This window comes from Amblyomma maculatum, chromosome 3 (genome assembly GCF_055883805.1).
Source record: "Amblyomma maculatum isolate TAMU_Amacu chromosome 3, ASM5588380v1, whole genome shotgun sequence".
NCBI lineage: Eukaryota > Metazoa > Arthropoda > Arachnida > Ixodida > Ixodidae > Amblyomma > Amblyomma maculatum.
This window is the reverse complement of record NC_139346.1, coordinates 156,764,710-156,889,766: the sequence shown is the minus strand read 5'-3', so window position 1 is coordinate 156,889,766 and position 125,057 is coordinate 156,764,710. Positions and strand designations below refer to the sequence as shown.

Genomic DNA, 125,057 nt, shown 5'->3' with positions numbered 1-125,057 from the left:
GGTTTAACGTCCCAAAGCGACTAAGGCTATGAGAAACGCCGTAGTGGAGGTCTACCGAAATTTCGACCACCTGGGGTTCTTTAACGTGCACTGACATCGCACAGCACACGGGCGTCTAGCTTTTCGCCTCCATCGAAAAGCGGCCGCCGAGGCCAGGATTCGAGCCTGCGTCCTTGGGCACAGTAGTCAAGCGCCCTAACCACTGCGCCACCCCGGCGGGGTATATATATATATTCCCGTTCTCTAGTCCCTCGCCGACGTCGTCAGTCTTAGGAGGGGGAAGATAGAGGGAGGGGGGTCCAAAACACACGACGACGTCATACGCACACATGCTACAAGAACGACCTTCAAATACAATCATCCACATAACAGTGGGAGGATGGCTGGTCCTGGCCCTGAAGGGGCAGGGATAGGTAGGTCACCGCCGCTTGCGGCGGGGGCTAGCCTGCCACCGAATTTTTATCTGTTGTTGGCCGTCATTGTACCCGCCACCGCTTCGGTGGTGGACGACATCTGTTGTTGCGGAGCGCCTCTTTCTCTCCCTCTTCTTTATCTTCTCTATTTTCTCTTCTGTCTGCACGAGGCAGCGGAGGTGGCTCAGCTACAGAGCCAGTAGCAGGCCCGCACATTTTCTTCTTCCTACAGCCACAACATAAGTGTACGAGTTGAGTGCTTCAGTGGCGTTTCTGATGCAACAAATCGCCATTGGCAATGGCGTCAGGCTTCCGCCGTTCCACACTTTAGCCTTGAGATAGTGCCTTTCATAATTTTTTTCATCTGCATGGTGTGTGCTCATGGGATGTGTGTGTGTGTGCTCGGTGAAGTAAATGACGAGTATTTACTAATGCGATACTATGTGGGATGCCGTCGCCCAAAGAATTTCCAGCGTCTCCGTAACAAAATTCCTTGAACGGTCCATTCATAGAAGGCGTCATCCAAGTCAGGCGGTTACTAAAGGAGCGCCGCCATATTTGAAATTGCCAAGAACCCTCGATATACGGGCCTCTATACGTGGCCGGAACAGCGGGAACTGGGTGTGCGATCCCTGATAATAGTATATAGCTGGCAAAGCATAGAGGGATTCTACATCAGTTATGAGTGTTGAGTGTATGGCAGTTACCATAACAAAGCTTGATAAAAGTGCAAATAGAAGACACGGAATCGGCAACTATTCGCGTAAAAATTCAGTACACCGTCTACCTCAATGCTAGCAGGCAACGGTGGGAGGCTGTGGCATAAGTGCTAGGATTTCAGGGGGATTTCCAACTTGCAGAAGGAAACAGTTTATGGATCGTAAATACTTTCTTCCGAAAACGAAATAATCGGAAGTGGAATCAAGAGCCTGAATCGCGGGACAAAACGAAATAGACACCATATTGTGCGCGCATCTTGGCACAGTGCAGGATCTGGAGCGGCTTGGCAAGGCAAGATGCAGTGACACAATGGTGTGGTCTTGAATTAACCTAGGTTAGATTGTAGTGTCAAGGGACGGTTTATTCGCACGCACACCCCGCGCCAAGGTCCCCACTTAGTCCTCCGCAGTTGTTGTGGCTGTAGGAAGAAGGAAAAGAAAATGCACGGGCTTGATGCTGGCTCTGTAGCTGAGCCACCTCCGCTGCCTCGTGCGCACAGAAGAGAAAACTGATTGATTTATAGGAAGGGAAGGGCGCGGACTGTCTCACTTGTTTTCTGTGGAGACCTAAACTGCGCCGTACGGGAAGGGAGGAAGGTGGGAGTGAAAGTGGAGAGAAATGGGAGCCTTAGTGGAGTGCTACGGAGTAATTTCGACCACCTGGGGATCTTTAACGTGCGCTGACATCGCACAGCACACGGACGCTTCTTCGTTTCGCCTCCATCGAAACGCAGCCGCCGAGGTAGGGTTCGAGCCCGGGTACACCGGCACAGTAGTCGGGCGTCTTACCACTGCACCATCCCGGCGAGGCGGACAGAAGAGAAGAGGGAGAGAAAGACGCGCGCCGCAACAGCCGTCGTCCACCACCGAAACCGGTGGCGGGTGCAATGACGACCTACAACAGATAAAAATTCGGTGGCAGGCTAGCCCCCGCCGCAAGCGGCGCTAACCTACCTGTCCCAGACCCATCAGGGCCAGGTGCAGCCGTCCTCTACAGTGCGAGCACCGAGCCCGCCCAATACCACCTAGTTGGCCAACCACGGCCATGCCAACGCGGATCACACTCGCGAACCGCACGCGCACATGCCGGATATGCCATAGTATGTGTTGCCAGCCTTCCTCTCCCTCCAGCGGCCCCCTGTATAAACGTGGCACTGGCCTTTACAGCATTATGGAGGAAACTAATCATAATCCTACTGAGCTAGAGGTAAGAAGGGAAGTAGAAGGATCAGAAATCTCTTTGGACCATGACCATAGTTTTAAGATTGCCGATAAGCTCATAAACACCATTATGGAGCGCACAATGTACGTAGAACTGGACAGTATATTGGAGAGCTTTCTCAGGAGACAAACCTTGTAGCATCTAGAAACCCCCCTTTTGACCATGTGCTTGATAGCATTCTAAATTATTATTTTTTTTTGTTCTCTTTTTCAGATCGAGATTACTGAACTGCTAAGCAAGAATGAATAAATCCTTTTCCTTGCCTGCGTGCCACCCACCGTGTCATGATTCGTGCTTCAACCTGGCCAACATTCTTTAACTTTGGACAGTGCAGCAACTGTGTTCCTGTGCGACAAAAAAGGGCAACTTGGCATCCGTGTGCTGTGCGATGTCAGCGCACGTTAAAAGATCCCCATGTAGTCGAAATTACTCCGTAGCCCTCCACTACACCTTCATCCCTTGTCCACTAAGCAAATGTGACAGATATTACACCTTTCCCTTCATGTGAACCAATTATTTATTATTATTCTCCATTGCACAATGTAAACATAAGCAGTGCTGCGGTGCAGCTGAGTCAATTTAGTCGTCGTCGGCGCGTTCCTGGGAATTACACTTTGTCGTGGCAAATGCTGAATCCTGAGGTAATGCCTTGAAGCATCAGCGAATACATAAACGGTTTGCTAAACAAGCAGCAAAAGAAAGCGAAAAGCAGATACATATTAAAATCCCAGAGCAGTCTCTGGGAACGGAGTGAAGAGGGTGACGGGCTTAGGTCAGTATGTGTAGTGCAGCATCATGCTGTTAAACTGCGACAAGCTGGGGGATTGGAGAACAGTCAAACCCGGATATACCGAACTCCAGGGGATCGCAAAATAGTTCGATATACCGATAATTCCATGTACAGAAATCGGCTTGGCACCTAATGTGATCACGACAAATCATAGCGTATTTACTCGCGTAATGTATCCACTTGTATAGTAGACCCACCTCGCATTTTTGCCGTAGAGATTATGAAAGTCAGTGCACCCCTCAATTTCATGCACTCGTAGCAGAGCATCCCTTGGCAGGGCACCAGGCACTAACATGGCCTGCTTTAAGCTCATGTGCTGGGGGTGTATGTGTGTCATGATTCGTGCTTCAACATTCTTCAACATTCTTAAACATTCTTAGCGCCTCTAAGTGCCCGTAATGGCTTCCTAGGCTTGTCCAGTAAAAATTGGTCGTAGTTTAGCTCTGTTTAAACCAAGAGGATTGTGAAAACAACATCTACATGGCTACACTTGCTGCTTTGCTATGGCTAGGCCTAATTGTTTCGCTATGGTTGAAGCTTGTGATTACATTGAAGAGGCTAGGCATAGTGATTATAGAATCGTTTTATTGATCTTGATCCACCGGGAATCGAACCTCCATCCCTTGGATCCCCCCCAGCGCTTTACCAACTTACCAACTGCGCCACGCCCCAGATCGTAAAATGCTCTTCACAATTCCCCTTGTCTACTGTGATGATAGCAGGATTCCGCGAGTGGCAGATACTGCGCCTTTCCTTTTCTGTAAATATTGTAGAACGCCGGTGTACTTTGATGCCTTCAATGAAATGCTGGTTGCGTTCGACAAGGGACACGCAATGTACGGTCACGACAGGTCATGACCTCACCAGGCTATTCATACATATACGAAGCTGACCCCACTGGGCTTCCGATCCAGGCATCCGATCCAGGCGTCCGTGCGACGCCTTTCATTTGCAGCTTCCTCGAACGCCGCACCACACAGCAAACAAAAGCAGACCCAGATGTCTAGGAGGCGTTAGCACAGCAGGCATCAGCAGCGTTTGAAATTGATTTACAGGATAGAAAAGGCGCAGTATCTGTTACAATTTACCGCGGACACATGTATCACGCCATAAAGGAAGGGAGGAAGATGGGAGTGAAAGAAGAGGGAGATAGAGGCGCCTTCTGCCAAGCAACTGAAGAGTTAAGCTTTTCGGCTCTCCTAGGCCGTTCAGCAGCCGCATTACTATTCTCCATGGCTTATTGCTTACTGGCTGCTGTGCGCCGCTAGCCATATACATACACCACAAACCACGCAGATGGCGATGTGCAATCGCTACTGCCCATCAGCATTGCATGCACATGCGCAGCTTTGCCTTTTCAGAGCTCCGCGAAATGGCTCAGCGACTAGCGTAGAGTTGCTTTCGCAACAAAATTGTAATTTTATTTTACTATAAGCCGTGCAAGACCACGGGCACTCCTGCGAAGGGCACTGGCACTGTGCCTTTAGTCCCCCTCCCCACAGCCACACACCACAGGGGCCAAGTCGAGCAAGCTCGGTTTTTCATTATTTTACTTTCTCACGCCACAATAGGGGCGGGCACAACACACACTGGAGAAAAGGTCCGATGTTCTCTGCCACAAACTGACTTTGCTTTCATCACGAGTGTTATAAGCCGCGCACAGTGCAGTCAGAACAAACACTGAAGAAAGCGTCCAACTCCAACGTTCTGTCTGCCATGGCTTTTCAGTGCATGCGCAGTGCATGCGCAGTGCGTGCTGCTGCGATTGAAGACAGGAGAAGAGGAAGGGGAGAAGGCTCGGCAGAATTTTTAAGGAAAGAATGTGCGCACCTTTGCTTCTGGTTGTTTACCCTCAACCCAACATCATGGATGCATTGGCTGCGTCTGCTCTGTACGGGACTTTGCCAAACTGGTTCCCTCTCATTCTTCCACGCACGTGGTGCTGCGTGCCAAAAGATCACAGCAAATGCACACTTCTTTTGGGGAAAACATGCTTTCCAGGGCACGGCGCGGCTCTAGACCAGCCGTCGCTAAACCAGGCTCTCGTTCCATCCCCACATGGCCTACAAACTTCAAGCAGCTTCATGCAGCAAATGACCGAGGGTGCAATTGTTTGTGGGTAAGGCGCACCTCCCCATGTGCGGTGCGGAGTTCAATATATCAAAAAAACGATGAAACTGGAATTCGACATGCGACGCAACTTTCCCATACTTTACCACAGATATTTAGGGGATAATTTGAGTTTGATATAATCGAAATTTGAAATACCCAGTTTCGACTGTACAGGCCAATTTCAATTTGCCTTGTGTCCCCTGTGCCACTATTACACTACAATGCCCATGAGATGCAGCTGCTGATAAACAACTCTGCTGATAGAGCACCATACAGGCAAACACCTTTCAGCGATTTGCTAGACATGCCCTGTAAGCCACCCTACCTAACAACCAGGAAGTCAAGCAAAGCTTCTAGATATGGTGTAATCAATCAATGGTCTGCTGGAAAACTGTTGTGCTCTCCCATTCCAAATGGTGCCACAAAATTATCAATGCAGGGATAGGAAAAACCTCTGTGTGTGTTCAGAGGATAGATTTAGCTATGAGACAAATTTAAAAGAACACAACTATAATTGGGCCGTACCTCCTATTTTTATATTTATCAAAAAACAATTATCCACATGAACCGATTCATCAATAGTTCCTCTGATTTTGTCTCCGGCCTGAAAAAGAAAGAAAAAGTGCTATTTAACATACAAGCAAGTTCTGCAGGTTTCACAGCAATTAATGCACAGTAAAGTGAAGCACAAGCAGTAAGTAAAAAAAAAATGCAATTTAAATGCCATGCTCTGTAATATACGACAGCAGGAACAAATGAACAAATAAGTTTCAGATTATTAAAATAAGGAAAGCCTTATCACATCTATGACACTGTGTGTCACAAAACCCGGCATCAAATATATGAAATCAGCAGGAAGGCAGCGAAACAGTTTAAGAATTTCAAGAAAGGAGCACAGTAGAAAAAATGCTCATGCTATTTTCTATTAGTAGCCACCACATGTCATAAACATATTGTGGCGTCAGTGCTCTGCGGGTTCACAGCTCCAGGAAGAACTTTGTGTGGGCCTGCTCAAGGTTTAGGCCTTAGCTAGAGCAGTTTTCCCCAGAATACTTGCCTAAGCTTCAGAAAAATTTGGCAGGCCAAAACCTGCTGTTCAGTACTAAAGCCAAACGCATCCCATTGTTTCCTAGTGAAAGAAACGGGCTTTACCGCAAAGAATATACCATTTATGACCAAAACTCTGCTAGGTTGAAAGCAGTGTGCACACATCACATAAAGGCATAAGCTGTAGATCAGCCCTAAAGGCATGCATGACATGCTCAGTGCACAATGAAAGTTCAGTAGTTCGAACTGCGTAGATTCAAACTTGAGTTATCGAACTATTGTAGCAAGCTCTTGCTCCACAGAAGTCTATAATAGAAAAGCCCGCCCAACAGTTCGAACACAAGGCATGCTGCAGTGGATAATCAAGCCATAGTTAAACCTGGTTAATAAAGAAATTGAAAAAAAAAAAGTCCCCCATTTTTCGTTACATCCAGGTTTTCGTTATGTGCCCTGTCCAAGTCTCTGAAGGCCAATGCAGAACAGAAACCGAAATAGCAAATAAATGTAGAGGAAACCACCTTGAAAATGTTTCCAGTAAACACACTAGTCGAAGTTACAAAAGTGAGAAAAAGTTTCGTAATCAATCACGCTGAGAGCGTGCATGTGAGCCGCCACTGCCACAGCTCGTATCGCACAGATGCAATGGTAGTGAAGAAGTCAGGGTCAGAAGCACCAGGACTAGGCTTGACAAGAGCGCGAGCAGTAACGCCACTGCCAGCCGCAGAAAATGCATCTACTTCTCCATGCATGCGTGCATTCTCGGTTTGCCCCTCACCACTGTCCCCGCTGCCGTTGCGCGAGAGCTAGCAGTGCTGAAATCTCACAAGAAACTGTGTGGCAACGATGATCGTGCAGATCGCACTGCATCTTTTTTTTTTTTTTTTTCTAGGAATCTAGGGGAATCTAGGGAATCCTTCATTCCTAGGATTCCTTTCCTAGGGGAATCTAGGAGCTTCTTAATATGAGGAATTCGCTATACAGGGGTTCAACTATGTATGCCATGGCTGGGCAGTCTGGAGCCCATCATGTGGCCTAAGAAACACCCCCGGAATATAGCAGCCTAGTCACGAGAATAAATCGCCTCCAAAATAGGGAGAAGAATGGTAAAACTGGGTATAACTAAACTAGCGCTGGTTCAGCCAAGACATCGATTTGGTCAAAATTCAAATTAGCAAGCTTTTACTGTATTTACTATAAACATAGACGCAAAAAAAAAGACCAATAACTGAATTCGATAGAGGTGATCTTGACAATGCTAAAGAATACTGTGAAACCTTTTCTGCGAGGGAGGGCTCTAAAAATTGATCCTAGCATAAGAAACAAAATTAGGCACTCACCCCAGTTGCGCTCACGCTGGCCATAGCCATCCTTCTGATATCCTGAATCCCGGAATCCTTGAGGGCCTGAAACAACAGCAAAGCAAGCGCCTTGACTACAACATAGAGACATCTTACACTTATGCCAAGCACACCAAGTTAAGCACTCTTACGCAGTGCGCCCAATCACCTCCAATGACACTTGTACTGCTAAACGGGCAAGCAGAGTGTCACTAGAAGAAGTAATGAAAATTGAGACTGGTAACGAGCTGCATTTTTGAAAAGGTAGACTGAAATGCATAAACTTTTCAAAACTGACTGACTGATGCAGCAGAATAAATAAAACGAATAAACATATATTTTTAACAAACATAAACACAAGCCTAGCCAAGACGAGCCCCTAACTTATCTAGAATTTCGACAACAAACAAGATTGTGATGTCAGCATCTGATCTCATCCCTTTGTTCTGGTGTTGCTTCTTGGAGTAATGAAGAGATATTTATTTAGGGTTCCACCAAACAAAAGTAAGTTGTGGGCGCTGTTATGAAGTATAACATTCGGTGCTTTTGTAGTCGCTGCTGGCGAGGCTACACACTCGGCCAGCAATGTGTTCGGTAAACGCACTCCAACTGGAGTGCACTCTCCAAGTGGAGTGCAACTAAAATGATTGATAGGGATATCAAACTAGAATCACTGAATTCTTAATACATCTAGGCAATTCTGATGGCAGATATGATCAATGTGGAGGAGGATGGCAGAACAGCTTCTGATGATCAAAAATAAAGCAAAATCTCTAGGATTAGCCCAGGCCTTTTAGCCATGCTTCAGCCATTACAATCCAACCACCACTACCAGTCCATAAAAGTTGACTTCTGTCCCACCTATCAATGAATCGCATGGTACTAGTAACATGGCATTAGACATCCAAATATGTCTAATGGGTTTGTATAGAACCAAGCATGTGATAGCCTTTTTAGCCTAAACCTGCCCCTGGGCTGTCACCCAAAAAGTCGTGGGTCCTTGCCACTGGAACAACACATCAAAGCTCACATGGCATTCAACACGTAAGATTGCATGCTTTGAAAGAAATGCCATAGAAACTTGCTTTTAGCTGAACTAAAATTGCATGCACAGAACCCAGGAACACAACACTACCTATTCAAAAAGTACACTTGTATATCTTTCAAACCTCCTGTTTCACACGGCCAACAGTACCAGCTAGCACACTGCCTCTGTGAATCAACATGAATAAACCGAGACAGCCCAAAGTATATGTTGCCAGCCAAAATGCTAAACTTTTTTTATGATAAACACCACCCACGCTGCTACATTTAGTTCCTGTGACCCTAAACCAATCTTATGCCATACAATCCGCTCATACTCAGTGCGACAAATGCTCAAAGTTGAGCCCCAAAGAGAACAGAGGTATGATAGAAAGCTGTAGCAGCAAAAGTTACAACCAGAGGGCCACTTGTTTACCACAGCCACATCTCAAGCACTAGCTGAGGTAAAATAAAGTACCCCATACCTGCTCCACGACCAAAGAAGGAGCCCAGCTTGATCTCAAGCAGGCGGTCGTTGTAGTCGACCAGGTTGGTCACCTTGTCGCACAGCTGCAGGGCCAGAGCCTGAATGCGTGACGGCTCAGTCTTATGCAGCACCACCATCAGATTGGGCTCGTCCAGGGAAGCCTGAAAGTTTACAGGGACAACACACACCAATCAGTGGGAGCTTAAGTGCAGTCTTCGGGTATAAGACTTCACCGGGCATCCACCTAAGTGCCTCTGCAACACCGCACCGAGGAACTTTCGTACAATTCGGAGAGTGTCTCGCGAAGTAGATGAAGCAAGAGCAGACAATGCGTAGTGACAGACTGCAAGAAGTCGGGTGGGAAGATAATATCGGAAGATTTGCAGAGACTAATTGATAGTCGTTGGGAGATGCTTTCATCCTGTAGAGGATGTAACCAGGTGGTATGATGATGCGGTAAGCTATCACGGTTCCATTTACTGCTTAACCTGGTTAGTGCACCCGTAGAGAGGAAAGAGACTTTACGATTCCTGTTACAAGCATCTATCCAAGCATGAGAAAATCACTGGAATTTTTTTTGACAAATGCACTGGCCATACCATGTACGTACAGAAAGGCCAAGACCTTTTGAACAAAAATGCAAACAAAAGATGCTATCAATTATGGGTGATAAAAACATCTTGAAACTAGGCAGAAGGTTCATTTATCATTAAGATTAATCATTACTGGCCGCAAAATGTGATCACCAGCTAGGAAGTGCATCACAAACGCTGAACCCAACATAGATTTCAAGCCACAAGGCTCAACCCTTTCAGACGTGCCATAACATATCATCCAAACCAGTTTACATGTCTCGGCTATTGCATGGCGCTACATCATACGTGTCCATATTACAGCTGAGACACACCCACCATGAGCTCTTCGCCAATGATCATCTTGCTGATGATGGAGTGGACAACAGACTTGTTGAGCTCGAACATGTCCGCCAAGGTCTCGATAGAGAGCGAGTCATAGACACTGCTGTAGGTGAACAAGTAGGTGCGCAGGGACTCCTCCTTGATCTTCTGGGCGATCATGGCACGCACCGTGTCCGCCTGGTGGAAGAGGTCCCACACTTTGGCATTCATTTTGGTGTTGATGATGAAGTTGAAGCAGGCACGCCAGTTGCCGACCCGCATCGCCTTGGAAGCTGCCACAACGTGTTCTCGCATGCTCTCGGGGGGACCTGGGAAATAAACGGTCAGCTTACTGTAGACGCCAGCATCCTCTAAGCGCTTCATTGGCTTGTTCTCTTTCACCAGCTCAGTCCTTTTTGCTAGAGGCCCAACTTAATACAATGTGCGCACAATCGGTGACAGCCCTATTTTTTGTTGTTGGCATAACAACAAATTATGCTTAGTTCACACACAAACATACTCTTTGCTTCAGCAGAAAAACTACTAAACCTTTTTATCACTATCCCTGTCCCCACCTTAGGCACAGCAGGATCAGACAAAAAGATGTCATTCCTGCTATCATCTACAAGAAAGCAATGAAGGATGTATGTACTTGAGTTAGTTTCATTACCCCTGCATGCACAAAAAATACTAAACCTACAAAAATAATACAGTGAAAGCTCGTTAATTCACAACTCGTTAATTCGAAATTTTGGATAATTCGAAATAGTCATCGTGGCCCGGTCCGCAGTGCATAGAAGTCTATGCGCGTAACAGCTCGTTAATTCACTCAAAAATTGGCGCCGCCACCCATAATTCGAACTGCGCGCCGCCAAGCGGCGCTGTTAAAAACCATCGTTGGAAGCTTTCACGGCAGAACGATAGATGGCACAACCATCGGGGCGCCGCTAGGGTGCTGGAACAAGTACTAAACAGTCTTTCCTGCCGCGACTCTTTCGAGGAACGACGTTTTAGTGTTATCGACCACGGTTTCGTGTTGCATTTCGTGAGCCCTCGTTTTGCACGCCGCTTGTTGTGAGCTTGTGTCCGCGAGATGTGTTCGCGTGGGAAATACTGTGCCAAGACGGTGAAGGAGAAAGTGGCTATTTTACGCGAGGTGGATGAACGGAAGGCCAGCAAAGTGGAAATCGCGAAAAAGCACGGGATTCCACCAAGCACATTGTCGACGTACGTCCGAAATAGGAAGGCCATCGAGGATGCCTATGAAGCCGAAGATTTCGCCAGCAACAGAAAAAGGCTTCGGTTAGCCAAGTATCCGGAAATTGAGACCGCTGTGATCACGTGGGTGAAAGAAATGAGAAGCGCTGACATTCCACTGAGCGGCCCAATTATCATGGCGAAGGCGGCCGATTTCGCCCTGCGCTTGAATGTGGAAGATTTTGTCGCCTCCGAAGGATGGTTTCACCGCTTTAGAGACAGACATAATCTTGTCTTCCGGGTGTTGTCTGGAGAAGCCAAAGAAGTGGATGCAGAAACTTGTGCCACGTGGCGAAGCGGTGCTCTGCAGCAGTACTTAGAAAGCTACTCGGCACATGATATATTCAATGCTGATGAGACGGCTTTGTTTTATAAGCTCCAGCCCGACAGAACAGTAACATTTAAAGGCGACAGCTGCGCTGGCGGCAAGCGAAGCAAAGAGCGGATTACTGTTCTGGTCGCCGCTAATATGACCGGGACGGAGAAGGTCCCTCTTTTTGTTGTCGGCAAGGCACATAAGCCTAGATGTTTCAAGAACATTAGGACGCTGCCGACGGAATACTCCGCCAACAGCAAGGCGTGGACGACGGGCGAATTGTTTAAAAAATGGCTCTTGAAATTCGATCGGAGGATGGAGCTAGGGAAGCGTCAAGTTCTCCTCATTGTGGATAACTGCTCGGCACACAAAGTCGACGCCGAGCTGAAAGCCACAAGGCTCGTCTTTTTGCCCGCCAACACGACTGCGGCCTTGCAGCCGATGGATCAGGGGGTGATCAGAAACATCAAATGTTTCTATAGGCGCCACATGATCGAGCGCATGACTTTGTGCACTGGAAACCAGAAGACCAGCACCATCACATTGCTCACAGCAATGCACATGTTGGTGCGTGCATGGGAGCAGGTCACGCCGTTCACAATTGCAAACTGCTTCCACCACTGTGGCTTTGCTGCCGGAAGTATGAAAGAAAGTGGCGACGATGGGAGTCCGGAGCCTCTGCCTGCGGCTGTGCGTGCTGTGCTGCAGGACGTCAGTTTTGATGATTACGTTGGAGTAGACAGCGATGCAGCAGTGTGCGGTGCCCTAAGTGATGAGGACATTGTCGCTGAAATTGTTGGGGAGCAGTCTGTCCCAGAAGAGGCAGAAGACGAGGACGACGACGAGGAGCAAGAGCCCGTGCGTCCATCCGCGGCAGAAGTTATGGGAGCGCTGAATGTCGCGCGCCTTTTCTTCAGCTTTGAAGAGGGGGAAGAAGACTCCCTGCGTCGCATTCGCATGCTAGAAGACCGAGTGAGTACGGTAGCCCTCAGAGAGAAGAAGCAGAAGATGATAACAGACTTTTTTGCTAAATAAATGTTTTTCGTGCCCTCCGGGCATCAAACGCCTTCATTTTTGCTCACTTTCATTAGTTCGAATTTTGGTTAATTCGAACTGGCCTGGCGGCCCCGTGGAATTTGAATTAACGAGCTTTTACTGTACTAGCACTCTCAAAAGCAACAAGATTAGGACAGCCTCTGTGGTTTCTTTCTTTATGCCCCTTCCAACCACATCCCCCCCCTCTACTGCAGCCCTCACTGTCCAACATTTTTGCACCATCACTGCACCTAACTGTAAAAGTGTTGCTCTGATGATCAGAGCAAAACCAGCAAAAAAAGCTTCATCACCACCATGCAAGCTACTGAGCAAGGCATGCGCAGTGCATATTCCACAGGTCCGACTCACCAACAAGAGGCTGACGCTCAGTGTTGCGGAGTTGGTAGTGGAAGGACTTGCTGATCATTCTTTTCCGGCCATCCAGCTCATGTGCTGCCAAGAAAAGGAAACAATGCAGTCAGTGCGCTTCAAGAAGCAAAAGCAGAGAACACCAAATAATCTCGTAACAACGACTTCTTCCTTTCTTGAAAATTCTGCTGGCAAATGTCTACAGACCAAATGCAGTAACCAATTCCCAAGTCAACAGTACATATCTACAAATAAGGCAGCTTTGACAATCGCCTCAAAAAAAAGAAAAATGACATAAGTATCTGCCACAGCAATCACAAGAAGCGGGCACAACACAGGCCACAAACAACTTATTGCAAGTTATTAGTCAGTGGCCAGCAATGTGTAGCATGCTAACATCTAACCAACTCGCTGAACATCATGCCTTATCCTCACCATGACGCAGCGAACAAATACAGGTGCACAGCGCTCCAGGGCACTGCAACCAGACATGCGAGGTCAGACTCACCTGCCATCTGGGGGATCTCGAGCAGCATGGCCGACACCAGGTAGACGCACTCCAGCAGCTCCAGGTTGATGTGCTTGTGGAAGGGCATCTGGCGCCGCTTCTCTATCTTCTCCTGCTCGTTGGTGCGCTCCTCCTTGCGCTGCGGCAAAAGACCCTGCAACACGCACAAAACCAGTGAGCGGACAAGAGGAGAAAGACAGATTATCGCAGTGTCCACACAAGACGAGCCTCACCGGGCCAATGCCCACAGCACTAACGTATATTTCAACAATAATGTTCACCTGCAGATGACATTTTCCAGGCAGTAAAAAATATTGAGTACCCTGTTACCTGTACCGTAAATTAAATGTTTACATCAATTCTAGAAATTAGACCTAATTATTAACAAACCAATAATAAGTTATCAAAATAAGGGCTTGAGGGGCTAGTTGGTGCTGCACAGTGCTCTTCTCTTGTGTTTGTGTTTGTTGCGCCACATTTCTGAATACAATAATAAGTTATCAACACTCTGCTACAGCTAGCAGAACCAAATTATTAGGGGCACGGAATGGTGTATTTCGTGCCTCAAGAGAACATGACAGCATTGCCAACAGATCAGTGATGTTGTCAAAGAAACTATGCAAAAAATAAATAAATAAATAATTCTATGTGGCCATCAACAGGTTAAAAGCACCTAACTTCAGATCATCTCAAGCAAGCGTTGGTGGAAGCATGCCAACATGACTAACAATACAAGCTGCGCTGGATCTCGTAATTCTCTGTCAAGATGGCGGCAAACGCTTTTCATCCTCAACATTTTCATTCAGTTTTCCTTTCAGTCGTTTAAACCACCTTCCCAACCACGTGCTGAATGCAACATCTACTTCTGCGATAAAACATACTCAGGGCTATCTTTTCTGTGGCCTAGAGTAGTTAGGCAAAGGCCTGGTTATTACAATAAAATCTTGTTAATCTGGCCCTCATTAATCCGGTAATTTGAATAAGTCAAATCAGAAGCACGATCTTGGCCGAAGCATATGTAAATCTTTGGCGACAGACGCTCATCAATTCAGACATGGCGGGCTCACGTCAGTTAATTCAGATTTCCGTCAAGGTATGCCGGAAAGACGGTGATCGTCCAAAAAGACTGCCAGAGACCAAAATTGTGTCGAACAATGGCGATCACATATCTTTGGCGTGCGCGCTATGGCACTCAGGAGTCGCACACTGAAGAAATATACAGCCCAGTAGCAGAGTTTCAGTTTCGTCTCTCAAATTCACGCCATCCCATTGCTATCAGTTGTGCACATCGGATAGCCACAACATTTCAGGCACTGCTGTGAGCGTCATTCTAATGCTTACACATAATCCTATATCTTGCATCAACATGCTTCCTCACCTTGAACTGTTGTGGTTTGAAAATGCTCCACCTAAAAGCAATTCTCAGACTCCCGATTCCCTTTTGCCTCTTAGCTTTCATCTCAAATGTATAGGCAAAAAAAAATTGGGGAGATGCTCAAGCTTCGCTTTAAGAGATGTGACAGTGCCTTCAACACTGCCTGTTCATTCCACGAATTTCCTTTCTAATGACACAACTGTTCATTAGCATACAATCACACATGAAAGCATACCCTACGAACACCATTTATACTGCTTGCGCGCCACTTGCGACAGTGCAATATGATGGTGGGTTTTCCTGTGAGCGCCGCATGTAAGCAAAGCGCAAAATTAGTGAAAATGTGCTTTTTTCCTCGCCTTTTTTTATTTGTTCCTTTCTAACGGCACAGCTGTTCATTAGCATAGTCATATGGCACAGCATAAAATAGGCAAACCTTAACCAAGTTCAGTGGTGTAACACTTGTATGTTTGCCCCGCACTCTGAAGAAACAGCATTCGATTTCCTGTACGCTTGGAAACATCTTTTTCCTTTGCATCCTTGCACTTTTTCACATTACAACAGAGAATGAAGATGCTGACACCAGCTTTTCTGTCACATGGGGCCCTTAATGCTGTCCCTTTAATGTTCCAGATGTTCGTTAAATAAAATCACCAGATGCAAAGGCTCTTCAGCAGTTTTGGGGGTCAACTGATAATTTGAACATTTTTCCTGGTCCCTTGAAGCTAACAGTTTCACGTATTATAGATATGTAACCGGTGCACAACAAAACCTAACATACAATTGCCTAGCTAGAGAACCAAAAACAGCACCTTACCAATCTTTTTAAACAAGATACTTTCCACAAAGACAAGTATGACTGGCCCCTGAGTTTTCATACTATTGCACCCACTTTCAACACTAGATAGCCAATCACTTCCACTCTGACAAACTACAGTACCACTACATTAGCTTTGTAAAACCACAATAGAAGAGAGGAAGAAATCCAAGTGCAATACTTGCCTGGGCAAGCATCTCCTTGGCACGTCCGCCACTTTGGATGTCCAGCAGGGCATTGTGAGCGTCGCGGATGTTGCCATGGCGGAAGGCGCACAGGCCAAGCTGAACCAGTGCTCGGTTGTACATAATCTGGGACACAGAACACAAGGTGCTTGAAAGTCCTACTCAACAGGTTCAGCACAGGCACTAAACCACTAAACGGGCCTTTATACGGCTGATAAAAAGAAGCCTCCACATACAAGATTCATGAGCACCCACTGAACGTGAAGTTAGGAACACTTCAGCAGTTTAGACTTTTCACTGTGAGCACAGACAAAACAAAAAGCTAAAAAACCCTGATTGCATATTTTCATTCTGGAACACTTAAAAATCTACAACAAGGAAATGGGCGAACGCATCTGCTGAACACAGAGCCATTTTTATTCAAGGTGAAAAATAACCATGCTTTTACAAGCACACTGGCACATGCATGCTTTTACAAGCACACTGGATAGCTTCAGTTTCAAAAACTTCACAAAATTTATGAAATTATGTCCAGCGTGCCTATGCACAACATAATTGTTTTTTGCTGGTACTGAGACAGCGAGAGAGCGAGACGGTGAGCTCTGCCTTACTAGATACACCTGCATGGCCTTGCAATCAGGGCTTTCTTTAAGACTTCCGCTTTGTTTTTTGTTTTCTTTTTTTTTTAGCCCATATAGCCAAAATACCATTCGAATGACCTGAAATTGTGCTGGGCGAAAGTGGCTGCTACAATATGCCAATGAGGCCCATGGGCCACAGCTGCATCTGCCTAGCTACAAAATATTTTTCTACATACTGTGAATCGCAGAGATTCACAATCTTTAATAGCTTTATCGCTGCATTCACGTGCCAACTGTCAGCACCATCACAGCATGACACAAATGTGCTGTGTGGTGCAGCACTTCTCTTGTAATGCTTGAGAGCCAAGCAGCTTTGGCGGCTGTTAATCAAGCTGTCAACAAATTTCATGCAAGGCCCAGCACTACTGCGCGTCCGCTTTTGTACAGCCACTTGAAGAATGTGTCGGCTGAGTTTATACGACAATCGAGACAATGCACACCTCAAGTGAGCGAGCACAGTTTAGAAACGTGGCCACTATTTTTGACCTCGAGTTATGGGGAGCAGGAACGTATTGATTAGGCCTCACTTCGAACAGGAATGCATGGTATAACTGAAACCAAAGAGCAGATTCAATGCACAAACTGTCCAAAATTTTGTTTCCACCCTCTCTACTTAACGAGACAGTCGTGGAAAAAACATGCGGCACGCAAGTACTGGCTTCAGTTCTCGTTTTGCTCTTGGAAAAATTTTTCAATAGTTCATCAGCGCAGGAGTGGCCCAAAATTGAGCAAAAACTAGATTCTATAGCAGCATGTAGCAAGATTTGCCTTATGGCACAGTTCGGCACAATTGGCGCAGCAATTAAACAACAGCAAAGTGCTACTGGCTACAATTCCCGCTTTTTTGCATAAAAATGTGTGCCTGACAAGAGTGCTCGAGCAAGCAGGCAAGCATATCGTGGAGGGTACCCTATACCGATCTTGGGAATTACCGCTGCACCATCAGAAAACGCTGGCATGCAGTTCTGTCCATTCGTGTGGTCTCTCCGCTCTTGCAGAGCATTATACACCCCAAGCATTGCAGTGCACAATGTCCCCCTGTCGCCACAACGTTCCCCGAGCACAGGGCATGCACATACCTGTGTGGGCACGTCTGCATGCTGGATGCTCTCCTGGAGGTGTGACATGAGCATCAGGTCACGCGCCTGGTACCAGTTGTCGTGCAGAGCATGGTGGTAGATGTGACACAGGATGGCCTGCGTCCGAATGCGATCTGTGCTGTCCTTGGCATAGATGTACTTGCACAGTAGCTCCATCTGCTCGAGGCTGTTCATAGGCTTCTGGGCGGGCGGCGGTGGTGCCTTTTGCTCACCCTCGCCATCTGGCACAGTGGCCGGCTGATCGCCCGCAGCCTCAGTGGAGGCCTCATCACCAGCTGGTGTGGCGGCAGGCTTGTCAGCCTCGAGTACTGCTTTCTCACTCCCCGTGTCCTCCTTTTCGTCACATGTGTCATCACCTTTGGCCTTGTTGCGCTGAGCCAGAACTGTTGGATCAAACTGCAAGTGAGGAGATGAGAAAAGGATACTGCCTCGCTGTACTCACACGCGTAATTTACATGTGTACAAGCGCATTTGCGAGCGCATACATGCCATACTCAAAAGCCAGTCCATCAGTGATGCCCTAAGCAGCAACGACAAGACAATGGTGCGGCATGTTACAGTATGGTACGGTATAAAGGGTTTAATGTCCCAAGGCAACATGGGCTAAGAGGAGCACAGTAGTGGAGGGCTCCAGGTTTATTTCAGTCACACAGGATTGTCTAACGCGAGCTGTCATCCCTAAGCACGCAGGCACCTTGCATTTCACCTGCACTGAAACACAGCTCACGGACAGCATCGAACACATATCCTTGGGTTCAGCAATCAAACCTTAAGCACTACTCAGTATGATGCTGAAAAATTCTCTGTAAGACAATGTGCATCTTATGGAGCATATCTGCCCGTGGTTTTTGAGTCGCAGCCTTAAAACTGACATCATTGTACTATTCGTACTAAAGAAATATAACTGATGGTGCCATTGCTCTTACATCACCAGCTAAATTTGAATTGAAGTTTTTAATAAAAAAACATTCCGTAAATATTTTGCAAGCAAGACCGCGTCAGTTTCTTTTGCATACCAAACACACTGCGTACAATAAGAAATATCACCACAGGCTAGAACAACTTTCAAGCGCTGCAGCCAAGTACTTCGCACTTGCTTTTGACAGAGTGAAGCTACCGAAATGCCTCGTAAGAAATAGGCTAAATATATATTTTCAAAATTGCATACCTCTTGATCTCATCTAGATATGAAAAAATCTAAATACATATTAAGAGCCCACAGAAAAATCTGAAAAAAATTGTGGTTTCATTCATCATCATCATCATTATCAGCCTGACTATACCCACTGCAGGGCGAAGGCCTCTCCCATATTTCTCCAATTAACCCGGTTCTGTGCTAGCTGCATCCACTCGACCCCTGCGAACTTCTTAACCTCATCCACCCACCTAACTTTCTGCCGCCCCCTGCTACGCTTTCCTTCCCTTAGAATTCAGTTTGTTACCCTAAACGATTCTCTCTTCGTACTACATGTCCTGCCCATGCCCATTTCTTCTTCTTAATTTCCACTGGAATGTCAGTAACTTAAGTTATTTTTCTGACCCACTCTGCATGCTTCCTATCTCTTAATGTTACCCCTACCATTTTTAGTTCCATAACCCTCTGGGTTGCCCTCAACTTAAGTAGAACCCCCTTGGTTAGCCTCCACGTTTCAGCCCCATAGGTGAGTACAGGCATTTTCATTGTTCGTAAAAAAAAAAAAAAAGGTGTTTTAAGACCCATATCTTCCCTTAACAAAAACAAAAAATAACAATATGGACCATGACTGTGCATAGCTCTACTATGATCCAAGATACAGGCTGCAGCGCATGTATACAAGAACCAATAAATATGTCCTCCATATGTAGCACTACCTCTACTACACACTTACGATCAGATGTCCTCCATATGTAGCACTACCTCTCCTACACACTTACGATCAGACAAAACTAAGGAGCCTTCTAGACCCAGCACAAAACACTCTTCCCACCTTGTAATAGAGGTGTTCAATGCGGCGAAGGTAGACGTGACAGATTTCCGAAGTGGAACCACGGGCCTCCAGGTAACCTTGAAGCCGCTCTATGATGTTGCATACATTCTTCTCATCCTTGAGACGCTCCACATACTCTGGTGAATGAGCATCACAACCCTGGCAGGCAAAAACACAACACAAAAAAAAAATATATATATATATATAAATGAAGCACCAGTGAGAAAACTGAGAAAAGCAAACTGAACACCAAGCCATTTTTCTATCCTTACCACTGCCCAAGCAGTCGCCATCAAAACGCAATAGAATAGGTTAGACAGACACCAAGACAGCCATAGCATGGCTTAAACACGGTGCAAAAGCTAACATGTCATTATCGGACAGCAAGGAAGTGATTGTTGGCTTTTAATGGTGCTACAGCAGCTCGGCCAAAGAGCTTCAAGGCTAAAGTGTTTTCGGTATACTCAACGTGGGAGTCCATGACTCATTTTTAACAAGAATTTGACCTCAAAGAATCCGAGCATCAGGTCAGGGGACAAGCCTGTGCTCACTGGTGAACCAACGAATACTAGGTGGCAACAGGAATCAAACACAGCATCTGCCCCACAGAAGGACTACAAGGAAGTGGCAGAAACATACCACATTGCCAGGGACCCAGACATGCGTCAGCCAACCCATGTTGGTGCTTGCTTAGTGGAACATGAGCTGGATGACCTACTTTATACGTACAATTTATATTGGCATCATAAAAACTGCAATAAATTATTTTCCTGAGAGAGTGCTCATCCTGCATTCCTTTGTCCTCATCTTTTCACTGTCCACAGTCACTAAAAATAATTCACCCAACTTATCTTCACAGCAAACCCCATCATATGTATGCTTAGAATGGGAAGCCTACCACCAAGCTGAGCTATCGCAGATATAAGTGCATTTTAGGCACACACAAAAAGAGACTGCAGAGATTTAGCGTGGCTAGATCTAGTACGTGCAAAAGCACTAGTTTGGAGTAGTTTATCCTGCTAGACGGTATGTGTAAACGACATTGTTGCTGTCTTCTCGCCATCACCTGCCAGATACGTGATCACGAGGAGGACCATGATGTATGTTGCCCAAGTCACCAGGAGTAGTATAATATAAAGCCCCCCTTTAACCACACCATACAAATGTGCCGGACCATCTAGAGGCAGCATGTCTACCTTGGGATCCAAGTGTCCTGTGTGACTGAATTTTGATCTCACCTCACCTTCCCATCTTAAAGGAATCCTGAAACATTACTTCTGGTCATATTCCAAGGCAACATATTTGTAGAGCCGGTTTTTGTGAGTATTCGAGTCAAATCGAAAAGTTCTGCTCCTGGCAACCGCTAACAACTGATCAGGACGACACCTCTCAATGTGTGTGTAGTCACCCTTCCCCGTTCACGTCAACTGGGCTTGCTGGGTGCACCCTCTCAGTGGGCGCTCCCAAGTGGCACGAGTGAAATATGGTGCATGGGCGCCACTGCGCCGTTTTCTTTATTTTCTGCTTTCACGCAGGCATGCGACGAGTTGAAAAAGAAAAGAAACTCCCCCCCCAATCGGCAATATCTTTGGTGTTAGTGAAGCTAGCTGAAATTTTGTTTTACATAGTGGAGACGGCTGATGGAGTACTGATTGACTAAAAACATCACTGCCGGCACGGTTTGTTGTAATCGAAAATGTCCATATTCTCTTGCTAACCTGAGACTATGTTTACTCCCGTGCACCTATGCCTTAAATGCACTTCCTACTTTTCATAAATAGGTTTTCATGGTCCCTTTCATAGTGAACCCTGAAACGGCAGCCCTTGCCAGTTCGATAACGCAAGGAATGGTGAGCCAGTCAGACCTCGTGAAGTCGTGCTTTCACACAGAAAAGGCACCCAATAATGGAATGCACGCAACTGCCAAAAACTGGAATCCAGACCAAGAGCACAGCAAGCAATGAGAGAAACATGTTATGACCATCGTGGCTGGAGTAATAATAACACCTTCAATTTTAAGGGCAAAGTGCTTCAACCTCTATCCTTGCCACTGACACATACTGCAAAATGCAGCGCACAACACCGGCTATGGCTCACCTGGAGGATCTTGGTGAATTCCTCGTCCATGCGTTCAATCACGGTGAGGATGCAACCTTTGACCCGGTACGGAGGCGTCACTAGCGATTCCGACTCCTCGGCAACATGCTCCCCCACCGATACGTTGGTGTTGTCAATCAGGATGTCTAGACACTTGTTGATGAACTCCAAGCACCTGGCAAGAACCAATGTGCCTGACATTAGCGAGCTGGCATTCGTCCCCATGTTTTTCTCGTTTGTTTCAAATTATGCGCCATCACTCCGCTCATCTAAAAAGTAGTCATTCCGTGTGATCACTGAGAACAATGGAAAGCAGGCGATCCTTCATATCTGCTGCAGAAAAAAATATCAAGTTGCTTTCATTTTTCACTTTGCATCAACCTTTTTGTGCATTTGCAGCCAAAGTTTGTATAGAAGGCAGAGTCAGGTGCCATTCCGCATGACAGCCTTAAGCTCATGATAACCAATAAAGGTATTGGTATGGAATTAATGCCCACGCCAGACAAGAGAGCAATGCACACACTGAGCAAGTAATTGTAAACAGTTTCCCAGAAAATCACTTACAGTGGCAGTAGAATGCACTCTGCTCAAAGCTTCACCATATCTTCTCAATAGGCACACGTCAACCTCAAGTTAAGATTAGTAAGGCCACTTCAGTTTGCCCCTACATGCCTCGCTAGCTCCTCATGGTCAATATCAGGCCTCCACGAGTTGAAATAAGCACGCTTTAAAACGAGAATGCACACTTCAAGCTACGGTGCGTTGTCAGACTATGTATCTAAAATAACCAATAAGGTCTCTGACTACTGCATTCTGCCATTGTTCCTGTCTTGGTGCTAAATGTATTTGATGTCTGTCCAAAGCTAGGCTTTACTTCATTAACAAAATTGCAATAAACAACTAGAACAAAACAAATATATATATATGCTACAAATAAGCGCCCCAATCACATGGAAAATTTAAAAAAAGTAATTCCCAATCTTTTCAGCAATGTTAAAGGTTTCAAGCACCTCCGGTCAACAGCCAATTTTTCAGATTTCAAAGAAATAAAAAAATAACCTCCAATAGTCAAGGAGCCCTTAAATAAAGAAAGCACCAAGCAAGAAGTTAATTTTGTCTGCCGCAACAAAGGCCGAGCGACTGTTCAAATGTTCAATGTAATGCTAATTCTTCCTGCCCATTTACACCATCTACCAATAACCTAACATCACAGACACTTTCACACAACTGTCTAAATAACCAAGGTATCTAAATTTCAGGCATCCAAACATTTGGCCAGTGACTACTTCCTTGCCATCGCTTTCGAGCAAGACTTCAATCGTGTGGCAATGTCCTGCATCTCACAAGGTGAAATGCATTTGCCAAAATGACGCTGAGCTACTAGCCCGTCTGTGACTGAGGCACGACAGAGCATGGACTATGCACTTGCAACCCCACGAAAAGTTGCCATACTCACTTGTGCCACATGTCGAGCTTCATGCATGTTGCAATGTTTGGGTTATAGTCAAAGATGGCTGACACGACAGCGAACGCAATCTTCAGCTCGAAGCCCGGCCCCAGGTTGTGGCTTTGCGAGATGGTCAGCAACTCACAGAGCAGTTCTATCTGCTCCGACCTGTCGGTGCCCTTCTTGCCACGGGCGGCCATGATTTCATTGAGCTTCTTCAACACAAGCTGGTGGTTGATCTCGGCATCCTTGGCAAACATCTTGGGCTTCTCCTGCACGCGTAGATCGGAAAGTGGTCAGATCTTTCTCCCCCTCTTTTTTTCTTTTTGCAGACACACAGAGTTCATTGTATATGAACACATTTCCATGAAACTGACAAATTCCATAAAAGAGGAAAGTACTTAAAACCAAAGAAAAAAGGCTACAATTGTGAGAGTTACTGCAAAGTTAAAAAATCCCGAGACACTGCCACAGCTCGTAAGTGAGGTAAGTCGTCGCAGTTTAATCTGCCTAGCTCCACACCCTTGACAAAGCTGCAAAGAGTGTCGAAAACTCCTGCCATCTTCAACAGCGTCCCCCTACAGAAGAGCCCATCAAAGGTGATCAGCGTACAGCATCTTAATTGGCATACTGCCAAGGCCAGCATTGGAATTGTGACAACAACGGCCCGAAATAGAGGGGCATGATATGAAAATAAAATGCATAAGCTCTCTCATGTGTGTACGTGTGGGGAGATCATTAGCAAGAATATGCTGTATCTATCGAAGATTGCCTCAAACATCAGCCACGAGCATTACCTTTACTGCAGCTACTATCCCCTCCTGCTAGCATTTTTTTCTCCCTCATACAGTGAAGCTCGAAACCAAAGTTTTTCATGTTTTCATGATCACATTATCTAAGTCATTGCGGAAATATGATCGCATTATCCATACAAAAATGCATTACCGCTAGAAGATGTCAGCCAAGAACAAAAATACAGCTGTGGGGGTTTAAGCATGGCTTGAACCTAGTGATAGAGCAAAAGCTGTGTGTGTTGCAGTGAATTTTTCTGCGGACATCTGGATTTAATGCGTCCCTGTCACAACTTTCGAACAAACTTCCTGTCCTAGCAACTCTCTGTTATCGTTTGCCTCTACCAACTACCGTGTTATCTGTCTACTTCTTCTTTCTTTTTTCTTCTTAGTCCTCCCCGGTGCCCCGCCAACGACTTGAAAACCTACTGTACTGTAGCTTTCGCTACAAAAAGTATGCCAAAAAACATACGAAGCAAGATCGTATCAACAAGACTCCACTACAGTTCCTTCTATGAAGAATGTGCACAGCAATGCCACTCAACTATAGACGGGAAATGTTACCAGTTACTCAGTCCAGCTGCAAAGCCCGGCACACACCACACTGTCCCCGAGGTACAACCCAAACCTCTCCCAAAAGATTCAACAATCATTCATCGTGTCATGTGATGCCAAAAGGGGAGCAAAGGTGACCAACACTGACCATGATGAGGGGTACGCCACCCTTGACTTCCTCCCAGCCTTCTTCATCATCCTCCCGCCGCTTGTCCTTCTGCTCACGCTTCTTTTCACGGCGCCGCTGCTCCTTCTGCTCATCCTTCTCACCACCAGCCCTGCTGCAACACACGAGTCAAAAGATAACTGTCACAAACCAAGTTCCTTTGCCCTGTCAAGTAAAAAGATAAGTCTTAGCAAAAGCCTACTCCCAGCTTCACAAAACATTCCAAGACCCTCGAACCAATGGAATAGCAAAGGCGAATGTACCGTTCATAGCAAAACTGTCCCAAAGGACAAACTGCGAATAAACCTGCAGCCTTCACTTTTACATTTTGTTACATCTTTACACCACCCGCATATACACACTAAAGCTGAAAGGGCACCAGAATTCCTTTGTTACAGCCACTGGCAACGTAGCTCCCGCCGAAGGAGCTACAAACTCAATTAGAGTTAAGAAGTGCTAGTGATCGCAGTAAAGAAAAAACCTAAAATTTCAGAGTTCCAATCACTCCACAACAACAGCGTTATGCCAGACACCTTGCAACACACTGGAGTCTAAGTATTACTGAATTCACATGATTTAAACCTCCCCCCTTTAAGGGCCAAGCAATGGACAGAGCGCTACAGCTTCATGCTCGGCCTCCATGTTTTTTCTGTGACCAGTAAAAGAATGTCTGGCCCACAAAAAATATATATAAATATATATATATATATATATATATATATATATATATATATAGTCTTTCAAAAGCGAGAAGATGGCACAAGCCCTGCCCATGTTTGTTTTTCTCCCAGCCTACGTGGCACTTAGCAGATCATGCAAGGTAGTAAGGAAACACATTCTTATGTGCACTTACTTCTTCAAGAACTTGTTGGCTAGATTCCCACCATACTTCTCATCGTCACTCGATGACGAGCTTTCACTTTCATCAGATGATCCCCAGTCCATTGAATCGTCATCAGACTAATAAAGAAGGAAATAAAAGGTTTAACACAGTAATGAGATCACAAGTTCTCCAAACTGTCAATCAACTCTCACGTACGAGCTATTGAAAAACTAACTCCTTTGCACACAGCATGATGACCTGACACGCATTTAAATTCGTTTAAATGCCCTCACCTTGCAAAGCATATTTTCAAGCAACTCACAGAAAAAACCCAGCTAATAAAAATTTTTGCCATAAAACCAAGTTTCGATTATTGGGTTTATTGGGTCTATCCTGTATGACTGCAATAAACCCAGGAAAATTTTTCTTTCCAATTTTCAAAGCCAGAAAAGCACATGAAAGCAATATTAAATGAACACAGTCGTGACACTGAAGGCCTCATAAAAACAACCCCACTCAAAACGTGGCGACCAGTCAAGCAAGCACCCATTCAAGATTCTAAAGGCATATTTGATAAACAAACAATAAAAGCATGCCCCTAAGGCAGCCAGAAATGCGCAAGCTCCTCCGCAGCAATCTGATTGGCCTCAACCACTATGCAGATTAAGGTGTACTGCCTCACCTCGTCGTCAGAGCCACCCTTGATGAACTTAGACTTGGCATCCTCCTTCTCGACTTTTGAGCTAGGCTTCTTCTTGAAGGCCATGTCATCATCAACATCAGAATCTGAACAGGAAAAGCAGCCCGTTTTCAAGACAACCAAGACACTTCGCTTTTCACCCTTAAACAGTCGCTGCTTACATACTCATGAGAAAAAAATTGTGAACTCAATCCTATTATTACTGCGTTGCTCAAAACTTAAAATGCATAGCACATCATCATAATAATTCTACACTCACCATAGCATAACAACTAGCAAAGAACAATTATAAGACTATTAAAATTTTTCAACACAAGTCAGATTTGCAGACTGGTCTAACAGTTTTTTTTTTTTTCCTTTTAATGGATTAGTAGGGGTGCGCGAATATTCGAAATTCCGAATACAAATTGAATATGTTTGTTATTCGATTCATATCTGAAAAAGTGATATCCGAAATTTTTCGAGGGGAAGGCTTCTCCTTCGCAAAACAGCCCTGAATACACCGAAAATGTTTGAATTCACCGCAGTTTCACCATACTGCAGGCTTCACCACAATGATTGAAAGCATGGACTGTTCGAAAATTACTGAATACACTGAAAATTTTCGAATTCACCGCAGTTTCACCTTACTGCAGACTTCATCACAATGATTGAAAGCATGGACTGTTCGAAAACTACTGAATACACCGAAAATTTTCTAATTCACCGGTTTCACCATACGGCAGGCTTCACCACAATGATTGAAAGCATGGACTGTTCGAAATTACTGAATACACCGAAAATGTTCGAATTCACCGCAGTTTCACCATACTGCAGGCTTCACCACAATGATTGAAAGCATGGACTGTTCAAAAATTACTGAATACACTGAAAATTTTCTAATTCACCGCAGTTTCACCATGCTGCAAGCTTCACCACAATAATTGAAAGCATTGATTATGCAGTGAAGCATACTAGAAAAAGCGACAGGGCTGTTTTGTGAAGGAGAAGCCTTCCCGGCAGTGTGCACAAAGTAAAACATTTGACAAAACAGGGTAGGTTTCATTTCAAATGCAGACAACCAGCATGCAGTTGTTCATCAGATAAAATTATACTGTGGCTTTAAGCAGCTTTTTCAGAACCATTCGATTATTCGAACTTTCAGTTATTCGAACCGGTCCCTTGAAGGCCTTATTAACGAGAGTTAACTGTACTCAGGAGCAATATGAGAGCTCCACTCGGTTTCATGTAGGTCCTTTCTGTACAAAAAAACTGGTGCACGAATTCCTATATAAAATTTATACTGGATTTTTCAGTAGGGTATACACTTCTGTGCAATTTTAGCTTAATTTTATTTGCAAATATCATGTGAATTCTTAACTAAATAAGACAAACAATGTTTGCAATCTTTAAATTTTTTTTTTCTCTGCTCGGATACTCAATATTTTAGGCATTTGAAGGCAGTTTTTTTTTTTTTCCGTATCTGAATTTCAATTTGTATTCGAAAATTTCCATACTTGCACACCCCTATGCATTAGCATTATAACTCCCAGTATTGAAGCCTTGCCCATCTGTCCATCTGAAGCCTCAGTTGGCCAATGTCAAAGTGGAGAAGGGCACTTTTAAAGGAGAGAAAACGGGAAACGGGAGAGAAAATACAGAGAGGGGGAAGAAGGCGGCAGACAGTGGGTGGGAGAGAGAGTGATGAAGAGGTACAGTTTGTCACACAGTGATTGGCAGACGGGATCACACCACCCCGTTGCGTACACTGAACCTGTCAGCAACAGCTGCTGCTCCGTTCAAAGTGAACGTACCCTGCCATGTCAACCCCGTTGGTCATCTATTTTCTTTATCGAAATGTTCGAAGAGTTAACCACTACAAACATTCAAAGAGTTAACCAATACAAAGAGTCCTGCCATGGTGGCACAGTCGCAATGGGCGCGCAGCTGTTGTGCCCAAGGATGCAGGATCAAATCCCATGCGCGGCGGTCGCTTTTTGATGGAGGCGAAAAGAAAAGCGTCCATGCACTGTGCGATTTCAGTGCATGTTACAGAACCTCAGGTGGTCAAAATTTCCTAAGCCCTCTATTATGGCATTTCACATAGCCTAAATCGGTTTGAGACATAAAAACCTCATATGCAAAAATAAACCAAACAACTATAGAGTCACATTTATGTAAACGAAATTGTTAACAAGTCTTTAAATGATTTCAGGATGACTTCCTAGTTTGCAATGTATAAAAACAACTAAAATTATTACCCACACAGAAACTGAGCTGTGCATAGGTCCCCGCTTTCTGCAACGGTTCTTAACCTTTTCACAGTTTTTGCCGTAAATGTACGGCAGAAGTTTTCTGTCCCGCAAGGTCTTTGCCGTGCCGGTACAATTTCAATTGTCCGTTTGAAATTTCGCACCCTATAATGACGATAAATGCTCACTGGGAGGTGCTGCCACCTCCTAGGACTTACAAGAAGTGCTTGAAAATTATTGCGCTGCCTTGTTGTGAAAATAAACAGAACTGATTCCTAGCTCCAGCATGTCGCCTGGTCTGCGGCAACGCCACCCTTTCACCTACACCTATTCTTCACCGATAACCTGTTGTAAGCATTGTTTACATAATGGCATCTGCATCACATGCTGCTACATTTTTGCTGCATCTATGGACAAGTTTTTAGGTGCTGACAGCAGCAGGGATGAAAAAGACAACTTCAGTTTATCAGGCTTTAGCACAGACAGTAAAACTGTATCAAACCACTCCAGATCACCAGCAGGCATTCGCCAATAATCTTCACTTTTTTCCCTAGTCATCTCTGTGGCTACCACACGCTGACCTAAAGATATCCTGTGCATCCTAAAGGTCACAGTTCTTATCCACAGAGTGCTGTCTTTCAGGAGGAACCACTAGCTGGCGGCCGCGAGTCATGTTTCCAGCTATCTATTTGTCAACATCAGTATTGCTTGCCCGCTGGGTACAATATTCACTACACTAAAAGCTTAATTCTAACTCCACAGGACCAAGAAAAAAGTCCAAGTTATCTAAAGTTCGAATTACTGAATGACTTCAAAAAAACTGACGATAACAACTAGCATAACGGCAAATATGTGGTGTTAGTGGTTTATTAAAGGTAAACAAATAAAGGAAAAGAATGTTGCCAGCCACAACTTATTGCCATCTAATATTTTAATGGCAAAAAACTGGGAAATGGTCACAGCTTTTCAGACAAGAACAGCACAACAATGACTATTTTTTAGGGTGTGCAAATATTAAATTTTTTGAATGAGAGCCAAATATGAATATGAAAAAAAAAAAAGTCAAATATCCGATAAGTGAAAAAAAAAAAAGAAGACACTAGAACTTAAAATTAGCCAACATTGCTCGTCTTGTGCATTTCAGAATTCACATGATATTTCCAAATAAAATTATAGCACAGCAAAGAAGTTTATACCCTACTAAAAAAATCCAGTATGAATTTTATACAAGATTCCTTATGCCATTTTTTTTTTACGGAAGGGACCTGCATGAAACTGGGTTGCGCTGTCATAATGCTGCTGAATTCCCTTATCACAAAATAGCCTTGTCACTATTTGAGGATGTTTCACAGCACAGTCCACACGGTCCAGCACTGCAGTGAAGCACTAATCCCAGTGAAACTGCGGAGAAGTCGAGAAGTTTTGGTGTATTCTGTAATTTTTTTAATGTTCGGAAAATTACAAATATCAGTTTTTCAAATATGAATCTTTACAATTCGTATTCAATTATACGAATACTCGAAACCTTGAATATTTGCACATCCCTAATTACAACATCATGAAAGCCAGCTATAACATTAAAAAGGAATTATGCAGAAAATTTACATAAAAGAAAGACCACAAAGGATTGCAGCAGTCCTTTTAGGAGAAGAAAGACCGGTCGAACTGCCCACCTTTCTCTTCATCCTCCTCCCGTTCCTCGTCCTCTTCTTCAGGATTCTCCCGGTACTTGGCGATGTCAGCATCATGTTCCTTGTTGTACTTGCGCAGCTTCTGACGTAGCGTGGCCAGCGACTTGGAGTTGTTCTTGGACATGTTCTTGCGTCCCTCGCGATCCTCCCAGCACTGGAATGCGCACAGAGCCAGGAATCAACAATACAGTCAGAGTGCTGCACCTCCTTTCCTTTTGTTTTGTTTTTGGTACCAATATACTACAGTTCAATCTGAACTTGCTCGCTTGACTCAAACATTTAACTTGGAAAACAGGCTTATTCGTATCGACATTTCGGTCCCAAGAACATAAAGTGCGCATACAAAAAAAAAAAGAAAGACTCCCGCCATTCCCTTTAATTCAGAGCCTCCATATTACAAACAATATTTTGGTTTCAAGCTGAAATAAATGAGGGAAACTGTATGGACATAAGCATCAGCTGGAGACCAATCCAGTCAAAACTCAGAAACCTACTTTTAAAAACAGCACACAGTCCAATACCAATAAATAAGTCACAAGGTGCACAACGAAACCAATAGCCTGAAACTTCGAACAACAGACACCCACAGAACACATGCAACAAAAGAACTTTAGAAAAATGAATTCCAAGTCCTTGATTCTAGAGCAATGAGGACCCCAGCCACTTAACACTTTTAATGGCAGGATATTTTTCACACCACTGCACATTCCCTGCCAGATCATTTTGTATGTTAATTTTGTGGAAAATTTATGCTAAGAAGGCACTTTAAAGCTCTGCAGGAAATGTATACATCTTTATTCGGGATTATACTATATAAATAACTTGTGCCTAATATAAAGAAATTGACAAGAACTAATTACAAAGTAATTATCTGCTAATTAGGATGCCCAAGTGATAGAAAACTTTCTTAGTGTGGTATTCTTCAAAGCAGGGCACCACACACTGCAGCACCTGGCAGCTAGAACACAGATAGCGAGATTCCCTTCACAGCTTTGGTCTATGCTGGGTGTTAGCACACAATTGGCAGACTCGGGATGGGTTCTTGTAGATAAATGTGCCACATCTATTTGCTTAAAATTTACCCTAATATTTCTATCAACTTAAGTGGCCTCTCTAAATATAGCACCACATGCTTGCATTTCATTTTGTTTTTTTACAAGAGTAGTTTTTGGAGCAACAGGGAGTGGGTTACAAAGCCACGAGTATACTCAGGATTGGCGACGGATGTGTGTATGTGGCAGCTAAGTTATCTTGGGCGTGGCAGTGAGAGGGTTAGAGATTTTAAACAACGGCACTTCCAGCCAAACGTGGAAGCTAAATACATTTCTAAAAAGAGACTGCGCTAATTTCAGAACACAAGCAAAGCGCCATGTTTTACAGCAGATTCTGTTGTGACCTAAAAAAAAGCCAAAAAAAAAAAAAAAAAGACTCAACGAAGCATGCCTAACACAGAATCTAATGCTATTTATAATGCATGCCATGCACGCATATACATTTCGGTTTCAAAAACCTAGGTCTACTAGTCAGTACCATGGCAAACATGACAAATGTACAGTTGCACCTCACTTTTTCTTTTTAACCAATGGCAGGTGTAGGTTTTCAGTTATGCTGTATTTTATTCAAAGCAACATTAACAGACCATACTTATTTTTTATGAGCTCTAGAGAGTATACTGCACCCCCTGGAGCTGAAGGTAATAAGATTCTGCGATAAAGAAGCCTTCAAGCCAAGCTCTCTACACAGCAACCCTGCCCACTGGGCTCAGCACAACACAATAAAAAGACAACAAATAACAGGGCCATACCTCAGTCACAAAGTCCTCCAGTTCAACAAGACTGCGGATGAAAAACTTCGGAATGTTGCCACCCTCTTCCTTATCGATAACTGGCTTGGCTTTCTGAAAGGCCTTTGTCAAGTTCTCAAAGCCTGCAAAACAATAAAATAGAAAATGAACAATCCTTTCATGAAACAATCCGCTCTATTATTTGTACCTTTTACAAAAATTACATATTGATATCAAGTGCTATGAACCGCAAATGCTAAGTGAGGCATTACTCATGACGTTTCTGATCCATGCAACCTGAAGCTTCACAAAAAACATAGGAGCTGCCTACATGGAATAAAACCTTCAGAAATCAATTTCAGCAGGGCAAAGCTCATGATCGGACAACTGTTGCAACATTCAGACAGGAATATCAGTATTTTAACTATTTGTAGCTTGTAATAGTCAATGTGTTTGCCAGACTGCAAGTGTGTACCAGCAGCCAAAGTTTATAGAACATACTAGTATCAGCAAAAAAAATATACTTGTTTCATCCTCATATTTGCATGCAGCATAGAGCTATCATGTACAGTCTTAATAAATGAGCGCCATGAATTACAAGCTTTAGGTTGGGCAACCTAAAAACTAAAAACAAACAAACAAATTTAATCTTTTTCACAAAAGCCATTCTATCACTTTTCATAACAGTATGCACTTTCTTACAGCACACGCACAAGAGCATACAATACACCCAGATAGACTGCGAAAATACATTTGAGTATTGATGTGTATGCATGAATCGAAGCAAAAACGCTGCAAGTGCCTTATATCAATTAAAAGCAATGGTGGGAAAAATGTGAAGAAAAAAAACTCACCTGTTAGAAGTTTGCTCATATCCTTAATCTTTTTGTGATTCTTGATCTGTTTGATGATGTCCGTAAGCTCTTCAAACCTAAAAAGTAATATCATTTAATGGCTGCTGCTAATGAGACAAATGTGAAAATGAAATGGGGGTACATGCTCATCCACAGGTACTGCTTTTACTACGGGCCTCAGCTATGTTACTACTAAAGCATAATGTTGCTCACCTCTTCTCTCGCGTGCTGCGGACAACACGCTTGGCTTCTTCTTCGTCATCGCTGAAGGCGTATGCCCTGCATGGGAGGACAAGCACACAAGAGACGCTTTAGCTTACAGATAACCATACATAACAAGAAGCACGGCATACTCCTCATAATATGACACATTGCAAAATCGAAAAGTGGACTCCTTTCTTCAAGAATGCCTTTGCTTCAATGCAAGAACACTTCTCATAACCTTGGCTGGATACAGTCGTGGAAGATGGCTGGTTTGTGCATGCTGCCCATTACATCATCCCATTAATAAATAATGCATCAACTTATACCAAAGTCCATTAGGCCATATTAAGACATAACTGCCTATTCTCCTCGGCTTGTCAGGTTATAAACACGACAGCACTTAATATCCACTGTAACTTTCGAAATTCAGAATTAAGAAAATTTTTGCCAACTCCCACCGATTTAACAGTAGCCTGAAAGCGAAAGTTAGATGAACGTGAAGGTGCCATTGATCATCCGTGACAAAGACAACTGAAACAAGTTATACACACAACATGCAACACCAACTTACGATTGGATGGCCGCTGCCTTCTGCGGGATCTGCTCCTCCTCAGATGACTCGGACTCGGACTCGGAGTCCGAACCGGTGGCGAAAAATCTGCTCATGTCAGGCGCTTACCTGGGGTTTGATAAACAACACAAATGTCAGCCCCCTCGGGTAAGAGACCAGGGTGGCTGCAAAACAAAACTAAAAAAAAAAAAAGCAAAACACACTTTTTCGCTAGCAATGGCGGCGTGAAAATTAGCTGGTTTGTTCAAATTAACAATCAATCATCTTCATCTACATCACGAAGCAGCAGCCGATATTTACAGATATCTGTGGCATATTGCGTCACCAGCCGGCGTTTGATCATATGGTGTTCGGCGTGCGTAGAAGACCGCAACGCTCAATGACGCTAAAATTAAACCTGCTTATGAACAGGTTAATAGTATGTACAGCAATACACATCTTGACGGCTGCTGACATACGGCTAGCAACGTGAGATGCCGCAACAATCGGTGGAAACCTGCGGCGGACAGCTGACAATCGCCCGAAGGCTCTATCGCCGGCGCTAAATAAGTCTCAAAACGTTGAAAAATAATTAGGATAACGTGTATAGGTTCTCTGCAGCGACCAGATTTCACATGTAACCATTTCATGAATGGGAGCAAATCCCAAATTGATCACGCCGGCTCCATGCCGCCGCTTCGTCGTGTGCGAGCCAGTGGTGTGGTAGTTTTCAAACCTAAGGCGCTAATTGCGCCGCGAAAAGAAAACTGACTGAGGTGCTAGTATCCGTAAACTGTACTTACTTTCGGTCTCGCAGGAAAACCCAAAAACTTCGAAGCAGGCTTAGCAAAACTGAAGCACGTCTCCAAGCGGCACTGCCACTAGTCAGGAAAAGAAAACGACAAGCCAATAAAAAAGCAAAAAAAAGTTGCTCTCCCAATGTTGTTAGTACAAAAACAGATATGCTGACAACAGCGACCACAGCGCCTCGCTAGCGATGATCACCAAGAAACCAAGGCACCAAGGCATGACCAAGGGCGATGGTGCTACTGGTGCTACCACTACAGTTACTGTAATAATTATTCTAAGGAATGTAGCCCTACGGATATCCTCTCTTCTCTATGACATGAAAGCCCTCAGAGTAACACGAGAACAGCGATGCATACGAAGAAAAGATGCAGTGTTCACTTCTCTAGATATGCTCTATGAATGCTAGGGAGCATTCTCTGGGGTTTGCCATTCCTGGCTGGCGGTGACTGCGTTTCGATGGGGGCGAAATGAAGAGGCGTCCGTGTGCTGTGCGATGTCGGTGCACGTAAAGATCCCCAAGTGATCAAAATTACTCTTAACTTTACACTACCACGGATCCTCTTTCTTTCTTTCCACTTTATATCCCACCTTCCTCCCTTCCCTTAGGGAGCGGTTGAGGTGCCCACAGAAACAAGTGTTATACAGATACGGCGCTTTTCCCTTCCTCTGAACAAATTATTGTTATTATTATTATTACTATCATCATTATTATTTTGTACCAAGCGTTTCCCACAAACGCGCGTGATTGTTCGGCGCTCAGAGCCCACCGAAAAAAAAAATGCTGTCTTGTTAATAATAATTGGTTCGAAGAAAAGAAAAGGAGCAATATCTGCCACACTTATTTCTGTGGACACCTGACCCGCTCCGTAAGCGAAGGGGGGATTAAAAGTGAAAAGAGAGGAAGAGGAGCCGTAGTTGAACCGTTTGTCGGCATTCGTTGCAGTGCTACATATAAATATAATTGGTTTACAGGAAAGGAAAGGCGCAGTATATATCACTTTCTCCGGCAAGTGTGTTTGGACAGTACACCATCGCTCCTGTCGGGTAGTGTTCCTTGGCACGCGTTCAAGTGTGGCATTGCAGATGGCAGGGACGCATCCCGCCTCGGCCATTCAGAACGCCGCAAAAGCAGGACACGCTTTGTCCACGACAGCTTTCGCCTTAATAATTGATTCAATGAAAGGAGAGGCGTCGTATGTCTGTCACACTTGTTTTATGGACTGAACCGCGCCGCATATAATAGCGCTCTCTTATGTGACATTATTACAAATCATTACCACCATCCGGAGGTGGTGAAGGGTGGCTGTTCCTGGCCCTACGGGGCTGGGACGATAGGTCAACGCCGCTTGCGGCAGAGGCTAGCCAGCCACCGAATTTTTATCTGTTGTAGGCCGTCATTGCAATCGCCACCACTTAGGAGGTGGACGACGGCTGTTGCTGCGCGCGTCTTTCTCTCCCTCTTTTTCTTTCTTCTCTACTTTCTCTCTTCTATGCTGTGGACGAAGAGGCGTCCGTGTGCTGTGCGATGTCAGCGCACGTTAAAGATCCCCAGGTGGTCGAAATTACTCCGTAGCCCTCCACTACGGCTCCTCTTTCTCGCTTTCCACTTTCACTCCCACCTTCCTCCCTTCCCTAACGGTGCGGTTGCGGTGTCCACAGAAAACAAGTGAGACAGTTACCGCGCCTTTCCCTTCTTATGAGTAAATCAGTAAAATGGGAGTACCCGGGTTCGAACCCGACCTCGGCGGCTGCGTTTCGATGGAGGCGAAACAAAGAGGCGTCCGTGTGCTGTGCGATGTCCTCCGAATTCCTGGAAACAACTCGCTGGCACGGCTGGGGGTGGTTGAGGGAGGACCGGGTGACTATATACACCATTGCAGCACAACTTCACTTCAGTCAGGGTGCGGCCTCTCGTCATGGCACCCGAAACAAGTCTCTCCCGTTCGCCGCGTGGCTCGGATTCCTTCTCCCCCTCTTCGGGTTCTGCACTTCCCCCGTCGTCCGGCGTCAGCGTAGCAGCCGTTGCAAGCTCTCCTCCGAATTCCTGGAAACAACTCGCTGGCACGGCTGGGGGTGGTTGAGGGAGGACCGGGTGTCCTCTCGGGAGCGGCGCTTTTCTTCGGCCGACATCGCCGGCCGGCCGTGCGGCGCCAGCCCGCAGACTCCCTCCCAAGTTCGGGTCTTTCACAGGGAGGCGTCATCCACGGCCGCTTCGCTTGCAAACACGCACGCACATACACACAAACGCCAACACCCATACGTCGCAGTCTTTTTATTCTTTCGTTCTTTCTGCCCACGATCAGGGCGCGCGCACTTAACAGCATGGGAAGGGAGTGAAAGGGGAAAGAGAGAGGACTGTAGTGGAGGGCTACGGCGTAATTTTGACCACCTGGGGATCTTTAACGTACGTTGACGTGGGCTCCTGGAGGTGGCTGCTCCAGGTCCTACGGTGCTGGGAATGGTAGGACCCGCCGTGTGCGGCGGGAGCTCTACTGCCACCGGCGGTTGTACCTGTTGTAGGTAAATCTGCCGGGTATTGTAATAGAATGTGGGCGAGGGTGTCAGTGGGGTGATTGCTCTGAATGCAGAAGGTGGTGGTGGCGCAAACTTTTACTGCCAAAAAATGTGGAGGTGGGCAAACCCCACTCCTTTACATGGCACGAAGTAGCCCTTAGGGAGCAAAAGACAGCCCTTGGAGGGCTATTCAATTCAGGGCGTTGGTGATGACCCAGTGCTGCTCTGTAGCAGTGGAGCTGGCCAGGAGAGTCTCCCAGTATGACTCCGCTGTGGTTGGGGAGGGAGGATGTGAGATGGTAGGGCATGTGAGGGGGACGTGAAGAAAGTCTCCCGGTATTCCCGCAGAGCTTACAGGACATGAACTGATCAGGGTATGAGAATAGGGTAGGGAGCGGATGCAGAAGGGATCGGTGAGAGTGTGGTGGTAACGAGACGTACTATAAGGGGACAGGAGGGTGCGCGTCTGGAGTCGTCACCAGAAAGCCTGGTGATAACCATCTAGATATGGATGAGGTGGGGGTTAGAGAAGTCGCTCGGACCGATAGGCCTGCGCTAGCTCACTGAAGGAGTGCATGCGATCATGCGTGAATCTCGGATTGGAGGCCGCCGGCGCCCGGTTTAAAGAACCTCGGGCTAACGCATTGGAGGCCTCGTTACCGGGATTCCCGGAGTGCGTAGGCAGCCATATCAGCTCCATGTGGCGAGGTGGGTTGGTGGCGGGTAAGCTCAGTATGCTGAATGCAGAAATGTGAGGTCTACCACGCGCAAAATTTAGTATCGCAGTTTCAGAATCAGAAATTATGTAGCGTGCTTCTTGTGTGCAAGCGCGTAGGCGATGGCTGCTTCCTCGGCTGCCTCCTAGGTGACCGAGGGGAGGAGGACAGTAGCAAGATGTTGCAGGGAGGAATTGGTGATGGCCGCTACCGCTCCCTCATTCCTGCATGCGGCGTCCACCCATACGGCGGCCGTTTCAGTCTTAGTTTGTGGAGCGCCTCTGCTCGGGCTCGGCAGCGTTGCTCGTAATGGTGGGGGTGCATGTTGCGAGATAGAGGCTTGATGAGAAGTTCTCGATGGAGGGAGCGAGGTATGGAAAGGAGGGTAGGGTCATTCGCTGGGACGCGAATATCTAAAGTCTCCAGGATATGGCGACCGGTGGAGTTCTCGGTGAGACGCAAGTATTGGGCTTGGCGATGGGCCTCCACAGACTCCGCAACTGCTGTGGAGGCCCAGCTGTAGAAGACCTGTGGAAGCGTTGAGTGGGAGGTGTAAGGCAGTCTTGAACGCTGTGCACAGCATGACGTCCAAGGCGTCCGTTTCCTGTCTGTTGTGTCGGAGATAGGGGACTGTGTATAAGAAATGGCTGAGGACGAAGGCGTGAATGAGACATTGGCTGTTCTCCTTCATGCCTTTGTGATGGCCCGAAACTCGACGATTGAGGTGATATATCGCGCCTGTCACCGGCTTTAGTTTCTTGAGAGTTAAGGTGTTCTTGCTATTGCTATGGATATCAAGTCCCAAACCCGGAGCGTATTCACCGTCGGGACGGGACGGCCATTGAGTTCAGTGACAATGGTTGTAGTGTGGCATCTGCGCGTCGTGGGGCGAAGTATAAGGAGCTCAGACTTCTTGTACCTCATAACGTGGGAATGCAGTGCACATATCAAATACAAAAAATTCCAAATCCAAATGAAAGGCAGTGGGGGCTTTACTGGCCAGTATCTGTCTCGGAGGCTCAGCTCTACCTGATCGCAAAGTTCGCAAGCTGACGAAAGCCAGTGGTGCCCTGGACTGGGGCCGCCAACCGCTAGTCAGCCTCGGCTGAAAAAGCGAAAATAAAAGATCCCCATGTATTTAATTTTACTCACTCACTCAATCTTGGGAGCATGAGAGTCCGATGCTCTGAGCGTGTTCTTGTATGAGTGATGTGGCGTTAAGATACCCTTTGTGTCGCCATCACCACCGTGGGTGGTCCATAGTGTCATGTCCGCATAAAGGGTGTGTATGAGGTATCGTGGACAGTTTCCGGGCGAGGGGAATGAGAGTGGCGTTGAATAGGAAAGGAGAGGACGGACCCATGTGGAGTACCCAAGGATGAGGAGGTAAGGATGCCAAAATGAACCTCAGCCGTGCGGTCTTTAAAAAAAATCCTGAGCGTAAATGTACATCCATACGCCTATGTTCAGAGGAGAGAGGGCAGTCATGATCACCTGATGTTCGACGCGATCAAAAGTTTTGGATAGAATCCAGGACTGCGCCTTTGATGGCCCGGAATAGCCGAGGTCGAAGATGTCGTGAGCTGCAGCATGGCGTCCTGGGCGGAGAGATGGGAGATGGGATGGAAGACCACCATGCTGTGCGGGTAAAGGTCGTTGTCCGCCATGTGAAATGTCAATCTCGCGAGCGCCACGTGCTCGAAAAGTTTCTCGAGACACGAGGTGAGCGAGATTGAGCGCAGGTTTTTAGTTTAAGAGACTTGTTCAGTTTTAGTATAAACATTACCTTGGCGTGTCGCCAGGGGGGAGTGTGCCCTCCGCCCGGCATTTGTTGAAGTAGTCTGTGATCTGCGCGATTGATTTATCATCCAGGTTGCGGAGTATAGAATTGAAATTTTGTCAAGTCCCGGTGCTGAATTTTATTTGTCCAACAGAGTGACTATCCCATTCTTCGGCGGTTAGATCCGGAAGGTGGGCAGTCGCCAATTAGTTGGAGGCCAGTAGTTCTTGAACCCCGGAGGCATCTCCGGCCAGTCAAGCAATTTCTTTTTGGGCTCTTCTGTCCGAGCTTCGCAGAAGGGTCTCTGTCACAAACCCCCCCCCCCCGCTTTTACAGCCAACAGAGGCGCGGAATCCCCTTTACGGTTACCCGTCGTCCTATGAGGTTTGAGAACACAGTTAAAAGTTTGGCCGGTCAACCCGTGAAGTACGTGTGTCGGTGTGTGATTGAGAAATAAGTTTAAGAAAGTCACTTTCTTGATAGTAGTCCAAATTACACTTCATTAAAAAAAAAACGCCGCGACACGATATTGATAAAAGACGACTCAGTAAATGACAAGAGGAAAACCCGACAATGCACAAAACACTGCGATAAGATAAGACTAAGGATAACAAAGCAAGTATACTAGATATAATAAATAAGGGCAAGAGTTACACAGAAAACACAGCGTAAAAATATAAAGTCGGATCAAGGTTTAAACAAAGGCGAAAACAATATTCAGTTAACCGACTGTCTGTGGCAAAAAGAATTCTCACGACTTTTTTGTTAGATTAGGCGTCGAATTGGCAGAGTTGATAGGTAGCGGCGGCCGTACAAGAGGAAAAACGATGATTTGATCACCGGCTCGGTGAAAAACAAGACACTTACCCAGAGCGGCCGCGAGAGAGGCCCGGAACACTGAATCTTCCCAGAGCGCACAGCCGCGGGCATGCTGTGGTCTGCCTTTTTATGCTCTCGGCTGTTTGCGCTGCAGCCGCGTCAAGGACGCGCGCTAGCGGTCGCTTCCCCGAAGCGCCATGTCGAAGCATGCTCGGAGGAGCGGGGAGATCCCGTAAGTTCCGCTCTATATGTGAGGCAGCTTGTGACAGTCTCCCAGGTGCCCTTTGTTATGTATTTAGCCCTCCTGGTGACTTCGCACATTCCGATATTATGTGGTCTAGTGATGTCCTTTAATTATATGATGAACATTGGTCTCATCGTATTTCAACAACAGCGCTAACATCGCACAGCACTCGGACGCCTCTCCGTGTTTGGGTGGGTTTGTTGCCTGATTCGGTTTTTTTTTTTTATCCTCGTCGCCTGCGGAGACAGGATACTGAATTCGAAACAGCAGAGAGAAAGCGCTATCGGCACAGCTGCTGCCAAAGTTGGTTTTGGTCCTCGTGTTCGAACCCGACCACCGGCGGCTACGTTTCGATGAAAAGCGAAACCAGGCGAAACGAAGAGGCGTCCGTGTGCTGTGCACTGTCATGCAGTGCACGTTAGATCCCCAGGTGGTCGAAATTACTCCGTAGCCCTCAACTACGGCTCTTCTCTCTCTTTTCCTGCTTTTCCCCACCTTCCTTCCCTAACGGCGCGGCTCAGGCGTCTGCAGATCAATTGTTACAAATGCTGCACTTTTCCTTTCCCCAAACCAATTATTATTATTATTATTATTGATTTAAAGAACCACGCTGGGCAATTAACAATTAAGTACCCACCAAGACTCCTCCTGGGAGGCTGCTCTTCTAGCCACGCAACCTGCCGATTAGTTGCGGCTGGTCGAGCGGGCTAAGCTAGAAGGAACAGCCAGAGGGCTCCTGGACTAAGATGTCCTCCTGGGAGTGTTTAATTTTTTTTATTTAAATGAAGTTTTTTCCTCCTCCTCCTCCTACCCACCAAACATAGCATAAAACCAAAATTACTACAACATTGTGCAAAATCTGAACCTGAACAAGCGGGCGAGATATATTTTTCGAAGAGCGCTGATCGAGAAGAAGAGCTTAGCAAGTATAGCCAGTAAATTTTTCTTTCACAGTTGTCATTTGTCCAGATACCACAAAGCATATTTTTTTTTTCTTTTTTTGCCTTTCTGAGCGAACTCCAAGTTGACTGTTGAGACCTATACACGCGGCCGATTGTACGGCTCCGAAGGTCAGAACAATGAACATCATATATGCAATCAAGCACAATCACATGATAGCATCAGTAAGCAGTACTGTGAAGGAATCAACCGCACCGGCGTCCTCAACCATTCTTGACAGATATAACGTGATTGCCCTTGGGCTGCAGGCTAGCGTTGTAGATCCCCTTGGCACCTTTGATGGTACGCTCGACGTTTTGGCCGAAGTAAACGCCTATGACTACCAGCACGACGGACACGAGCAGAACCATCACCACGGTGAAAATGTTGACAATGTAGTCGGGGATGACTGGCGGCGGTCGCCTGTCCTGAATGGTCATCACGTCCGGTATGCTGTCACCCAAGGAAGCGTCCAGTTCGTGCATGACGGCGCCGTCCGTTGATTGCGCTGAAAATGCGCTTCGAGGGTCGGCTATAGGGCGATCTCAGCAGGGATGCCACGCGCGAATTAAGGACCGCAGGGTAAGCTTTAGCAAGATGCAAGAGCTGCAGTCCTCGGTCACGTGACGAAGCCGCCACGTGCTCACATTCGCGGCTCCGCTCTAAGAACATGCTCATGTATATTTGCACTGCTAAATTTCTATGAGAATACCTCGTTCTGACAAATTATGAATGCTGCAAAGAAAATACGAGTTTTAATGTGAGACTCGTTATACGGCACCGTGAGTTAGAAGCGCGCGCTCATGCAGTGTGGTTATAGCCCTTCCAAAGACATTTCAAACACAACGTTACCAGAATAGCCGGCCGACAACATTACATGACAACAATACATAAGACAGAACATCTTATGAGAGTGTAATGTGAAGTCTACATATATAATGGTTCGGCGAGGTAGTGAACACGGCCGAAAGAGAAAGATCGCGACAGCCGGCACGTTCGGTGCGTGCACGTTCTAGCATGAGCGCGCAGGCCCGGCTGAGACGAAGCTGCTGGCTGGGTTGCGCTCCATTCACCGAGCCCTCGGCGCTCTACACGGTCCCGACCTCAGGAGGGAAGCACGCCTTCTGGCAAGTAATCAAAACCTACGCACGCGGCTCACCTTGTCTTTTTCGTGTGCCGAAAATTGGTACAGCTACTTTTTTCAAAGGTTTAGAACCCAGAGGGTTTATAAGCCGTGTAGTGGAGATTCTATAGCACCCGTAGATGGATCCTCGTAGGGAGAAGACAGGTACTCGGGATTAACACTGGGGATGCATAACGAGCCTAGATTTCTAACAAGGGCGCACAAATGTATATGCGCTACCTCGTTCGTACTTTTTACTGCTATGGCATCAAATATTCCAAATAATCCACTGGCGACGACTGGATACCAGAGGTAGACGAGATGCTGCTCGCTATTGCGAAAATTTGCTATATCGAACAAAGGCAGAAAGTTATTGCAACTTCGTAGTCTATGTTAGTCTGAGCCCCTTTCAGTTCAAGCTTCTTGCATCAGTATATACCTTGTCCTGAAGCAGCCAGATTTAAGTAGTCCTCTGGATTATTGTGTTTCCTCAACACAAACATTTGTAAAATGATCAAAACTGCTGCCTATGAGCTGCTTGTGAACAAACACAAACAGCTGTAGGTAAGGGCCTCAGATTAGTCTTCGCCACAGAGTGAAGCCCAGGCAATAAAGGGGCCATGCCCTTGAACTGGCAAGCCTTGTAGTACGTGGGGAATGCAGGCTGGACAACGATACACTGCAATAACTGGGGAAACTATCAAACTACAGAATGAGCAATGACTGGACTTGAGCATTTGCATTTCCCATGTCCAGCACTATCCTAAACTGACATATATGAAAAGCAGTGGCTTATTTGTTTGTAACTGCACTGCGGAATCAACACCTGCAAAGCTGCTGAAATTTTTTATCTGTTGCCTTGCACACAGGAAACTCATGATCAAGGGAAAATTGAAAATGTTGGCTTGCTATATTACAAGCATTACAAGCAACAGACAGTACTAGTCAGCACACGTGTCCAGTATGCCCAAATAAAGAGAAAATGTCTAAGTGGTGTAATACGTGAAAAATGACTGCTATTAGGTTTTAAATTTTGTGCTAGTGGAAGATGCTGGTACCAGCATTGATGGCAGCTGCTTTATTTTACTGCATGACAGCCAAACCTAGATTAATTCATTTTCTATGTTGACACTATTAAATAGATCAACCGAATTAGCTAGCCTGAATGTAAGCAAAGTAAAGTATAAAAGGTAAAACAGTGCAAATGAAACAAGACAAGTGAGGAAGGAACAAAAAACATGGGCACAGAGGAAGTCTGCACCTGCTTCCTCTCTTGTCCTGTTTCATTTGAGCAGTTTTACCTTTTATGCAATGAACCAACTAGCCCGCAAAAATGTTCCAATAAAGGAGAGCAGTTTGAACATGTATACTGATTGCACAACACTTGGCTTGATATATAATGTGCAGGTTGCATAAAATAAAATTTAAAAAGCATGATTATTCCTCAACTTCAAAAAAGCCAGTTATGCGAGCAAAGTAGTTGGAATACAGGTGGTATGCTTGCATCTTTGCAACCATGAAACACACTTAACCAAAATGGTTCTTTTTCCTCCTGTGCCACAACCGCATTCTTTTTTTTTAGAGGCAAACAGCTACAGCAACTTCATCGAATACTAATATGCACACCTGTTCTTTAGAAAACTACACGCACTGCACCAAATTTGAAAGGCCGTCGTGGGGCTAAATGACAATGTGAACACACCGAAGGACCGCTACTGAAGCTGTCCAAATCATTCCTTCTGAACATCCCATTTCTAGTAGCAAACAAAGCTTGAGAGCCCTCTTTCTGCCACCTCCGTTGCTTTTACCGTCAAGCTTGCTCAGCACTGCTCGGGCGAGTGCAGGCACATCTCAGTTGTGTAGCTAATAAACCAGCATTTGTTTTATTCAGAGAAATTTTTGGTGTACACATGTAACTAAGTCATGGCGATTGTACAGAAAATATGGGCAAGAAATTGAGAACCACACACAATATACACACACAAACGTGACAAAGCTCAAAATTCACAATGGCAGCCTCTTGTGGCAACTTATATTCACCTTACAGGATAAACCTTAATTCCAGCATTTTCCCAAGCACAACAATGCATACCCACAAATATGTGGCATAACATAGTGCTTTAATGCGAAAACTATTATGAAACTTAAAGCGCCAACTGTCCGGCCGAGCATTCAAATACTATGCTGCCATCACTAATTCTGGCCACAGCTTTGCTAGTTCAGAACCAGCAAGAAACCGGGCGGCCCGATGCTTCAAAAGCGCTGTTTCGCGGTCACCCAATAAGCACGCACACGCGCACTCATTTCCCGTTTCGCGATTTGGTATACATAGTGACGCTATGGGGAACAACATGAACGAGCCCGTTCCACAAACAAGCCCCTCTGGTCCATAGGAATGTCGAACGTAACAGCGCGACGTTCAATCGGCGAGCGACAGACGCGAGTGGTCCTTATGACTTCTTGTACTCAATCCGCTCCACTTTGACTTCGTCGCCGATCAGCTGGTAGACGTAAGTGACCACCGTGGATGACTGGATGTCCATGAGAACGAACGAGGGAATCACGTTGCTCTCGAGCGCGTTGTAAGCGCCCGTAGCTGATCCGGGGTTGATGTAGAACTTGTTCTCGTGCTCGTACGCCTCGAAGCGGTGCGTGTGGCCCGAGATGAGCACGTCCACGTCCAGCTGTCGCTGAAGCAACGCCAGACTGTCTGGGTTGCCCCACGGCACCACTTGGTGGCCGTGGCACAGGCCAATGCGGAACTGGCCCACCGTGACTACCTTTTGCTCCGGGTAGTTGAGGTTCTCGTCGAAGTCTCCGCGCACGACATGCACGTCGCTCGCCAGCGTCTTGAGGTAGTCGTACGACTCCTTGGTGCACAGGTTTCCCGTGCATAGAATGTGTTGGATGCGACCGGGCACTAGCAACTTTTTGAACTTGCCCGGCAAGCTGTGGCAGCGATGCGGGACGTGCAAATCGCCCAGCACGAGGACTAGCATGATTTTCGAGTCCGTGGGGACAAGGGGACGATCGACGCGCTCACGTTCAGGGCGCTTTTTTCTCCCTCGAAGAAATCCCCGGTGGCCAGCGAACGGCGAACACCGCCTCCCTTTTGGTTACACGCTTGCGATGACGGCGACAGCAGAAGAGCGCTTATAATCTTTGGTGCGGCGATAGCCTTACAAAAGTGAACGCAGGTTAGCTGCACTTCACATGCGGCATTAAAAGAAAATAAGGGCGCTTCGGTCACGAAAGGCACCACCAGCATCGAGAGCTGCACTACGTGCGTCACATGTACAGCAAATAGCACACGTAGCGTTTGCGGCGCCATCGTGTGTTCTGTGCTTGAGTGATAGCTAAAGTTTAGCACGAATGGCTGTTCTTTTTCTAAGGTGTCATTAGTAATTAGTGCATTGCCATGCAGTAAAAAACGAGCTTTAACGATAAAGAAAGTATGTGTTAAAAATTCACAAATAAACTGCAAATTGTCGGCCCATTCGCTTCTCCAGAATCGCTACTAGTATATGCTTCCGAGACTAAGCGGTCGCATTCCTCTAGCACAAAATCGATCTCGTGACCAACGTGACGTCATCAACGTCATGATTTCGTTTGTTTTGATTTTGCTTTCGCTATCGGACCGTCGGACGATTGGATGCAGCAAATGCAGGAAAAGTAACGAGTAGTCGCGGTTGTCAAGGGCTGCCGCTTCTTGCACAGCTGCCGCCATACCGCTCAACTTATTGCACGTGTCATGCTGGACAACTGCATTGTGCGCGGTCGCAAGAGTCTCCTCCACCTTCGGTCAGGCTGCACAGTGCGCGCCGTGTTGGCTGGCAGACAGCAGGTTTCGGACGGGATGGAGAATATGAGGGACTTTCCCGGACGTGACGGAGGAACCGTTCTGGTGACCGTCCCGGAGCCCGCACCAATCGAAACTCTATAATCTCCTTGCGGGCCGCTAATCAGCTCTGTTGGCCCGACCAGTCCGACGAAGATTTCAGCATTGGGTGAGCGACGGTCGTATGCTGCGGTGCCGTCTTCAGTGCGGTGTGGGAAGGAGACGCGGCGCTTGGCCGATAGGACGAGGAAAAATTGAATTGGACGTGATGCGAATAATGGATGCGATATTCATTGCTCCGCTGTATGGTTGAAAGGTCCATATTAGGCCCATATTACTAGCTTTGGGCGAAGGAACGAGGGGGTACACGCTTAAACACTGGCCAAAGCTGTAATTTTAAGCAACGTGCAAAGTAGAACATTCTACTAACAAACAGTTAAGACAACAAATCTGCCACCGTTTCTTGTTGCTGCTGCAGTGCACTTTATGTTGCTCGTGTGGTGCAGTTAGCGCTCGCATATGTATTTGACTAAACTTGTGGTTTCTGATCTGTAACTTACTTAGCTCTCAGACCATATGACAGTATGCAGTGTCCTGCATGGTGTGGAATGAATATGTCAACAGAAACGTATGCTCATGTGTGTGTTTCTTTTTCCTTTAGTGGATCACGCATATCAAGACCAATTAATACTCGGATTCAACGCCAGCCATGCCTCCAGAAAACGCCCCAGCCAACAAAATGCTCAGAGATTTTCAGTGAGTGAACTTGCATTATTTATGTTGCCCTGCAATGCCTAACAAGTATGCTGCCGACTGGAGTGACCACACTCATTGTGATATATTCACATCATAAATCCTTTGAAAACAAGGAAAGGAGCTCGTCATCTGAGAAAGTCTTCATAATGTATTTTTGACAGTTTTTCCCCGTACTAAAGCTATTGAAGAAATTTTCTGTAATAGCTGAATGAAGGAAAATGGGAAAAGTAAATTTCAATGGCTCTGACATATCCACTAGCTTGATTGAAGTAAACAGTCACAACACCGAGTCTGTGTTGGAAGTTTTCTGCTCTGCGTACAAGTAAGGCAGGTGTGAGGGATGTTATCTTTCAAGCTTTGCTCTCATTAAGGACCAAATGGTTTATTGCGAATAGCTGAGGAGAATACTTAAAACTGTGAGGCAAGAGGTATGCACAGCATAGATAGGTTCAGAAACTTGACATTTGAAACTGGGAATGCGCAAACACCTAGTAAGTAAGTAAGTAGTTCTGTGTAAGTCTTTACGTCGAAGAGGTGTGCCCGCTGCAATAGCACGAGGTTCTCTGCTGCCCGCAGGGTATACATCCTGACGTGGAATGTGGTGTGCCGAGCACCGATCGAAGACCTCCGCTGTGCCTTGGGCCTAGAGCCTCCCATCATACCAGAGGCGCTGCCAGACATGTATGCCATTGGGTAAGTGTATGGGAGACGTTACTTTAGTTCTCTTTTTGTTTCAATCATGTAAGCAGCACAGAACTTGTTAGGAATTAGAACAGTATCCCTTAATTTATTATAACCCCTTAATTAGAACCAGGCAATGTGTCTTAATTGATCAAAGAACATTCTGGACAGTAGCAGTGATGAGGCTATATTTGAAACGTGCTAATAACTACACATATGTCTGGATGAAATAAAAGCAGTAGAGACAACTTACAGAGTGACTGCATGGTACAAGAAAAATGCAAATCAGCACAATAGGAAAATGCTTGTAAAAATTAGTCGTTCGGACTGTACAATTCCAATGGTTTAGAACATTTTAAATATAAAATGCTGTAAGGCTCAAATGATGTAAAAAAAAAAAAATTCAAAGGGCGAAAAGAAGTCATTTCTGTCACGCCAGAAAAGGAAAAAAGTTTCTCTGACAGCTCTATTTTCTCCCCATCATATAGAGTATCAGAGCTGGAATGCAAGCTTTCTAGACATGCCTTTTCTCTTTCTCTCTCTCTGCCTGTGTGTGTGCGTGTATGCATGCATGTGCATGACAGCACTGGACTGAGATTTTACCTTTGTTATGTTGTCCACATTAATTTATAAAAATGTTGCTTCTGCACGTACAACTTACAGATTGTTTTGAAAAAGAAAGGAATGCAATTGGAACTATTTCCAGGTTCCAGGAGGTGAGTGCAAGACCTCAGCACCTCCTGTCCCAAGCCTTTTTTGAAGAGCCCTGGATTCAAGCCGTCAGGAATGCCCTACACAAGTACAGTTATGTCAAGGTACGTCCTTGCAGTGCTTTACTTTTGTTTTTTGCCTTTAACAAACAGCCTCTGAAAGACTTTGCCTTTGGCGACCTTAAAGCTGTGGTCATTTCTGCAGGTAACCTTGCATGTGTAACATCACTGATGCAAAGTTGCCTCTAGAAATGACCACAGTTAAGGTAAGGTCACAAACCAGGAAATTTTAAAACCCATTTGCACTGAAATGAAACACCATTTGGCATGAATGACCACGAGACTGAGTAAACTGTATGATGTAACTGTAAAGAAAAATTCTATATATATAAAAAACTCTGGAATTCAATTCAACTTTCTAATTCATTTGCAAGACCTCTTGCATTAAAAACATGTTGTAGAGAAAGTTTCAGATGGTTGGATCTTGATCATGCGTGCCAAAATAGCAACTAAAATATTTTTCTTAGCTAGAAATACAGCACCACTAGTTTGGGACAAACAAGTTGACATTAGTTCGTTCAAGCCCCCCCCCCCCCCCCTTTTGCTCCTATTACAAACTTGTGTACGCCACGTAGGGAAAGCAGCCTTCTGTCATGCTCTAGTGTGCACTAATAATACTGGGTAGCAATAGAAATGCCAGCAATGGGATATGCTACCTATTCCATACTACTGTTCTACTTTCTTTTGGTCTGCATGGAGGGGGGGGGGGGTGTATAATCTCAGGGACATGTACTGAAGTAAAACTTGTTGCTGGGCTAGTTGGTGCATAATTGATCAAAATAAGTTAGTGCAAAACTCGATAGACACAAGAAGAGAAGACAGGACAATGCGCTTCTGTCTTGCTGCAGAGCACTACTGTGTACAGACAAAGCCATAATTCTTTTTTAGGCTAAGTGAAATGAGGTAATAGGATGCAGCAGGCACATATCCACAATGTTTTGGTTGGCAGCACACTAGTTATTTTCTTGTATCGAGCCAAGCTGGTGATTAGAGCTTGTTTTGAAGGTTAAATATGTGCCTTGGGTGTAGAATACTTTAGCCATTTATGACTTTATGATGTATAGTGTTGGTTTGTATTTCTCAGTGTGACTATTTGCGCCCGTCTCGTCTCCTCTTTCGCCTGTTCGTTGCATTTTGCACTGATCTTTATTGTGACTGTTTGCTTGCTGAGTCAGCTTTCACTTATCATGTGACTTTACCTGTTTCTAAGAATACCATATACCCATGCATAATGAGTGACTTGAAAAGTCAAATCCACACACTTTACTATTTTGAGCTTACAGTTACATAGTATTTCTTGGATCTCCCTCTTTTAGTTACAAGGAATAATATTTCAATATAATGGGCAAAAGACTTATAAACCATCAAAAAGTGAAACCAGGTTTTGACCAACAAATGATGTTCCAAACTTCCAGGTACTATCACAAACCCCTTATGTCCATGTTGAATCACTAAAATGGTGATCAGAAGTGATGTCAGTCATTATTTGTCTGACGTGACCAACAATAAGCTTGAAATTTCTTCCTTCAATAAACAGTGTGAATTAACAGGCAGGCGGCAAAGTTGCTGCCTACTGACATTGCTCCGATACAGGCTGCAGAACAGGAAATTCTTTTATTTCATTTGCACTAAAATAACGCCACCCAGCTGTGAAATTTGGCACTAAAGTTAAGAAGAGTAAGGAGAACTTACTGTAAATGTAGTAAAATTTGTAAATCTAAAGAAGAAAGGAAACACTAGTCACGCTATATGTAAACCCTGTTTATAGCTGTTTTCCTATACAGACAAAGCTATGCTGGCATCACAGTTCAAAGAACCGTTTAGTTGTTATATAACCTTTTAACAGCCTACTGCAGTGTTGTCAGAGTGTGTAGCCTATCTCTGGTGCTCGCCGAGAGGGCCGTTCACACTCAGCTCAACCTGTGTTGCTAGCTATTTGTGCATCAAACTAGACCGCACTGGTCTTCCCTGGTTGGCAGGTGAAGCATGTGCGTCTACAGGGCCTCATCTTGACCATCTTTACCAAACGTGAACACCTGATCCAGCTTCGGGGCATCCAGTCCACCTACACCAGGACTGGCCTTGGTGGTGTCTGGGTGAGAAAGGCATTTGCTTTTTTCTATCAGACATCTGGTTTCTGCCAGAGCAGAGCAGTGCCGTGCGCTTTTCTCAAGCCCATTCAAAGGAACTTTCGGCATCTGAAGGCTGCAGCAGCGCTCATTTTTAATAGATTACTGATGGGATGATGGTATGCAGAGCAGGTAGAAAACATATCCTCTCTTCTTTTTAGGGCAACAAAGGTGGCGTAACCATTAGGCTCTGCGTCTACGGTTGCTCCATCTGTTTTGTCAACAGCCACTTGGCTGCTCATGAGAGTGAAACATTCCAGCGGATAAGCGTGAGTGTTGGTTCAATCGCTATTCGTTCAAGCAACATGATTAATCACTATGTAAACTCGTGAAATATGATGTTCGTGTCTGAATTTTACCATAAGCCAAACTCATTTGCTTCACAGGAGTATAACACAATAATTGAGAAGCAAAGATTTTTCGACACCCAAGCTACAAACATTTTGACACACGAGTAAGTCCCCGTCATTTTTTTTCTATTCATTGGGAAGACTGTCTCTGTCTCACGACACACTGCTTGTGCTTTTTGTTAACAGCTACTCATTCTGGTTTGGGGATCTAAACTTTCGGGTGGATGACTGCACCATGGATGAAATGAAGGCTTCCATTGAGAACAACACCTATGACCAGATGCTGCAGAAAGACCAGGTGAGACAGGCGATGTCAGTGTCACGTGCAATTCCTTTTTTTTTTCCTTATTCACAAATGCTTGATACATGGTCATATTGCTTGTGATTGTTAGCTAAAATGCTGAGATTCGTGCTCTACCTTAATAAAGGACTCTGTTTTGGTGGACAAAATTTACAGCTGAATCGTGTGCGGAGCAAAGGTGAAGCCTTCCACGAGTTCTGCGAGAACGATATCACGTTCGCACCAACCTACAAGTTCCTGATTGACCGCATGGGTTACAATTTCAGGTATGCTGAAGAAACTGAGACCATAAAGGTGCACTCAAGTGCGTTTTGGAAAACGTCATTCTCGGTTTTATTTTATTTTGGATTACCTCCAGCTCTGCACATAACCAGTGTCACAGCGCAGCAGTGTCTTCAGGTTCGTACGAGAAAAGAGAAAACAGCAATGTTATGAGAAGGATTGCCTGCTATAGGCAATGGGCATTCGCTAAGAGCCGCCGCGATCGCCTAGCAAGCGTCACCCTGTGAGCAGCGGGGAGAGTATTGCAGGATCGCTCTGGCGTAGGAGGCTGGGTAGCGTAGCGCGAAACTGAAGACATCGCAAAAAAATAAGCATGCGAACGAATGGCTATCCCGGAAGAAATTTATGCCTTAGATATCAGTTTTTATTTTGCAGATGCAATTTAAAAGCGAGGCGCGTTTTTTTGAAGCAGGGCGCTAACATGAAATGAAGGAGGGGATGTCCGGCTCCTCTGGAAACACAGCAAATTGCACGCCTCCGACGATCAATGCGCAGCCGCATTTCCTCTTAAAAACACCTGCATTAAATGTCCTTATAGTTTTGGCTGCTTTTAAATAGTTTTTGCATGTCTAATACGGCCAGCTCCGTGATGCGTATCAGTTGTTATATTGTTTGGCGACGCGGCATAATTTTGATGTCTTAACGGTGCGGTACCCGAACTCCCTGTACATGGTCGCCTGTAAACATTTTAAGCAGTGATTTCGGCTAAAGCTTCTCTCAATAAAACCTAAACTATGTCTCTGCTCAGTCGGAAACTCTTGGATGGTCCCATTTAAAAAACAGAATCATGTTGCGCCGCGTATCTAGCCGCAAAAGCCGTCATGTCATAGTTTTTAGCATATTTATAGAACAAGAATTCTAGGAGTTTGTGAGGACACCACAGTACTCCCCAGGTCCTGAGGCTAAGTGCAGGACAGTAAGAACAACAAAAATGGTACGATATTAACATAGTTAAACTTATTCAGTAGCACGGGTAAAAGCTTTTCGGCAGAGATAGAAGTTGATGTCGACGACATGCAGAGAACAGCGCGAGAGTATGTTGCATTCTGCACGCGGGGTGATTGGCTGCGGTAATAGCTACCGGACTTCGTATCCGCTTCCCACGAAAAATTACTGGATTCAAGTCCGCTCATTTCCGACAGCTTTTTCCCTCTGTGCTCGGCAGAGGCTTTACGCAAGGTTCGTGGTTGCATTTGACCGTATTAAGTCTAGTCTGGTGCACTAAACATACGTGAACGTGGTGCAGCTGTTGCGCTACTCATTCAAGACACGAAATTTCAATGACGAACCGGCAAGTCTGGCGTGTTTACACAGGTAGTAAAGAAAATGTTCATCGGAGATTTGTTGGACATATGTGGAGAATAGTATGCAAATGCAAAAAAAAAAAAAAAAAAAAAAAACAACAGCTGCTAGTTTATATTTGGCTAAGGTGAAATCAAATATTCTAAGTTAGCGAACAGCTGATTTCAGCTGAACTAAGGTCGTAATAAGTTTCCTTCGCACATTTCCACCACTGAAGATATTTTCACTTTGGAGGATACGGGTGATAATCCTTTGGGACGACCTAAACAAATAAGCATGAATATTTGGAAAAACTTTGTAAACTATTTCTTTTTTTGCACTCTCCCAGCATACCCTTAATGTTTCAGTTCAGTTCAGTTGTTCAGTCGTGTCCGACTCTTCGTGACCCTAAGGACCATGTCACGCCACGCTTTCCGGTCTCTCACTATCTCCCTAACATCACATAACTTCATCTGCAATGCCTCGAGGATGCCATCTAACCATCGCGTTCGCTGCCTACCCCTTCTCCGGCGACCCTCAACCTTTCCCAACATCAAATCTTTCTCCAGCGACTCCTCTCTTCTCATCAGATGACCAAAATAGCTGAGCTTTAACTTTAGAATTTGACCCTCCAATGAGCAGTCAGGGTTTATGGTCGACAATATCGACTGATTTGATCTTCTGGCAGTCCAAGGAACTCTCAAGAGTCTTCGCCAGCACCACAATTCAAACGCGTCAATTCTTCGGCGGTCAGCCTTTTTCACAGTCCAACTCTTGCATCCATACATCACAACTGGAAAGACCATAGCACGAGTTATACGGATCTTGGTTGGCAGACTAATGTCTCTGCTCTTTACTAGGCGGTCAAGGCTAACCATTGCTCTCTTTCCCAGAAGCAGGCGTCTCCTAATTTCATGGCTGCAGTCTCCTTCCGAGGTAATCTTGGAGCCCAAGAAGAGAAAATCTGTCACCGCTTCCACTTCTTGTCCCTTGATGCTCCAGGACTTGATAGGGCAAGACGCCATGATCTTTGTCTTTTTAATGTTCAGTTTAAGCCCAAACTTCTCACTCTCTTCTTGTACGCGCATCAGAAGTCTCTTGAGTTCCACTTCACTCTCTGCCATTAAAGTGGTATCATCCGCATATCTAAGGTTGTTGATACGTTTTCCAGCAATCTTCACTCCAGCTGAAGACTCGTCCAGACCGGCCTTCCTCGTGATGCACTCTGCATATAGGTTAAATAGGCAGGGCGACAGTATGCAGCCTTGCCTCACTCCTTTCTCAATCGGAAACCAATCAGTAAGACCATGCCCAGTTCTGAGTGTGGCCTCTTGCCCTTCATACAGGTTCCTGAGGAGACAGATGAGGTGAATTGGAACTCCCATCTCTTGGAGAGCTTGCCACAATCTGCTGTGATCTACGCAGTCAAACGCTTTCGCATAATCAATAAAGCAGAAGTAGATGGGTTTCTGGAACTCTCTTGCTTTTTCCATGATCCAGCGAAGGTTGGCAATTTGGTCTCTAGTTCCTCTGCCCTTGCGAAACCCAGCTTGCACGTCCGGAAGCTCCCGATCCACATACTGCTGCAGCCTACCTTGGAGGATTTTCAACATCACCTTGCTAGCATGCGAAATAAGCACGATCGTGCGGTAGTTGGAACAATCTTTGGCACTGCCTTTCTTTGGAATGGGGATGTAAACTGACCTCCTCCAATCCTGTGGCCACTGCAGGGTTGTCCAAATCTTCTGACATAATGTATGCAGAATGTTAACAGCGTCATGGTTGAGGTTTTGAAGCAACTCAGCTGGAATGCCATCAATTCCGCTAGCTTTGTTCTTAGCAAGGCTGGCTAAGGCCCATTCAACTTCACTCTTCAGGATGCCCGGCTCGATATTAGTAATCACAACCATTTATGTTGGGTTTGCACATTCGGGTCCTTCTTGTACAGTTCTTCTGTGTATTCCTGCCACCTCTTCTTTATCTCCGAGGCTTCAGTGAGGTCCTTGCCTTGTTTGTCCTTTATCACGCCCAGCTTAGCACAGAAGCTTCCTTTGATATCTTTGATTGTCTTATACAGAGCTCTTGTGTTCCTTAATTGGGTGTTGTCCTCAACTGCTTGGCACTGTATGTTCAGGAAGGCATTCTTATCTCTCCTTGCTATTTTCTGAAAATCCGCATTGAGAACCTTGTATCTTTCTCTTTCTCCCATAACTTTTGCCATCCTCCTTTCCTCAGCTATTTGCAAAGCCTCTTCAGATAACCAGTTTGCTTTCTTCCATTTCTTTTGCTTTGGAACTACCTTAGTAGCAACTTCTTGTATTATATCACGAACATCAGTCCACATGTCTTCGGGCTCTTTGTCTTCTAGATCTAATTCTTGAAATTGATTCCTCACTTCCACAGCATATTCTAATGGAATTTGATCCAGCTCATACCTGATAGGCCTTCTAGTTTTCTGTGTTTTCCTCAATCGAAGCTTAATTTTGGCAACAAGAAGCTGATGATCGGACCCTAAATGTTTACCAGCTGTTAATTTAGATCAGGTACGACGGGCTCAGTAGCATGCCTCAGGTAAAATCTGGCTCTGCAGCAGTCTGTCCGGCGTGCAGTTGTTTCTGAAATTGGCATATATTTACAATCAAATGGGAATGAACTACGGCAGGTACAACAAACGTATTGGTGATGGTAGACATATAGCGAGGCAGAAATTCTGAACGATTTTTTTTTTCTAGAAAGTTTTATTAATATATAGCGATCGCCTACCAATTGGTCTGAGTGTCTGTTTCATAACACGTAGGATGGGCCTCTTCATTTGCCTTTGAAACGAGAACAAAATGCTCGCTCCCTATTCTCTGCTGACGTTTGGGGAGGAAATTTAGATCGATCTTGCGTAAGCTGCATAGATAGCACTCATCTCCCGGTAACCGAAAAGTGCTGTATCCAGCCTGAGCTAACGTTTGCCGCAAGATCAGCCGCAATCAAATAGCTGTCAAGCATGGTCATAGAGAAATATTATATGTTCATGCCTGCGGAATCGGAAACACAACGATTTATGCTTAAAATTGGCTGTCTTTGCTCACTAAGAATGCAGCAGCATCCTCGCAACAAACGGATTGCTGAAGTTTCCCACGCATGGCCGGCGAGCGTATCCTGCAACGCGTGCACCGCTCGCCACGAGCGACGCTCCTGTCGGCACCGGAGTTGCGTTCGCCCTTTGCCTATACTCGTGCAACAACAACACGCCTGCATAAGTGTGGAGATTTTAGCAACGGCACCTCCCCCAGAAGCCAGCATCTCACAGCATGGAAAGAGCCCTCTTACGTCGTCATGATGTTGCCGCTCTTCACGCTCGCATTAGCGGTCGCTATCCGCTGGTGCATTTGCCGCATAAGGCCCGTCGTTGACATCACACTGAGTGATCTTCAAAAACATGCTGGTCGTTAGAAGGACTACGCTCAGCTGTTATAGTGTTTCCATTGGTCACTGCAGAGTGATGAGGTTTAGTCACGAAAGCAATGAGACAGGGCTCGTTTTTATTGCCAAGGGCTTAATTTGCGGCTGTATTGGCTGTGACTAACACTTTTTATTCACATCGAACCAATAAACAAAATAAAAGCAAAAGTGATGTTTTCCAAAACGCACTTGAGTGCACCTTTAATGCCGAGGCATCGTTATAAAAAGCCTAGTATATGGCGCCCGTATTGCGTTTTGTCTTGTGTGCTGCACATGGCATAAAGTTTTGCACTGTCATTTTGTCACACGCAGCCAGCGCAAGCCAGCGTGGACTGACAGGATTCTTTACCGCTTCACCAAGAATGCCTACGAGAACGTGACCCTCGATCTAAAGCAGCACCAGTACGTCAGTCACGACCTGTACATTCAGAGTGACCACAAGCCTGTGTCTGCTTTCTTCACTCTGAAGGTATGTCACGCTTTCTATCTTGACTGGCTGTTGGTAGCAACCGGTGGTTGTGCTATGGTCAGACAAACCTTGTAATGCTCCCTCCACATGTGCAAGGTGTTTGCCAAGCCTGAGCAGCCAATCATCTACTTCCTTCCTGTGGGCACCTGGATCATCAATCAGGACAGTTTTGCCTGGTACTACACAACTGCGGATACTGAACTCAAGTCGTGGGATTGGATTGGCCTTTACAGGGTGAGTAGGAATAGTCCAGCCGCTTAATTTCTTTGTTCTTTAAAGTGTCCGCATGAAGGCAAAGGAAAACTTTCTAGGAATGATTTCCTTTCGGTGGCTGTCTTGAACACTCTCGCTGATTGTTGTAATGGCACCGCCCTCTTGAAAATTTAAAAATTAGCACGAAGATGAACAGGACACACGTGCTTGTCTAAAGCCCTTCCTTGACATATGATAGAAACATAGGCCCGCATGCATGAAACGAATTAGTCTGGTTCTCAATCTGACCTTAGTCACCGTACAGAGTCCAGACACTTCAGTGAGTTTGAAAAAGAAAAAGCAAGCACAGCGTCCGGCTCACTTTTTTGGTGGGCACCTCAACTATGCCTTGAGAAAAAGTTAAACAGTGACTGAGAGCTTCACTTGCCAATCAGCGTTCATGTCTGTCCTTGTACTCAGTTGCACTTCTGAGCTGCTACCTGCTGTACAGAGAAACAGCAACCAAACACCATAGTCTCTGTGCCACTGTGGGGGGTGAAATATGAGGACGAGATAAGAAAATTAGACTTGATACGGAAGGCAGGCACACCTTGCAGCGATGCATCTTGTACTGACCTCTAAAAAAGGAGTCGCATACCATTCACCAGCGTTTCAAATGAAGACATTGCTGCAAAAGGAAAATATAAAATGCCACAATGCCGGTGAAAACAGCACTTGGTTTTGTGCTCACGGCTTTACATACCAGTCGCAGAAACGTTTGACAAACTGAACAGTAGGTAATGGGCCAACCATAGTTACTGCAGTCGCTGCAACCTTTCTGGACATAGGCAAACTATGTTCATGCTTAGCGACTGTCACCCTGGTCAAATAACATGGGTTCAAGTGACATTTGTATGTCCAAAGGTGCTGGATACTGAGGTCCAGCTTGCAAGTATTGATACAGCAGTGTGATGCTGCGGTGATCAATAAATAGTAAACAAAACATTGTAATTTCAAACAGGTAAAGTTTAAAATGCTACACTACTCAAGTCACCAGTGTATAACTGACTACACAAACGCCTCTCTGAATACATGCTGCACTTATGATTTCAATTGAATGTGGCGGCAAGATGTGCGGTTCAACGTGCTTAAGCTACAAATGGATAATGAGGCATGCCATTTGAACAGCACTGAATTAAGTTTGCCCTCTTGGAATTCTCCGGTGTGCGCTGATATCACATAGGATCTGGATGTTTTTGTGCTTTATCACCTCTGTAGGCTGCATTTGTGACCAGGATCCGATTCCATTAAGGGGCAGCAGCCAAATGGCAAAGGTATCTGGGCTACCATCGTGGATACTGTGGTGATTGAACCGTAAATGCACAATACTGCAGGAAAACTTCAGTAGCCTGGAGGATCACCTGGGCTATGTGTGGGCCTCAACACGCCCCACGGATGTCTACCCTCCTCACCTGAGAGTCCGGCGCAGCCGATCGCGCTCCTCCAGGGGCAGAGCCAATTCTGCTGGTGGTGCCACAGCTGGCGGCACTTCGGGCACACCCTCGCGCCGAGCGACCAAGTCGCCGCCACCCGAATCGGAGAATGCCACGCGCTCTGGCTCACGGCCACGCAAGCCAACAGACGAACTGGGCGGTCCCGAAGCTGGCTTGGACGACGAGCAGAACCAGCCGCAAAGGCCTGCCTCCGGTGTCTCCTGCGCGACGCCGCCCAGCGACAGCAACGTCGTGGAGCAAGCGAGGCAAGCAAGCACTGCCCCTGGTGCCGCCAACAAGAAGCGCGGGGATTCTGCGGTCAGTTGGAAGGCTGCATTGAATGGGCAGTCCCCACACCGTGGCTCACCAAATGACAGCATTGAGGAAGGAGCCACGGCGCATGCGGAGACGCCTCCAGAAATGGGCAACGCGTCGCCGGTGGAAGGGAAGAGCAGTTCAGAACAGGGCGACGATAGCTTGGAGAGCGCTGGCCAGCGTTCGGCGGCGGTGGCACCAAACCTAGCTAGCCGCATGGATGGCTCTGCGGGAGCAGAGGTTGCCCCTCGTCAGGAGTCCACCGCTCAGCAAGACGGTCCCTCGCAAAAGGAGGGTCCCTCTCACCAAGAGGCTACCTCTCACCAACCGAGGGTGCCGTCTTCTGAACGGGTCTTCTACCGGGTGCTTTTCGGGGACCAGACGCTACTGGTTTCTGGCAGGTACCGACTGGTCTACCTGCGCGGCCAGTCTGATGTGCTCGGCATGAGCGAGCCCTTTAAGGTGAGCATATTTGGGAGTGCTAGTATGCTGCAGAGCTTGCATCTATTCTGCACCTCAGAGTAACAGTTGTGAAAATGCTTAGTGACGTCCCTCCAAAGCAAAGAATAAAGGAAGAATAAAAATATTACTTTCAACAAACTACATGGCCGAGCTGATCTGTGAAAAGATAATTGTAGCTTATCATGCACCATTGTGTGCCACTGTTCTGCACAGTGCACGCTACATTTGTAGCTGAGTTAGCAGCACTCAGCAGTAAGCTGAAAGAGAATTCATGTGAATGGCTTGACTGCTGCCGTTTGTATGGCGAGATTGCCTCCATTCCATTTCTGCCTGTAGTGTAGTAGCTATTGCTGGCAGTTTTAGTTGTCAGAATTTCTGGTAACAAAAATGTTGCCACGGCAGCATGATTGTTCAGGGTCCTCGTATGCCTGCATGTGTATGTTGTCTATTATCAGAATATGACAAGTCTCTGCACAGATTCTTTTGTCAGAATGACCATATCAGCTGTTGACGAGTCTTGTCAAACGCTCATATTGGCACTTTTTTTCTTTTAATGCTGCATTGGCTGCACAGTTCATTAATAATGTTGAAGTCGACAATGTGCGAAGGAGTGAGTACAGTGGTTGCTTGTTCTAGCATGGTTTTGCATAGACCACTCAGTGCTGCAGTGATGTTTCCCCGCACCGTGATCTAAATGAAACGATAGGTACTACTGTAGTGTTTGCCAGGCTAAAGCACTACCCTCGTGCAGAATTTTTTGCATAGCTTTTTTATGCAGCAGTGCCTATAAGGAATCTACAATGTAAAATGAATGTGGGTGGCTAGTTAACGGTCTGTGCACATTTGTGTCTCTTGCAGCAGTGAAAAGCCGTTTCTTGACAAGTTTAGCAGTTCAAGAGGAAAATGTCGCATAGCTTTTGCATGTGTGGATGAACAGCATCTGTATGCTTTCTGCACAAGTTTTTCACTCTGTTCTGATTTGCTGCTATCGCTTTTCTTTCTTCCTGCAGATTAAGGCGACCGTCAGCTGAAGACCCGGCATGCGGCACTGCTGCTGTTATGTAAATAGCATAAGCAATAGGATTGATTGCGGTAGGATTCGTGTACGTTAATGTTGATAATTGTCAAATATAATGTGGGGAAAATACCATCTTTATGGGGGGATCCATTTGTGGAATATGCCACCTGGGGTCATACATCTCATGGCAACCTGTGTACACGCAACAGGAGTGTGTGTACTGGCCACAAACTTTTCGATCAAACTGTAGCATACCATTGTTTTTTCGCATGCACTGGTATGTCACATATGCAACACTCTGTTCATAAAGCTGCTCATCAGTGTGATGTAAAGATGTATCACTCCCTCCCCATCCCCACTTATTTTAATGTTTGCTTGTTTTTCACGAGAACCATGCAACCTGAGAGATTATTTTTTTACATGACAACTGTCTGCTGCTCTCGAAGCTAGTACAAGTTAATGACGTGCAATGTGGCATTTAGATTGGTGGCCTTGTGCGGAGCGATATTTGCATTGACGTATCCCTTCCACGAGTGCTAGAAACAACCAGCAAAGTATGATACAATTTTCGTACTAAACTCTGTTTTCATTCTTTTGTTTGGACTTTGGTGGTTAGTACAGTACTTAGTCCTGACTGGACAGATTTTGTGATAATGGTAACGCTTCCCTCTACTTGCCTTGCAGTGTCTAGAGTGCGATTTACTGTGCACAGGTCATGGGCTTGTGAGCCATGTTATTTCCATGTTCTTGTGGCCAGAAGTACTGAATATGCTTAGCATTTACGCCTGTTCGTAAGCTGTTACTGCATTGATCTCTTTGCGCAGTTATTCATTCCATACGGTGTTTTGGAGCAAATATATGTATTAATATGGTACAAATGGCCATTATACTTTGTGCAAAGCACGTGCAATATACCTCTTTTGCAAGATACTGTTTTTCTCTGTTCACAAAATAAAGCAAAACGCATTTTCCAGTTGTCTGATTTTATGAAAATGGCTACGAGAGAAATCCATGACATAGTTTAGATGAAACTGTTAGTCGGCTAAAATCTTGACAGTGGGTTTTTAGTAGCCGATGCATGACATGATGGTTTCTCACTGTCTGTTCCGTGCTAAAAACCTGAAAGAAAAGCACGGTGTATAATACTCTCCCACTCTGTACATCCACAAAACTTGGCTTACCGTGATTGTCTATCGTGTAATTTTCCATATGCACACAATGTTGATGTCTGTACACACCACCACATAGTTTCCATCTGGGCTCAACGCCACAGCATTGGCGTTAACCTGCAAGAGTAATCAAATACATTTTCTTTTCCTTAAATGTACAAACAGGAGCCAACCTCACCCTTCTAAAATCACAGACCAAGGTGCAGACACTGTTGAAAAAAATAAAATAACGCTAAGGAAGATGGGTCAAGAGAGAGGGACAAACATGTGCGCTGTCCAGTCTTCCTTAGCACTGTTTTATCTTTTTTTTTTTTTTCAACATATAGCAACCAGTTTATATTCGCCCTCTCCTGGAATGCAGACACTAATAGGCTTGCCCCTAGCGTGAGAACTTAATATGGCACCACTTAGCTGAAGGATGCTGAAAGCCAGCTATGCTTCATGCACTACTTTAAGGGTGTGAAAATATTCTAAATTTTGAATGCGAATTGCGTTCGTTATTTGTCTTATTTGCATTAAATAAACTGATATTTGGGATTTTCCGACCATTTGAAAATTAAGACCACAGAGACATTTTTTTTAAGTTGAGTGCTTATTGAGGTTAGGTGCTCCTAATCCCTTTATCACCACAGCAACACAATGCAGAGGCTTGTTGAGAACTGCCGATTTGTGCCTCCAAAACACGTTCGGCCGCCATGGTAAAAGGGTTTTTGCTGTGCAGAGAAAATAACTTCCAGACTTTTGCAAAGGGTGCGTACAAAAGGTGATCATATGAAACCAGCGAAGAAGCTTAATCGGGTAATGTCTCCATGTATGTTCTAGAAGCAGCGACGCTGATAGCGGGTGATATATGGTTGGCTACCCGCCCATGCTGCCTCCATTTACTTGCCATATGCTGCAGCACATATTTCAACTTTTTCAGCTCACAGGGCTGCAGAAACAGCTGACTGGCTGCTCTAAGGCCAACTGCACAGTGCAGCCAACTTACAACCTTGTCAAAGAGTTCAAAGCTGTTTTGAGCAACCTGGTACATTTAGCTTCTACTGGAAGCTACAAAGGCTTCAATACCTTTCCGTCCTTTTTCTCCACGGAGACTTCTTCGCTGCATGAAAGTTTGACCGGCCACATCAACTTTTTCACTGGTTTAGCCAAAGCCACCCCGTCTTTTCCGCCGTTATACAGCCAGACGCTCCCAAAGTCATCACCGCAGGCTATAACGTCTGTACAATAAAGAAAAAACAATGCAGTGAGAATACCAGTCCTTGTGTTCAAGCATGCACATATAAGCACGAGGATTATGACATGCACGCAATACATGGCTTACACAATCTCATTCCTGGTATATCGTAAGCTTTTTCACGCTAAGCAATGCCCAGTGAACACAACCATGCCATTGCTATGGCACACCACTGGACCCACTGGACACTGAATCCTGTATGGCTTGCGCGGTAAGACAGCAATCCTTGCATTATATCTCGAGCAGCGTTAAGGTACCGTATAAACCGGAATATAGGTCAAGATTTTTTCTTAAAGAAAGCAAGCGAAAGTCGCCCATTAACTATATGCCACTCGTCTTATACAGCGGTCTTTAGCAGAATTTGAGGCACAGTCTGGCAACAAGTGGCGTGTCTACTCGTGGACGGACAGCCAAAATCTTATCGATATCCTGCAGTTGCTGGCATTTTTTTTCCCATCCCAAGCGTGTTTATCTTTGCACACGCTCTTTCATTCGACCTATGAGAGTATAAAATGCCTCCTTAGCAGTGAATAGCAGCATGTGGAGGCAGTTTACAGTGGTTTTCCAGAAAAAGTGCTGTTCGCTGAAGCGAACGGCAACATGGCCGCTCTCATTTTAAACCAACCAAAGGACGAGACACAGGGAAGAAGAGAACAGGACAAGGCTGGACTAACAACTGAATATTTATTGAAGGAAAGAAGACAATGTTGTCTGCGGTTGACGTGCGGTGTCGCGGATAAGATTAGCTGTTCGCATGCAGCCTTTCAAAAAATGCTGCGTAAGCAACAAACATGATGGAACTATACTTCGTTTCATACATCAGGTGCAACGCAGCGAAGGCCATTTCACCGGTTGGGTTGTGTGCGCGCTTTTTAGAACAAGTCTTCGTTGTCTTCTTTCCTTCAATAAATATTCAGTTATTAGTCCAGCCTTGTCCTGTTCTCTTCTTCCCTGTGTCTCGTCCTTTGGCTGGTTTAAAATGAACAGTTACCAACTCGCCCAGTCGTCAACTTTGTTGAATGGCCGCTCTCTCAGCGACAGTTCAGTGGTTGACGTACGGTGTCGCGGACAAGATCAGCTGTTCGCATGCAGCCTTTCAAGAAATGCTGCGCAAGAAACCAACTTGATGGAACTATACTTCGTTTCAAACATCAGGTGCAACGCAGCGAAAGCTACGCAAGTAGTCTGCAAGAAAGAAAAAAAAAGGAGGCATATCACTACGTGCTCGTTCCAAGGCAGAGTGGTTTCTGTGGAAACAGGCTCTATTCTGAGCATACACATTTGCAATAACTTGCTTCGTGTGCCTGGACATCTTCACAGTGCGAATCTTATAGAAAAAACCCGCTCCGAAGAGGCAGTCGAGATCGCTGCGTTGTGCAGCACGGAGGGCACCGCTGGCAGAGTTGTGCAGGCGCACTGGAGCAGACGATGCTTTCAGCGAGTTAAACGGTGATTGTTGCTGAAAGGTCTTTCTGAACGCAATCTAAAGGTAACATACACTCACTGTAAACGGCGACTGTTGCTGAAAGATGTCTATGAACGCAACCTAAAGGTAACATACACTCACTGAGGCAGGAAATGATTATGGGGAAGGTAATTGCTTAGTGTAACTGTTGTCATACCGATTAGTCTGTGAACGCAACCTAAAGGTAGCATACACTCACTGAAGGCAGGATATAATTACGGCGAAGGCAACTGGAAAAAAAATATTCAGAAAAACAATTACAACACAGGAGTCGAACAGATGTTTTAGTGGCATCAGCGCAGAGATGGGTGGTGTTAATCCGTTGCGCCACTAAAACGACGGGGCCGGTGACCTTTAAATGCGGTCTTATTTGTTTAGACAATATATCCAATATATGTCGCCAGGTGGCGCTGCTCAGAGGAATCGCGCGCCAAAGCGTCGTCTGCTCCTATGGGATATGGTTTGCTAATAGGCGCTCCTGCGGAGCAGCAAAAACGCGGTACGAGCGAAAACGACAAACAAAACATACAAATTCACCAAATCCGATCTGTTCTCCCTAAAAAAGGTGCTTTTTATGGAATTAATGGCAAATGTAAGATGTATTAAGTTTGCAGACAAAGCAACTATTATTTCCTCTCGTCAAGAGCAGGCACTATTTTTCATCGCGGATGCGGGGAGCGCAAACAAGAGCTCTAGTTTTGACAGTGTTGCACTTGATGTATGAAACGGAGTATAGATGATACACTCTGGAAGGTGGTGAGCAGCGAAAAGTTGTCTTTCGACGACGCTGCTGAAAGTTTGGAGTGAGATCATAGCTCCGTTGATGCAGAGACACAGCCAATGAAAATATATGCGCTCCTCCACTCTTTTTCCTTGTTTTATTTATTTTTTCTTTTCACTTCAAGGTAAAGGGTTCAACATATAATACGGTTTATACAGTACTGGCATCATGCATACAAGCACTGCTTTCAAGTCCACTCCATCACGTCAACACGAGGAAAGCTGGACTGACTGGAGTGTTCTTAAAATCCAATGGCTTGAGAACGCATACATCGCACCTATAGCAGCCTGGCCACAATCAAAACCATGTCACACATTTCTGACCAAGCTGAGAGAAGCTAAGCAAGGTTATCGTCGTCAGTCAAACTATACCCACTGCAGGACAAAGGCCTCTTCCATATTTTTCCAATAAATCCGGTCCTTTGCTAACTTCATCCACTTGACACCTGCAGACTTCCTAACTTCATCTGCCCCCTGCTACACTTTTCTTACCTTGGAACCCAATCTGTTACCCTTAGCGACCATCGGTTATCCTTCCTTCGCACGACATGTCCTGCCCATGCTCATTTTTTCACATGATTTCGACTAGAATGTCATTAACTCGAGTTTCTTCTCTGACCCTTTCTGCACGCATTCTATCTCAGCGTTACATCTGCCACTTTCCGTTCCATAGCTCTCTGCATTGTCCTCAACTTCAGTAGAATCCTTTTCGTTAGCATCCACGTTTCAGTACCATAGGTCAGTACCGGTAAGATGCAACTGTTGCATACTTTTCTCTTGAGCGATACTGGTAAGCTGCTAGTCATGACCTGCAAGTAAGTACTTGCCAAATGCGTTCTATCCCAGTCTTATTCTCTTAGTTGTTTCCCTTTCACGGTCCGGATCTGCAGTTACTACCTAAGTAGACATGTTCGTCTACCACTAACAGTGCTTTGCTACCTATTGTAACCTGCTTTTCCTTTCCAAGGCTGTTTAACATTACCTTAGTCTTCTGTATATTAGTTTTAAGGCCTACCTTTCTGCTTTTTCTGTCTTGGCCATCAGTCATAATTTACAATTCGTCCCGAGTTACTTAGCAATGTCATCAGCAAATCTCAGATTACTGAGGTGTTCTCTGTCAGCCCTTATCCCCTAAAAAAAAGACCCTAACTGTTACCATTTCAGCTCTGAATACTTGCTCTAAGCTGTGAATAGTGCTGGAGAGATTGTGCCGCCTTGCCTAATACCTTTCCTTATAGGAATTTTATTTCTTTATAGAGAACTATGGTTGCTGTATAGCCACTATAGATATCTCCTAGCACTTTCACATGACTCATCTACACCCTGATTTCACAATGCCTGCATGACTGCTGATGTTTTGACTGAACCAAATGTATTCTCATAACCAATGAACGAAAGGTGTGCGAGACTAACTTCAAAGAAGGAAATGACTCACCATGTGTAGCTGAAGGGTAAAGGTAATCAACCTTGGTGTCGCTCCACAAGAACGTGCTTCCATACTTCACTTTCACTTTCTGCAATTTCTGCGAGTGCTTCTTGAGAGTAGTCACATGGGCGGATAGCTTCCATGTGCCGATCATGCCGGTGCTTGAACATTTGCTAACTGCAGGTAAAAATTCCAATGGGCAAAAGAAGGCAAGAAATACTACATTATGAAGCACCAACTGCAGCTGATTAATGCAGGTCACAGGAAAGCGGGGGAAATAAAATGAATTCGATTTTATTTTTTTTCGTAACCCCAAGGTCTTCATCAAGCTTGTGATGAAAAAATATACTGACGTAGACAGTACAAATTATGAGAATGACAATTTTTTTACTTGTAGTCATCAAATGCCAATTGTGCTTCTGATCATCCCAGAGCATCACGCATTCCACGGGTTCCCGACGCCGCAGCATGATCCACGTCAATGCCACCGCGAATATGAGAGAGAAGCAGATAAGGCCATCCAAAGGCCACACAAGGCAATAAGGGAGTCAAATGTGGGAATAAACTTTACAACTGAATTTCTCACCTCTTACATTTATTCCGTGCAGTTAGTAGTATGATTGTACAGATGATAGTAAAATTGTATTTTTTGAGCATGACTCCCAAGTATTTGAAGAGTGGAACATTAGCTCTTAATTTCTATGTATTTGCCTTTAACAACTCAAATTCTAAAGTGATTTTTCATAAAACTTTTAATTTTTAAAGTTAGTACTATAGATGTTTAAAAAGAAACTAATAGCTTAATTTCACGCAACAGAACTTTGCAAACGTGCTGACATCCAAAACTAATACACTTTTTCCTTAATTTTCTGATGGGTGGAGCCAATAATTTGCAAATAATTTTTAGAAAGTGGTTCTGGCAACCACTCACAGCCAATTTCTGCGATGCATTGCAGCACGCTAGCCTCCCACTGACATCAGTGGGGCTGCTGGGCTCATTGTACGCTCAATAGTAGGCTCATTGTACGCTCCCAAACATTGTGCTCCCAAGTTAAGCAAGCAGGACGAGGCGTGGCATGGTGTGGCGCCGTCGCGGCTTGTATTCTTTTTTTTCTTCCGCTCCGGCGTGGCTTGAGTTGAGGGAAGAGAGGAGGAGCATCATTTTCAATCGTCCATATGTTCAATGCTAATGATGCTAGCTTAAACATGTTTGTGTTGCCAAGGCCGGTCTCGAGGGAGAGAGCGCATCTCTTCTCTTACGGCCTCTCCAATGGGGTCTGTTTCCACCGCCCGCCGCGCCTGGGTGGGGTCGCCACCGTCCCACTGCTGCTCCTCCGCCACAGTCGTTCACGCGCAAGGGAAACGCGGGCTCGTGTTTAGCTTCGCCCGCGTAAATTATTTTCATCTTCGGTGCTACATGAATGGTTTCGCATCTAGCGCTGAAAGACGGTTTTGCTGTTGCTGACGAGTTGCTGTCATGTTAGCCTTGAAGAAGCTTCCATGTGATCACTGCTAATTCATTTTTTTTTTTGTTCCTATTCTTGTACAGGCTTGGGGAAAATTTGGATTAAAATGGACAAAAGTAGCTACTGTGCCGCAATGTATGCCATGCTGAACGACAGTGGTTTTTATATCCGTTCACGTGTGGTACGTTGACGACATGCCGCTGCAGCATCTACCTTCTGTGCTCTTTAATTTCGGGGCTGCACTCACCATAAAACTCACGAGCGACAGCGCGAACCCAGGCAAAAGCCACCCGCCGCCACTGAAGCAGACGCGGAGTGAACAGTGAGCAGGTTGCGCCCCTTGCGGTGGCGGAGAGCGTAACTCAAGGAGAAAAGTTCCCACTGTTCCCGCGGCGATTGAGAAGGCCGTAAGAAAGAGCGCGCGCTCTCTCCCTCGAGACCGGCCGTGGTGTTGCAAAGGGGACTGATGGAATACCTATTGTTGGTGCACATTTTAATATTATTCTGGTTAATGGCTTTTAATGGACCCATTAATGATGGCGTTAATTGTAGTTACTCAACCATTATTCAGCGCGCAAAGTTACATGGCTGGGTCAATGTGACTTTTTATTCATAAACTAAATTATGAAAATAACTTTAATTGCCATGCCCCCTTAAGCAAAATAAGTAGTAGCATGTCACGGAAATAAAAGAAAAACTGGCTTTGAAAACAGGCGATTTCAACTGACAGCTTTGGTATGCTGCCCCCTCACACTACCATTAGAATTGTTTTTCTTAACATTTTAACCAGCAATAAGTGACTCGAGTAGAAAGAACATGTGGGACAAGTGACAGCGTTAGCCTCACCTTGCCAGCATGCCAAAGGAGAAGAGCATATGTATGCAAACACTTTGCCAATCTGATAACAGTATGTGAAAATAGCATTATTCATCAATACTACTAGCTTTTCTTCAATAATGGTTTGCCCTGACACAATGCATTGCAGAGTACAGGAAGACTAATTCCAATATAATCAATATAGTGTCACCTAATCACAGTATTTGTGACTCTGTTACTTCTAGAAGAGGGAAGAATTAGGAACTTGGACATGTTTGATCTTTCTGCACCGGTGATTCGTGCTTTTCAACTATCAGCATCATTTTAGCAGTCTTCTTGAAAAATGTGAACTGCATAACGAGAAGGAGAAGGACATCACAAAAGGCCATTCGATATTAGAAACTCTTTTGATGCCACAAAGTCCTGTCACAAATTTGCCTCCATAAAACTACACAAGGTTGCTGCCACTATTGTCAAATCACATAACCTGAGAACGCATTTGTTTTTTGTTTTTCACCTTGAAGTGTGATGATGTAAAATGATGTAAAAAAAGAGGCGTACCAATTGTGTCGTCTTGTATTAAAACCAAGCCATCAACCACAGGCTCCTTTTCAACAGACGTTCCATCTTTTCCTGGTAAGCAGAACTCAACATTTGGAAACCTGCAAATGCACACCATGCAAAATAAATGAATGTGGCTATCGATGCGCTAGCTATCATGTGAGGAATAAAAATAATATGAACCGTTAATGTGAGGGCAGAGGTTAGCTGTGAAGAGGAAAGCAACAAACTACAATTGCGCATTAGCGGGGGCTTATTTTCATTTTCAATTGCAGCAGTAAGCAACGCAAAGATGATGCATCTGAATACACCAACCTGTCAACCTTCACGACAGACTTCTGATCGAACTTCCAGGCAAACAGGCCACCATGGCAGGCTGCCAAGAGCAGTTCATTTTTAGTGCTCACACATAACTGCAGAATTTCAACTTTCGGCCTCAAGGTGAGCAGCTTCCTGGAGAAAAATGAGACAAAGAACTCAACCCAACAAGTACTAAAATCGATGCAAACACTTCTGCGGAGTCAGCTTCGTCAGTTCCTGGCGGAATAGTGTACTGTGCAGAAGCTAACGAAGCTGCGTGTGTGCTTTCTACAGTTGTGCCAAAATCCTAAATTTGGCACGTGCTACAACTACTCAAGCACGAAAACAAAAATATGTTTATTTCTGACTACACGCAGAGACCGAATCCGGTTATATCGAACTTGAAGGGGGTCAAGAAACTATTCAGTATATCAGTACAAAAGAAATGGTGACAGATAAGCTTATCTGTAACTCAGAATTAAGAATATGTTGCACCCCAGCTAGGAATGTGCTTCTTGCAATGATGCACTACAAACCAGCGTGCTGGCAGTGTGTGAAGCAGTGACTAGCGAGGGATGCACTGGTGGAAAATGTCCCGGAAACAGCTACTACCTATCTTAGGATCACTAATTGTGTCAACAGTACATTATAATGAGAATAGCCTAATTAAAGAAGCGAGGCCTGCCACCAGGATTTGCTTCCCCACATTAAGGCAATATGTGGCCTGGAAAACGAGTGCAAGAGGTCTGAGGCTACCCTCAAGCACACAAGTTCACCTAGTCACGTGGTTTCGCAGCACTAGCATTGCCAGCAGGTGCCCAGGCAACACGGCTGACCCGCCTCGACGAGTGAAAAGAGCGTCATTAGGAGAAGCACCAAGTGCAGGGGTGCGACGTGCAGTTCAGTACATTGAACAAGCGGCGAGATATGCGCCAGTTTCCTCTACATTTCCACAACATTTTGCAAGGGGGCAACCTGTCCGTTGTATATATACAGCCAATAATTCGAAACATCAGAATTCAATAAATCTGGGCTTGACTGTATAGACTGTGATTTCGCAATGGCACGAGAACCTAGACTGCAACCAACTGTACTTGGAACAGTCAAACGAACATGTGACTATGTGACTAATGTAGCTCCATAATAACTACTCTAGCACAGGCATTTGAGGCTACTGTGAAAGGAATAAAAAGCTTTTAGTCCATTTTCAGATTGTCATAAATTCACAATAGCCCATGTCGTTCTAAAGCTCTAGAAAGGTCTGTGGACCACTGTACAGCTTTAATAAAAGAATCAATGCTGTGCAGTTAAGCTCTTTATGAATAAAAATATACTTTAGATAGGGAAGAAAAAAACAGTTCTTGCATCTCACCTTAGAGAGCAGCCTTGAGAGAAAGAAACAAAAGAAATGGCAGAGGAATACCGGTAAAATGAGCATTAAAGCAATAATAAATTTATTATAAATAATAGCAATAAAATGCAACATACTCGATCTTTGTTACGTATTCAGGTGCCTTGGGAATTCCGATGTTCCAAATGTGAATGTTATCATCAATGCTGCCACCTGAAGGCGACAAAAAGCAAACATCACAGGATGACTCAGTCTACATTAAGTAAAGTTTTAAAAACGTTTTGCAAGGTTTTGCATGTCCATAAATTAAATTTTCATTGCATGAAGGTATGGTGAGAAGTCATTATATACCGGATAGATGCAATTGAGTTTGATATCTATCTGCTATCTCTTCTGTCATCTTGTAAATAGTAGAGCAGTTACAGTTGGTCCTAGATATATCAAACTTGAAAGAAATAGTGAAATCGATCGATATATCGATAATTGATACATGCAATGAAAGTCTACATCTGCAACCAGAAACTGAAAGTACAGTCCACCAATGCTCGCGACGAGACTTTTGCAGCTACGTGCTGCCCGGCGGCATTCTGGCAGTGTGCTGCTCATTGGGCATAGCTAGGCCTAGCCTGCTTTGCATTGAAGTCACAATGGACGCTGGTTTGTAGCTAGCCCCAGCCTAACATAAGAGGCCTAATCGTGTAACCTGTGCATTAAATGCACAGTCACCTTAAGTTACTACTAGTTTTTGCAAAACTTTTGGCAGCAGGAAGAGCACTGCTAACTTGGTGAGACACTGATAGCCGTCGGTCAGCTTCATTGCACGGTCATTGTTATAGCAATAGCTGGCTTCCCCGCATTGTAACAGTGCCTCATGGAGAACAGCGCAGCCAGGCCGAAGGTTACTTTCACTCACATTTAACATCAAGCAGCTTTACAGTGTCTACGTGTGGATAGCGCAGCCAAGCCAGTAGGCACCAAAGGCCACAATCGGTGCTGTTCGGCAAGCAAAAAATTATCACGCAAGTGTCATTAGTAGAAGCGCCACTTGCAAGGGCGCACGTGCTGTTCGATACATCAAATGTTTAACTTAGGAGAATTCAATAAAAGCGTGCGGCAGTGCAATAATTTTGTACGGGATATTGAAAGGAATTCTCTGACTGACATATGCGATAATTCAATGTGTCCGCACTCAATATATCAGAGATCGACCCATATGTGCTCACGAAAACTATCTTGTCAATGTGTCAAGCACCACATATCAGCAGGCCAAGAAAGCTAATTGTTATGATTTTCTACATTACACACACAGCAGTTTCACAAGACTCTCCGATCTAAAGACTCTAGACCATGAACCAAAGGCCTGCCAGTTGGAAGACTTGCAAGTACATGAGTGATAGGAGAGTGCTTACAAGATACAGGGCAAGTTGCATCTACAGACAGTTTAGAGGCAGCTTCAAGAGGAAAGGTCTTAAGATTTTTTGCATTAATGCCACTGGTGTCTGTGGCCGAGTACTCATAGCATCTGCTTTCTGATCTGAAAAGTGCTCATTTGGTACCCGGGCCTCAACATTTAAACCTTTCTTTGAATTTCATGTTCACTAACCATAACAGAGATATTTTCGACGCTATGACTCCCCTGTAAACTCATGCTTCGAGAAGCTGAGCAAATTGGTTGTATAAATGGCAGTCAAATTTGAAACCTTCTTAAACTATGTTATCGGCACCAAAATGCCAACGCTTAGCAGTTTCTGAAGACGTTTCTGCGCTTTGCTTCATTCGAAATGTGGCTGCCATGACTTACCCCAAGTGTGGGATGCTGCCGACCGCCACGGCGGATAAGCATGATAAAATGAAACGGGAGGTAGCAAAGCAATACAAGGGTCTGCAAGAAAGCCACTTACTAAGCAACCAAGTAGGCTGGTTGGGGCAGAAGAGCAGAGAGTTTATATATTTGCTGTGTGCCTGGAACGACCGGTAGCACACAAGTTGCTCAGGGTGGATCAGGCTGACCTCGCATGCTTTGCCGGCCACAGCGAGCACGGCGCTGGGACGCCCACCAATGGGCAGCGATGTCCATGCGAGGCAAAAGAACTCCTACAGGGGGAATGCATGCTTTAGTTAAACAAGCAGTTATACACTTTAGTTATACAGTTTAGTTATACACAATATCCTGTGAACATGCTCTTCATTATACAGACTGCGTTTGCACAAGCCCAAGTCAAACTGAGCTGTCACAAATTAGCGTATATTCCTCAAGAAAATTACAGGAGGAGAGAAAGGTTACAGAAATAAGTGACTATAGAATTTTTTTTAATTCCATGCAAGCATTCTGTATTCTTTTTAATGTCTGAACAATCTTGGGAGAAAATTTTCAGCTTTACTAATCCTTTCTTTTTTTTCAAGGAGACTTCGCCATCGAGAGGCAGCTGCAAATTCAATATAATAGGTGCAAGCCATTCCGACAATGAGCAAGTCATTAACGCTGCAGATCACAATATACCCGAAAGTCAGCATTAAGGTGGCCTCAATTCATAGTGCACAATGCCTCTTGACTATGCGAATAAGAACACTATGCCTTGAAAAAGAGAAGTGCAAGAACCTTTTTAAGAAATTTGAGATCATCAAAAAAAAAACTATCGAGGCATTAAAGTACTGCTATAGAGAGACAAAAATTGATAGTGCATATTCAGTTTTTCATACTGGCTCTCCAGTTGAAAAGACGTTTAGCATAATTTTTGCCAGTTATTTTCCATGCACTTTCCCTTTGTACAAGTGAGAACACATAAGCAAAGTGTTGGTTGCGTTATAAGCAGTAAAATGCACACACTGCATAAGTCTAGTATAGAGGCCATTCATGCGTTTTCCGGACAATCAAGTAATATTGAGAGCTTTTATTCTGTTCAGTTACAGTATATGTAACAGCTATCCTCTGCAGTTGAAAATTTGCGCACTGCCTGGTCATGTCCGAGTTAACAACCACGCTGGAAGTGGTGACAACAGCATGCAAACGCAATCCCACTAATAAGTAATTTCAAATTCACTCCACTTTGACGTGCTAAGTCGAAATGATCGTCACGTGCATCAGCATAACACAGGCGACTTGTGATCGTTTTGACCGCAAGTATGTGCATACAGAGAAGTGACGTATGCATTCCCTCACCTCCTTGGTGTTAGCATGCCTGTAGCGTTTGACAACAGTCCCCGTGCTGCAGTCTATGAAATTTACAACCCTTCCACCGCAGGTTGCAACAATGCTTGCTGATGTCTCTGAAAGCCAGATTTATACGTAGCATGAAGAGGTTATAGATATTTTCTATCACATTGCTACTCTTTTCAATGCATGTTCTGATGAACAGAAAGATGTTGTTGAAAAGTGTTGCTTACTACACTTCATTGTATAAAACATGTTAACATGACCAACATTGACAAGAAAGTAGCCATTGCCGATAATACACTGCCTTGAATGAGCGTCATATCAGACAGTGCAGGAAACAATGCAGCATTGTGCTACATGTCAGGAGACCCCATAATATTTACGAATAACAATTTTTTTTTTTTTCAGTTGTTATGCATTATTGGCTTGGTTTGTGGGGTTTAATGTCCCAAAGCGACTCAGGCTATGAGAGATGCCGTAGTGGAGAACTCCAGAAATTTCGGCCACCTGACGTTCTTTAACATGCATTGACATCACACAGCACACGGGCGCCTTGCTTTTTGCCTTCATCAAAAAGCGGCCGCCGAGGTTGAGATTAGATCCCGCAACCTTCGGTACAGTAGCCAAGCGCCGTAACCACTGCGCCAACCCCGGCGGGGCAGTTGTTATCATTGTATATTTTTTCAGTTACTTTTTGCTGGCATACAACCACTACTGCTTTTATTACAAATTTTTTAGTGTGGACTGCAATTACACATTCGCCCGCACCCAAAAATTCTTCCACTCTTCCACACTGTTAATAAAGCGCTAAGTGAGAAATTCGGTACTTGAGGCAAAAATCCTTCAGCTATATAAAAAATAGACGAAGCGCATCTTTGAAAACACTCCTGTTTCTATCTCCTTGCATTGCCCTGAATTCATCACTGTCCTTTGTGGCTTCTGTTGCACTAAAATAGGCAACAAAAATTAAATACCATCATCAAAGAAGTTAGGTAAGTGTAGGAGACAAAGAGCCTGCAAGAGAGGTTGGTTCAAAGGCCAGTTTTAAAAATTCCGAGAGCACTGTTGAATCTACACTGCAGAAATGTGAAAGCCTAAGCGTTGCTGCTGCACAGGGGGAATCACGTTTGCTCTCATTATCATTATCAACTAAATGCACTGTCATTATCACTACTGTCATCGTCATAATCACTAATTACATCATTGTCATCACTATTATCATCCTCACACAGTAGACAAGCAGAAGTATGATATGCTTTTCACAATCCCGGTCGTGGCGTAGTTGCTTAAAGTGCTCATCTGGGGATCCGAAGGATGGAGGTTCGATTCCCGGTGGAGATAAAATTTTTATTTTTCTGATGACGTCATCATTACGTCATTTTACTGGCAGCTATAGTGTGACCGGACGGACGCTGACAGTATGAGCCATTAAAGGCTTTTGCCTTAATAGAGCAGTATACGTTCACAAATGCACCCTGTTTTAACATGTAAATCAAGTTGAGCTTTTTGACATTTTTGCGAAAAGTAAAGCTAACAACGAAAATTATGCTCAAGCGTAGCAGTGCCAGAAGCAGCAAGCCATGGCTGTGGGTGGCAAGCCCCACAAGAATAGAAGAACCAGCATAAAATGTGAAAAAAAAAAATACTTGCTCACCATTTTCGTTGCCCTTTGGTTGAAAGGCAGCTTGCCACACTTGCGTCACTGAGTCATTAGGATCTTTCGAGTGGCAGCGTAGAAATGCACTCACTTCAGCACCTTTCACACTCCCCTGCAAGGCGGCACCAATTTAAGAAATCTCATACATATCAGCAGGTAAACACAAAAAAAAACTTGTAAAGGAACAATTGGCCGGCAATATCAGCTAAGCCGTGCTTAGTCAGGCTGTGCTAGCAACTCTACTGCTATCACAGCCTCATCACAACACAGGACAAAGTCAAGGCCCGTTCACACCTGCAACTCGCGGAGGCTGTGCGAGCGTTTTGGTCGAAAAGCAATTGTCGCAAATGGTCGCATTGGTTGCAAAGCGACAGTCACAGGCCGTTCGACCACTGCTCGATTTTACAGCTTTGCGACTGCTGGTTGCAAACCGGCAACCAATTAGGGGCTCAGCTGAAGTAAACATAAGTTAGCTTTACTCTATATGATGGACAGTCAAGATAGACAAGATGTGGAAAGCGACCCATTGCGACTCACAAGTGTGACTAGACCTTTATACTTCCATTTCGAAGCATGCCATGCAACAACTACAGCCACTGTTAAAAAACCTTGGAATACGAGGGGGTACCCAAAGGAAACCGAACTTATTTCCTTTTGAACCCATTTATTCACATTTTAAGCCCGAACCTTCAATCTCCTTCAAAGTACTCTCCACTTGCACTAATACACTTGTCTAATCTTTCATTCCATTTTTCAAAAAATTGTTTAAGTTCATCTTTTGTGATGCTTAACAGCGCCTCCGTTGTTTTTTTCTTTGCCTCCGCAACATCAGCAAAACGCTTTTCTTTTATGTATTTTTTTCATTCCGCGAAACAAAAAGTCACACAGGGCAAGGTCCGGTGAGTATGGGGGGTGAGGAACAGGGGTCATACCCTTTTTGGTCAAATATTAATGACTGCACGAATTTTTTCAGCATTTTCATGTGTTCGGGTCGTGGAGGGACGATCAAAACGAGGTTGGTCATGAATTGACATTTCACCAATTTTGAAACGGGAGAACCACTCAAACACTTGAGTTTTCCACATAGCATCATCCTTGTATGCCATTTTTAACATTTCAAGAGTTTCTGTTCCATTTTTTCCGAGCAGGAAGCACAATTTCACCGCCGCACACTGTTCACGATAATCAGCCATTACAAAAACAACACTCACAGAATACAGTTGTCACTATACACTCTGCCGAAGCTAGTACGTCTGACTTTCAGCGACGCCACTCGGCTTACTGACTCTAGAATGTTCACTCTATGCGCTCCTAGCGGCAAAACACGGTACTACGAAAACACTGCCCACCAAAAAATTAGTTCGGTTTCTTTTGGGTACACCCTCGTATACCAAGAAATAATCACTGCTTCCATGTCATATTTCCAGGAACACACCTTTTGCACATTTGGCGTCACTTCATACTTCAGTTTCTTCCTTGGTGTACGTGGCTGCTTTACGCTGTCCGGTGAATCAAATTTCACTGATCCGTTCAGTGCGTGCACACTGGCTCGACGAGGAGAGCTTGCGTTATCACCACGCCCGCTTAGGCTAGGTTTGTTTATTGCGGACTCGCGATTTGCTGCAGGCTGGCGCTTTGCTGGAGATGCAACTCGCTTGGAAGGAGAGCCAGACTCTGAGACAGAATCTTTCTTATCTAGCTTTCTCTTGGGAGTGTTAGGCACCTTGCTGCCAAGGCGTCGCACTTCGTCTTCAAACAAATCGTCCCCAAGAGCTTCAACCTGAAATGACACAATGAAAATACAATGCCGTGAGTGACCACTAGAGTATAGTCTGTGAAATGCATGACACCAAGATATATGAAGCAATCTTTTCTCCAATTTCATTAGTAGCCCGCTTTACAATCACGTGCACATCTTGAGAGCAATTTTCAGATAACATTAAACACAAATAATGGAGTTATCGCAGTTATAATGCAGATATAACTTTTAATAATTTACAGCTTTCAGTGGATTATGAATGGCTTCTGCCTCACTGACGGTGCATATTATGTAAAAATTATGTAGTCAGCTTGGATTACTCTGCCTTACTACAAACATTACAAAGGTTGTTCGGGTAAATTCCAAATAGTTAATAAGAACTTAGATGATTAAAGAGTAGAGCTACTAAGTGGTAAAGCTAGCCATTAACCACAAATAACTAAATGTCAGTTGTGTGACGGCTGTTTTAGCACAGATGGCTAAATACATCAAGATATGGATACATACCTTAAACTTCTTGAACTTTACAGAAAACTCATTGCATTCAAAATATGTTCTCCTCAGATATCTCAGGAAATCTTTCTTGATGACAGCGATTTCATCTTCGCTGGCTCCAGGAGCAAGGTTGTCCTTAAATGATGACTTCCAAACCTGGGAAACCTACACAAAATATGATGGAACATATTACACAGCACCTGATTAAAGGAAGTTCTCAAAATATTGAACATACTCTTATCAGTATACAGCTAATGTCTAGCACTAGGAAGCCAAACTGGAAAGAAGTTAAAACCGATTGAACTCAGTTTTGAAAACTGAACTCGATTAAAAAAAGTCACTACAGAAATTAAAACTGCTGGGCTGCCTCACTAGAAACAGTCGTTAGCTGAAGACGGACAAAAAGACAAATGCAGCAAATATAAAGAATTTTGAACTAAAAACCTTCGAGGAAGATCAAATGCTTAGAGAACACTGCTGATGAAAAAGGGACTCAAATTAGAGCAAGCAGTACATCCACCCTTTAGTGATTTTTTTTTTAAGTAAACATGCCAAAACATACAGCCTTGGGAAGGCCTCACATATCACGCACCTACTCATGTATACACCTGATTTTGCACTCACAAAAATATCTAAATGTGACAGCATTAGGACTGCCATGAAGGTGAAAATGTCCACAATGTGCCTGAAGCCTCAGCCACCAACCACAGTTCGTACACGGAAGAGCCACCTGCCACCTGCCATGATTGACAGCTGGCCAAATTAACCCCTTACCACATGTGTATCACATATGATACGGTACATTTCCTTTGTGCTAAATTGTTCTGCATGGCAAGAAAAGATATCTTGCTTAACTAGTACCACAGTGTGTATTGTCTGGAATACATGTGCGCAGTAGCTAAATCTTTGGAATGATTTATTTTGCGATTTTCTTTGCAAACATGCGGGAAGATAGCATTTTGTTTTTCTCTGAAGATATTCGATAGGTAAAGGAAATGTTTTTGTCATTCTGACTGGAAGCAGCCCTTTCAAAAAATTGTTAGGTAATTACTGAGGTTTATTTCAATCGGTTACAACACCATCTGCAAGACAATCATTCAGACTACATTGTGAGAAGACTATTTGCTCATGTCTCAGATATGATACACCGTGCAGCAAGGGGTAATTATTTGTGTCAATTTATGAAGTTTCGTAATTTCAGTAGCAGGAAATATATTCACTGCACTTGAATGAGTTTGCGTGCATAATTTTTCGTGTTCAGATTATTTGCTCTTCTTAATTAGGTATTCATTCTAATCAAAGCCGTGGCAGGACTCAAGAGCACTGTACGGGAAGTGAGGTCCTGAGCTCATTTGACAGCCTGTGGTAGGCAACAATGACAGTGCATTAGACTCCGCTATAAAGTGTACTGACTGCAGAGGAAAAAAAACAATATGCAGTTTGTAGGAGAAAGAAAGAAAATGCCACAACCTCCACGAGGTAAAACACAAAGGTAACCAAAAAAAAAGAAAATAAAAAGCTTGCATAGGAAAAGCGTGGTGCTACATGAAAATGAACCGTTTGTACCAGCTATAGAGTTTGTACAACTAAGACTTGAGCGAAAGCGACGACGGCACTCCCATGTAAACCCTCTCCATTCCTTTGCTAATCGTGTTTGCAGCCATGATATTACTTCTAGCATACTACAGCTGCGTACATCCAGCACCCTCTAGTTCTGAGTACAGCAAACGAAATGATGCAAAATTATTGCAAATATGCTTTTATCAGCCTGTATATCACTTAAATTTTACAACTGTAAGAAAATAAAATGTAAAAACATTTTTTTATGGAGTTCAATGCTTTGTAGATCTACATTTTAGAGTTTTGCTGTGCTTTACCCTCATGGCACCAGCCTATTACAAGATCGTGCCTAGAGGGATAACAGGGGGAAGAAAATGAGCTGTACAAAAATAACAAAATATGCGCTCCGCAAGGTAACCAATAATGTGCAGCCACTGCGAGATTTTGAAAGCTACCTACGTTGGATATTCACCCCTTTGCAGAAAATGAAACAAATGTGCTATTCGCCGTGCTTTAGTACTCGGGCAATATAGTTTGACATGGACGAGTAATAGGGAACCAAAGCTGGAGTTTACTCCGCGACGCCAGCGCTCGGTTTCCAGCGGAGCGGAGAGGAACTACAAAACCTACGCTCATTCGCGCCCGCGCTGCGCGCGGCTGTCTGCGGAGTCTGCGCAGCCTGCTCGCTCGGGAGCGCGTGCTACGTTCAGCCGTGCGTGCACGCGGAGCGGGAGAAGGAGAGTGAGGACGAGGGGGGTTGGTGGCGCGTCTTCGCGCGCAAAGCCGGCGCTCTTTGCCATTGGGATTTCTTAATTTTGCTTTTTTCTGTGCCCCGGCTGACATAGTGGCTGGCTGGAGGCATGTTTTTTATCGGTGCTTTCGAAAGCAAGAAATTATGTTTAATTGATCGCCGGACATTGTTTTCAAAGAGCGCTTGTTGGCAGGCTCAGACATAAAAAAAAATGAACGCGAATTCGCTACTTGAAGGCGGGAGGCAAACGACAGGTATCTTGAAGGACTTGAGGCGGTACCTCTTGATGCCTCTATCCATGTTCACAAAATGAGGGGTCCAGCCTTCTGGTTGAGAATAACCGATAGGCTTGTACACAGCAACGAGTGCTCCTTCCTTTCCCTTTGTGACTGGTCACTTGAAAGGGGCCTGTTCAGCTCTTTGGGGACAAACGTTTTAGGCAGTGCTGCCGGCGCCGTGGGGCCTGCTTTCGGCGCGTTTAGGATGCGTTCCCTACAAAGGCACAAAGCATGCCGCCTTACCCTTTGGTTCCTGCCGACACCGGCCAGGGGAAGTTCGCTGCTGCGGCGCTGCCGTTCGAAATCAATGACCTATCTACCTTTAACGATGAGGGGTTCCTAACGACTTGGGTCATTCCCCAGAAGCCGAGGCATGCCATTTTTGCGGCAGTTTCCTCTCCACGAGACGAACAGCAAGGAAATGTCTGACGACTTTCCATGCAGACGGGGACATCTCTACACGGAAACCTTTGTCTTCTTAATTCCACTGTTACGCTGCGCAATTCCTAGTTCAGTTATCTCCTATAGCGAACGCGCAGTTTTGAGCTCCCGAAGCAGGATCGCGTATGAGGATAGGATGATTGACGTAAAGTGATGGCATTAATGACGAATATCTGTTTCTTGAGGCCGACTCGGTTCCACGATGGCTGCTTCGGCACCGCCAGTTAGAGAAGTACGACACACGAACGATACGAGATATCCCCCCCCCCCCCCAAAAAAAAAAGAAAGAAAGGCCCACAACCATCCCGTTATCCCGTTACTGTTTCCACACAAGCTTCGCGAAAAAAGTGCGCCGTCATTTTTTTCATTCTAGTTCGTTTCTTTCTTCTTCCCCCTCATTGTTAGAGCGCGACGGTGGCCACAATGCGGTCGGAGGAGAGAAACAACCGAGCGCGCGCGCACAAACACATGCTAGAAAGCAGTGCGGAGCAGACGACAACATGCTTTTCTATGCGGCGGCTAGCAGACGACGCGGCCGGGCTGCGCGTAGATTTTGACGGGGTCTCCATGGAGGGCGCTGACGCACAGAGCGGCGCAGCGCCCCCTGGCCCAGGTTTTCTCCCCTATAGTGCACTGTTCAAAGGAGACTTGGCCACTTTCAAAATCTTGCGCTAAGAAAGCGTTGCAGGAAACACCACAGTTGCATATGCGCCCCAAGTGCTACAGTCTTTAAGCCTAGTGTATCTAGATCTTTAAAAGAAATGCTCTTTTTCAAGGAACTGCCGCTCAGTGATCTATTATGTAGTTCTCATTCAGTTAGAGCTGCTTATGAGCAATTTTATATTATCACAAAAAGCACCCCTAACTGCATGGTGTATCGCATATGATACACGACAATATTCCACAAAATTTCACAATATTTCACGTGCATAGTTTCTCTCAAAATGAAGGTTGATACGGGTCTTTGCATTGTGAATGGAACACACTGTAATTTTTTGGGATGAGAAAGAAAATTCATGCAGTAAGGAAAATTTTATCTTTCCTCAAAAAGGGGAGAGATGGGCAGTTCAAAGATTGGGATATAAAGAAACTGGAACTCAAATTAGAAAAAGAGTACAGGGATGTCTAGAAAGACTTGGATATAATGGAACACTGATGTGCTCCTCCTTACTACATAAGTGGCGTCAAAAAGGCGTATGCTTTCACCTTTCCTCTGCGTCGATGTGCATTCATTCAAAGCAAACCATTATGGTGTCCTCATAACCCATGTCGCTTTAGGACGTGAAATCTCAATGCCAAAAACGTTTTCTCACTCTTTCAATTAAATGACACCATATTTAGGTAGTTGGGTACCACAGCTGGCACGACAGAGAATGACGCTGACCAAATAGCTGTGCTATGCAATTCAAAAAAATTTGAAAGACAGTGCCATGTCTAACAGAACTAGTGCAACCAATTCACCTGAACAAAAAAAAAAATAAAATAGGGAAGATCAACTGTATTGATACGGAGGAGATGTAAAAGCATATACCCTTTCAACACTGGTTAGGTAGTACAGCAAAGGTCCACTGGCCACCCTAAATACGAAAGTGCATTTTAGCTTGGTCGCTGTGAGGCATCATCTTCTGAATGAGCGGACACAAACATTTTTTCCGAAGGCTCATTAACAGAGGACATACAGCCAACAAACCTGATCTACAGTGACCATTCTCCTTCCTATCCATCCCTTCCATCTCTGAAGAGTTACCATGGCTTAGCACACAGAACACTCTGAAGCATACAAGGACTAGGAAAAGAAACTAAGAACCTTCTTTTCGTGTGGTTGCATGCATGCGCAAACATGAAAGGTGCAACGGAAATACATGCAGCGAGCGGCTGATACAATTAGTGGTCTACGCCCAAGCTTCACACATCAGTCAGGCAGACGGGTCAATGGACACTTAGCTTTCCGAAAGAAAGCATAATAGAGCTTTGGTGTGTATTGCTGCTTTCTGGCACACTCATTGCCACAGCATTTTGCCAAGAATATCTGTTACGCCTGATTGAAGCACAGGGCTTGTCTGTTTAAAATGTTCAGACCCTGGTCAGCAGCCTTTTAAATACTTTATCTGACTCTCTGCAGTTGCACCCGCACAACAGGCAGCATTTTGTCTAATGTGCCGAGTGACTGTAGACCTTAAGCCCTCCTGCTAGCATTCTCCAAGGTCATTCATATGCGCAAGTACTGCATTTTCCCGGTGAAAGTGCTGTGCTACACAAGGGAAAAAAGACAAACAAGGAACAAGACAACCAAGATGCACAGATTGTTTCTCATTTGTCTTTTTTCCTAGTATCCTAGTATAGCAAGAAATTGCCATTTAGAATGTTCAACCAACTAGCCCCCATAGCTGCTTTGCTAGGTGCCTATGCGCCAGTTTCATCTGCGCCTCGCCACATCTGCACCGCAAAAAACACACTCGCACTGTGCAGTGGACATCGCCATCTTCATGAAGTTCCATCGGCGCCACTCCTTCTTTTAACCTAAGTAAATATGCCATAGACATATGCCATCTAAACAAGTGTGGGAGAGGTCCGCAAGCATAGTGTTGGGCGAATTCACTAGGTGGCGTGACAAAAAGCAGCGTGGCACAGAGGAAGCCACTCTCGCTAATGACAGAGAATGAAGCCATAACAAGCAGGCTGCCGAGATCCCCGAACAATAAAAGCCACACCACTGAGAAGCTTACCAAGTGTGAAAGCGTGCCAAGATCGAAGCGGCAACAGCGACTGCGGGCGATGGCTTACACTCGTGGAACTTGGTTCAAGAATTGTGCAACCTCTACCATCCTTTTAGCCGCATTTAGTGCTACTGAGTCATATCAAGTCATATTTAAACTTGCTGAGACATGACTGGCCACATTTAGTTTTGCCTAGCCATTCTTACCTATCTTTATTTCAATGAATCATGCTTGGTCACTGCTTTGGGTAGACACAGGGATGCAACAGCTGAAATAAGGTTTGTAGCAATTTTCGGAGCAGCAAAATTTTAGTTTCGAAGCAGTAAAACCCATATTTGGAGCAGCTCAAAAGAAAAAAAATGCACTTCGCAGCGCGAATTGATATTTTGCAGCAGTTAAACAGAGAGGAAACCTTACTTTAGGCACAAAAAAAATAAATAAAGAGATGTGTATACCAGATCGTATGAATGTGATCCAAAGGAAATCTAGCAAGGGCGGCCTATAACCAGCGCATAGTATATTTCCTTTAGGAATGCGGCGTGTACATATTTTTGTAAATATGTGTTCTGTCTCGACCTTGGCGGCTGCGTTTCGATGGAGGCGAAACGAAGAGGCGTCTGTGTGCTGTGCGATGTCAGCGCATGTTAAAGATCCCCAGGTGGTCGAAATTACTCCGTAGCCCTCCACTACGGCTCCTCTTTCTCTCTATCTACTTTCACTCCCACCTTCCTCCCTTCCCCTATGGCGCGGATCAGGTGTCCACAGAAACAAGTGTGACAGATACTGCGCTTTTCCTTTTCTGCAAACCGATATTGTATTGCAAGGTATGCTATCACACTAAAATAAGAGTTTGAGCAAAAGAAACTGAGGAGGTGAACTTTTCCAACTACGGGAACAGAATAAAAATGGAATAAGCTAGAAGAATATTCATTTCCTTTTTTCTTTTTCTTTTTTCATCCAGTGCAGTTTGACAATCCTAATCACGGGATCTTGCTCGCAAGGCTCATAAAACAATGTTTTGCAGTCTGTGAAATCCACAGCTTGTGTCGTGCAAGGGCAGCTCCATATAAGCCCAATTCGAAGCCGTGACTGCGATTAGACTGTGCCCAAAAGCGACTGTTGGTTCAAAAGGAAACACAGAAAAGAAGACAAAGAAAATAAAAACAGCGATCAAAAGGCAAAAGAGCAAATGCCGAACAAGGAAAACTGACGAGCGAGTGTCTTCGGCCCATGATTTACGCTTTTTAGGGGCTGGCGATGACTCTATATTTTGATTAAGCGGAGGTGGGCAATGACTAGGGACATTAGGTTATATATTTCGTGCACAGAGCAGACTTTAGAGTATTTTTATGTTTTAGCATCCTTAAATGTTCATTTTGGCAGTTTTGGGCTCCATTGCAGCTCTATGCAATTCAAAATCTAAGGCTGCTGCACGTTTCCCAACCTGCCGACAACCGAAATAAACTTCACATGCACCACCTCAAGTTAAATTAGCAAAAACACTGAAGCTATAACTGATGCATCTTCAACGCTATCTGACGAAGGGAAAGTGAGTCTATCAACGAGACAGCACAAAAACAACCCTGCTGTACATGAAAGGCCCAATAAAATATTGAAAACTTCCAAGAGTCGCATAAAAAAAACTAGAGATACACCCATTAAAAGCATGAGGTGCTTAAAACACAGCGTTAAAGTATTGCTCCAAAATCACAAGTGCAACGCATTAGCAGTGGTGCCTTGTTACAAACAGCCCCTTTCGGGCTATAGGGATGCTTCGCTGCACGGACTGTGCCCAGTGTGGGGAAGCATCATCAAACCACTACGGTTCAGCGTACTCGAAGAGCGAAGGAAGCACGTGGATGCAAGAGAGAAAAATATGAGTAGGTGTTAGAACGTCGTGGTGCCCTTTCAAAATAGAACTAAAAGGCCAGTGACGACCGCTGCAGTTTCTGAAACATCGTGACTGGCCATATCACGGCCGCACAAAGTTGTCCCCGAGTATGGCAAACGTTTACGGCTAGTAGGGGCATTTTGGCGCAGCGTAGTGCAAATTTAGCAAAATTTACGCTTATGACGCAGAAATATCAGCTGTATCAAAATGGCACAACTAGTGCAGCTGTTGCGCCCCTGGTAGACACCATTACATCCTAGTTCTTTCTGGGGCTTTTGTTATGTCAGAATCTTCTATTGCATCCGAGTCTTTCATTGTTGCCAAACTTTTGCAATATCCGGTCTTTCGTTACATGCATACATGTACACACATAGCTTCAACCCGCAGGGTTCATACACACGGTGAATAGTTCTTGCCGTCGCATCACTCCTAATGCTTTTGCATTAAAATATACCACCTCGTGATCTGTTTTGGATCTTGACCCACATAACTTGAGTCTAATGAAGGAAGCCAAAAGCCATTGGCACGAAAGAAAGCATAGGAAATTGTTTTGGTATTGATCAATGTGAATAACAATGCAATCATGAAGATAACTGATAATAGAAAAAAAAAAAAACACCTACATACCACCGGTTAGATGTTTAGAGAATAAAGAATTAGGAATTAATTAGTCAACACAGCTCATTTTGCTCCTCTCCACAAGACGCAAGGTAGAGGCAACCATAGAGCAGTTTAATTTGCAAAAAGCAAACTTGCATCACATATATAAAATGATAGCAAAAATCATGACAAATAGCTGAGCCACCGCATGAATGCTTATATGCACTGCACACTAATTCTCTCAAAATTTCTCCAACTTTTTGTTTTAAGTAAAAAATGTATTGCCTGGTTATGAGGCTGTCTGCCCAGCCACAAAGGACGCACTTATCACAGAAGTAAGCTGGATTCGAAAACCTTTCGGCCAGTCGAAAGAATTTCGTGAAAGCCTTACCAAAAAGCACAGGCTGCCGCCATATTGAATTGAATGGTGGGGCATCATAGCCTCAAATATCCGAATAAAAATAAAATTAAGGAATTGTTAACACTTGCATTTTGTTGCTGAAATTAACTAATGATGGCAACATCTGAATTCATCATTTATTTTTTCTTTTCCAGCTTTTTGGTGAAAGCTGTCTCTTAAATGTAGTATGTCATCGACAAAAGCCGACTTTCATTCGTCCTCATGTCCCTTAATCTGCGTTAGAAGCCACAAAGGTGAGTTTCAAGCTTAATCAATGTATACCTGAGGCAATAACTTCTTATCCCCAAGTGCTTCAAGTTTCCTCAGAGGCTGGCAATCAGCTCCATCCAGCAGAACCAACTTGGGGAGGAGAGAGACAGCTATGTTCTTGTCTGCTGACTGTCAGGAAGGAAACAATAAAGAAAATTTCACACAATGGTGTCTCAAGCATGCGTGCAGAGTTAACAATACCTGAATCTTTAGAACACAGAAAGCTAACACTATATATATATATATATATATATATATAGTGTTTTGTAACTTCATTGCATGCGTTTTTAAAAATTCTCCCGCCTCAATCGGAGGCTCATTTGCACTGAAACCACACACAAAGCTTGCGCGCTGTTCCTTTTGTTGTCTAGTAAGTCTGACAGCGGTTCTTACCTTGTTTGGTCTCACATGATGAGAAACCAGAATCATCTGTGACGATACTGAGGGAGCAAAAGACGCAAACGCCAATTTTTCACTGAAGGCCAGCAGTGGTACTATCTAGCATCATTACAAAAACGTGCCATGCTTGCCTGGGCGCTTTGGAAACGTGCGCTTTCCTTCAGCAAAGCCAGATGACACCAAAGCTGCCTTTTGCTGGAAATGCTGCATTGCCGTCTTTTGCTCCTCAGTCTCGTCGCAGACGGTTTTTGGTTTTTTTATCATGCGCAGCCAAACCAAGTAAGCACCATGGTCAAATTTATCTCGTAAAGAAAGGGACAACAACGCGCAAGCTTTGTGTGCAGTTCAGCGCAAATGAGCCTCTGGTTGAGGCGGGAGAGTTTTTCAAAACGTGTACGATAAAGTTGCAGAACACTGTGTGTGTGTGTGTGTGTGTGTGTGTGTGTATATATATATATATATATATATATATATATATATATATATATATATATATATATATATATATATATATATATATATATATATATATATATATATCACAAGGTGGTGGGAACCTCTAGGTTAGATTGGAACCTTATGAGGTTGCCCACTTCTACATATATGTGAATGAAACATAGCAACAGTTGAAAATAACTTTCAAAGTAGAAGCAGTAACAGGATGCTTTCTAAAATATTCTGTAACAGCAGGTGGTAGGCATGCGCAGAAGGCAATACGAAAACTGTAGCACTTACAAGAATGGGGTTACCAGCGACCATCAACTCCGTCAGTTCACCATAGGCCTTGAGGAAAGCCAAGTCATTGACCAAGTTCTCCTCTATGTTCAGGCGTCGAAGTTTCGGGAGATTAAGATTGGGAATATCTCTTAGTGAATTTCTTGAAACATCAAGGCTTTCTAGGTTTTTCAGCCCTTTAAAGTTGCAAGGGTCCAACACCTTGAGGTCCTGGTTGCTCAGACTGCGTTCATATGTCAATAAAAACAAACAAATTAGACTTTAAAGGACGTTTCTTTACGCGTACAATTTGCTCTTAAAATTACATATAAGCCTCATAAAACATTTGCGACATACGGTTATTGAATTCTTTGTTAAGTCACGCCACAAGTTAAATGGGAAGCTTAATTTAAGCAAACAGCGCTCGAAAATGAGCTGAATAATTCATAAAATTAAAAAAAGAACGTGAAGTCGGCTGAAAAGAGAAAAATACGTGCGTGATCAGTCGACAAGTGCTTAGTGAAACACATATGCCAACTGATTTTTAGCCGCTGGAGACAACTGTCACGAGTGAAGCAGCAGCCAACCTACGTAACCAAAGCAGTTTTCTAAAAATTAAATTCAAAGTGAAAAGCGAACTAAGTGGTAACAACTTTACATTGAATGTTTTGCATCGTTTCAATCAGCAGACGTACACAATGACAACACATTGTATATTTGCGTACGTTGACTACCACATACGGGATGTTCAACTGCTTTTTCAGCACTTACTCTAGCTCTTTCACATCGCTCAGCGATTTGCACGAACTCAGTGACAGGATATCTTGCGTAGAAATCATTTTCAAGCGCGGCCGCAGCAAATCCCGCGCCTGAGCAAAACATGTGCGGAGAAACCGCTTGGCATTGTGGGTACTGCTAATATGTTTACGTTGTTTACATTGTTAGGGTCGGTGCCATGAGGCATGAATGACTGTGTACTTTAATCCACACAGTTACTGCAACACATTTCGGCGGTTTAACTCTCTGAAAAATCTTGTAAAACGAACAATTTGACTTTTGGCCACTTTAATACTTTTGTTATTTCCTAAACGTCACTTCCGCTTGTTAACAGCGATATGCATGATGGGAAAAAATGTTCAGGAAACAACATGGCAGACGACAATGGCTGAAGTTGTGCGGCGGACCGACCAATATTCCCCAAAATCGAGCCCTCGCGGCTCCCGCTCCCCGGTTGTGTCTCGCCAGGACACAACCGGAACACTCAAGACGACTATTTCTCTCGGAAAAACTCCGGCCATTGTTCACAGCGGACCGTTTTATCTCATGAAAGAGCCTCCAAGTAAGCGACGAGCAGCCAACGTTTCTCGTTTGTCGCATCTGAGTGCGACTTTGCTCCAGTCTCACTGCTCCAATATTCGACATTCGTGTCGACATTCAGTGTTATACAGTTATGCGCAAACCTTGGTTCACTTTTTAAATTTTAAGTTTTAAGTACCTCGCTGTCATATTTTGACAGATGTTAAACTAGTGTCAAATGTCTATCTTGGCGTTATTGAAAAAAAAGATGTTCACTTACCATTTCGTTTAGGCTGTGTTTTCTCTTTCCGTCTAACTTGGCGTTTCGTTTTCTTTGCCAGAGAGTGAGCTTACCGGCGCCACAAACTTAATGGTATCATATAACTTGGAGCACTCATACAACAAATTCAGCGGTCGTAAGGTCAAAGACCAGCTCAGCGCGTTCCTACCAAACTTGCCCGGAAACATCGACGCTCCTGGCGATCAAGACAACAGGTGCCAGATTTTCTTCGTTTTGAATGCCCTGCGTGTAAACACAATTTCTTCATTAGCGATTATCCACTGAATGCATTGAGGTATGCTATTGGTCGTCATTGACGCATGTTTGTTACTTGCAGCTCACTCCGTTCCCTCATCGAAAAACCACCGGTTGGTGGAAAGGAGCTTCTGCCTCTAACCGGTGCTCAGTTGGTCGGTTTCAGGCTTCACCCCGGACCGGTTAGTGCGAGTACTTTCATCATTCGCTGGTGCCTGCTGTTTCGCTTGCTTTTTTTTCTCTACAGCAGCGGGGTTTCACTTTTCACTGTTGCGGTGTTCACTTGAACACCGTTCATTCCGAAACTGACAGCGTATCGCTCAATTCTGCCTAGTTTCTTAACAGCTGGACTATACCTTACGAGGAACCAAGGGTACTACAGTTGTTGCTAGTTGAAGCAGCTCTTAAGTGCGCATTGAGAGTTGCTAGGACACTGTGGGCGATGTGCGTGTAAAGCGTCACTAGGCAGGCAGTTGGTCCTCGCTATTGAGCAACGAAGATAATTGACCATCAGCCTCTTGCAGTGAGCGTTACGATACATTTAATGCAGTGTGTGCAGTATGCTTGGTCATCTGCATGTTGGTGCTGAGCTCAAAAACTAAACATTTTGTCCAAGAGCCAATCTCCGCTGACAAACATTAGCAGTTTTTGTGCAACGTCGTTTGAATTCAGGAACCTATAAGATGCCTGAAGCCTGTGTACTGTTGAGAGCAGCTGGAGTGCAAGCTTTGGTTAGACTGCATCGCCACATCACTTTTCGGCTGTGAAAACGATTTTCCTTATTCGCATTAGTGGCTGCTGTTACAAGTGATGAAATTACTTTTTTTATCTACAGGCATGCCAGTTGGTTTCTGTTTTCCTAAAATGGTGAATGGTTTTGCAAGAGTAGCTAACCATGTAGCTACTTGCGGTTCGCACCACTCTTTGCTCCCAAACAATAGGTTTCTCCCTGCAAAAGAATTTGTTAGGAGTTCTGGCTGCTGCCAGCTTAAATACTGGGCAAATTAGGCAAAAATTATCTTATTGTATTGCTGAAGCATACAGCATGCACAGCCAATCAAGAAACAATAGTTTTTTCCAGTTGAGTAATTTCTTCATTTGCATTCCAGAACCAGTGCATTGAATTTTTGCATAATTAAATGGAGATTTGCTGTAAAAAAAAGAAGGCTGCTATAAAAACTACTGTAATATGGACCACTATTCATGCCCCCCCCTCCTCCCCCATTGCTTTATCAGCTGCCTGAGCAGTATCGCATGATGAGCCAGCAGCCACAGCGAAAGAAGCACAAGCATAAAAAACACAAGCACAAGATGGGCGACACACCAAATCATGAATCTCAGCAGCAAGGTAAGCATGTGCATTTTTTGGGGCTGTAAATTTCATCTGAATGCAGCATAAGAACCCTTAAAACTTGCTGTAGTCGATTCTTCTCTTACCAAGCATTATTGTTTAGTGTAGAGACCAACTAAGAGTGTTGTATTGCTGTCTGCTTTCTCTCAGCCGCACGTGCTTGTATCTGGCAATATCTCGCACCAGCAGGCTATTTCTACGAGCATACTAGTATACCATGATGGCAGCAGTTGTACTACTCTGGTGGTTCATGTAATAACCGATGAAATTTATGTTTTGTACAGTAAAAGTCGAACATAGGTAAACTGCCACCAGCCCAGCAATGCGGCTGAGAAAAACACAGATATTGCACTGCATTTGGGCACTCTTTATGCCATGTATGGGGACTGCAGTCTCACTCAGCATAGGTGCATAGCCCATAAACATAACAGTTCTGGTATTCCACTGACTCTCTGTGCCATGCTTGATTCTGCCATAGCTTTTAAGGGGAAAGGAAATAGCAATTCTTGAACGATTTTAGAGCCAGCTCTTTGCGCCTGTCAGTTACTTGAGCCATGTCGCTGTTGCCAATGTCACCGCCGGTGTAACCGAGCGAAAGAAACTGTAAAAGATGCGTGGAAGAAGAGTCAGGAGCTTTGCGCCGCTTACTCATCGGATATCTGAGACAGGCCGCCAGGCAGGGTACAGGCCTCACCAAGGCCAGCATAAGCAAACAAGTTCCCTAGACGCTCTTTCTCTCTTTTTGGCTCCTAACTTCTATGTTCTCCTCTCACATTTCTTTCACATTGCGAAAAAATGTCGAGACATTTAGAACTGCCTATGTGTATGAAGGAGAAAGCTGCCGCACGCGATAGTTTGTCTGTGTCGGTCACACTTCTCACGGCGTTGCTTTGCAAGTATAAACTGTCTGTAAAATAAAAAAAAAGATGTTATAAAAATCACAAGCCAGTTCTTTCTGAAGAATGCACGACACAACCGATGGAAGGGGTTTGTTTGCCAGTGCTCCTAAACAAGTTGCACGAGTCCCGTCGAAGCAGCTGCTAGGCACTGTCTCTGAGGTCCTCCTGCTGTTCACGCTGCCGAAGCTACAGAGCTGAGCTCAAAATTTCACATTAGAGAATATTGTAATCATCCTCGGAATTTTTTGTGACGCCACATAGTGGTCTGAATACCTTCCTTGATCTGCTAATATGGTTTGCACTCTGTTTCATTTGAAGCAGCAACTGTGCATACTTAATTGATAGCAAATATAACTGGAATAATTGGTTACTTGCATGCACAGACATATTTTTTAGTGCAATATGAATGACAGAAGGACAAACGTGGGCAGTCCTGTTGCTTATAAAACTTATCACTAGCAGGACTCCCTTTTGTGATTGTATGCCTCACCTTGTATGCCTCACCAGCGCATGCATCTATAGTACAGACAGCTACAGCTGCTGTGGCCAGCAAAGTAGCAGGTTCAACATTTGCAGAGTTTCATATGCACTGTTGGGGGCCTTTCACTTTTACTCTCTGCAGCAACGGCAAACATTTAGTTTCAGCTTTCTGTTTGCAGAGTACCAAGGGTATGCATTTTCAGGTGAAAATAAGCCATGGCTTTACACTCGTACATCTGCCGCCATGCAAATAAAGTTTTAAAGGTTAGCCATAGGCATTGTGCACTTAATGTCATTATTTTGTGACCCTATAGCACGGGTATAGTAACGTACAAGGAAAATACTTCTGTTGGCATATCATATCATTAAAAAATATGACGAACAGAACTGTATAACATAATCGTGCACAGTTGGCTGAGCATTGTGAACATTGCGAGTGTTGCTCCGAGCCCTGCCCTGTGCACCTTCAAGCATGCTAGAAATGTTAAGAGGAGATAAATAACCCTCCTCTCTCTTGTAGAGGGAGAGAAAGGATGGGGAAAAAATGCTTTGACCAGAGTCGTTCAGTGCTTACCAGTTGTAGCACTATTTTAGAGCTTCAAGGATGCATACTATTAAAAAAAGCTCAGCTTGCATTTTATGCAATGTGAACTGCAACACCTGTTTTTACACAGATAACAAACAACTGCAGGGTGCAGCCGTTGCTATCCAGCGCAATTCTGGGAAAATATCGCACGCGCTTATTAAGTGCTGAATGGCGTGAAATATATTACCTGACGCACTCCTTTCGCAATATCACTAGCTATTTGCCAAACAAGCAGAAGGAAAAAAAGCTTGAAGCAGAGATCATAATTAGTCAACGCAATGGGCCAGTAGTACTCGCGCGCTGCAGCTGTGCACGGGCCCAAGAGAAAACTTCAGCGGCTATTGGTTGCCGCGGATGGCAGTGCACTGTGCCGACATGCTGGCCGGCTGCTCCGATCTCGCCGACATGGTGCCACCTACACCGCTGTGTGCTGATATCTTTTACCCGCCGAGCATCACTATAATGAGAAAAGGGCAAAGAAAGCGCTGAAACTGCGTTTGCCGATGGTCTGCCAACCGAGATCAACCAGCAACAATCATCGACCGCATCTTTAGCGTAGCATAGCACCAGGCATTGAACATGCACTGTGGTGGCATTTTTGCTTGAATGCTGTAGGTTTTGTGGTTGGCGAGAACAGATTGTAGGCAGGGGACAAGAACACGGTGTTGTGTCTGTCTCGTCTAAAGGGTGCTAAGTGTGCCCTGCAATGGTATAAATTTCATTCAGAGCAGGTTTTAGTTAATGTGCTGCGCAGTGAGTTTCATGCCTGACGTCTGCTCTGGTTAGGCATTTGCATGTCATTAACATTGTCCTTGTGTTTCCTGTAGTTGCCTAATGGAGAGCACATGCTGAAGTCACCCAATTCGACAAGTGCGAGGCATTTCGAGCGTTTAAGTGCCAGCAACCCTATATGAAACTCTGGCGAGAGTTTTGTGACCAGAAGCATAGAAAAACTCTGCTTTGATTTTGATGCAAGGTTAAGAGGGGATGAATAACCAACCTCTATCTATATATATATGTTATCTGTATCCCTGTCTCTAAATCTGGAGAGTGGAGGGGGGTTGAGCTTTGGTGGATGGTGTTTCAGAGCACCCCCCAAAACCACCTCTGAATACCTGTCCGTGAAACCATACTTTGAACATGCAGCAGCCAGCCAGTCTTGCTTTGGACTGTCTGGGGAACAAAGCAGAAATGTTTTGTCACTGGTGATGTACACTGCAACTGGCAGTGTTGTGTGGGGTCGGCTAGGAACTCAGTATCTCTGGCTTGCTTCTTTTCCTAGAAAATGCGTCCGATGCTTCCCATGAAAAGAAACACAAGAAGCAGAAGCGTCATGATGAAGAGAAGGAACGAAAGAAAAAGAAGAAGGAGAAGAAAAAGAAAAAGGCAAGCATTTTGCTGCTGTTTCTGTTGCATGCAACCCCTTTTCGTCATGCCTGATACATTGTACAGCGTGTGGACATGGGATGTTTGTTACTTTTTCACTCTGTTTTCGGACAGTGTTGCTTTTCTCGCTGTTTTCGTTGAGTTCCAAAGAGGCCAGGAGAACAGATGACACTTGACAGGGGGCAGGACCTCAACATTGGACTGAGAAATTCGATGCAAGCTTGGGGACCCATTGACTCTGGCATACCCTTCCAAGTCAATCCCTGTGTCATTCAGAAAGTAGACTGTCTTAAAGAAATGTTGGAAAGGTGCACAAAAAAGTGTTCGGTCCCTTTTAAGTGCCCTTCACGGAGCTATGCGGATGCTCTGTAAAAGCCGATTTACTTGGTTGGCATGGTTTACAGTCACTTTTAAGCTTGTTTAGCAGATGTGAAGCAGTTAGCCTTAAGATCTCCAAAAAAAAAAATCTAATCAAATGGTCACACACTGGTTCATCTTATCTGAATATTGATATTAACTGGGTTCATATGAATGGGTTTTTGTTGTATAACACGCCCATCCACTTCGTCTTTTGTGAGTAATTTCTTTTTGTGCGTGTGGTCATTGACAGCAGCTTTATTGCAGATGTAGTTATCTCCTCGTTCGACCCATAGAACCTCCCTGATTCTCTCTGAACGCTTGACAAGTCTCGTGCCAAATTAGCTAAGACATTGTGCAAAGAGACACTTTCACGCGTAATAATGTGCACAAAGACACGGGAGTGGGCAAGACCCTTCCAAAGTTTTTTAGAACTACCTAGCTAAAGTGGGCCAGATGTGAGGTGATTCATTTAGTCTTTATAACTTTACAAACCAGTGACGATGAAAATCACATGGATGCTGCTTTCACTGGGTCTGTGTTAGTCTCAGTATATACAAGATAAAAAGATAGCAGTCATGGTGTTGTGACTACTTAGCCAAAATGGGTTAACTCTTAAATCTTTCACTTTTAATGCAGTAGAGTTAAAGGCCCCGTTCACCAGAAAACCTGGCACTAGCAGGTGGTACCTGGCAGCTGACATGGCTGAGCACTGATTTCCTGATGGTCCGTGCGACTTAACTAGACCGCGCGATATCATAAAGTCGAGAGGAGCTACCAACTCGTTTTTCACTTGAGGTGGGTGGGTCAGGCGCTCTATGCCTAGGCTACGCAGGCACGTTCATACGGCTTGGTTAAAGTAGGGCTTTATATGTCGGGGGGGGGGGGGGGGGGGGGGGGGTAGCCTGCACTATCGCGTCATACCCTTAAAGGTGGCACTTAAGTGTTCAGCATATTTTTGTTGTGGGCTTGAGGACTGTATTGATTTGAAGGTAATGCAATTTACAGAAATTGCCAGAGTGCAATTGATCGTTTGCAGCCAGTACCTTACAGATCACATTGGCACAAAAATTAGAATGCCATTCAGCTTGAGCTTAAAATGGCAAATAGTTTATTTTCCATCAAAAAATTCTACTTAAGAAAAATATCATCACTATAGCACAGTCTAAAATAGATGACAATGGTTACATTCCTGATGCTGTTGAGACGACTTGATTTTTTTTTTAATTCTTTTGTGCTAATTCACACTTGTATTCCTGCTGTCTCTTTAGTCATGCAAGTTGCATAAATTAGTAATCTGTGTAGCTTACACCTCTTTCCCCGTTTGCACTATTTTTATGTTTTCTTTTTGTGCTCATCAGTTCTTGTTTGCCACGTTGCTTAGCATGTCTACAATAATCCTGAGGCCCTACAAGCTTGTTTCTACTGCTTAAATATTATATATATGGGAAATGGTCCTAAACTAGCTTCGGCTGTTGGCCGAAAATTTGTGTATGTGTCTGTACATTGACTGAAAACTCATTGAATAAAACATGATTTAAAGAAAATGAGACTGGCAACATGTAGGATACAGTGACAAATTAAGTAAGTATATTAACAAATTTCTGCTGATTAGTTGTAGAGCAACGTTTGCCATTTTATTTTGTGTCTGCCAAACCCAACATGCACTCGATGAACGGAGCATCCACACGACCATCAGCACCATTTTCTTATAAAGCTGCAAAGATTATAAGCAGTAACCTGTTGTAAGCAGCGACGGGATTGTCTGCAGGTGAGCAGGCAGGCTGCGACCAAGGCACATGATCAAGATCAGCAGCAGCATGTGTGAACTGCTCAATTCTGAGTTTACATCCATGTTCGTGTTGATTTTAGGCATCAGTATTAACCAACTAGAGGAGAACAAGATTTTATTACACTTTTGCTTTTTCAGAGTGCTACCTGGTTGTGCCCGTGTGAGCAAATACTAGTATTGATAAATCTCAGGTCCATTCAGACATGTTGCTGGCAGACTATCCCATTTACTTGAGAATAGTAGCTGACACGGTGAATCGTGCAGTGCTCCATGGTTTTCACTGCCTGTGATGAGAGTAAATCTACATCATAAAGTCATGGTAAGGTTCATCGTGGTCCCAACTTGATCCCATCATTGTAAAGAAGTCATGGTAAGATTCATCATGGTCCCAACTCGATCCCATCATTGGATCATTCTGTTTTACGCATTTATCCAATGATCCCAAGTGCAGTAGCAGCATATTCCATGGAGTAGGAAAAGAATGTCGGCATGGTCAAACGTGTCCAGTCCTTCATTTTGTCAAATTGAATAAGCAAGGAAAGCACTTTAATGTGTTGAGAGCTGTTTTGTCATGCAGTGGATGCGAATAGATGTGCTACGTCTTGCCATAGAAAGAAAGTAATGAGTAATAACTTTACTCCACTGTAGAAGTTTGCTCGTCTTGTACGAATAAGAACTAAGTCAAATCTAAATTGTTTTCAGCTGTATAGCCATGCCTACAGTTTGTTGTACCACGGTATAAACTAACATTCCTGGTTACTTTTTAATCCCCTTGCAGAAGCATAGTCCCGAAGCTACACCAGCCAACCCTGGCAACCCAACTCTTCCCAATGGATCCCAACGGGTCATCTAAAGGTTCACAACTCTAGGCACAACTCCTGCAGCCATGCCCCATCATGCTTCACGATTGTACCCTTGCCTCTGCCTTAGCATGTATACCTGTGGAAACATATAGAGAGGCTGGCGTTGGGTGCTTTTTGTTCTCTATGCAACATCCTTTTAACTATGACGTTTTCTGTGCTGCTGCATTCTACATGAACCGTGGAGAAATAGTGAAACTTGTTCGATTTCATTGACCACCTTCATTTTGTCCAGATGTGTGAGCATCGTCATTTTGAGCATTCTTCCCAAAAGCGAAGGCTCAGTATATGGCTTACTTTTTGTGCAGCTGATCGCTTTTTACGTCGTTTTTTGTTGAAACTTACATGGGGCGCATATGTGAACATCATAGAAAATGCATTCCTGTAAGTCAGGCATTTGAAGGGAAAGGAGACATGAGGCACGAGAGCCTCCAACCATGGTGTTGTAACTGGAACAGTCTCCAAGATTTCACAATGCAAGTCGTCATGTTTTGGGAGGATTTACTCAGTTCTAGCTAATGTTAAGAATCATGATTTTAATCCAGTAAGCTGGGCTGCATCTCTGCAATTAGTGATGTGCGATTATGCCAGTTGCATTGTCAAGAAATGCGTAAAGCGAAATTCTGCCGTGCCACCTGCAAAATGGGGAAGATGAGATGTTTTATTGACGTCACTTCTGTAATGAGTTGTCCAGTTTATGGACTATTTCCTTGATTTAATTTGTAACATGCAGCTGTATAAGTTTTTGCGTGATAGTAAATGATTTCATCGTGTCATGCACCGTCTGTGTGAATAAAGCATGTGTAAAGTTGTGAAATTGACATTGTTGAGCTGAAAAATTTTGCAAATCTCTCTCATGACTTTGTGATGTTTCCATTTGTGTCACAAAATGCTTTCAGCATGTGAAGCTGCCTCGTTAGTATTTCCGGGGTTAAGCGAGCATGTTACAGCACACATTTTAGGTAGGTACGCCAGTCTAATACCACAAATGGTGGCACTGGCCAGGTTGTTAGATGGTGATGGAACGCAGTCCAGTAAACGTGCACTTCAAGATGGTAACAATTGCACTCAAATTACTACTTCTTATCCTCCCTAGCGGCCGGCAAGTACAGATATAGCTTTCCCCTAGCGACTCCTGCTGTGGTTGCATACCTCCAGCATCCAGTATCCCACCTCTGCCCCAGTATATCGTCTACACTGACTCCCAAACAACTATGCGTGCTATTCAGTCTAAAAGACTACCCCCCTCATCTGTCCATGGAGCTCGAGGCCACACTTGCTTTGCTGTAGCCTTGCCCTGTATTCCTCCGATGGATCCCTGGACACTCTGGAAATGACAGCAATGAGTTGGCTAACCAACTCATCTGTGAAACTCTTAACCAGGCACCATTCATCCCCTGTCCAAGGACCTTGGAGGGCGAGTCGAGACTCTCTTTGCACCACCATCACAGAATATTACAATGTTGCCTGCCTCAACTGTAGGCTCTACCCTGACCCTCATCCCTAGTCTTTCTGTGCAGGAGGCTTGTGTCCATTGAGATACAGCTGAATGCACTCATCACATGTTATGAGCATGTTTGGTACAATGAGCACCGTGCACATACTTAAAGGGACCCTAAAACAATATGGCAATATTCAAATGCAGCCATCCCATAGATGAGGCCTTAATGAGCATTTGGGTCAAGTTTAACAGCTCTGCATGGACATTATGATTCATACATAATTTTCAGACAATGTTTCTGGCAACAGCGTGCAACCGATTATGACAACACTTTGTCGCATACTCGCATCTGGCCCCTTCCTGTCGGCGTCAACTGGGCCTTTTGGGTGCACCCTCTCCAAACTTTCTCAAGTGACTAGGGTGGGACAAGGCACGATAGGGCATTGTTGTGACCGTTTCTTTTCTTGCGTGCCACCATGCACTGAGTTGAGGACAGAGGGGAGCATCATTTTTGATCGCCAATATCTTGGTGAAGCTAGCCGATACATTTTTGTGTTACTGAGGCAAATGATGATGGAGTGCCAACTGTTTGGGTGGTCCCTTTAATTGCAAGAATTTTATAATTGCACTGTGACATTTCTTGCCGTTGCTATGAAATCTAATCGGAATCTAATTTTACATACAGCTGCTGAATACTGCGCTGAACCAGTAAACTAACAAATTTAGATAAAGCAGGTGAGCCTGGCAAGTGAGGAATGGAGCCTTTAATGTGTCAGCCACTGCAGGAGACTGGATGGTCGTTTGAGTTGTAACCAGCACCAACTACAAATGCATTTTCTACTTGCTTATACTAATTTTGAAGGGCTTTATCTGTGCAGTGCTGACATAATAGCATTTGACACAAATGGCCTCATCAATTCAATGAACATGTATTTTATCTCGTGCAGTGGTTAACAAACTTGGCCCATCAAAGGCTCTCCACACACTTGACAGGCAGTCCCGCTTTGTTTATTAGTTTGACCAAACAGTCTCGCCATCTTTAGAAATGGTACGTTGAGTCCAGATCGCTCGCAATGAAGTACAGCTAGAAGCAATATTAAAGGGAACTTGGGAGAGTGTGGCCTCCACGCTTTCAAATGCACTGTCACCAACAAGTGATAAGAATCGGTGGTAAAGACTCATCTAAAGTAAGTTTGGTTGGCTGTTATTTCCTAGCCTACTCTTGGTTCCATCTATTCTTGTCTTGTGTTGGTGGCAGTGTGGAGGCCACGCACTCCCGTGTTCCCTTTCATATTTCTTCTAGCTGTACTTGGTTGAGGCAGTAACTAGCACTGCCACTTTTCAGTGCATACAAGGACCGGGACAAAACTTTATTGCCAAGAATTTGTTGACCGCCATTGACTGAACCTAAGTGTGACCCCCATACAGCGGTGACCTCCAGTGGCCAGTTAACAAGAGCTTCCTGTGTTTTCTCCTGCTTCAGCAGTAGTTGATGCCAGCTGTCTTTTGAGGGAGCTGGCAGGAGCATACAAATGGAGGCTTGACCTTGCATCCCCATAATTTAAGACACTGGGTTGCCAATTCCTGGCAGTTCATCCAGAGGGGTTGTACTCCCGTTTTTAATAAATAACCTGTGGTGCTTACACACTGGATCTAGGCTGGATCCTTAGCATTGTGGCCCGTGTCCTGCTAAAGTGTGCATCCGGGTGTAGTTACGTTATATGATTGGTGCTTCACCCTGGAGGGGATAATCTCCTGGTTTGTAGAGCCTCAGGTTACACAGTCTGCGTCCTTGTTCCACAGATTCCCTGAATGATCTGGGTTTAAATGTGCTGGAGTGCAACCCCTCACGGGTGTAGTTATGTTATGTGGTTAGTGCTTCAAGCCTCAGGTTACGCAGTCTGCCTCCTCATTCCACAGATTCCCTGAACGATCTGGGTTTAAATGTTCTGGAGTGCAACCCCTCATGGGTGTAGTTATGTGGTTGGTGCTTCAAGCCTCAGGTTACGCAGTCTGCCTCCTCGTCCCACAGATTCCCTGAATGACCTGGGTTTAAATATTCTGGAGTGCAACCCCACAAGATGTGGGCTGCCACATTTCCTACCATGCTTTTAGAGGAATCAGCCGGCCTCTCCACTGCCTCCAGTAAACATGTCCTGTGCCGGCTATGGTTGCCTTATCTCCACAGACCTCAATTGCCACCCCGGCTACGCTTGTCTTCTCTCGTAAACTAGGATGTCATTAACTGGAAGTTGCTCCTTACCCACACTGCTCCCCAAGCCTCGTAACATTTTTTTTCCTTCCCATAGCTCACATTCTCAAAACAAGCTCAATCTATGTTTCTGCCCTATAAGTGAGCACTAGCAAGATACAGCCGTCAAATATTCCGTTTATGGGATACTAAACTGTTATTCACAGCCAGAGTGCCTGCCAAAAGCACTTCAACCCCATTCTTATTTCACTCATGCAGTCTGCATCTGCAGTCATTACCTGCCACCAACTACTAGTGCTATTCCCTTCCCACACTACAGCCCATCTCGCTCTTCCAAGACTGCTGGATAGAGCATTTTTAATTTCTTCACAACCTTCAGAACCACAATCCTGCTGCCTGCAAATAATCTCAATTGCCATGCCCTCACTAGTGAAAAAATGTTATAGCTATGTTTACAATACGATGTATTAAGCCCAGTATCTCAAACAGCCCTGAAAACAAAAAAATTGCAGCTAATTTAGATAAGTAGGTCACATACAAAGCACATGGCACATTTCACTTTCGGTTCAAGGCTATGGTTTCAAGCTTCAAAAATCGGTGACCTTAGTGGTCGTGCACTATAAAATTTTGTGCGCAACAGTAGTGCGTTTGGATCCATTGCGCACGGGTGGCAGTTGATGAACATGCAATGCAGAGTCAAGGGAGGAGCAGTTAAACAAGTAGGGCGATCAATAGTGACGATAGTACCCCGCTGGGGTGGCGCAGTGGTTACGGTGCTCGACTACTGTTCCCAAGGACGCGGGATCGAATCCCGGCCTCGGCGGCAGCTTTTCGATGGAGGCGAAAAGCAAGGCGCCCGTGTGCTGTGCGATGTCAGTGCACATTAAAGAACCCCAGGTGGTCGAAATTTCCGGAGTCCTCCACTACGGCGTCTCTCATAGCCTGAGTTGCTTTGGGACGTTAAACCCCACAAACCAAACCAAACCAATAGTGACGATAGCATGGTGCTTTTGTGCAGTAACCAGCGAAGTGCATCTGTTCACGCTGCCACAGGATCAAAACTTGCTCTCAGCGCAGTTGCAGCTTTCATTCAGGGTTAGTGCCCTTTCCCTCCATACCTGGCAACCTTCCCAAAAGCAATGCAGCCGGCAGCAACTGCACACACACGCAGCCTGGCATGGGTTCTCACTGCAGTATCTAACGCTAGCACATTAAAATCGCTGCAACAGTTTAGGTTTGGTCACAGGGTTTAAGGGCCCAAAGCTACTCGAGATGAGAGACACCGTATTGGAAGGTTCCGGGAATTTCAACCACATGGGGTGCCAACGTGCAGACATCACACAGCAAAGGGGGCCTTGCTACAGGTTAATTACCTCAGTGCAAGACCCCTGGTGTGCAAAGTTAATTCTGGCCTATAATGACCCTTTTTCAGTTGCTCCACCTCGTGACAAGAATGGTACAACTCGATGCAAATGTGCACAATGCTTGGAAGGTTCCGGGAATTTCAACCACATGGAGTTCCAACGTCCAGACATCACACAGCAAACGGGGCCTTGCTACAGGTTAATTACCTTCATGTAAGACCCCTGGTGTGCAAAGTTAATTCTGGCCTATAATGACTTTCTTTTTCAGTTGCTCCACCTCATGACAAGAATGGTACAACTCTATGCAAATGTGCACAATGCTGGCAACAGAGTAGCAATAGTTGCTTCTAATCTCGCACTATAATGATTAGTACAGCATATGGGGTTTATCCCAGCTCTGGCTAAGAGGTGCTGTAGTGGAGGGCTCCCAATAATTTAGATTGCATTAAAATCTTTCAGCATGCAGTCTCGTGTCTACTGAAACCCTCCTCCCACTGCGGCTGGGTGTGAACCTGGGAATGACAGCTGAATAGCCAAATGCCTAATGAGCCGCTGATGAATATATAATTGGTTCACAGGAAGGGAAAGGCGCAGTATCTGTCACACTTGCTATGTGGACACCTGAACCGCGCCATAAGGGAAGGGATAAAGGTGGGAGTGAAGTGAAAGTGGAAAGAGAGAAAGGGGAGCCGTAGTGGAGGGCTACGGAGTAATTTCGACCACCTGGGGATCTTTAACGTGCGCCGACATCGCACAGCACACGGACGCCACTTCGTTTCGCCTCCATCGAAACGCACCCGCCGAGGTCGGGTTCAAACCCGGGAACTCCGGACAGTAGTCAGGCGTCTTACCACCTAATGAGCCGCTGATGGTACCAAGGGATGTCTCCACATTCTAAAATAAAGTGATGGAACATGCCACTACTGTGCAATTACTAGTAGATCCATAATTTTGCTGTATCTAATGCCAAAATGTTGGAAGCTAGCTTGAGGGACATGGGAGAGGAAATTTGCAAGCAGGCACACACCTTGTAGACATGCATATATAGTTTGAATGCAATGGGGTTCAGCAGAATAACTGCTTGAACCAGCAAAGCATGTGCATACTATCGGCGTCAAATGAAATTGGAACAGCAAAGCATGTTGAAAAAGGTCCAACTAAGGCAGTCTCCCTATCATTATCAAAGATAAGCACGCTCTTCAGGTTTGCAACTATTTTCTTTTATGTTAATTTCTTTGTGTCACTGGAGCAGGGCAGGTGGACTGCCTCAGCTGGATTCTTTTCATGCGCTCCGCTGTTCGCATTTCATTTGGCGCCAATAGTATAGTACATCAGCGAAAAATGCCTTCCTTTGGAGAGCATGTACACACACACACACACCTTGTTTACAAGAGTACATATACGATTAGTTCATGCCCTTCAGTGCACCGCGGACTACAGAAGATGTTCCTTCACAATACTGGATGTGTCACATCCCCCAAAATGGCTTCAAATGAAATTGGAACAGCAAAGCATGTTGAAAAAGGACCAAATATGGCAGTCTCCCCATCATTAAAGATAAGCACGCTCTTCAGGTTTGCAACTGTTTTCTTTCATGTTAATTTCTTTGTGCCACTACAGCAGGCGGACTGCTTCAGCTTGATTCTTTTCACGTGCTCTGCTGTTCGCATCTCATTTGGCGCCAATAGTACAGTACATTAGCAAAAAATGATGCCTTCTTTTGTGAGAGCATGTATACACACACGCACGCACACGCACACACACACACACATACACACACATCTTGTTTACAAGAGTACATATACGATTAGTTCATGCCCTTCAGTGCACCGAGGACTACAGAAGATGTTGCTTCACGAGACTGGATGTCAAAAGAAGCACAGTCACTGCCAGAGTCCAGTGGTGTCTTTATTGTACATACACAGGGATGTGCTGCTCAGAACTTCATCCTGTGCGGGTACATTCGGTGGCGCAGGGAGAAGCTAGCCGCCAGGTAGTGCACCAGGGCCCTCTTCTCCGGGTGCTTCTTGATGGCGGCAAGCACCTGCTTGTCCACCTCTTTCTGGGTCTTGCGGTGCTCATCGCTCACCGTTCGCTCCTGCACACAACACACACAAAAAAATAGGCCGCAGTTTATACAGTGCCAACATTTGCCAGTGATTGGCTCACTAGCAATTCTGAGACCGAAGAACGTTAAATCTGCTCACAACCATGCCCACCCAGTTTATACAGTGCCAACATTTGCCAGTGATTGGGTCACTAGCAATTCTGAGACCGAAGAATGTTAAATCTGCTCACAACCATGACCACCCTATGTTAAATTCTCATATATTCAATTATGCAACTTTCAATAACGCCAACTTTACCACTTTCAAACACGTCACCATATTACACAATTGAAACACTTCCTTTTTCCCTAAAAAAAAAAAAAAAAATGCCTAAAGACAAAAATGCGCACTAGAATAGAGTATGAAAAACTGAAAACTATCAAATGTTATCGTGTTGGAGCACTTTCCGGTCTGCCCAGAGATGAGATGCATCTGACCAGAAGGATATATGCACCCTGTTAATGTCTGGCATTCCCTGCCAGGGCATCCTCAGTGACAAAGGCATGCCCCCTTACAGACCTGCCAGGAATGCACTATGTACCCCAATGACACCCAACAAAGCAAGTGCGAATTTTATGTTAGCAGCTAAATCTGCATGCTTGCTTGCGGCACGACGAGGCTGAACACGTCTCAACATGAATGAGGGTGCAACCGATATGTTTGGCACCCATGTGCATGATTGTTCGAACAGCAAAAAATCGTCGTAAACGCTCAAAAATATACAGTTTGCTTTCAATATTCAGAGGTCAAAGAGGACTGAATGCAGTACGATGATGATGTCATGATAGAACGCACTACACGGGACGACCCGAAAAACAGAGATGTCCCCACATACAATGGCTGGCACTCGTCTCTCGCGCAGATTTGACGCGTACGTAGCACGGGAAGGCAACTTGTTTGAATAATCCTAAGAAGGAATTTGCTAGAGATCAATTTGCACTGAGCATTAGTACAAGCCTTTGCAGATGAACTGTGGCAGAGCCTCAAGAGAGGCACACATGCACACGCACTAAAGAGCACCGAGGCGCACCTGGGGCTTGGTGTCAAAGATCTCGCCCTCGTCCTTGCGGCCTCGCCTCTTGACAGACTTTGGTCGGTTGAAGTAGCGGTCGTCCAGGCCCTCGGGCAGCTTGACAGATGAAAGGTCAATTTTGGTGCTGGTGGCGATCACATAAATCTGGTTAATGCGTCGCAGTGGGCAGCCGTTGATGCCATATGGTCCAGTCACCATGAGAAGGCCCGTCTTCAGCTGCTTCAAGAACACTGCCCTCTGTGGCAAAATAATAAAATGCATTTCAGCATAGAGAATTACTACATCCACTGCGCACCTTTCACAATAAAAGGCATGTAAAGCTGAAAATCATCACTACATTTAAGAAATGCAGAAAATGTGTATTACCCAGGAAAGTGTACCACACAAAACCACTTATTTCGAAAAACCTAACTCAAGGATTAATTGCAAAGACAAACACACTTGACACAATGGTACAAGAAAGCTGGTCAGCAGAAGTTGGCACAAGGTCTGGAGTATTTCATGAAATCTGTTAAAAAGAATTTGGAGATAAGATGAACAATTTGAGACCACTGGTTGGTTTCCCATAGGACTCAAAGTAAAAGAACTTCACTGAAGTATAGCTCTTACACTCATACTTTGATACTAATAAACTTTCACAGCACAGTAACCGCAAACCATGGCGACCCCGCACAACAGAACTTTGAGGTTATGAGGCACATGTGTGGCAGTGTCAAGTGTAGCTCCCCTTGTAGTTTCTCGTTCTTGTAAATGTGTGTTAAAAGGGTTCAAACAACTCAGACTGCTATAAATACGAACTCGAGTAGGCATCGGTGATAGGCCCCCCACCCCTGCCTTTGGTGCACAATACCGTAAAAAAAACCCCAGCCTATACCACATTGCAGATTGTAAGTCGGCCTCTCTTTTTTTTCTTCAAAAAAATGAGGCTTCCAAATTTTGCAGGCCTACTTGTAATCGACCTAAGCACCAAGTAATAAATTTGACCTATATGTGGAGTCTAAAATAATTTTGTAACACTGCTAACATGACACATGTTCGCGCATAATTCCGCAATAGTTCTCGGACATAATATAAAAGCCAGCTGCTTAAAAAACTGGAAGTTATCTAGACATGCCCCAAATTAATTTCAAACGACAAATGCTCTGTAGAGAAACCATATGCATTCCACATAAAAATTGGCAATCCCGTGCCTCAGCTCAAATTCAATCCAAAACCACGTGACCAGTCATATGCTCTCGCAAGAGTTTTCGCACAATTTTTAAAACATGAAGTCGCTATTACTGCATTTCGCTTCATTGGCATCGCATTGCGTTCCTTATCGAAGCCAACATGATGCCGCAACTTCAACAACAAGACAGTGCAGGCGGCTTTCAAGCAGAAAGTGATCCTCTACCCAGAACTGAAAAACAATGTTGCAACAAAGCGGAAGTTTGAAGTGGGCCAGGAAACGCAGTGAGGCATTTGTATGCACTGCTACATGCCGTTCCTTCAGCGGGCTGAAGTTTGAATGATACCGTCGCTGAAAATGCTGTTAGTGACTGGCTTAAAGGAACAAGAGCCCGAGTGTTCGCTGCAGTGACATTGAAGCAAAGGCACGTGCAGTCGCGGACATGTGCATGCTGCACGCAGACTTGAAAGTGTCCAAGAAATTGGTAATTCTATTAGGCAGAATTGCCCGAGCCTGAAGAGATGTGCAACCGTATGGCAAAAGTTGCCTGAAGCATATGAAGAGAAATGGAGCATGTTTCTATGCCACGCGAATGACCAGAGGGCAAAACATTCCTTTCCAACGATGAAGACTGCCAATCGATATGGTCTCTAAAGTGTTTTCTGTGTGCGACATCTCATTACCACTTCCAATAGCCAGCAGCAGCAGCAAAGCTGCAGATGACCACGAACTGTCTTCCCACAGAGCGCCGACAACAAATCGTTCCATGTATGAATCGTTTTTGAATGACTCGGTCTTCTGAAAATCTTTTTGGCGAGCATGGCCACAGCGAATATTTAGTGTCAACCTATACTTGCGACTCAGCTTCTCTTTTCGCTAAGGAGGTTTTGCGAGTTAAGGGGTTGACTTAAACCTAGAGGTGGCAATGTGGACCAGCATATGATACGAGGCGTAATTTTAGGATAGAAAAAAAAGTTTTCATCCCCACAGAATGAGGGCGAGGAAAGCTCAGCGAAAGAGCTTTATTAGCACCTCATTTCGCACTCGCACTGCAATGCATACGAACGCATCCATGCGCCCAGAACCGAAAAGGGGCACGCATTTCCATATGGCTGATGCTAATTCATGCTACCCTTGTTGCACTGACACACTTGATCAGAGAACTAGAGCAGCTAAAATTCGCTTCGCCAATCGCGGAAACCACGCGGTCTTGTGGTAGTTGTAAACCGGCATGCGGCCGCTTTCAGCTAGCGTGTGAAACGTCAGCGCATGAACTTTAGGAAGTCCTCAGATTCAGGGCTCTAGCGATAGCGATAGTTGTCACACAGCGTATTGTCTGCCAATGGTCCCCTTCCAGGTACATGTCTCTCTAAACATCTTAAGTACCCCCCCTCCTATTTCTTGAAAGCGCGACTGATGGGCTCCTTAGGAATACAGCCGTGCCCCCCTAATATGAGCCCTGTTAATATGGACGACCCGAATTATGGACAGTTTTTCTGGGAACGAAACGTCTATGTATTTATGCCTCGTTAATATGGAAACTCGCTGCCTAGACAATGGACAAGTAAAATGCACACAGCCCACTTGGGCCCATGTATTTTTGTCTCGTTAATATGGACAGTGCTTGAAAAAGGCAGAGGAGTCCGAATGCGCTGCCCGCAAACATACGTGACAGCCGATACGGCCGGATGCCTGAACGAGTCCTGTGGGGTTGGAAAGAACCAAAGCGGGAGTGTCGCCGTTTTAGGGGGGAGGGGGGCGTAAGAGCGGAGAGGAACGTTACACAACAAACCGAGGGTCAGAGAAAGACCCCGTAAGGAGGGAACCGGGAGATTTCCAAAGCAGCGGAAGCGCCGCAATGAGGGGCCGCAGTCGGGAAAACAGCAACATGTGGTTGCAATAAATTCTGCTGAACGTGAAGAGATACACCGCTAAAAGCGTAAGAAAAAAAAAAATGACAGAAAGAAAGACAAGTGTTTAAAGTGGCGGCAGGAGCAAAGTTTTTCTTTCCCAAACCACAATGTGTGTTCCATGAAGCCGTTAACGCTTTTCGGTCAGAGTTGACAAAAACTCACGAAATAGGTGATAAGCATGCAACCGGGTCCGGGCGACCAGTCCTGGACGCGCTCTCTCATTTTCCTGGTTTTCGTCACTGTTGCGTTGCCAAATTGCCACATTTTGCACCTCAGGCGGTCCGCATGTCGGCTTTGCTTGAAGTTAACGATGCAGCCTTGACAAGGTCTGAGCTTTTCGTAGTCAGCTAGCCGTCATTGTAAACTGTACTTCAGCTCACAGTGTTTGTTTCATAGGACCACATACAAATGGTGTCAGGAAGGGGCTGTCCGGTAGCCCTCTGCATAGCAGCCTGCCAACTTGACTGCCTTGCTTTCTTACAAAAACAGTACAAAGCAAAAAAGAGAGAATCAGAAGAACAGAAAGCCAGAGAGTTTAACTAGGCAAAAAGAGTGCAAAGAATCAGGAGCCTCTAATTACACTGCGCGAAGCGGAAAATCTGTGAATATAAGCGGCAAAAGCCATCTTAGTCAATCCAAGCCATGAGGGACTGGGCCCAAGTTAAACTAGGCCTCGGCGTCGCCAGGTCGGTGGTAGCATCGTACTATACATGACTCCCAATAAATGGCTCAAAGTCAACATCACACCGTCAGCCACAGTCTGAAAGCGCCCAGAACAGTTCGAAGAAATGGAGTCCTTGTTAATGTGGTTCGGGAATGTGGGCGCGAATGACGCTGTTGTGAGCGACGAAATGCTTCAAGAGAAAGCTCGCTGCCTTGGCAACATTATGGGTGCAGTACCATTCCTTCTCCTCCGTTTTGATAGTTTTTAGCTGCGATGGCTTACGGAATGCTTTGTTCAGTAAAACAGTGTGATGTTTATTGAGAAAAAATATTCCACGCTCCGTCTAGGTATGAGCTGCACGACTGACTTCAGCTACTCAAAAGAATGGCTGACAAGGTTTAAGAACAGACATTGCATTTCGAGTAGACGGATTCATGGAGAAGAGGGTAGCATTGACAGCTCGGCTGTTTCCTCATCTCAGGAGAATCTCGAGCAGCTGCTTAGTGGCTATCAAATTATGTTCTGTCAAATTTTGAGTCCAGTGCACACTGTTATGAACAAAAGCAGTCATTAATTAAAATTTTTTTTACAATAAAATCTTTTGCGTTTTTATTCATGATTCATTACCTGTCCATAAAGCGAGTTATCCATAATAGGATAACTCGCTTTATGGACAGGTTTGGTCGGAAACCAAAGTGTCCATATTAAAGAGCCACGACTGTACTGCTCAACTCCCATAAATCCGACTGCAAGGTGTGTGGCCAGCTTGGCTGGTGAGGCCCGCTTCAGTCATCTAGTGGCAGCAGCTGCATGTTCTCCCTGCCTCATAATTTCAACAACATTCTACGGGTGCCAGTGCTTTCAACAGCTATGAGTACTGTTCTTTTAAATATGCCGAGTACTGCTTTTGTAGATCTCATATCAGGTGCGCTCGGCCTGCTCAGTCTCTATTCGCGCATGCGTCATAAGGCCAGCGTGGTGACATTAAATAATAACGACAACTGAACTGCAAATTTAGGCCTAAAAGTGTGTTAATCCGCATATGAAACGGAAATCTGACATGCTAAAACCAAGGGGGAAAGAAAAAGAAATCGCTTATCGTATACGGGTTTTTACAATAATTGTAACCATGTCGGAGCACTTTCCAGTCTGACCAGAGAGATGCGTCTGGCCAGAAGGATATATGCACCCTGTTAATGTCTGGCAATCCCTGCTTGGGCACCCTCAGTGACAAAGGCATGCCCCTTCAACAGACCCGCCAGGCTGCACCACTGGTTAGTGCAGCTAAATGTGACGTGAACCCAATGACACTATACGAGGCGAATGACTAGCAGCCAATTTTGCAGACTTACACAGGGCAGGAAAGACATTTTGTATGCACTTGTATGAGCAGCAAATACATGGTTGATGCCCCATAATTTTAACTAAAAGCAGATTAAAAAAATGTGTCTAAAACATACTTAAAAATTAAAATTTCAACAGCAGTCTGCTGTAACTCACAATTTCCAATTGTCCTGTACCAGACACCAGGTAAGGGACTCCAGATAGTTTCGGTGTCAACTACTTCAGTGGAACTGGCAATAAGAGAATCGATGTTTAAAATGACCGATTCCTGTGCGTGTACGCAACATCACAGTCTAAAAAAAATGGTCGAGGAGGATAAGGCACTGGAAAACAAGTTGCCCTGTTTTCGCCCGCAGTGTTACGAATCATGATCAGAAATGACTTTTTCCATTACAATGCATTTGGCTTTCCTCTAACTGCTAAGGGAGGAACTGATGCTGACATCTGGACTGGCTGGACAATGGTATGAGTTTCCTGCCCATTGCAATATAACCAAAAGCTGGCAAGTTTCACTGTTTAAGTTTCTATCATTCAAGATCAAATCAGTTCCTGCACTGTTACCATGAACACTCCAGAGTTCCAGATGGTGCAAATGAAGCACCTACATTCAGCATTCAACAGTCACCCACATTCAACCGTTAAACAAATAATGCTCATATAAAATTTCCAAGCCATGGCCCTCACATGGTCCCCTCAAATTACCATCATCCTGAAGACCTTGCAAATTAAGTACTTGGATCTTTCTGTAACAGAAGGAACCCACAGCATTCTTTTCGTCTGCCTTCTTTCAGCCTTGCCATCTATCCAGCCCAATCCATAAGAAACTGTTCCGCACAGGCCCTTCTCGCTTACCTTGCCACGGTGTGGCCCAGCGAGAAGGATGAGGATGGTGCCAGGTGTGATCCTCTTGCGGAGTTTTGTGACCCGCAGTGAAGAGGGCTTCATGTGGGTGGTCCGCTTGTGCCGCGGGCTGTCCTCTGTCGGGTAAGCACGACGCTGAAATCATAAAAGTAGCAGCATTACATACAAGAAGCCCCAATCCTAGGTTACACCCCGATCTTTTGTATTACTTGAAGACCAGTCTGCCCATATCATTGCACCAGTGCTCTATGTCCTGGCAAGGTTTGGCATTAAAGTAATAGTCCCAGATAGCTGGTGGTCCAAGGTCCGAGCTCTGCCCGATACATCCTTAAGTGCACAGTTGCGCTCGCACAGCTGTTTAGTCACCTCAACAAAAATTCAGTAATAAGCTATGACTTTACCACTAAAAAATATGGCTCCACAGAAAATTAAACTGCCACAATACCTTCTATACACTTTTTCAATCCCTAACTTGTTCCAACGCAACAGTCTAAACAGACTGTTCACTGTAGCCACAACCAGTTTTTGGAGGGGGGGGGGAGGGGGGGGAGATAAGGCACCAACAATCGCACAAAACGGTTGCACTATTGTGCATAGAAGAGAGACCTCCTGTACAATGTGCCAAACCATGCCATAAAGCATAAAGGCATCACCTGACAAAGCACTCATGATGTCAAAACCAGTGCACACTGCTAGACACCAGGTGTGCTTCATCAGGTGACACCCACATCCAGTGTGGCGAGCTGGCTCAGCACAGTTGAGGGGTGGGGGATAAACTTTTGCTTCTAGCCTAAAGTGCTTGATTTTCAAACAGCAAACGAACCCTGACCACTCAGATTGCTAGCCTAGCAAGAGTAAAAACTAACGAACAAATTAGCGGGGTTTAACGTGCGGCTGAACCTACTTTAACGAGCGATCATTCAACTCGAACGAATGACTCAGTGGCTCCTGCGATGCTACGGCTCTAAAAACTACAGGGGACACAAGGATAGCATCAATGGCTTCCATATGCTGCTCCTCTTGCAGTTCCTCATTCGAGTATGTGTTGTTTCAGCTTCCTTGGTTACCAATCCCTAAACTTGTGCCTCAAATATCTTGCATATTCTTAGTATACAGTCCCAAGCTGCCAAGTTATTCAGCTGCTGCTCATTATCGGCCACCTGACATCGGTACGAAAACCCACTAAACGCAGAAAAGTGGCGGTGTGGCTTACGAATAGGGTGCCTTACTCGGCATCCAAGAGGTCTGTAAAGTCGATTACTATCAAACCCTTCCACCTTAATTCAGCATTAAGAGTTGGCAGCTCATCCAAACTTTGTGACAGCCTCGTTGCATCCCACAACCCATCAATGAATGGGTGCTCGGCCATGTCACCAACCGAATACCATCTGTCAAGAGTCAGGCCCAGGGCATGCCAGACAGATCCTGCTGAGCGAATTTTGTGTTGAGTAGTTTCTACAGAATGAAACAGACAAGCACTGCGAGCATACCTCCTTCTTGATGCGCACAACACGCTTGCCACCGTTGTTTTCACCATTGATCTTCTTGACCTCAACACGCTTCTTGCGCTTGCGCTTCTCCTTGGGCACAGGGGCATGCTTGACCTTGAAGAGGCCTCGCTTATGGAACATCTTGGACCGCGAGAAGAGCCACACACCACCGGGCAACTTGTGGTTCCGTGGGGCATGCGTCTTCTTCTTGGCGGCCGTGGCGTCATCTTTTGCAGCGGCACCCTTGGCAACAGCCTTTGCTGCCGCAGGTGCCTTTTTTGCGCTATCCGGCTTAGCTGGCATGCTTGTTTACCGCTGCCTTGAGCTGCAAAAGAAGAGATGATCTTTTACATTCAAGCTACACAAAACGCATACACACTGATAAGCAGATGAATAACATAGCATGCTCTTGTCCACAGGCGGGTTTAGAGAAGCTGCCACTAAACATGTGCCCCCTCAGTCACTGAGACATATTCAGTTCTGTTTTAACATGAAAGTTTAAAATTTCCAGCACAACATGACTGCATGAAGATTATCCTTGTCAAGGGGACATACTGTGCAAGGAAGAGACAGCTGTGTTAATGAACGCACCCGAACTACATTCTCGACAGAACAAAAATCCTGCGGAAAACAAACTAGTTCCCACAACAACGTTCACTCACACCAATAACCGACACCCGAAGGTAACTGAACATTCAGTGCGAGGCTTGGGACTGTGGCGATGAAACAAACGACTGCTGCACTTCAAGCAGGGCCAAAAAACGCCACCACGCAGCAGACACCTTCCAGCTCTTTCAACGCGGCCGAAATTAGCTAAATATACCTGACATTGCACAAGCAAACTACCCCCGATCCCAAGAACGGTTCCAAATAAAGTCTGTTACCACGCGGATCGAGCAGCAGTCAGTAGAAAGCTCTTCACAGGATCGGTTCTGCGGGTGTGCTGCTGCTAAAACCATGTCAAGAAGCTCACAAGCACACTATTCGACTTCCGACGAAATCAACTGTAAGTCTGATCGCTACCCCTTTCAATATTAGTAGACACAACACGATGGATACGCAACACGCCTGACGCGGCAGCTCGCAACTTGGCGTGCACTGGTGGTGGTCGCAACTCTCTACCCTCAGGACAACGAACAAAGCAATGCCTTGAAAATCAGTATTACATAAAACAGAGCTGGTTCACGTGTGGTCCAATGCTATATAAAGCGTGCGCGTCCAATAATATCAAAATAACAATAAGGAAACTGATACCCAGTAAGAGTTTGCCGACTGCGATGCCGCTAATGTGACTTTGTCACCGCAGAGAGAATTCGCGAAAAGCTAAAGCAAGGAAATAGCACTGTATGTTTAATCATGAAGCACAGAGCAGTCATTACATACATTTTGTAGACTCGGATGGCAAAAGTACAGCGAAAATTTCATGGATTTGATTACCAAGACATATTGAACTTGCACGTACCTCAGCAGCGCTGGAAAAAAAGAGAGAGAAAGGAGGCTTGTCACCCCACGGTTGCCTGACTCCCCCTCGTTTACGACCAAACCTCAGAACGCATTGTCGTAATATACTATTTTACACTCGCATGATGGGCGCACATTACTTTGGATTTCAAAAAGCGAAATTTTGTCCCCTCATGTAATGAACGCACATAACAGTACCACATTATTTGTTTGGCATGAAGTCTAGTGGTCTAGTCAGTCTAGTGACTTCATGCCAGCAGGCGCCTTTTTTTGAATGCTGAAACGGCTGGAACAACATCACAGAGTCTGCAGCTCTCTACCCAATCCACGGTGACCCAATCTCAGTGGGGGGCCGCGCTGCTCAGCTCTGACCCGGAGGTTCAACTCCGAGTCACGGAGCGGGCCGAAGAGGTCGCCGAACGATATACAAGTGTAACATAATCCTCCAAAGACCTTACTTTCTACCTTACGAATACGAAGAGAATAAAATAGCCATGGTTAATTTTGAGCGCACTGCGGAGCACATCGACTTAAGAATAGCGCGAACCGTTAGGATTAAAGGATACGCGCGGGGTGGGTTGACGTTCCCGTCCCCGCGGTGGGCTCCTCTTCTAGGCCGAAGAGGTCACCAAACGACATCGTCGGTCGGCCACCTGGTGTCCGGCCTAGAAGAGGAGCCCACCGCGGGGACGGGAACGTCAACCCACCCCGCGCCTACGACCTCTTCTTTAATAAAGTTTACCTCCTCCTCCTACGGGCAAGCTTGTCGAGATGCGTGTCCTCAGGCTTAGCCTTCTTTAAAGGGGGGGAGGGGGGGGGGGGTTCCTTTCGCGTTCTGGTTCGTTCTCACTCTCGGATGAGGGAAGTTCCCTCATCTCACAATTTTATAGCTTGATCAATCCCTCCCTCAACTGCATTTCTTGGTCAATTTTCTCTAATTTCTGCACGAGTGCCTGATTCTCCTTGATTATACCTAGTCTTTCTATTTTACTTTCAAGACTCCCTTGATCAATTTACCTGCGGGTCCTTACCTCCTGCCAAGGTACTCTTCTACTTGAGGCCCCATAGGTCCGCCGGGTCCCGTATGAGTGATCTGAGGTTCGCCCAGGCTTGCTGTGGAGTTGTGCGTGATCGGGCCCCTGCTCCGGCGCCAAGTCGGCCCGGGTGTAGCGTCCGCCTTCCCCGGTATGGCGATCTTGACTGCTGCCCCTGGCCTGACTTGAAGCAGCTGCGGGAGCGGGAGATGGAGCATGCCTCCCTAGATGTGAGGGTCTCAAACTCTTAGAGAAATGTGCCCCTGTTTAGGGGCGGTGTATTGTTCTCAGTTCCTTTTCCCACAGTTTCCTTTTGACTATGCATGGGGGGTCCTGTAGATCTTGTTGCAGCTTTTGTCCCCAATGGGGTGCTGCCCCTGACAGAGTGCACATTTCGGGGTGCACGTATGATCCGGTAGGAGATTTTTAACCCCGCATCCTCGACATTTCCGCGTCTCGGGATTTGAGCAGACGTCAGACCTATGCGCGAATTGCCCGCATGTGGCGCACACCTGGTATTTCTTTTTGAATAATTTGCACTTGAGTGGCGTTGCCTTGAAGTTGACCGTCCAAGGTACTGTGTCTTCTACGAAACACAGCAACACAGTGCCTGTGTTCTCTCCCAGCCAACTAGCTGACGCAATGGCCGGATTTCCTGATCTCAGGATATTCAAGATTTCTTGGTCCGAGAGGCCCTCTGGGATTCCGTAGATAACCCCCTTTCCGAATGTATCCGGCATCACAAGACATCATGGACGCTCCCGAGAACGATGCATCATATAAAGCCATCCTGAGACTTGATCTCACAAACTAGTTTGATAATGTTGAGCACAGAGTTCTTCTCGAAGGCCTCAACTCAGCTGGAGTAGGAAGCAAGTGCTTCAACTATGTCAAAGATTTCCTCACCTGCAGGAAAACTGAAGTTAGCTTCATGGGACTTGGTTCCGAGCCCATCAGTACCGGGGGCAGAGGGACGCGCCCCAGGGATCTACCTCTCCCCGGTACTCTTCAATTTTGCAATGAAAGATCTCTCGTCCCATCTTGATAAGATAGAAGGCATCAAACATAGCATCTATGCAGACGAAATTACAATAGATCAATGGAGGCTCCAGCGCCGATGTATTGGCTAGAGGAAGTGGCGTATATAGTTGAGAACATACGCCCAAGATAGAGGACTATCTTGCTCTCCTCACAAATCTGAACTGTTCTCGCAGCAAAGCATAACTAACCCGAGAATCCTATCTACCGCACTACACAAATCAGTGGAGGTATACGAGGGAGAGAGCAAGGTACCGAGAGTCAGCACCATTAGGATCCTGGGGTATTTCCTACAGTAGAATATGAAAAACACCACCATCCTTAAAAAGTTTCAGACGTATGTCGACCAGGTAACGGGGATATTCAGGCGAATCTCTCTCAGGAACAATTCCTCAGAGAACACTGCCTAATAAGACTAATTCGTGCCTTTATAATCAGCAGGATCTCAGGTATCATAAAGTAGGCTATGAAGAGGGGGGGGGGGTGTAGCGGTGGGTCCGATGTAGGCAATGCAGGATAGCCCCGGTGGGCTAAATGGGGGTGTTGCAAGGGGGCCGACGTAAGCCTGAAAAGTGCTTTCGACAAAGCCCCGATGGGCCCCACTTGGGAACAATGCAGGCAGCCCTTGCGGGGCTGCCCACATTTTCCCCACATTGCCAAAAGTACACATCCCGCCAACTCCCCCCCCCCCTATGGTCCTAGTTTGGACAGATTCGGGCAGCTGTTCTGGATGATATTTTTTTCTTAAATTTTGGTCAGCCCTTATGACAATGCATGACATAGGACCGATAAGGGTTCTGTAGCGCAAGCCGCACTTGGGCTTAACCACATTATTCTCATAGGGGTCCGACGCAGATAATTGATGGGAAACCCTAGTTGGTCCGCCCCTCAAATAATGACATAAGACCCATATGCGGGTTCTATAGCGCCAGCCGCACTTGGGCTTGACCACATTATTCTTACAGGGGTCCGACACAGATAATTGATGGGAAGCCCTAGTCGGTCAGGCCCTCAGATAATGACATAGGACCGATGCGGGTTCTATAGCTCAAGCCGCACTTACGCTTGCCCACATTATTCTCATAGGGGTCCGACGCAGATAATTGATGGGAAGCCCTGATCCAAGTTCTCCCAATTAATATTTATGGAAATAATTAAACAATTATTTTATACATCCTACCCTTTCTAAACAGCCACAATATTCAATTTAACAATAATTCATAACATTATTCTAGAATAAATGGCTCCATGTCCATCTTGTTCAGGCTGTGAAGATGTGGGTTCAGAACAGATGTGCTGAGAGTTGCAGGCTGTCCACGGCAACCACATAATTAGCATCAGTTAGCAATCAGTATGTTTCAGTATTTTAGTGCAATTTTGCATCGCAAGAACTAAACCAATATTTCTAACCGATTAAAAATTCCAAGAACTGTTATACAGATCATCTATATTAGTAATTTAGGGCAACGTCTAATACAAATAAATGATGGGAAGAATGGTCGCACAATAGTGTCTAGAAACGCGATGTGTTCAGCCCCGCTACCGTCAATATAGGACCCACAGCTGCATTAATTCGGCAGCCCCACTTGGGCTATTGCTATTTCTTGCGACAAGGGCCCGCGTTTATTTTGCGTCAGCAATCATTCTTAACAAATGTGACGAACATACAGAAGTTTCTATCCCTGCTAAGGTAAATGTGGGAACTGCAGCGGTTCAGCGGTTTTGTGTCGGCAGCCCCAATTGGGCTTGTTTTTTTGTTGTTTTTTTCCCCTAGAGCCCACTAGCTGTTGCACGTGCTTTCAATTTCCCCACAATTGTGGAAGATTGTGGTATCTGCGGGCATGCCCGCCTTCCAGCCTCAATACAACCGATGTGGAACCTAAAGCAGTTTTGTATGGGCAGCCCCATTTGGGCTTGGTGTTGTTTTTGAACCTAGAGTCCAGTTGCTTATTGCACGTGCCTTCAAATTCCCCACAAGGGACCGAGTTTGGTATCATGCGGCCCGCCCGCCTTCCAGCCCCATTACGACCGATGTGGGACCTAAAACAGTTTTGTGTGGGCAGCCCTAATTGGGCTCAATGTTTTTTGTTTTGTTTTTAACCTAGAGCCCACCTGCTGTTGCACGTGCCTTCTAATTCCCCATGAGGGGCCGATTTTGGTACCATGTTGGCACCCCCGCCTTCCAGCCCCATTACAGCCGATGTGGGATCTAAAGTGATTTAGCTAAGGGGCTTCACGAGGGCTTGCCCAAATTAAGCTTATATTCATATTACACCTGCCCTCAAGTAACCTACAAGGAGCCGAGTGGGGCAACATGTGGACATGCCCGTTTTCTTGCTTTACGGCTGATGTAGGTCCCACAGAGATTTAATGTGGGCGGCCTCATTTCGGATCTGTGAGGGCTTTCCCATATATAGCCCACATTTAGGTTGAATTGCTCTCACTTAAGTAGCACAAAGTGATTTATGACGTGGGGGCCCGCGTTGGGCCCGTGGTGGCAGCCCATTTGGACCCCATGCGGGATTTACAATACGTGCCCAGAGGAGCCCCGCGTGGGCCGCCCAATTTTGCCGCGATCGGTCCCAATCTGTATCCGTGTGGACAGACAAAATAAGGCTGCCCGCATTCAGCCCAGATAGCCGAATGTGGGCAGCATACCAGAATCACTAATGGGTCCCACGTTTGTACAGGCAGTGCGGCCCCATTGATCAAGGTTTTAATTTTTATGTCGATTAATCCCTCCAATACCCGAATCGTCCCGGCGCGGGCTTTGCGGAGGCCAGTCCGATTCGGCCTAGCCCACGTGCTGCCCTCATACTTTAATCTGGTATTTTCGGGGCTGCCCAAGTTCCAATAATCATCATGTGCAAGACACTTAGCACTATTTCTTTACCTTGTATTTGATACTCAGTAACACAAGAGAAATTTATTCCCAACACTATAATAATGTTGGCTGGCATACATCACCCCCGAAATTCTAGTGTAAATATTTATTTCGGTTGTGTGTGTAGAATAATAATGGCGCAGGAAAAATTTGGAGGTAGTTCAGTACATACTCGTAAAGTAGAACGGTTACTGCTGGGTATTTTCTGCCAATACGGCATAATTAAGGTAGGTTTTTTAGAGTAAAAATAGATAGCCTTTATTCATGGCATGAATGTGCTTAGGACAGTTATGTTAAACCTCCAGAATAGGCAATTAGCGGCCGGTATAACATGAATTACATAAATAAAATGGTGCCTTAACGATAGAGTGGAGACGTTTCTGAGTGTTAAGCCCGCCTACGGCCAATTTTGGGCCACTGTGGCCTTCCATGGGCAGCCCCAATTGGGCCGATCTTATTTTTACCGAATACGAATATATATGTTGCTTTTGCTCGCAAGCACCCCAAGAAATACCCGCGTGAGCAGCGTGGGGCCATGCCCGCTTTTCAGCCCGGCCGCAAACCATGCTGGACCTATTCGGCTTTTGAGCGGGCAGCCCCATTCGGGCTAGCCCGTCTTCTATTTGCTTTAGGTGCACATTTGTATCGGACCTGCCCTAAAGTGCCCCGCAAGAAACCGGTGCCGGCAGAAGCGGGAAGGAGCACTTTCCAGCCCCACTACAGGCCATGCGGAAATTATCTAGACGTTTGGTGGGCAGCCCCATTTAGATCAGCCGGCGCTTTTTCTACACAAAGCCCAAATTTGCTTTGAATCGGCCCCAAAAATTCCTCAAGCGGGACCCTTCAGGGCCAGATGTGGGAATATGTATACTCAGTTAGCCCTTTCCACGCCTATATGAAGCCCAGATGTAAAAAGCAGAGGCAAGCCCAATTTGGGCTTGCCCGCTTGATTCCTAAAGGGGGCCCTCATGGAAGTTATTGTGGTTTCCCCACCCCAACTTGCCCATACGAGCCCCAGGAGGGCCCCTGTGCTACTTGGGCAAATATCGGACAAGGGACCCTTGGTCAGGAGGCAGGAATGTGCTCTGCATTAGCCCGAGCAACGCCGCCATGGGACCCATGCAGCAGGAACAGAGGCAAGCCCAAATGGGCTTGCTCACTTTTGCCCCATCGGGGACCGATATGCAGGTTTTATGATGGTTTCCCCAGCCCCACTTTCCTACGTCGGACCGACTGGGGCCCTACATTCTGTGATAGCTTATGCCACCCCCTTTCTCAATCTCAATCCTGGTGAAGTAGAGAAGTTATAGAAAATGACCAGAACGTCATTCAAAAGGGCTTTAGTCATCCCCCCCCAATTCGTCGACAGAGAAGCTTTTAATAACGCCGACGGCGGCGACGACGCAAAACTCAGGAACGGGAGCCAAATAGCTGCGCTCTAAAAGGCGTATGTTTATTCTCAATACGATGAGTAACAATCAAGAGCAAGTAATACGAGTCAACATTTTCTCGTTGAGCATAATTATCGCCCAGAGCGTGTCTGTCGTCCACTCAGTTCACGCTCGAGGTCGTCTGCACGCCAGCCTTTCGTCGTTCCCACAGTGCCTTCGAAACGGTGGTTATTATAGCAGCATTTCGTCTCTTCTCGAACTCGCTATAGACCACCCACAGTAAGACGCAGAACACGACAAGGATGACAGCACCAATTAGTAAACCGCAGGCAAGCAGTTGTCGGCTGCTTCGCGCTTCCTTCTGCATAATCTGCTGGACTATCGCGGAGCAGCTATGGAAAGACGTGCTCAGTGCCGAATGAGAAGGCGAAGCTGCAAGTGATTCCGCGGCTGGTTCCACACCGACCAGTCTGCCCTTGCGCCGCGGCTTCCGGAAGGTCCGCGACGAGTCCGTCTGTTCCGGAGGTGTCTTGCCAGCGATTCGATCAGACGGCGCCTGATGCAAGCGAGATCGTCGAGACGGCTGAGACTCTTCTGCCGGTGTCATCTGCTGAGAGGCTGGCTTTTGCCGAGCTTGCTTTTCACCTAGCTTCTGGGCTGTAGCTGGTCGTTCCGCAAATGGAGGTTGCTGCACACCCTGTTGCGACGTGGCTGATGACTGCCCTGGCTCTGGCATTGAGGACGACGGCTGCATTGGTCGGCGGCAATTCTTAATTGCCCAGGTGTCGAACGGTAGCTGTAGAGGCAGGTTCTCCTGATCTTCTTCCTCGACGTGCAGCGAACGACCTCGCGGCACGTGATTTTCGCGGAAATCGCAAGGTGATGACGACGTTGCGCCGTAAATTGATTACCAGGCTGGTCGTCTTGCTCATCAATTAGCGCGGCGAGTGAAGACTCAGCTTCTCAGTCATTGCAATGGGAGTTATAATCATGTGACTCCTTTCGTTCAGAGAATCATCTCATTAAACTTTTTACTGTACTCTACAACTCAAGAAGAAAGCGGGTTTAGCATCACTGAACCCCCCGCAGTCTAGTTCTGAATAATCTTCTTGGACCTGATAGCGCAGAACGGTGCGCGGCAGACGAAATGAGGTTCATCACGTCTCAACCCGGTCAGCTACGGCATCGCCGCTTGCTGAAGGGCCTGGGCAGATGTGCCGCTTTTTTTTTAAATCGTATTCGAAGGTGTCAATTTTGTCAACGTATGGTGGGAAAGCCCAATATATGATGGCTCCTGTAGTCTTCACTGGCGATGGGGAAGGGGAGAAGAAAGGATCATGATGGGTGACGATGTGGGAGAAGGCATGTGAAAATATATACAGGCACGGCAGCTTGTTTTATAAGCACGAATCGAGTCCGGTGGCGCACAAAAATTAAGCGACAAAGAGCCCGCATTGCCTGGACACCCTTCCCCTTGTCCTGCCAAGCGCCCAGTAGCAGTTCCTCCGACAGAGGCCTCTTGTCCAAACGCTTCAAGGAAACGGCTAGCACATTTCTTTCACGTGCACACACTGGGCACACCAATAATGCATAGTTCATAGTCTCGTAGATTACACAAGTTGAACAAATTATTCATTAATCTACCATATTGCTTCCTAAATGTTTACAGGTCTTTTGTGCGCTTTGCATTTTTGTACGTTCTTTTAGTGTTTTTCGTTCGAAATTTGCGATATTCTCAGAATAAAGTGGGGCCAACAGTATGAATAAAATAATTAGATTAAATAAATAAGTATTTTTGGGTTTTAATCTTTATTTACCACAGAGAAAAATCGATCGCTCATTTTCTTGCTATAAAAGAGGGAAAATGTATTTGCTACAAGGACCAACCTGCTGGTAAGTTGAAGCACGTTTACGATGTGTGATGATATGCTAACTATCCTATAATTAATGGGGAAAAATAAAGGACAGGATAACGGAATGAGCCCATCGGCTTTTCAAAGAGGCCTAGTGCGTGAAACCCTTTGTCCTCTTTAAACGGTCGCTCGCATGGCAAGACTAAAAATATGAATACCAAACAACCGCAGAAAGATATGCACGGTCTTCTCGAATGTTGCAAGCGGAACCAAAATTACTGTGAGGCGAATGCACTGGTGGAGGCTATCTAACGCTGATATTAAATTCGAATGTGTAGTACTGTATAGTGAGGCGAAATTTGATGTAACAGTTAATTATGAACAGAGGGCTCTGCTGTGAAACTTATTTACCTACGCTTTACACCCATATCGGCAAGAGTTTAGAGCGAAGTGAATGGAATGCAGTCACGCTTGATCTTAGCTAAAGTGGCCGCATGTAAGCACAATTGAAAGGATTATTGCATATTACTTTTTCGAATCAGCAGCCTGTGAGGTTCAGAACACGGAGATCGGTAAATACGGCCGATGTGCCCATGGTCAGATGTCATTCCTACTCGCTTTGAACACTATATATACCTCAGTAGTCTATAGTTGATCGGTAGCACCACAGACAAGTAAGAACGAAAGCGCTTCTCTGAGCATATTAATTGAACATGCGGTTTTAAAAGATAATTAAGGTGGAGGTGCATGGGTGTACTACGAGCGTTCGTGCAGAATAGCAAGATAAAACAGATTACTTCTTTTATACAGTATTTAGGTCCTTTTAGGTTATTATGCTGAGTTTGATAGTATATATACTTCGAGAGCTCCGGGCTTTCCTGCAAAAGAAAAAAGAAAATAAAAACCAAATCTACGAGAACGCCTTAGTTTCCTTCAGCACCGCTTTTTCATACCGCGAATTTTAACGTGTTTCTTGCTTGAACTATTTGTATTTTTTAATTATTTTTATTGTCGCATATCAGTACACATTTCAAACACGCCTCAGTAAGTTATACGCGCCACGAAGCGTGTACCAGGTGCCCTCTAACAATTTCGTACTAACTGCGGTGAAATAGCAAAAGTTAATACATTTATTTGCGATAGTTGAGCACGCGTCTACCTTCCAGAGAACTCTTGTCCGGAGCGCTCCCTTGATGCGTACAGATGAAGTAAACGCCATACAATCCCGAGCCGCGTGGTATATGAGCATGTGACGACCGGGATCTTCATGGTCTCGGAGACACGAGCTAACCACCTTCTGTACACCCCCCCCCCCCCCCCCCCCACTTACTTTCGACAATAAAGTTGCGCTCCATTTCATTAATGACATTTCGTGGCCTATGGATTGCGTGCCCGTGAACTGGGACTCCATCTGCGCATTGCAAAAGAGCACCCCAGCCACACCTATTAACACCATGTCACACGTCACTTCAGACACGCACACAGCGATCCGGATACACTCCTTGACACCCTTCACCGCTATACACCTTACCCGGCACATCAGACCTCATGCCCTCCTATATTCAGCTAGCCCTAACCCGGAACTAGACGCCGATTTTTCGGAGGCGGAAGTAAGAGCGGCTCTCTTGACTCGCCGCACCAACTCGTCACCGCGACCTGACAAAATCTCCTATTCTATACTCTGCAACCTGGGTGACGCATAAGTCACCCAGATTACAGACTACTTCAACAACATGCTGGGCGGAGGGCACCCTCCACTGGTTCTGGCGACATGTCAAAGTAATATTTATACAAAAACCGAACAAGCCTCTTACACTCGAAAACGTGCACCCAATGGCACTCGCGATATTGACACTTTGCGGACAACGACCTTTACCCGCACAGCATGATGGGCTTCCGCCCCACCTTTCCGCTCAGGACGCCATGCTGCAGCTTACTCACATACTCGACCTGGCTATTCCGAGCTACACGTAGTCCTGGCTTTGGATCTGGCAAAGCATTTGATCACGTACGCCGAACATCAGGAGACCATGACTGCCCCCTCTACCCTGAACATAGGTATGGAAGTACACTTCTATTCAGAATTTTCTCACGGACCACGGCTGATGTTAATTTTTGCCCCCTTGCCTCCCCACCCAACCTCCGGAGCGTCGGCACTCCACAAGGGTCCGTCCTCTCTCCTTTCCTATTCAACGCCACCCTGATCCTCCTCGCCCGAAACTGTCCACAACCACACTGTGGACCACCCACGGTAGTGATGGCGACATAGAAGGTAACTTACAAAACGCCGCCGCACTCACACACTCACACACCCAGAGTCTCAGACTCATGCCCCCCCCCCCCCCCTCCCCCCTCC

At 45.2% G+C, this 125,057-nt stretch overlaps 6 protein-coding genes across 9 annotated transcripts; 2 read left to right on the top strand and 4 right to left on the bottom strand.

Annotated features, from left to right (window-relative positions):
• Positions 1-5,770: 5,770 nt before the first annotated feature.
• On the bottom strand, positions 5,771-34,447 carry eIF3c (eukaryotic translation initiation factor 3 subunit c). 2 transcript variants are annotated; one of them, XM_084598344.1, is made up of 20 exons: positions 34,312-34,447; positions 33,530-33,637; positions 32,968-33,033; positions 32,755-32,831; positions 31,922-32,043; positions 30,100-30,271; positions 26,178-26,281; positions 25,526-25,632; positions 24,655-24,787; positions 23,170-23,432; positions 21,714-21,888; positions 19,617-19,775; positions 17,629-18,045; positions 15,909-16,034; positions 13,532-13,685; positions 13,024-13,107; positions 10,062-10,375; positions 9,149-9,311; positions 7,641-7,706; positions 5,771-5,860 (listed from the first exon to the last, which is right to left on the bottom strand). In XM_084598344.1, exons 2-20 carry the CDS (start codon positions 33,622-33,624, stop codon positions 5,832-5,834), a joined length of 2,826 nt encoding a protein of 941 aa, XP_084454470.1. In that variant the 5' UTR covers positions 33,625-33,637; positions 34,312-34,447; the 3' UTR covers positions 5,771-5,831. The 2 variants fall into 2 exon arrangements, with proteins under 2 accessions (XP_084454470.1, XP_084454471.1); XM_084598345.1 differs by having other exon boundaries at positions 24,655-24,784.
• A 9,860-nt stretch (positions 34,448-44,307) lies between these two features.
• Positions 44,308-45,734, bottom strand: Vps29 (vacuolar protein sorting 29). The gene has a single exon (XM_084598343.1). It carries the CDS (start codon positions 45,450-45,452, stop codon positions 44,904-44,906), a length of 549 nt encoding a protein of 182 aa, XP_084454469.1. The 5' UTR covers positions 45,453-45,734; the 3' UTR covers positions 44,308-44,903.
• Positions 45,735-46,031: 297 nt separating this feature from the next.
• LOC146196585 (inositol polyphosphate 5-phosphatase K-like) lies at positions 46,032-61,220 on the top strand. 2 transcript variants are annotated; one of them, XM_084598340.1, is made up of 13 exons: positions 46,032-46,460; positions 46,953-47,047; positions 47,624-47,740; positions 48,435-48,543; positions 50,478-50,594; positions 50,789-50,896; positions 51,014-51,081; positions 51,164-51,275; positions 51,435-51,544; positions 56,607-56,763; positions 56,860-56,997; positions 58,350-59,225; positions 60,236-61,219. In XM_084598340.1, the coding sequence occupies exons 2-13, from the start codon at positions 47,001-47,003 to the stop codon at positions 60,254-60,256; spliced, it is 1,980 nt and encodes a 659-aa protein (XP_084454466.1). In that variant the 5' UTR covers positions 46,032-46,460; positions 46,953-47,000; the 3' UTR covers positions 60,257-61,219. The 2 variants fall into 2 exon arrangements, with proteins under 2 accessions (XP_084454466.1, XP_084454467.1); XM_084598341.1 differs by lacking the exon at positions 46,032-46,460 and adding an exon at positions 46,480-46,607 and having other exon boundaries at positions 60,236-61,220.
• Positions 61,210-88,824, bottom strand: LOC146196584 (leucine-rich repeat and WD repeat-containing protein 1-like). The gene is made up of 15 exons (XM_084598339.1): positions 88,672-88,824; positions 87,922-88,144; positions 86,800-86,916; positions 77,892-78,044; positions 77,061-77,405; positions 75,623-75,737; positions 73,975-74,081; positions 72,716-72,908; positions 70,952-71,027; positions 69,479-69,616; positions 69,164-69,264; positions 66,330-66,497; positions 62,481-62,632; positions 61,425-61,529; positions 61,210-61,362 (listed from the first exon to the last, which is right to left on the bottom strand). Exons 1-14 carry the CDS (start codon positions 88,737-88,739, stop codon positions 61,434-61,436), a joined length of 2,052 nt encoding a protein of 683 aa, XP_084454465.1. The 5' UTR covers positions 88,740-88,824; the 3' UTR covers positions 61,210-61,362; positions 61,425-61,433.
• A 198-nt stretch (positions 88,825-89,022) lies between these two features.
• On the top strand, positions 89,023-98,259 carry LOC146196583 (mediator of RNA polymerase II transcription subunit 19-like). The gene is made up of 6 exons (XM_084598342.1): positions 89,023-89,239; positions 89,538-89,691; positions 89,814-89,913; positions 90,968-91,079; positions 94,330-94,433; positions 97,361-98,259. Exons 1-6 carry the CDS (start codon positions 89,023-89,025, stop codon positions 97,433-97,435), a joined length of 762 nt encoding a protein of 253 aa, XP_084454468.1. The 3' UTR covers positions 97,436-98,259.
• Positions 98,260-104,346: 6,087 nt separating this feature from the next.
• On the bottom strand, positions 104,347-114,523 carry RpL6 (ribosomal protein L6). 2 transcript variants are annotated; one of them, XM_084598338.1, is made up of 5 exons: positions 114,503-114,523; positions 113,041-113,365; positions 111,542-111,685; positions 105,598-105,837; positions 104,347-104,557 (listed from the first exon to the last, which is right to left on the bottom strand). In XM_084598338.1, the coding sequence occupies exons 2-5, from the start codon at positions 113,341-113,343 to the stop codon at positions 104,396-104,398; spliced, it is 849 nt and encodes a 282-aa protein (XP_084454464.1). In that variant the 5' UTR covers positions 113,344-113,365; positions 114,503-114,523; the 3' UTR covers positions 104,347-104,395. The 2 variants fall into 2 exon arrangements, with proteins under 2 accessions (XP_084454464.1, XP_084454463.1); XM_084598337.1 differs by having other exon boundaries at positions 114,424-114,509.
• Positions 114,524-125,057: the final 10,534 nt, after the last annotated feature.

What these genes read in the sequence shown, in the direction of transcription:
- eIF3c (XM_084598344.1), bottom strand. Translation starts at nt 33,624, where the DNA reads ATGAGCAGATTTTTCGCCACCGGTTCGGACTCCGAGTCCGAGTCCGAG. An exon ending in TGGAGGACTTTGTGACTGAG is followed by an intron (nt 30,272 to 31,921) that starts GTATGGCCCTGT and finishes TGCGCATTCCAG; the next exon opens with TGCTGGGAGGATCGCGAGGG. An exon ending in AATTCACCAAGATCCTCCAG is followed by an intron (nt 19,776 to 21,713) that starts GTGAGCCATAGC and finishes TTTGCCTGCCAG; the next exon opens with GGTTGTGATGCTCATTCACC.
- Vps29 (XM_084598343.1), bottom strand. Translation starts at nt 45,452, where the DNA reads ATGCTAGTCCTCGTGCTGGGCGATTTGCACGTCCCGCATCGCTGCCAC.
- LOC146196585 (XM_084598341.1), top strand. Translation starts at nt 47,001, where the DNA reads ATGCCTCCAGAAAACGCCCCAGCCAACAAAATGCTCAGAGATTTTCA. An exon ending in CCAGACATGTATGCCATTGG is followed by an intron (nt 47,741 to 48,434) that starts GTAAGTGTATGG and finishes AACTATTTCCAG; the next exon opens with GTTCCAGGAGGTGAGTGCAA. An exon ending in CGCATGGGTTACAATTTCAG is followed by an intron (nt 51,545 to 56,606) that starts GTATGCTGAAGA and finishes TGTCACACGCAG; the next exon opens with CCAGCGCAAGCCAGCGTGGA.
- LOC146196584 (XM_084598339.1), bottom strand. Translation starts at nt 88,739, where the DNA reads ATGATTTCTACGCAAGATATCCTGTCACTGAGTTCGTGCAAATCGCTG. An exon ending in CCAGCCTACTTGGTTGCTTA is followed by an intron (nt 71,028 to 72,715) that starts GTAAGTGGCTTT and finishes TGTCGCCTTCAG; the next exon opens with GTGGCAGCATTGATGATAAC. An exon ending in TTACCCTTCAGCTACACATG is followed by an intron (nt 62,633 to 66,329) that starts GTGAGTCATTTC and finishes TTTATTGTACAG; the next exon opens with ACGTTATAGCCTGCGGTGAT.
- LOC146196583 (XM_084598342.1), top strand. Translation starts at nt 89,023, where the DNA reads ATGGGAAAAAATGTTCAGGAAACAACATGGCAGACGACAATGGCTGAA. An exon ending in CCTGGCGATCAAGACAACAG is followed by an intron (nt 89,692 to 89,813) that starts GTGCCAGATTTT and finishes TGTTACTTGCAG; the next exon opens with CTCACTCCGTTCCCTCATCG. An exon ending in TCAGGCTTCACCCCGGACCG is followed by an intron (nt 89,914 to 90,967) that starts GTTAGTGCGAGT and finishes TTGCTTTATCAG; the next exon opens with CTGCCTGAGCAGTATCGCAT.
- RpL6 (XM_084598338.1), bottom strand. Translation starts at nt 113,343, where the DNA reads ATGCCAGCTAAGCCGGATAGCGCAAAAAAGGCACCTGCGGCAGCAAAG. An exon ending in TTGTGCGCATCAAGAAGGAG is followed by an intron (nt 111,686 to 113,040) that starts GTATGCTCGCAG and finishes TTATGATTTCAG; the next exon opens with CGTCGTGCTTACCCGACAGA. An exon ending in CTGGGCCACACCGTGGCAAG is followed by an intron (nt 105,838 to 111,541) that starts GTAAGCGAGAAG and finishes ATTTTGCCACAG; the next exon opens with AGGGCAGTGTTCTTGAAGCA.